At 37.5% G+C, this 121,896-nt stretch overlaps 2 protein-coding genes across 3 annotated transcripts; both read right to left on the bottom strand.

Moving 5' to 3' along the window:
* Positions 1–5,279: 5,279 nt before the first annotated feature.
* Positions 5,280–26,204, bottom strand: BNIP3L (BCL2 interacting protein 3 like; the record flags this gene model as incomplete). Of its 2 annotated transcripts, none has more annotated exons than XM_084244787.1 (6): positions 5,280–5,328; positions 7,032–7,181; positions 7,287–7,390; positions 13,998–14,070; positions 18,453–18,636; positions 26,081–26,204. In XM_084244787.1, the coding sequence occupies 6 exons, from the start codon at positions 26,202–26,204 to the stop codon at positions 5,280–5,282; spliced, it is 684 nt and encodes a 227-aa protein (XP_084100913.1). The 2 variants fall into 2 exon arrangements, with proteins under 2 accessions (XP_084100913.1, XP_084100914.1); XM_084244788.1 differs by having other exon boundaries at positions 26,105–26,204.
* A 19,302-nt stretch (positions 26,205–45,506) lies between these two features.
* On the bottom strand, positions 45,507–112,952 carry PPP2R2A (protein phosphatase 2 regulatory subunit Balpha; the record flags this gene model as incomplete). The annotated part of the gene is made up of 10 exons (XM_084245828.1): positions 45,507–45,786; positions 49,142–49,233; positions 51,672–51,841; positions 52,706–52,870; positions 55,277–55,454; positions 56,289–56,401; positions 57,997–58,162; positions 67,230–67,327; positions 112,431–112,505; positions 112,916–112,952. 10 exons carry the CDS (start codon positions 112,950–112,952, stop codon positions 45,507–45,509), a joined length of 1,374 nt encoding a protein of 457 aa, XP_084101954.1.
* Between the last annotated feature and the right edge of the window lie 8,944 nt (positions 112,953–121,896).

Genomic DNA, 121,896 nt, shown 5'->3' with positions numbered 1-121,896 from the left:
TAAAATCTAACACATCAAGAATGAGGTTTACTGCATTATTAAATATGAAGTACTTGTGATTTAGAATCTTAGCTCGCTGAAGGCCAGAATTTATAGCTTTTTTCTCTGCATTCTGCTTTATTATTTGGTCCATTTACCAAGAGGCATAAAGGAATTATTAGAATAAACACACATTGGGTCTCCTTGGTAGCACAGGGATTAAAGACAGTGCTATCAAGCTATCACCAGCCACTGCAGCATGAATTCAATTCCCCGGCCAGCCAGGGAGCTGACCCACATGGTACAGCAAACCGCTCCTGCTCGCCCACTGCTCACCTCAGCAGTGTATTTCAGTAGATCTGCCTGTTCTGCTCCCCACTCTGTCTCTGGTGAATCCTTTCCCCCCACACCTCTGGCCTACACCCCAGCTCTTCCATGCATAAATAAATCTTTAAAAAAAAAATAATTGTTTTACTACCAACATAAAGTAGTTATTTATATCTATGTCAGCCATTCTCAACCCTGCAGTTTAGATTGAACCATAATTTATTAATTTACCCAAGAAATCTAGTCAAATCTGTGATCAGTAAAGCTCAAAAGCACCGAGTTGGCTGAAAGGTAGTGGCAGCTACTTTGGGCTTTCAGTTGGGTGGCCCTGACTGATGCTTTTGGTTGTACTGAAAAAAAAATTGCAGAAAATCAGTAAGACTTTAAGAATCTCTTAGTTACTTCTAGTCTCTTTTCAGATCACCATACAATGTAAACATTCCCATCTTCCTTCAGCATCTACCACCATCCTTTCTTCAAAACCTATTCTTCATGGACAAAAGAGGCCATCAGATACAAATTTTCTCATCTTACCACTCCTTCACTCCTAATATTTCTCACCTACAGTTTCATTTTCTATGCTAGGTGTTGAGTTTTGTTCCAAAAGCCTCTCCCCTTTTCCAAGGTCAGTTTCCTGAGTGCTTACTATGTCCATTCCACTCTCTTGCAGGACCTTATTTATCTGCTCCCTTGTATCTTTAGTATTTCCTTTTGCTCGCTCTCCTTGGTTTGGAAACTTCTATTTCATATTCCAGCTTAGGCAAAGAATTCTACCCTGCTGTTTCCTCTTTGAAATTATCCTCTTTGAAATCTCACCAAAATTTACTGAGAAAAGCCAACAATTTCTTATTTGCTATTCATTCACTGACCAATATCTCATCCTGAATCCTTACTTTTGCTCTTAAAGGAAATAGTCTCTCAAAGATTGACAGTGATTCAATCGCCAACTTCAAAAGCTAAATTTGATAGGCTTGGTCACCGCCTGCTCCTCACTGGCTACTTCACACCACTCCCCTTTGGAGCTTCTCCTCTTTTCAAGCTTCATCTGTTGGACTTCACTGCTATTTTTAAATTTTTTTCTTTCTCCATGATCAAATTTTATACATACTATATCTACATGTGTATCTGAGAGTGTGCTTCATTTCCACTCCAGACCTTTCTTCTGAGATTTAGCTCTATGTAAGAAGTGTCTACTGGTCATGCTCAAACTAGGTTCAATGTATCCAAAACTGAATTGATCTTTCTTTCCCATCACTCCACTCCTGTGCTGACATCAATATTCAAGGCTCTCACCACCAAAAAGAACACATGCCTTCTTCTACCCTATATTATCTTCTCACCATTGACTTAAAACTTCCAGTCTCTCCTATCTCCAGATCTACCCTGGCGTGCCTTTCCCGTCCTATGTTACAATCAAAGTAGGCCCTTGTCTTACTCAGAGAAGTGACTCATCTTCTGCCCTCTGTGACTTTTTTCTTCACTCTTTCACACTGTACAACTTAAATCTTCAATCACCTCTCTGCTGACTATACAAATAAACTGAATCCCCAGAAAGGCATAAAAATTCAATTTGGGGGCCTCCCTTGTGGCACAAGGGGTTAAGACGCAACCTATGAAGCTATTGGAAGCCACTGCAGCATGAGTTCGATCCCTGGCCAGGGAGCTACCCACATGGCACAGACCTCTCCTGACTTGCCTGCTGCTCCCCTCAGCAGTGTATTTCAGTCAATCTGCCTGTTCTGTCTCTGATGAATCCTCTCAACCCCACACCTCTGGCCTGTACCCTGGTTCTTGTATGCATAAATAAATCTTTAAAAAAAATTCAATTTGGTTCAAAACGACCCTACATTTTCAGTTTTCTTTCTACCCATCCTCTTTTCCAGCCACAGCAAACTTGGTTATTTCCAGAATACATCTGCACAAAGTCAGTTGCTGCCATTCCCTTTACTGACATGCTTTTAATTCCCTCTGGTCCTTGAACACTCCGTTGTCTTTCAGTGTATTACCTCCTCTGTTAATAATTTTCTGATGCTATCTGACAGAACAAATGCTTTGAATATCAGGGCTCCTTTGTACTTGGGACATACTTCTGTAATTAGTAATTACATTGTATGGTGCCTGTCTCCCCAACAGCTAGAAACAGATGAAGGAAGGATTATTTTTTACCCTGGAACATGGGGTACACTGTTAGTATCTATAGAGTTTGAGGAACTCAATAATGGGATATTTTGTGTAGACAGGGGAGGCCTCCTCTCTATAAATTCCCAGGCAGCACACACCACATAAAATGATATACTGACAGAATAAGTTTTGTGAGAGCTTTAATGGCACAAAATGTTTATCGCTACAAGTTATACAGGTATTGTAAACTGTATATAATGATACAAAGTGCTAACTAAATAGATGAAGAATGCATAAACACTTTGGCTCAGTTAATTCCAATAATTTCAACAACTGGTTCACTTACAAGTTCAACTGACTGGCTAAGTCTTCAATTTTCATTGTTTAAAATAGTAAATATTTTTACTGCAATCAAAGTAACTTGATACACTTTTCCTTGTGCAAGTTTGTGCAATGTTGCTTTTGATTCTATTTATAAATATTTTAAGCCAGTTTCCACCAAACGTAAGAAAAATGAAACCTGCCCATTTATCCCCAAATTGTAAACAGGTGTAAAGCTTTTCAAACATTAATCTTAAAATGTCAACTGTTAGTTGTTGAATTCGCCTTTCCAATCATACAATCTGTTTTCGTTAAAACACAAATCTGGGTAGGAACATAAACATTTATCCCATATGTTAGGGCTATCAATAAATACTGCATGATTTCATCTTACGATAAGTTCTACTGTGATGATATATTCATGTTTTAAGTAAGATTCCAAAATTTCACAGATATATTAAGAAAGGGGACAGAACTAAATTTATTTTCAATGTTAAGAAAAGTAATAAATATAACCAAGTTCAATCACACTATGGCTACAACTGCTACTGAATTCAAAGAGGTTAATGTGTTGCCTATAAAAAGTTGCTCTTATTTTAAATCTAATTTTACTTTTCCCTGTCATTGATACCGACTGTAATACAAACTGTATGTTGTAGCAGTTGAGCTATTTAGTGCTCTTAACTTTACCAGCCTTTCCAATTTTATGCAGGCCTTTCAAAATCAGGGAATCATCAGATTTACTTTCATCCCAAAGAAATTCAGATATGAACACTTGAAATAAACAGGTTACAGAAGGCAAATCAAGTGTTTTCAGGTTTAAGAGTAAGATAGGAGCAAAAAGTTTAAAATTATTTGGACATCAAAAAATGCTAGAAAGGAAAAATAAAATACCTCTGAAAACTATTTTGGATAATCTTTCCTAAAGATAATTGCATTTCTGAAAAAAGACAGTCAAATTAATTGTTTTATCTCCATGGTGTTTTCCACTAAAACACATCAGTTTTACAAAACTTGATGTCAAAGTTTCTGCAAACAAGAAAACCTGGTTGTCATAGTGTTTCTATTCAAGTCAAGCTGATGTGCCTTATTTAATGGATAAATTATTTTAAATTAACAAGGATTCCCTAAATATTGGAGAATAATGTCTATATCATTAATAGTAATTATTTATGTATAGAACATACACTAGTATCCTTCAGAGTCACACCGTTCTGAAATCCAATCAGATCTAATTGAAATAAATGGTGATCCTGATGTGTTCTAATAATTTGGTCCTAAAGCTTCACATTTTAGAAACAAAAAAGTATATGGTTGAAGGAAACTGCTGAGTAATCTGGAACTTCAGGCATTTTTAACACAGAAGATGGCTACATGAGAAAGGACCAGGGCCCGCAGAGCCACAGGAACCACCTTGGTAAGACTGTACAGCACACATTAAAAAAAGAGAGCGATCAGAAGAAAACAAATGGCATCTCTTCAGAATTTTGTCAATTGTTCCCACAATCCAAGTTTGTTTTGCAAAGTTGCATAAGAGTTTGGAGTAACTCTGAAACAATTATCTTGTGTTTAAAGGCTTCAGAGTATTAGGGAAGCTTCCTAAAACACGAAGCCTGTATTTATTATGGAATTCATTCCAAAGCTGCTTCTTACGGGAAAAAAACAAAAAAAGAAATAAAAAAATTTTAAAGAAATTCATGAAAAATTCACATGCAGCTAATAAACATAAAAATACCAAACACACACAAATCCCAAAAGCAATTTCATATATTTCTAGGCCTGAGACCTCCTTATCAGAAAGAATGAATCCTACACAATAGAAAAGACAGCATTACAACATACTAGTATTAAAATCTGCTGATGTATTTTAGTAATTACTCTACTTCATCATACCTATCATTGACACAGCCTGCCTCCTACGAACTGAAAGGTGCCATTAGGAGGCGTAGACAAAAAGTGGCTCCAAAGCTGGTTTAAAATAATTTTTATTGCCCAGGATATATTTTTTTCTTGTGTCTTTTTTTGTTTTTGTTTTCTTTTTTAATAACTATAAATTCAAGCTTAGGGAAGCTTGCTTTTTTCTTGAAAAACAAAACAACAAAGCTTTTATATCATTTGCTAACCTGATCTCATTTTAAGAGCGACATGGGAGTTATCTAGTGAGGGTAAAATTTATACCATGAATGATGCAGGTCTAAGTCTGGTGGTACTAGAAGGATACAGTAGCATTGTTGACAAAATTATAATCTGCTGGTGGCATTTGCGGAAAAGAAGCCCTTGCAAATTTCTAAACAACAGTAAACTCTGTTAGGAAAGTCTAAAGTGTCTTACAGGCCAAAGAGGGAATGAGGTTAGTAAAATGCCTCAACAGAGTTTGAATAAAATACTGGATTTGAGAGTTACTGGAACTTGGATATGTAAAAATAGGGCGGTTGGTTGGGTCATGCTTACAATGGTCTCAAGTTCAAATAAACTACTGTGACAATACATCACTTCACAGGTCACACGCTTTTCCAGGGGCTTTTTTCCCCTCAGTAGGTGCTGGCAGAAGGTGTGCTCAGTCGTTTTCCAATATAGATGCTGAAAGGAAACAGAGTGCATCATGTTTCAAAGTCCTGTATCAGTTTGTCCACAGGTTGAACTCTACTTAAAAACTCAATTTTTCAGCTTTAAGGGTGTGTATTCACAGTTCCCTAACCCTAAAATTGTCGCTGACTTATTTGGAACTAGTCACCAGCCAGCCAAACTGGTTTTACATGATGATGTTTACTCATTAGACAGAACTGGACAGCCCATGGGCAGTGATTAACAAAGTCAAGTCAGAGAGAACAGATCTCTCCAATGAGTAAAGCAGAGCCAACCTCCTTTGAGATGTTCCTCTGTGGTGGACAGGAACTTCTACTGCTATGTCACATACAGAATATAATAATATGCTAAATTATAAAAGCTGCCATGCTTTACAGAGTGCTCTTGATAACAGCTAAACTCTTAAAGATTAAGGGCCTAATATTACTTTCCCATGTCAGGCAAGTATTTTACCTTTCATATGCATAAGGGAAGTAAAGGAAAATATGGACTAGCCTCAACCTTCAGTGCAATGAAATCAATCCACGTTTTTAAATCCTTTTTTCTACATTCATCTACAGCAATAGTTACACTTCCATCAGTAAGAGAAACAGTTTGAAGATTCATGGAAGGAAGAGATATTGCAAGGTACAAAATCAATCTCTTGAGGGCAAATGAACTACACTGCTTAAATACTGGAGGGGAATTTAATTTCCTACCCCTGACCAATTCCATACAACACTGACATACTCCTTTCATCCACACCTTCCATTTTGCTGTTTTTAATCACTGTCCGAGCCATCACAAAACCTGATTTAAGTATGCAGAAAGACAAATGGGTATGTGGAAAAGTTGCAAATATGTTTCCATGTTGGAACTATGAACATCTCTCCCACATGCTGAGTTCCTTAGAAGGAAGAGGAGGGATGAGGTAGCTTTGGCTATTGTAGAAAATGACCCACTGGGCATCCTTACAGAGAGTAACATGTATCTTATTTATTTATTTTTTTTTTTTTGTGGGACCCTTGCTGGCGGCCAGGGAACGAACCAGCGCTGCAGAGGCTGCAGGCAGCCTCGCAGCCCAGTGCTCAACCGCTGTACCACCAGGGGAGGCCCAACATCTGTGTCTTAAAGAGCAGTAATAGCTAGTGCTTAATTTCTTAAATCTTTTGAATACAGATTTCAATTGTTCAAATAAAGAAGAAAAGAAATTAAGAAGCAAATCTGAAAAATTAATGAATTACAGGTAAATATGGAATTAATTGTAGAATAAGACTCTACAAAGAGGAAAAAAAAATACCTCCCAACCGGTTTCACTCAAGGACTATTCTATATAATGTATATTTTCTCATCAACATCAACCATAAATTAATCACTAAAGATCAGTTTACTTTAACCTTTAGCTAATATAGAATAATCTATAAACAACAACAAAACCCACAAAGAAAAATAAAACATGTAAGATCCCATTTAAAAATGATCCTTTTGGGGAATATGGGCAATATATTTTCAAATTAGAAATAAAACCTCTACTATAAAAATATCTGTCAGTGTTAACAATAGTGTACCAACTTTAGTAATTCTTAAGTCCACATTATTTGCAATAAAACATTAAAAGCAAAACTGTACAATCTGCTTTCATGTACATTTCTTACATGTGGAATAAAACATGAGAACAAACTGAATGGAAAAAATTTCAGAAGTTTGCCAGTACTTACCCTAGCCCCAAAGCCAAAACATGAGAAAGGAAGAGAGACGGAATGAACACCTTAAGAAATTCTGCAGAGAAAATACCCCCTTTCTTCATGGCTCCACTTTTCCTCATGCTTAAAGAAACAGAACGTTTAGGGTGCCTGAAGTGGAACTCCCTGGAGAAAGAAATTCAGATGCAGGAGTCAGCAATGCATTTGCTGAAAATATCTTGGAAATTACGAAGTCCACCGTGTCCATGAAAGAAACATGTAAAAACTTACTTTGGTGGAATATTTTCTGGCCTACTGGACCAGTCCGACACCCAGTCTACACTTTTCTTCAGAGCATCAGCTTCTTTCTCTCCTTCTACAACTTCTTCTTCTGACTAGAAAGAACAATTCAAACTTTAAATAAAAAAGGAACACCAATTCTTCCTACTACACGAAGACAAATCAAAGTAAATATCCAAAATCATCAGGTTGTGTGTCAGTAGTTTTTATGCACAAACATGCCATTTTTCTTAAAAGATTGACAAAATGATCTAAGAGCAGTTAATATCTAAAAAAAAATATTTGTATTTCAAAATATGTTAACTATAGTGTGGAAAACCTTGATAACTACTCAATCTGGGAAATGCTAAAATGGAGGTTCACTGCAATATTTTCTTTATTTTGTACACATTTAAAATTTTTCATAATTTAGGGCCTCCCCGGTGGCGCAGCGGTTGAACGCTGGGTTGCGAAGGTGCCCGCGGCCTCTGCAGCGCCGGTTTGATCCCCGGCTGCTCCCCGGCCACCGGAGGAGGGTCCCACATGGCGCGCAGACCTCTCCTGCCACCCGCTGCTCCCCTCAGCAGTGTACCTAGGTCCTTCTGCCTGCTCTGCTCCCTGCTCTGGTGAATTCTCTCACCCTCCCGCGCTTCTGACTGTACCCAGTGCTTGTATAAACAAAAACAAACAAACAAATAAATAAATACAACATGCCTCTATTAAAAAAAATTTTTTTCATAATTTAAATAAAAGGGAACACACCATAAAGTATATTCTAACAAACATAAGGTGATGAGAAAACATCTGGCAGGTGTGAATAATAATAATAGTAACGGCAGTATTTACTGAGCACTACAATAAGCATCATGTTAAGCACTTTACCTGCATTAACTTTTACACCTAGCAACAACCCTAAAAATAGGAACTACTGATATTCCATTTCACAGATGAGGAAACTGAAACATAAATTAAGTAATGGCCCCAGGTTTCATAAATGGTTAGTGGCAGAGCCAGAATTTAAAGACAGGCAAACTGTTCTAAAGCCTCTCTCCGTAAGCATTAAATTTGCTCCCTGGAAGATTTTATTTTTTAGACAAATCGCTATCCAAACAGTTCCGAAGAGTTAGTCAAAACTACTTAAGTCAAACATTTCTGGGAATAATTTTATTATTTATTTATTTATTTATTTTTTATTTTTTGGGAAATAATTTTATACTGAATGAGAATCTAATGTCTTTTGTAGCAAATAAATGAAAAAGAAATTCCTTTTCTTGCTAATAGTAACCTACAGTTGCAAGCCAAGAACAAAAAGTTTCAACAGCTTCTCTTTCAATAGAACCCATAGGAATGAGAAATTCCAAAAAATGACATACTTATTTATTCAATTTTAAGGTATGTGATACTATGACCTCAAACCAGTCTCAATGTTAGGAATTGTTTTGTTATTTTGTTTGAATAGGATTTACTCTTCGACCAAAGCATTTATCCTTTTTAGTAGGTAGTTAAAAAATGCAGAGCTGGACATATCCTTGTGATTCTTTTTTGATAAGGTCTAGTTCTCTTTGAAATAGCTGCTGAAGGAAGGCAGCTTCAGATAATAAAAGGGCGCTTCTGGATCCAGAGACTATCAAAATGAAAGTAAAACCCTCATGGATTTTTGCTAGTTTGGTGGTATCATTCTTATTTGCTGGATTTGACAAATTCCACCGGAAGACACGATGTAATCTTTACTATTAAGCATTTTCCATTGGATATTGAGATTACTCAGAATTATGAGTTGACTCCTAGAGTAACTCTGGAAATATCCTAAATCAAAAACAATTGTTATAATTTGTTTATAGATCAGTTTGTATACACACACTATCTGACTATAGTCAACACACTGTAGGCCGATATTCTTTACATAAGGCTCACTTTTTGAGTGAAGAAAAGTAATCTGTGGACTATTTTATATATCTGTATCTATGTAGATATAGATCTAGGTATATGTCCATATAGAGATATAGATATATTTTAAGTCCCAGGTCAGTTTAGAGTATTTACCTTAAGAATAAGAATTATAAGCTCTCTTCATTTTCCAACCTGTGCTTGCTTTTCTTAATCTTAAATTTGTCAGTTTTCAGGTTTTAAATTGCCATCTGATTCTTGGGATTCCAGAATATGGTAAAAAGGACTTATTTCATTAAGACTTACGCTTTTTAACTGAGTCAATAATCCTCTCCCACACCTACATCTATTTAGATAAAAGATATTGAGGATTTTAGAATATTCTCTTGTGGAAGTCCCCTTACCATCTAATCATTTACATTTTTAGTCTCTAGTCCACCTCAGGTTCTCTTAGGTCTCTAACATGGCTATTGAAATGTACACTATGGTCTCCGTATAGATAACCACAGTTTTACTCAAGGGAAAAGTAGGACATTTTCAGTCTGTATCATCTTCCAATGATACCCAAAATTATGCTAGTTTTTCGCTCCCAGAAACAGTGCAAAAATAACAGTAAAATACAACCTACAGGGCCTCCCTGGTGGCACAGCGGTTGAGCGCTGGGTTGCGAAGCTGCCCGCAGCCTCTGCAGCGCCGGCTTGATCCCCGGCTGCTCCCCGGCCACCAGAGGAGGGTCCCACATGGCGCGCAGACCTCTCCTGCCGCCCGCTGCTCCCCTCAGCAGTGTACTTCGGTCCTTCTGCCTGCTCTGCTCCCTGCTCTGGCTCTGGTGAATTCTCTCACCCTCCCGTGCTTCTGACTGTACACAGTGCTTGTATAAATAAATCTTTTAAAAAAACAAAAACAAAAAAAAAACACAATCTACATTTTATTTTGTGCTACAAAACAGATTTTTCAGGACTATCCTCAAAAAGTATAGCCTGAATGCTCCTTTTCCTAAATGAATTACTTTAGATTTTCTTATACCATAACTCTCTGGACATGTTTTAATTTATTCTCTCAACACTGTCTGCTCTCTTGACTCATATTCATTGAGTTATTTTAGTGGGAATAAGGGAACACAGGCTCAGAGGACCTTTTTTCACTGCTAGCTCTATCAATTACTTGCTTTGAGACCACAGGTAAGTAACTTAATTAGGACAAAACTTCGCTTTCCCCATTTGTTCATGAGGACAGTACAGCATCTCCTTCACTGGATTGAGAGCAATAAAATTGGGGAAAGCTTTTTTCAAAAAAAATTTATCTTGTGATCTATTGAAAACTAGCCTTCAACACAAGGGTTTGTGTAAAGATAAAAGAAAGAAAATAAAAATTAAAAAAACAAACCAACCCATTAAATGTAGCACCAAGAATATACCTATTAACTTTCTTTTTTTTTTTAATAATAAATTTTATTGTTATATTCCCCATACAATTGCAGCCCCCCCATTCTGACCCCAATCCCTCCCCTCCCGCCCCCGCCCCCCTAAAAGTGTCTCTGGTTCATAGTTTTTTGTTGATTTTGATTTTCACTTTCTTATAGTTATTCATTTTCCTGGTCCCTTATTTAAGTTTTCTAGATTCCTGCTATGAGTGAGACCATCCGGTATTTTTCTTTTTCTTTTTGGCTTATTTCGCTGAGCATGATCCCTTCCAGCGCCATCCATGTTGCTGCAAATTGCATGTGTTTATCTTTTTTGAATGCTGAGTAATATTCCATGGTATATATGTACCACATCTTCTTGATCCAGTCATCTATTTTTGGGCATTTGGGTTGTTTCCAAAGCTTAGCTATTGTAAACAGTGCTGCTATAAACATAGGGGTGCAGGTGTTCTTTGGAATTGATGTTTCTGTGTCCTTTGGGTAAATACCTAGGAGTGGAATTGCTGGATCATATGGAAGCTCTATGTTTAGTAGGTCCAGAAATCTCCACACAGCTTTCCACAGTGGTTGGACCAGTTTGCACTCCCACCAACAGTGCAGAAGAGTTCCTTTTTCTCCACACCCTCGCCAGCATTTGTTGTTGCTAGTTTTTTTAATATGTGCCATTCTCACTGGTGTAAGATGGTATCTCATGGTAGTTTTGATTTGCATTTCCCTGATGGCAAGTGATGTTGAACATTTTTTCATATGCCTGTTGGCCATTTGCATTTCCTCTTCAGAGAAGTTTCTTTTTAGCTCTTCTGCCCATTTTTTTTTTTTTAAAGATTTTTTTTTTTTTTTTATATAGAGGCATGTTTTCTTTCTTTCTTTCTTTATTTGTTTGTTTTTGTTTATACATGCACTGGGTACAGTCAGAAGCACGGGAGGGTGAGAGAATTCACCAGAGCCAGAGCGGAGAGCAGAGCAGGCAGAAGGACCGAAGTACACTGCTGAGGGGAGCAGCGGGCGGCAGGAGAGGTCTGCGCGCCATGTGGGACCCTCCTCCGGTGTCCGGGGAGCAGCCGGGGATCGAACTGGTCCCGCAGAGGCCGCGGGCAGCTTCGCAACCCAGCGCTCAACCGCTGTGCCACCGGGGAGGCCCTCTTCTGCCCATTTTTTGACTGGATTATTTTCTTTGTTGTTGTTGAGTCTCATCAGCTCTTTGCAGATTTTTGTGATCAGTCCTTTATCATTAGTGTTGGGTGCAAAAATGTTCTCCCAGTTGGTGGGGTTTCTCTTTGTTTTTGTTATTGTCTCTTTTGCTGTGCAGAAGCTCTTTAAAGGAATATACCTATTAACTTTCAGAGCCTCTCCTTCCTTCTCTAAATCTGGAAATGTCACTTATTCCTCATACAAATATACATAAATATTCAATAAGGGCAAGTACCATCACAGTATTTTGTTAAGCTGTTTTTAACTATTTTGTAATCCCAAATTTGCTTCTAATTTGTGGGGGGAAAAAACTAATCTCCCACCTTAAACTACTGTTTCTTCAGTCAAAAATAAAGCAATGTAAAAGGCTTTTTGAAAGTTTAAATTATACCTACTAATATCTCCCTGATTAAAAGTCCTATTCCAAACTGGTATGTTTTTCTTATAGGAATTAAGATTGCCTTTCCAAAAATGTAAGCTTGTTTGAGCTGATTGATCTTATCGTTAGTACTGCTTACCCAAGGCTTGATAACCAGTGTTCAATTAGGTACTCACTAAACAATCACAGTAGCAATCCTACCATAATCTGTCATGGAGGCCAAAAGTCTTACATTTTCCTTCATAAATTTCTCTGGAATTCGAGATGGATGCAGTCAGCTCTAGAATTCTGCCTAAACTCAACGACCAGTAAAGCCTAACTGCATACCTGCTGCTCCATGAGCCAGGGCAGCACTTATCAAAGTGTTCCATCAGGTCACCAGGGAGGACCTTAGGGAGTGTACGTATGTGTGGAAGAGCAGTGAGGTGAATGTCAAAAAACTCTGTGAAATACTTGGTTTAAATAAACACATTTCAAAGAATAAATAAACACACACATTTCTTTACTACTACAGGAATTGTCAGACTTTCATATGCTACTCTGAACTGTGACTACTGGGGTAGAAGACTGAGATATAGCCCAAGGACTACGTTATTCCCCACTTATCTGAATTCAGCACTATCTCATGTAAACGTTCCTCAAAACACATTTTGGAAAATGCCAGTAACGATTTTCAACTTGTCTATAGCAAAGATAGTCTGAATTCAGTTCATCTTTCTCAGGCAAGACTATACCAAAGAGTTATTTCATTTCTCTATCTTGGGGTTTCTTAGTATACTTTTGGCCATGGAATTTTATAGCCTCTCTTTTTCGTAAGTCATAGCTTACTGTACATGGCAGCACTGACATAAGCCAGCAATTAAACAATTCCAGTCAGACATCTTCTGACATGAGAGTCTCACCACCCTAAGCTTCTCTATGATATGAGGTTCATCGTAAAATAAATTTGTAGTCAATCCCACAGATTTTCTAGGTTTCAAAGAACAACACAAATAGAGCACAGAGACAGTAGGGAGAAACTGTGCAGCCTTCTGAAACAAAGAATATTGGGGTGGATCCAGGATAACATGCAAAATACTAAAAAATACATTTTTAGTGGAAAGGGATTGAGGCCATTGTCACCTCACAAAACAAAGTTAGAATTCATTTAAACATTCACTCAACAAATATTCTCGGTAACACTGGAGAGAAAGACAATTAGTCCTGCCTTCAAAAATTTGTATTCTGGCACTTTTACGTGACCTGACATCAAAAAATTAATGGCTGGGTATGAAGTTCCTAACAACATTTTACGTATAAATTTTTATAATAAATACCTTTGTAAACTTTCAATACTACATCCATCTACATTTTCAACATCAACTCCATGTGAACTATATTTATCTTTCAACTTAAGAAAACTTACTTAATTTAAATGAATTTTATCTCTCCCTGTTGAAATTCATCTCAAAAGTCATTGCTTTGATTCCAGAGTCAGAAAAAGCTTTCTTTCACAGCTGGTTCTAAATACACATTCATTTTCATTTATTTTGTGAACTTGAATAAAACAACTGTCCCAATTTCTCTATTGATTAACTCAAGAAGCAAGTCTACAATATTGGAATGATACATTACACAGACAAGCATTTTCTAATTCATTTGGAGTGACGAAGGTCCAAGATCTTAGTCATAAAGCAAACATACCTATGTCATCCAAAACAAATTCCAAAATCATAAACTGAGTAACTTAAAAGTTTCAAACTATTTTTAAAAGACTTACCTTTTAGTTATTTTAGCAAAACATGGTTATTTAAAAATGTACATTTTCCTAATTATTTATTGTAAATCAAATACACACACACACCTGAGAGCTATGGTCCCTGCTGGTGTGCATTTCCACATCAAACATAATCTGCCCATCTTCTTGTGGGGAAGGGCTAAAAAAGAAATAATTTAGCCATTAGTTTTTATTCTCATTTTGTCAAATAAATGAGGCCATGCTGGAAATTAGAAAATGAAAAGTTATACTAACATGATTCTGCAAAGGTAGCACATCAAAAATGTATCATAACTCCCTGTAAGAAAAAATTAAATTGAACACTCTTACTCCCAAAATGTTCTGTAACTTTTTTTGTGGTGATGAATTTCCTTGCAATAATAAATCTACAAAGGAAGTACTGCCTAAAGATACTAAAGTGCCACACTTTCTTAGTTTTATTCATTTTCCAATAAAGATAAAATGATCTTCAAATTGAGAAACCCAGTTTGGAGTTCTTTTACTCAAAATTTTTTACCATTAAATTATTCACCACCAGCAGTTCAAAAAGTGCGAAAACAATTTACACAAAGACTCAAAGGTTAGGATTAATTTGCCTCTTTCATTCTCATTCTCTCATGACTGTATACCTTACATCATGTGTGGTATTAAAATGGATTGAGTTGAAAAATGCAGGTAAGAATCCAGCTGCTTCCTATTAAACCAAATATTAAAGATATTTGCAGAAATATAAAATAATGCCATTATTCTACCAATCTTTTTGGTACAGAAAAATAGTAAATTCTTAAGTTTTAAAACTTACTCATGTTAAACTGTAATGAGTTTATTATTTTTTAATGACTACATATTTAAAAATTATATTATTTTAAAATGTCAGTTTTCTTTTCTTTTTTTTTTTTTTCAGTTTTATTTTCTAACATGGTATATATCAAAATATAAAAACTACATTAACAGGGTCTCCTGGTGGCGCAGGGATTAAGACACAACCTTTGAAGCAATCTGCAGCCACTGCAGCACAAATTCAATTCCCAGCCCGCCAGGGAGAAACCCACATGGCGGGACAGAACTCTCCTGTCTCACCCGCTGCTCCCCTCAGCAGTGTACTTCCATCCTTCTGCCTGTTCTGTTCCCTGCTCTGTCTCTGGTGAATCCTCTCACCTTCCCCCCGATCTCTGGCCTGTACCCCAATTCTTGTATAAAAATAAATAAATCTTAAGAAAAAAAACTACATTAACAAAAATCTTTGGGAGCTCTGATAATTATTAAGAATAAAAAAGTACTGAGATAAAAAAGTCTGAGAATCACTATTCTATTTATTTGAAAAATATTTGCTTTGAGGTATTTCAAGGTGAATTATATACCCTTATACATGTATGTAATCTTTAATGAAAAGTAGAAAATATATTCCCAGAACATGCAGACAAATTTTTAGACAAAAAATACAAGATCACGAATTGTACTTAACATAATAGATGACTACAAAGTGCTAGATTCTAGTCTTAGGTTCATTAATGATTACTTCTGTAACTATGGCAAGTCATCACTATACATCCCACATGTAAACTCAAGTAAGGATGAAAAAAAGGCTCTATCTGCTCAAAGATTACAGTTACCTAAAGCATGTAAAATATGGCCCAGGCATCTTATAATTGACATATTTCCTTAAATAGGAAAAAGGAAAAGCTGGGTCAATATAAAACAAAATACTAATAAACTTAGAAAATCTTGTCTTGAATTAGAAATCTCAGGCTTGGGCCTCCCTGGTGTCCTAGGGGTTAAGTCTCAGTGCTATTACCACCAAGGCCTGATATCGATCCCCAACCAAGGAGCAAACCTCCCTATTGTGCAGCAGACCTCTCCTGTCTTGCTCGCTGCTCCCCTTAAATCTGCCTGCTGTTCCCCACTCTGTCTCTGGAGAATCCTCTCACCCCCCACGCCTCTGACCTTCACCCCAGTTGTTCTCTGCAAAAACAAATAAAAATTTAAAAAAAAAGGTATCTAAGGCTTATAGCATAGGAACCAAGTACAATGAGGCACTCTTCTTATCTCAGTCTTCTGTCATGCTCAAAACACAGGTGGGTTCGCTGTCAAGAGACCAAGTTGAGGGCCAGCGTGACACAGCTATGACCAGATCAAGGCACTAGAATGACAAAGTCAAGAATCTACAGAAGCACTAACCTACTTCTACACTCTGCTTTACCACTAGCACACCAATCTCATTTAAAAAAATACTAAATATTTCACAAGTAAACTGCTGACTACACATTTCTAACAAACTTGGTTCATATTAGGAACAGTTACAGAGCTTTTAAAATAGTCTCATGTCTCTACCCAACCCTGACAACAGACTGAGGGTCTTCAGGGATGGAATCTGCGCAAAGGTACTCTTGAAAGCTCCTTGGCTGAATCGAGTGTGTAGGTTAAAAACAACTACAATAGGGTGAAACACAGAGCAAAAACACAGTGTTTTTAGTATATCTAAAAACAACAGAGTGGGCAGTGGTTGAGTGCTAGGCTGTGAAGCTGCCTGCAGCCTCTGTGGCGCCGATCCCCGGCCACCAGTGAGGGTCCCACATGGCGCGCAGACCTCTCCTGCAGTGCCCACTGCTCCCCTCAGCAGTGTACTTCAGTCCTTCTGCCTGTTCTGCTCCCCGCTCTGGCTCTGGTGAATTCTCTCGCCCTCCCACGCTTCTGACTGTACACAGTGCTTGTATGAATAAATCTTTTTTTTTAAAAAAAAATAAAAACAACAGAGTGACAAAAATGTATCTATGGAATACTTTTTAAATTGAAAATATACATAAATTAGCTATGGAATTAATATCCGACAATCACAACACTTTTCCAACAAGAAACACTTCTGAACAATTACAAATATATTCATGGACTTTATATGATTTTGAAGACATTTTCAAATCTTAAGAGTGTATGAGTCAGGTATCTCAGAGGAATATTGCTGAGCTAAGAGTTTTAGTTCTCTTCTGAAAGGTGACCAGAAATGCAGCGAAAAGACACATAAGCTGACAGGAATGTGGTCAAAAGTACTTGCCAGATCTCTCACCACATGTTTAGAAACCTAACTTAAACATGATTGTGAAGTGGTGAATTCACATTCAATGTCAAGTGTAACTGCAATCATATACGAAAATGATGACCAGACAGGCAGGTAGGTGGCTGTTTCTCTGTTCAACAACAGCTCAAGTGGACAACAGTTTCACTGGTAACAATGACGAAGGGTCATGGACCTTCAGTAGGTAGTAAAAACCTTATCAACAGGACCATAAACAAGCAAAAAACTTCAGAAACCCACCATATAAATGTAAAACTGTATAAATCTTCATTCTGAAACACAGACTAATGCTGTAGCTACTGGGGTCAATGGCAAACTCCTCAGAAAAGAGACATCTGCTCTGTTCTGCTTCTGCTTCTGCCAAGAGACACCCCAGGCTCTAGGCAGCACAGAGAAAAGTGAGAGGTGAGATGGAGGGCAAGAATGTGTGGGGTCCCCTAGCCAGCAAACCAGTCCTCTACGGTCTTGGTAACATTAGAGGATCATAAAGCAGGAATGTTGAACAAGATTATTCTGACAGTTACATATATAATTTTTACAAAGTACAAAAATATCCAGAAGAAAAATATACAAAAAAAACCCACCCTCTTATCCCGTAGAAATAGTCGAGATTTATATCTTTAAATATCTTCTTAATCATTTTCTACAAGGCTAATAAGAGTTAACTCTTAATTAACCAGAAGATCATCCAAGTACCCTGGTTGTTACTGGTCTAAGATGTATGAAATATATCACTATGTCATTAACATGTAGTCTCTCTAAAATACAGAAAAAGGAGAACTAACAACTCAGTTACACTCTACTAATATATATCTCTATATTCTCATTCCTTACCATAAGCAGTCATTAATCAGTAAAAATAGTGTCCCCAAATCAAATATTAAAAAATAAGGTCTGAAATAAAGCTTCCTCTAAAAACTCCAAATGGTCTTTAAAATTAATGACCTTTGCAGACCTTGCGCAAATATTACTATCAATTGAGTTAGTTGCAGTTCCCATCATCCCAACTTTACCGAGTGTTCATAATAGGTGCAAACCATTGCTCTGAAGGGAACAGAGGAGATGAAACATGACCCTGCCCTCTGGAGGCTCATGGGGAGAAGGACTGATGGACATATGCAGAGACAGCTGTGTTCAAGGCAGAATGTAGTATGTAAAACAGGGACATAAAGGACATAAGAAAATGGGAGAAAATTTCACTAATTCTATAAAAATAAACATTTATGTCATTGAGGTTTAAGCATAAATATCTTAAAATGATATAATCTAAATAAAACTACTATATAACCTGGGGACGAATGGTGGATACTCAAGAACAGGTCAATTAGCTGTCTGGCTTAATTATACGCATTGCAATAAATCAGGAGTTACATTTTGTTCAATAAAAATATAAACAAATTTATTATTTAATGAGAATGAGTTTTATAACCCACCTGTTTCCAGAATTCTATCAAAACATGGATCTCACCCACCTGTCACAGTGAGAACTGCCTCTTGAACTACTCTGTCCTGATTCATGTTGTGCATCTAGAAGGATCTTCTCCATGTCTCCATTGTGGATGGAGGACGAGGAAGGCACATGTTCCAGACCCCCATTTTTCCCATTGCCATTATCATTTCCGTTGCTGCTATTCATGGGTAGCTCCACCCAGGAACCTGTTGGACAAGTCAGATAACTTAAGTTAACCACAGCAAAACTGAAACCTGTCATGTGCACACAGATGTGACTATGAGGAATTCAGATAAGAATTTGGACTCACTTGGAACCAAATGCAAAAGTATCCTGAAACAAATAAATTAGGAGCAATGAAAGTCTAAAAATCTACATATTTCTGTTCCAGAAATAGTTCATGCAATCAACCAACTCTAAGAACCAAACAAATCTGGAACTCTAAAACTAGTATCTTAGAAAATGTGTCTTCAATTTTCCTTTCTGGTTAAAATTTAGTTTATACACAATAAATACCATACAGAAAACTCTGAAGTTGCTTTTCACAAAAATAAAGAGCTACTTTACTCTAAGATATGCCACCAACTTTTTATATTTCAATTTTATATATTATAGAGTTAACATTTTAAAATTTTCCTATAGTTTACCGCAGCTATAGTTGTATCCTTCCCACAAATGAAATAAACACATGCTTAGAAACTTCATAGAGGCCATCTAAATAAGTCAACAACTATATATTTATTAGTACCAACAATTGAGAAGCTCCTAGGAAGGTGACTTAAATCAAATCAATTTCAATTTGTATACAAATCTGGAGCATGAGTACAGCTGGCACTTACCTAAAATCAAGTTGTAATATAAAAAGTTCTGAAAAAACTTTACCTCTATTCCACAAACTAGTTTCTTCCTTTCCTTTCTACCTCGCTCTTCCTATTCTTTCTGCCTTTTCAATGCACTAAAAATACCTTGTGAACTTGTCTTTCCACTCTTCTCTCCCACGAGTTCCTATTTTCTAGGGATTTCCATGAAGCTTCGTTTGCTTGGGGCAGAAAACAATTGTGCATCTGCCACAGGCACAGGAGAACAGAAGTTTTCTCAGGCAAACAGTTGAAGTGGGTGGAGCTACAGGAAAGGGGACGTGGCACTAGTAATTTGGATACGTCTTGAAAATATTTATTGGCTCGAGGAGTCTGCTGAACCCATTAGTTGCTTTAATTTTAATAAGAATTGATTAACAGTGGCCAATAAACCAACACCACAACAAAAAGACACAATGGTATACTTTTTCTATAATTTTCATTACTAACAATACATTTTCTTTTAGAAAATGTTCACCCAAGCAGACTGGGTGATTACTCCTCCAAAACTGCAGAAGCATTAGAAAGAACAGTCTTCCATCAGTACATCAGAATAATCACCAAAACAGGCTCAAATCCCAAATGTACTCTAAATGAGGTGATGATTATTTCAGATTCAGAAGTGAACTTAACCTCTGTATATGAAGGAAAAACTCAATGGTAGATCTGGTTGGAAATCTGACTCCACCACTTACTGTCTGTGTGACTTTCTGGACTTCAGTTTCCTCATTTACTAAACAAAGATAATAACAGAGTACCTACCTCCCTGGGCTGCTGTGAGGATTAAATATAAGAGGATAGATAAGGTCCTAGTAAACTGGAGATGCTCAGTTATACGCCAGCTAAGAGTTTATATTTGTAAAGTACTTAGAACAGTGTTTGCTAAATAAAAAAAAGTTACTCTTTCCTTCCTTTCCCTCCAAAGCAGTCCCAGTAGTTGTCACAGTCCCAGTAGTTGTCACAGTCCCATAATCACCACTAATTTTTTGGGATTAGTCTGCTAAACAACACTTTTATGATGTCTCCATGGTTTCACTGCATACACACAAAGTGGGCACACAGTCGATCGAACCTGAAATAGATTAACAAACTCAACTAGCAAATCTACAGCAGATCTGACATTGAAGGTAATTTAAATATTTGGAGTGCCTGTGGAGTGTACATGAAATGTGCCAAAGCCTCCCTAAACTTAGAGATCTGCAAAATATTTTTAACTGGGCAGAGAGAAACAGAGCAAGGGGTATAGGGTAAACTTTTTCTCTTACTCTCAGAGTTTCCAGGAGTTTCAAATTTATTTTAAACATATGATGGATCTTCTACAGGAAACCCAATGTGTAAAATAAGACAGAGATGCCCTGCAGAGGCAGAAGTACGAACCAGGAGTTTCACTATGGGTGTCTGGGGAAGGCAGTCTTCCCTAAAATGTAATTTATGTTCACGTGAAGTAACTGATCAAAGAAGAAAAAAGCTGTTTTACAGTATCAGGCTCTCTGGACCTAGGAATTTGAAGAGGCATACTAGAAAAACTTACTGAAAGTTATCTTTCTAATTACCTTCTTATATTCTGTAACATTTATTTCAAAAACTTATTTCTTGAAAATGTAAACACTAGTATGTAAAGTAAACATACATTTTCTTCAAACCAACTATTTGTATTTCCAAAGGAAACCACTTTCAAAAGTTTCATATGTAGGGGCCTCCCCGGTGGCGCAGCGGTTGAGCGCTGGGTTGCGAGGCTGCCCACAGCCTCTGCAGTGCCGGTTCAATCCCCAGCTGCTCCCCGGCCACCGGAGGAGGGTCCCACATGGCGCGCAGACCTCTCCTGCCGCCCGCTGCTCCCCTCAGCAGTGTACTTCGGTCCTTCTGCCTGCTCTGCTCCCCGCTCTGGCTCTGGTGAATTCTCTCACCCTCCCGTGCTTCTGACTGTACCCAGTGCTTGTATAAATAAATAAATTAAATAAATCTTTAAAAAAAAACACAAAAAACCCAAAATAAAACCTATCTTCTTAAAAAAAAAGTTTCATATGTAAATTTCTAGTTTTCCCCAAATATATAGCTTTGCTTTTGTTTTTATTAAGATTTATTTATTTATGCATACAAGAAGTGGGTACAGGCCAGAGATGTGGGATGATAGGATCCACCAGAGATAGAGTGGGGAACAGAACAGGCAGACTGACTGAAATACACTGCTGAGGGGAGCAGTGGGCGAGTCAGAGGTCTGCTGTGCCATGTGGGGTAGTTCCCTGGCCAGGTATCGAACTAATGCTACAGTGGCTGTGGATTGTTTCATAGGTTACGTTAACCCCGCGCCACCTGGGAGGCCCTGTTTTTGTTTTTATAACAAAATGGATCATACTGTAGATATTTTTCTGTAAGAAGCATTTCTTATCTAACTTGTGGATGCCTTTCAATGTCAATATTGTCTTTTGAACAACTACATTGCATGCCATCATAAAGACATGCCATACTTTAACTGTTAGCCAAATGGCAACCGTTACCACTCACCATAGGATTGTTTCTAATATTTTGTTATTATAATCAGTGAACAATCTGGAGGGTAATGTAGCAAAGCCTTAGAAACTTAGATATCCTTTAACTCAACAATTCTCTTCCAGGAATACCACCAATGGAAATAAACAGTGCTGCACACAGATATTCATTATGAGGCAACACGTTAGCTTCCTTTTAAGAAAAATGGGAGAAGATGCCTTTTTCTCATCACCTAGTTCATTCCTGATTTTCAGTTTAATAATTTCTTAATGTTCTAACTCTACCAATCCTCAGTGTCCCCTTTGACTTGGAAAGGAAACAAGGCAAGATATGATGATTGTGCTGTCCAAGCAATACAAAATTAAAAAAAAACTCAACATGAAATCTCCTCCTAATATTAAAAAAAGAACTAAGGCTATCTCAATTATACTGAAAGACTATGTCCAAGCTGAAAACATTTCTCTTATGCCAGATATTACATATGCACAATACAGGAGAGTCTTTGACAATTGCTAAGAGATTGAAAGAAGCATACTTCTACATTCTCTAATACAGCGTATATGTAAGGTTGGTCCATTAGCTGTGACCACATTCAATGACTGTAGGCTGAATTATACTCTTTATAGCTTTAAAACCATTAGTTCAATTCTCTTGCAAGAAGAGAAGTCAGGAGAGCTGGGGTTTGAGGGAGGAGAGAGAAAAAGAGCTTTTCTCATTTTTTCCCCCAACTTTTCAAAGTTATAACTTTTATCCTAACCAGTGATGATATATTTCATTATGTCTTATTTTCTTTCCTCAAAGCCTATATTTTATTTCAAATATCTGATGCTGGAGTTCAGACCTGGAAGAGTCACTGACACTGTTATTATTTTTTTAAAAAAATTGTCCTTTATTTGCACAAGTAGGGACTTACACACCAATTACTTACATATTCAAAACTTAAAACAGTATTTGCAGATACTGAAATTTCACCTCACAGACTTAAAATTCTTCTTGCTGTATGGGGAAAACAAATACATAATGGCTAAAGAGTTACAAAAGGAAAAAAAAATGACTGTAGCTCTGACATTACACAATGCGAAGAATTATACTATTATTTTGACTTTCCTTATACCAGTTATTGAATTTATGACATGTCCTATACAACTAGTCTTAAATAATGGTAATTTTCTAAGAACTGGAAACCTGAAAATGTCCTTTTCACCTTGAAAAGAAGTAGTTCAGATATTTGTCTACTAATCTGGAGTGAAAGTGAACAGTTCCCCTAAAATGGTAAACTGGAAAAAAATTGTATTATTCTTCCAAATTTTTCAATAAGCTGCTATTAAAACTGTGCTACGACCCCTGACCTAAAGATAAAATCCCAAGTGAGATAATCTGTACAATGAGTTCATCTCCTGTTTTTCATAGTTGTGGAACTTTATCCAACAAAGAACTTCAACTTATCAGCAATTTGGACAGTATCGGACGCCTGAATAAGTTGTTTTGCTCAATGCCCAAAAATCACTTGACTCAGTAAGACTTGTATTGTCCAGTCCAGTTGTATAAGTAGGTAAAAAACAGTGTAAAAGGAATGAGGGGAGTAATTAAATATTGCAGGATCTGAAAACACTCCAGTAACTATAAAAACTCACGCTACTCCAAATAAATCACTTTGTATCTAGCCAATTTCCCAGAGGAACATTTTAGTATCAGGCTAAGTGTTCTTCACTTCTGTAGGAGCTAATATAAACAAAGCAGAGCAACTGACTGGCAGAGAACATCACATACCCTACAGACTTGTCAGACATGGAGATAAACAATCACATATAGCTCACATACTGCTTTTTTGTGGTAAAATGACAAAGGAAAAATTAAAATCCTTTTGCTTTCTGTGAATTCATGTATACATACTAACCAATAGCTAGCCTGTAAGTATCACAGGAAAGTACTGAGTACAAATAAGACAGTGTATTTAAAAAAAGAGAGGCAGGACACCTGTACATGAGGTGGAATAACATACAAAAAGAATAAAAAACATACCTAACTAGGGGGTTCTGAGCCACTGAAAACAAGTGTCCTGAAAGAAACACTGGACTGGGTGAAAGTAAAGATCTCCACTTAGGGGAGGTGAACTTGAACACACTTTACTCTAGACTCGTTTAATAATGGGGTACTGATTTCTAAAGTCTCTTCCCATTCAAAAACCCCATGATTCTAAGAGGCTATGCCAAAAATGAGTAAATAATTTAAGAATGTACAGCAATACGTGAAACAAGCTCCATTTAAAGGCACAAATAAATCCTAATAGCATACGAAATAATATGTAAGTTTTACATTCTAGAAGACAGTGTTGGAAAAAAATCAACACTTAAGGAAGTTAGCCATCAAAAGATGAAGTCAATGTTCAACATCACTTGTCATCAGGGAAATGCAAATCAAAACTACCATGAGATACCATCTTACACCAGTGAGAATGGCACATATTAAAAAAACTAGCAACAACAAATGTTGGCGAGGGTGTGGAGAAAAAGGAACTCTTCTGCACTGTTGGTGGGAGTGCAAACTGGTCCAACCACTGTGGAAAGCTGTGTGGAGATTTCTGGACCTACTAAACATAGAGCTTCCATATGATCCAGCAATTCCACTCCTAGGTATTTACCCAAAGGACACAGAAACATCAATTCCAAAGAACACCTGCACCCCTATGTTTATAGCAGCACTGTTTACAATAGCTAAGCTTTGGAAACAACCCAAATGCCCAAAAATAGATGACTGGATCAAGAAGATGTGGTACATATATACCATGGAATATTACTCAGCATTCAAAAAAGATAAACACATGCAATTTGCAGCAACATGGATGGCGCTGGAAGGGATCATGCTCAGCGAAATAAGCCAAAAAGAAAAAGAAAAATACCGGATGGTCTCACTCATAGCAGGAATCTAGAAAACTTAAATAAGGGACCAGGAAAATGAATAACTATAAGATAGTGAAAATCAAAATCAACAAAAAACTATGAACCAGAGACACTTTTAGGGGGGCAGGAGGGGAGGGATTGGGGTCAGAATGGGGGGGCTGCAATTGTATGGGGAATATAACAATAAAATTTATTTAAAAAAAAAAAAGATGAAGTCATAACAAAAAGTAATGAAAACACGTTAAAATACTCAAATTCTATCTTCATGTTGTAAGGACAGAAACTCTCTTCTCCAAAATAATTCTTAGGCCATGCTGAAACACCAAGCTCTTAAGAAAGCTATTGCAACGTGTTTAAGTGACCTTTAAGCACCCAAAAGATTTTTGAGCGATTTCATCAGGCCATATGCTAACTGTCCCAACTACCTCTTTCACATGAAATGAATTACAAAAAGATTGGGCAAGAACCCTTCCAAGAACACCCTGAGCTCTAACCAGATTTAAGAATACTCTTAGGACAAGACGTCTGAGCACCAGAATGTTCTGAAAAGCAACTGTAGTTGGTGGGAACTCACATACTACCCGTTAACTTCCAATCGTTCGTGTGTGACTGTTTTCAACCCCGTTTCTAAAAAATCCACCGGCCCAGACACCGTGATTTGTGCAACCTTGTATGTGGTTCAAGGGGCTGCTCACAGACAGACCGACAGGGCATACAACCCCACCGTATAACATAATATACAAAAAAAAAATCACTTGAGCAACTCAGAAAAACCTCAAAAAAAAGTGGCATCTCCTCAACCCCATACACGATACAAGTAACCACTGAAACACCAAATAATTCTCCTGACCCGCCCGTGCTAACAAAGGAACCCAAGCAGAGGGTTCAGGCTCCCGGCCCGGCGGGGTAGCCGACCCGCTGGGTGGGGTCCCCCGGCCCCGATCCCCTTCCCGCCGCCCACCGGCCCCCGGCGGTCCCCGGCCACCTCCTCCCCTGGGCGGGCCGCCCGCGTCCATCCCCCGGCGGCCCAGCCGCACGTCCCCATCCCAGCCCACGTCCCCTCCGCCGCCCGCTCCGCCCACCCGCGCCCCAAGGCCCGCCCTCCACGCCCCGATTGGCTCCGCTCCGGGGCCCACCACAGGTGGGATCGGCCCAGGCCCCCCGCCCCACGCCACCGGCCCTCCACACCCGCGAACCCCAGCCGTGCCCAGCCCGCGACCCCAAGAGGGCGACGAGACCGGCCGGGAGGAAGACAGAGCATCTCCTCCTGACAGGTGACGGGAGCTGTCAGTCACCCGCACATCCTCCGCCCTGACCAATGGGCTGCCTTCTCCTCCCGCCCCCAGCGCGGAGCTGGCGGCGGCGGCCGGAGCGGCTCCTCCTCCCCCATCCCCTTCCCCGAGCCCGCCCGCCCGCCCAGCACTCACTGTTGAGGCCGGCTGGTGGGGGCAAGGACTGTTCGCCTTCCTCGCAGTTGTTGTTGTTGTTGTGCAGGGGCGGTGGTTGCTCTACTAAGTGAGACGACATCGTCGGGCGGCTGGAGGAGCTGCGGCCACAGCGAGACTGTCTCCGGCTCTCGGGCAGCAACACAACAAGCCGAGTCCCCCGCCCCCTTTTCTGCGCCTGCGCAATCCCGCCCCTGCCACTGACGTCAGGACACGCCCGGGCCACGTGATGACAACACAACAAGCGACGGGGCGGGGCGCGGCGGGGCGGGGCGGGGCGCGGAGGGGGCGTTCCCAGGCGGGCCACGGACGTGGGGACGCGGCCGTCACGCTGACGCGCGCACTAGGTATGAATTGTTGCGTGTCATCCGTGCTCGCCCGATGGAGTGAGCGCAGCGAATGGAGTGGGGTAGAGGACGGGGCGAACGGTGTGAGGAGGAAGTGGGAGGAGCTAACGTGTGGCGCCCAGTCTCCTGCGCCTACCGGAGAGTCGTGGTTTCACCCGTGGGCGTTTCTTTTTAAATATCAGTCAGGACTCGCCTCGGTAGGTGGGTGTCGTGGTCACCCCAAAGAAGCAAAAGCCCCGGTGCCTCCCCGGCTGAAACCTAAAAGTTGGTGAAAAATTAACACTCCAAACAGGGAACAGTATAAAGCAGGCCAGACTTCAGTTGTTAAAGATTTTCAAAAATTTTAATTAATAACGTAACGTGCCATCATTGTTAAAAAAAAAAAAAAAAAAAAGGAAATTTTAGGAAAACAAGAGAAAATAATCACCCAAATCCTAACACCTAATTTATTTCTGGAACATGACGTGGGAAGCCATTTTCCTGTATGTGGGTGGCCCTGAACTACCTTATGTCCTAAACACCATCTACTTCAAATCTCCAGGTCTTTGATTTTTCTGATTTTGTGCGGCCTGTATTTCTCTGATTGTCACTTGTCTTTTAACTTTGTTTCGTGTAAATCAAAAGTAATCTTCTATAGTTTGGGAAGACCCTGATACCCAAGTTGTGAATCTATATACCCAATGACTTTTTCTAATTTTCTTACAGGTTCTATGTTTAGACTCCATCCAGCTGAAATTTATGTTTGATATGTTGTAAATTTATTTAACTTTAATTCTTCCCAATTGAGTAGTCGGTCTTTCCAACAGCATTTGTTTTTTGTTTTTTTTTTTTTCCAACAGCATTTGTTTTTTAGTTAGCCTTTCCATAGTAATTTGAAATTGCATTTTATTATTATTATTATATAATTTATTATTATTATTATTAGATAACTATTAGAGAAAGTTTCTCTTCATTTGTCTTTAAAAGATTTTTTAATGACTAATTTCTCCAGATAAAAGTTGACTTATCAAGGGGAGGAGGAGGGGGAGGGATTAGAGGGAGGGAGGGAGGAGCTCAGGGGACTGAGGTGATGGTGCACGGGTGCCTTGGGGAAGGAAATTCTATGGGGACTCAACCTGAGGGGGTGGGGGGAAGCAAATATTGTTTAAAAAAATAAATTAAAAAAAGATAATATAAATTAAAAAAATTAAATAAAAAAAAGTTGACATGGACCATGTGCTTGTAATTATTGAAAGTAGATGATGGATACATTAAATTATTCTTATAATTTTCAAATATACTTTAAAAATGCCATACTGGAATTTACCCAAAGGACACAGAAACATCAATTCCAAAGAACACCTGCACCCCTATGTTTATAGCAGCACTGTTTACAATAGCTAAGCTTTGGAAACAACCCAAGTGCCCAAAAAAATAGATGATTGGATCAAGAAGATGTAGTACATATACACCATGGAGTATTACTCAGCATTCAAAAAAGATAAACACATGCAATTTGCAGCAACATGGATGGCGCTGGAAGGGATCATGCTCAGCAAAATAAGCCAGAAAGAAAAAGAAAAATACCGGATGGTCTCACTCATAGCAGGAATCTAGAAAACTGAAATAAGGGACCAGGAAAATGAATAACTATAAGAAAGTGAAAATCAAAATCAACAAAAAACTATGAACCAGAGACACTTTTTGGGAGGTGGGGGTCGGGAGGGGAGGGATTGGGGTCAGAATGGGGGGGTTGCAATTGTATGGGGAATATAAAAATAAAATTTAGTATTTAAAAAAAAAAGAAACATGAGTCTTGACATTAAAAAAAAAAAAATCCTTACTGGAAAGGTTTTTTAAAGGATCGAATTGTCAAATCCTATTGCAAATCCTTTCACTGTTTTAGTAAGAAATGTATTCAATTGCTAAGATAAATGATATTTATAGAATCATCTTTCTATTCAGGACTGTGATAACCTACTTATTTTTATTAAAGTTTTACAAGTTAATTCTTCAAAAAGATCCTAAACATTTTATCTTTTTTGAGTTTTAGCATAATCGTTCATTTTACAAAAAATACTTAAAAGTGAGACAGGGCAAGCTAGGATTATTAGGCAGTTTTAGGGACAGTGCAGGAGGGGACCTCTGAAGAATTTAGGGAGGCTTCAGAGATAAGGACAACCAAGGAAATGTAACCAATTCCACTGGGAAAAACAAACATCCTAGGACCACAGACAATCTTGTTAAGGATGGTCCTGGTTTTCTTCAGGTGATAAAGATAAGGTGTGGAGATGCTCTCCCAGAAGACTAGGCCATAAAGATGTAACAAATGGGGAAAGACAAACCTGTTAGATAAGGAATGTGAAGATCCCCCACTCAGTAGCAAATTAAGTGAGACAGCCGAGAACTGACCAATCACAAAGAGACTGGTGGAGCTTTAGAATAATCAGGGAAAGAAAGTATATATTCCCTGAGACACTCCACTTTGGCTTCCTTGCCCCTCCCAGGCCTGGTTCCCTGGCCTGGGAGTCCCACTTTATTTCTGCTCTTTTTCTCCTCAATAAACTTTTTCTTTCTATAAACAAACCGCCTCTTCTCGCTTGCTTGCCTGAGCGTCTGCGAAGTTCCTGCTGTGACTTCGTGAGACACCAACCCGTGGGGGTCTAGTGGCTGGGGCTCAGCGCTGCCCTGCAGCCTGGAATCCGTTCCTGGCTGGGAGACTAGGCCTGACAATTCCGGCATCAAAAGGTTTCCATTTCTATGGTTTTAAATATAGGAAATTGAATTATTTTTTATTTGGTAACTTTTTTTATTGGGGTACCATTGGTTCACAGCACCGTATATGATTTAGCTGTGGAGTCACACCTCTTCTGATGTTACAGCTCCATACCCACCACCAAGGCACCTACAGCCCTTCACCACACACCTCTGGGCCTCCTTCCTCCCCTTTGTCCTCTACTATTTCTCTTCCCTCTCCAGTAGGCTCAAATCTGCAGTCATATTTCTGGGGTTTGTTTTGGTTTAGTTTTGTCTCTTCCTTTGTTTTGTTTCTTTATATTCCACATATGGGTTAATCATCCCGTATTTGTTTTTCTTCTTTTGACTCAGGAAATTAAGGGTGTGATACAATATTCCTAAGGAGCTATCCAGGCTTAGTGTTTTTCAGATGGTTAGCTCTGTTTTCACAGAGCTGCATTTCTTTCTTTTTTTAAAGATTTATTTGTTTTTGTATACAAGAACTGGGGTGTAGGCCAGAGTTGCGGGGTGGTGAGAGGATTCACCAGAGACAGTGGAGAGCAGAACAGGCAGCTGTTCCCCTCACTGGTTTCAAATAGTCTTTCTTTGTCTTGGATATTTTACTGCCATGTCTTGGTGTAGGTCTCATTTTGTTTAGGTACCCTGGTGTTCTTTTAGCTTCCTGTATTTGTATATTTAATTCCTTCTCCAAGTTTGGAAGTTTTCCTCTATTATGTCTTTAAATACATTCTCAGTTCCCTTCTCTCTCTCTTCCACCTCTGGGATACCCATTGTTCTTACATTGTCTTTCCTCATGGAGTCAGGTAATTCTTGAAGTGTTTCTTCCTGTTTTTCCCCTTCCTATCTCATTTCTCTCTTCTTCAACCCAGATTCTTTGTGCATTTGCATCTTCAAGTTCATTGATTTGATCTTCCATTGGTCTAACTTTCTCCAGAATTTTTCTTCTCCTCTATTGTTTTTACATCCTACATCTCCAATATTTAAAGCTTCACTTTTGACCTATGCTTGTTGGGTTTTGACCTTTTGTTTTTGTTTTTTTTTTAAATGTCTCAGTCAGCATGAGTAACACAGAAATTTTTTTTTAATCTTTTTTTTTTTTTTAAGATTTATTTATTTATTTTATACAAGCACTGGATACGGTCAGAAGCGCGGGAGGGTAAGAGAATTCACCAGAGCCAGAGCAGGGAGCAGAGCAGGCAGAAGGACCAAAGTACACTGCTGAGGGGAGCAGCGGGCGGCAGGAGAGGTCTGCGCGCCATGTGGGACCCTCCTCTGGTGGCCAGGGAGCAGCCAGGTATCGAACCAGTGCTGCAGAGGCTGCGGGCAGCTTCGCTACCCAGCGCTCAACTGCTGCGCCACCGGGGAGGCCCGGGTTTTGACCTTTTGTTTGTTGATTTTCTTTCTCAGGACATTCATTTGTTTTTCTGAGTTTTCTTTCATATATTTGAATTTCCTTGTTATGGAAATTTTGAAATCTGATGGGGAGAACAGACCTTCCGTGTCCTTGTAATTGGTTCTCAAGATTTGTTCTCTTTCTGGGTATAGCATTCCCCTAAGGACTCATGGTGCTCTTTGTTCTGATATTCCATCTCCCCATTATTACCTTTCAATGCTGTGCTGTAGAGGAGCTTGACATCAAGGGCCTCTGCTCATGCTGGCTCACCATATCTTCTTTCTGTGTTCATTTTTTGATAGACATTTAGATTGTTTCCATATCTTGGCTATTGCAAATAATGCTGCTGTGGTAGTTCTACTTTTAATTTTTTGAGGAACCACCATACTCTTTTCCATAGTAGTTACATCAATTTAAAGTCTCATCAAAAGAGCTTGAGGGTCCCCTGTTATCTACATCATTTTCAACCTTTGTTTCTTTTCTTTTTGATAATTGTCATTCTGGCAAGTGTGAGGCGATAGCTCATTATAGTTTTGATTTGTATTTCCTTGATGATTAATGGTGTTGAGCATCTGTTCATGTGCCTGTTGGCCATCTGTATGTTTTCATTTGAAAACTATTCAGTTCATTTGCCTATTCTTTTATCAGATTTTTTATTGAATTATATGAATTCTTTATGTATTTTGCATATTAACCCTTTATCTGATGTATGACTTGCTAATATATTCTCCCATTAAGTTGTCTTCTCATTTTTTTTTAAGATTTATTTTATTTATACAAGAGCTGGGGTACAGGCCAGATGCGCGGGAGGGTGAAAGAATTCACCAGAGACAGAGTGGGGAACAGAACAGGCAGAATGATGAAATATATTGCTGAGGGGAGGACAAGAGGGGTCTGCTCGCCATGTGGTTGCTCCAAGGCTGGTGGGGATTGAACCGGCACAGCAGAGGCTGAGGGCAGCTTTACAGCACTGCGCTCAAACACCTGCACCACCAGGGAGGCCCGTCTTTTCATTTTTTTGTCCCTTCACTGTGCAGAAGCTTTTTAGTGTGATGTAGTTTCTTTTATTTTAGCTTTTATTGCCCTTATCAACTCCAGAAAAACATTGCTAAGTCCAATGTTAAGGAGTTTACCACTTATGTTTTCTAGGAATTTTAGGGTGTTAAGTCTTATATTCATGTCTTTAATCTATTTTGAGATGATTTTTGTATGTGGTGTAAGTTACATTAGTGGCCCAGTTACATTCTTTTTCTTGTGTCTGTTCTATTTTCATAGCACTATTCATTGAAGATCCTGTCTTTCCCTCAATGGTAGCTTCTTGCTTCCTTGGTCATAAATTAATTTACCAGATATGCATTCTTTATTCTGTTCCATTGATCTGTCTCTGTTTTCATGCCAATACCATGCTATTTGATTCCTACAGCTTTGTAATATGGTCTGAAATCAGTGAGCATGATGCTCCCAGCTTTTTTCTTCTTTCTCAAGGCTATTCAGAATCTTTGTTGGTTCCACACGTATTTAAGGATTGTTGTATTTCTGAGAAAAATGCCATTGGCATTTTGATAGGGACTCCATTGAATTGGAGGACTGTTTTGGGTAATATGGACATTTTAATAAGATTAAGCCTCTTTTAATCCATGAACATGGAATATCTTTCCATTAATTTGTGTCTTCTTCAGTTTCTTCATCAGTGTTTTATAATTTTCATTGTACAGGCCTTTTGCCTCCTTGATTAAATTTATTTATTCTTAAGTATTTTATCCTCTTTGATGGCATTATAAATTGGATTATTTGATTAATTTCTCTTACTTTATTGATGGTATATAGAAATAGAATGAATTTATGTACATTGAGCTTATATTCTGCAATTTTACTGAATTTGTTTATTCCAACAGTTTTTTGGGGGGGGATCTTCAGCATTTCCTATACATAAATACATGTCATCTGCAAATAGAGTTTATATTCTTCCTTTCTATTGTGGATGATTTTTCCTTCTTTTTCTTGTCTAATTGGTCTAACAGTACTGTGTTGAATAAAATTGGTGAGAATGGGCATCCTCATCTTGTTCCTAATCTTAGAGGAAGATCTTTCAGAATTTTACCGTTTAGTATGATGTTAGGTGTGAAATTGTCACATATGGCCTTTATTATGTTGTGATAATATACTATCAACTAGATTTTCCCATATATCTGCTTCTCTATGTCTTTTGTTTATAGATATAGATCTCATTTCTGGAAAATTTCTTTAAATCATTCTGCTACATTATTTTCTGCAGACATACAAATTAGGTATATGCCATAATTCACTTGCCTGTCCTCAGTAGCTATCATTTACTGACTTCTTTTTCCCTTTAAATATATTTTTTTCTCCAAATATTTCATGTTACAGAGAGAATAATCCCCAAATATGCCCAGGCCCTAATCACTGGAACATGTGCATATGTTATATTACATGACAAAGGGACTTTGTGGGTATAATTGGGTTATAGACTTGTAAATGAGAAGAGATTTTCTGGATTATCTATGTAGGAGCATCTAATCATAGGAACACATAAAAGCAAATGATTCTGTCCCTAAAGAGAGAACTGAAACAGAAAAGTCAGGGAATTTCAAATGTGGTAAGGGTTGAGTTTGCTATATTTGCTCTAAGATATAGATAACTGGAGCTAAGGGTGGCCTCAAGCCGACAAAGGAAAACCAGGCCTTCATTCCTAACCTGTATGAATTGAATTCCTCCAGCAATCTGAATGAGTTCCAAAATGGATTCTTCCACACCTTCTGAAAGGAGCCCAGTCAACCACATATTGATTTTATCTTTGTGAGATTTGGAGCAACGAGATCAGCCAAGACCACCTGGATTTCTGACCAGCGAACTGTGAGATGATACCTCTGTGTGAGTCACACCTGTAAGTTGGTGGTGAGTTGCTTGGAAATAATAAAAAATTAATTTACTAAACTTCATGCTTTGATAAAATTTATTTAAAGATAAACAGATTAAAATGATACAGTGATTAAAATGAGTTTGCAACTTTTAAACAAATGCTTCTCTGTATCTCTCTATATATTTTCCATTATAGTCATTCCAGTATTAACATAAATTTTATTGTTACTATTCAGAATTTACACCAAAATATTTAGTTACTCTCTTGTCTATTTAAGTTTTGAGTTTCTTTATGAGTAAGCTTTTATATTTAGGTGCCTAAAAATAAAGGAAATACAACTAAAAAAATTGCAGTAAGTGTGAGTGAAATAAGTAAATGCACCACTGAAAAGTTTATAAAAAATTTGTAGACAAAATAAGTTAGAATATGGATACAATTATTTAAGTAGAATTAGTTACATAATTACAGTATATAATTTCATTGTTATGTGTAATAGTGGTAGTAACATGAATCAATCCATCAATTAAATAATTTTTATCTTGGATAAATTGCTAGGACAGAAATTTTTTTAATTATGAAACAGACTTCCACTTCCAGCGGTTGTAGAGTAACAGAGATAAGACATATCTTCTGACAGTAGAACTAGCAAATGGGATCAAATGTATAGAACAATAGTTTTCAGATCCTGCACAACACACAACAGGGAGCATAGTACTGAAACAAAAGAGAAGAAAGCAGCCAAGAAAAATTCTGTATTACCTTGGGTTCTACTTGGAGAAAGGCCCACAGCAGAAAAGAGAATCAAAGCAGAACATGGCAGACTTGATAAGATGAAGAGACAACAATTTGAGTCCAAGGAAGTTAGATGATTAGAAGTTATTGGGCAGAGTTCTGAAGATACCGGAGCAATGAACAAGAAATCTGCATGTTGATCTCTTTTATTCTTTTCCTAATACAAAGCCATGCAAGCATTGAGTGAAACTAAAGAATGCCTGGGGAACTACAACTTAAACAATTTTCTGGACTCACCCAGGAATGTGATCTATTCAAGTTCTGATAGGATATATTTGGAACTTCCAGATTGATTAACAGTTGTAGATTTGGAGAAGTGGCACATCTGGAGAGGACAAGGAAATTCCATGTCCCTTCCCACATACCTTGCCCTGTGCATCTCTTCTTTCTGACTATTCCCCAATTATATTATCTTATAATTAACCAAATCTAACTCCCTAGGAAACACTGTGAGGCAAGTATTAACTTGCTGGTGTTTTATTTTGGAAGATATAAACCTAAGACAGTAAGAGTGAGGTAAAAGGAAGTATGGCAAGGAAGGAACTTTAGTTGCTAAATGGAGTCCTGTTCTTCAAACAACACACCTTGCATTTGTGAGATCTTTGCTTTGTATCAAAGCAGAAGAGATGAAATGATAAGAATTAGATGATAATGGTGAGAATTGCAGTTTACTATGTGTATTCAAAGAAGGAACAGATCCTTGTGGAAGACAACGTTCTCAGAATCCAGACAACATCTAATATTCTAGCTTTATGGTAATCAGATAGGTGAACTGATTCCTGTTTGGGGTCCAGATCACTGCAGCTAACAACTGTCTCTTTTTTAACTTAGCTAAGAATTTAGCCCCATCTCATTAGTGAAACAGGTAATTATCAAATACATGGTTGACAAAACATTGGGTACAAACAAGTGCTGTAAAGAAAACAAGGCCTGGGGGTTGATTATAGACACTAATGAAGGAGAGAAGACTAGCTTTAGTCTGAAGAAAGCTCAATAGACATTTAAATCAAGACAAGGGAGATTACTTGTGATTGTCAGAAGCTGGGCATGTCCAAATAACAGAAAGAGCCTTGAATGTGAGCTGAGTGCACAGGGAAGAGTGGAAGATGGAAAAGGAGTTGGAGGGAGTCAACCTACATTTAAAGCTTATAAACCACAATAGGGTTTCCTGGGTACAGAAAAGCAAGTTTCAGTTAAGGCAAACTGAATTACTGAGCAAAACCGGAAATATTCCTAACTGTCCTGGTAAATGTCTCTTGTTTACTGTGAGAGTAGCATGCATGTGAGAGGCAGACATGATGTAGACCCCCACTTGGAGAATCCTGAGGCTAGGTCTTTATAGCAAAGCCTGCGATCATGAGGGGAAATTTCATGTTTTGTATATGTGTTAAATTGAGCCTGGATACTGGAGAGTTTGTGGGTACCACATTGTATGTCATTTCCCCCACCTACCTTTAGTCAGATAATAAATCAGAAGAGAGTGCCACACATTTACAAGAGAAGCTAAAGTTATTATGCATTTAATATGTGCCAGACTTGCTAAGTGCTTCACAGTTAATTTCCTATTCAATTCTTTTAACAATGCTATGCATTAGTCTCACTACTATTTTACAGATGAGGAAACTGAGACTCTCACAAAGTATATCATATACGAGATGAGTGATCCAGAATGACTTGTCCAAAGCAGACTTACTGCTACAATGTTCATTTGCATTTAACACAAATGTGAATGAACTGTATATTCTGATTCAAACCTAGTTTCTCTACCTCCAAGGCACCATCTAGAAAAATGACTCGATTAGACCAGCTGCTTCTTTACCCAGGTTACAGGTCTAAGTTTCTATTTATGTGCTTATGCAAAGTCCAAAGCAAGGTTTAATAATTTAGCTTTTAACTTCTAGGAAAGAGTTTGTCTCCTTTAAAATGCTCAATGAATTGTTGGCTGCCTGCATGTTAATCCAGGAATTGATTTCTCTCGGATTAGTTTTGCCCTTCTGTCAAGACAAAGTTAAGAATCAGAGCTCTATTATGCAGAAAATGTTCCACCTTGATCTCTGAGGTTTAATCTAGTTCTAGAATTCTGAATTTTACTGCTCTTAGGAAAATAAGGGCTGTACTTAAGGAAGTGGACATTTTGATCCAGAAAATTTTTGGAACCTGTAACACTAAATCTGAAATAAGATTTTAAGCGTGTTTTACTATCTAACAAAGCTGTTTAGATCCTTCTGTTGAGCAGTTATAACTCTAAAATCTGTGTGCCCAGATTTTAAATATATCATCTGATGACCCAGTACTTTCACTTTTAGGAAATTGTTCTAATGATAATCAGAGTAGATGTTTGTATAACTGTACTATTATATGCAACAAAAACTTAGGGGAAAAAAATCTGACAAAAAGTCAATTTTAATATATCCTTAGAATGCAGTCATTAAAAATGTGATGGGAAAATGTCAACCATAAAATGTAGCCTGCTAGTTTTTGTATATATGAAAGTAAAACAAATGATTTCTGAGAGGTGGCTTTGTGGACTTTTTTCCTCCCCTGGAAGCTTAAAGTAGTGGTTATGACTGGGCTCTGGAGACAACGCATCTGGGCTCTCCCCTTTGCTCTACCACTTGCCAGTTGTGTGGCTCTGGGCAAGTTACTTTGAGAAAATAAACCCTAAGTATATATGCAGCTGTCATCATTACCACTATAAAATGGAAACAAAATAAAAAAATGTATTTCACAGAGGAGGTGTGTTGTTAATATATTGCCAAAAACATAGGACCTAGAATGAGAAAAGCTGGTTCTGAGTCCAAGTTGCCAGTGGTGAGATCTTGTCACATCTGCTTTGAACCTGATTTCAAGGGTAAATGGGGAGTCATCCTCTTTCACTGTGCCAGGTGGAGGCATCAAACAAAATGCTTGTAAGAGTTACATACACCATGGTGTACTCTGCAACCTATTTTATTAGCAGTAAGTGTACTGAGTGTTGATCTTGTAATATCAGACCCAATTATAAGAAATGTTGCCTGGTTTGGGCTCTATTTCTAAAGTAGGAGAGGTACAAATTCAATTTTTTGTAAGGAAGGAATGTACTAAATTGAAGAATGACCCGTTGAGATGCGTTCTTATCCAACTGACCAAAAAAACTGTCTACCAGATAGGCCAGAACTGGGCTGTCTGCTGAGAGGGTGTAGAGAGGACAAGAGGAAAAAAGAACTTTACAACATTTTCTTAAAACTGGTGAGATTCCTAGTGGAGAATCCCCATCACCTCCTAACTACATTTTCTCTGCTGTTTAAGGTAACTACAGACGCTTGATTACTGGCTCCTTTCAGGTGTTACTAAACCAACGGTTGGGCTTAAAGAGTTTACCCTAGATTTGGGCTACTAACATTTTCAAAGACACGGCGAGGATGTCACTTGGAAAAGTTCAAATTATACTTCATTCCTCTAACTCTGCTGCATGGTTCAAATAATAAAATAGTACTACGTTTTAACTGCCACAAAGGACATATATTTCAGTTTTCTTTGTAGACCAAACAATTTAGTATTTTGTCTTTATTCATATGAAGAGGTAGGCTTAATGAGGTCTGAGGTTCCTTTAAACAATAAAGATGCACAGGTCAAGAGTACTCTATGCTAATGGGACACTGTATCTGGCAATTCAAATTGAATATAATAATTTGTACCTATTATAATCCTGATGGAATTCAGAATTAGAATGAGAAGGACCTTTTAGAAAAGTGACCACCACATAGACCCCACCTGGAGCACCTGCTACCGTACTGCCACTCCACTAGAATGATGAACTGTACTGTTGGATGAAAGAAGTAAAACCACACTAAAGCTTTGAGAGAAGTGACACCATCTCATTTAACTTCATGAAGCAGATTCAACCGTGACAAAAACAGCTACACACCAAAAAATACAAATTTCATTGAACATACAGAAGTAAAATTCCAAAATTATTAGACATATCTTCCCTGTGTCCCTTCAGTTCAAAGGGGAAAACAATAAACTTAATACATGGTCACAATCATCTGATATCATTATATTTGACTAAAAAGAAAAAATAGTAAAAATACGACTAAGTAGGTTCTTAACACGAGAAAGAATATTTCAAATCAAGAGTCCACATTATATCAAAAAGTATTTCCATGAAGTCATGAACAAAGCAAACATACTTAGTTTCTACTTTTTATTTAGCATTATTTCTAGAAGTTTCTGCAATTAAAACAGCAAAGTGGAGTAGGAGACACAATATTGGAAAATAAATGAATTTGAAGACAATATAATTATACAAAGAATCAAGTGACAGTAAACTAAAATTGCTAAATGCTCTAGTTAATGGCTGAGTTTAAAATAAATTTAGTGAAAATAGCTCTTATGTGGCAGAATTAATAGAAATGAAAATGCAATGAAGAAATGATTCACATTGAAAGCGTTACATGTAAAAAGCGAACTTTTTTCTCCTCACGTTAGGTTGGGGAAGGCCTTTCTAATTATAAGTGAAATAAACTAATAAAAAAAGAAACCATATATACCTTAAAAAAAATAAAGGAACCAAAAAAGCCTGGGAATATTCACAAATGTAAATATAGACATCTAGTCAGACTAATCAAGAAAAAACCTTAAATGACTAATATCAAGATCGAAAGAGAAGATATGGATAATAAAAACATTAAAAAGGTGTTATGGACTTTAATATTTGCACTGCCCCTCTGTGTTCATGTTGATGCCCTAACCCCAGTATGGCAATATTTGGAGATGGGGCCTTTGGGCAGTAATTAGTTTTACATGAGGCCCTGAAGGCCAGGCCCCAGTAACGGGATTAGTGTCCTTACAAAAGACTGGCACTCCTCTGCTCGCTCCACCACATGAGGACACAGCAAGAAGGCATCTTCTGCAAGCCAGTTTTCTCATCAGACACTGAATGTGCTGGAACCATGATCTTGAACTTCCCAGCCTCCAGAACTGTAGGAAATCTGTTGCATTCACCCATGGGCATTTTCTTGAAAGACAACCTACCAAAGCTCATTTAACATAGTCTGCATGATTGTTTCAAAAGCTAATTCAGATTAGAAGGCATTTCCAAATTGAGACCCAAATGGGATCACTGGTGACTTCTTCTCAACATTTATGGGAGAAATTAGATTTCTACTCACATTCTTCAATAATATAGGAGAGGAGGGAAACTCCATTTTACAAGGTCAATGGAAAATGAGTGGAATTCATATTGGAAAATAAAAATTTGAAGATATTGGCTAGACGATAACATAAGGTTAAAAAAAAAAACCCACAAATCAATAACCCTTATGAGTATTGATGCAAAATTACTTAACAAATACTAGCAAGAGACTCCAGTTAATATTCTGGGAAAGCAAGGTTGGTCTACTACCAAAAAATTAACGTAATTCACCCTAGCAGCATGAAGAAAAATGTTATGATTTCAGTAAATACAAAATGTGACAAAATCCAATATTCATTTATGATTAAGAAATCTCAGAAAACTGGGCCTCCCTGGCAGCGCAAGGGTTTAAGTCGCAGCACTGTGAAGCTATCCGCTGCCAAAGCAGCACCGCACGAGTTTGATGCCTGGCTGGCCTACATGGCGCAGCAGACCTCTGTATCACCCGCTGCTCCCCTCAGCAGTTTATTTCAGTCAATCTGCCTGTTCTGTTATCCACTCTGTCTCTGGTGAGTCCTCTCACTCTCCGCTCCTGTGGCCTGCACCCGTTTTGTATGCATAAATTTAAAAAATCTCAGAAAACTAGGAAAATGTGAATTTCCTCAGCATGTTAAAGGCCATTTGCAAAATTCCTACAACTAACAAACTGAATAGTAAAAGACTGAATGCTTGTTCCTAACATTGGTGACAAGGCCAGGATGTGTCTGCTCTCACCTGTGTCTACTCTTTCACCATCACTTGGAAAGGTTTGACCAGATTAGGACAAGAAAAAGAAATAAAAGGCATTCAAAAGGAAAACTGTAAAGTCTAGAAAGGAAGAAAACATTTATTATAATTTGTAGACATGACTAAATAGAAAACTTTTAAAAAATCAGGAGTGAAATTTGGCAAGAGATCAGGATACAAGGCAACATACAAAAAATCAACTGTATTTCTAGATATTAGCAATGAACCATTGGAAATTGAATTTTTAAAGTACCATTAATAATAGCACAAAAATATGAATTACTACCAACGTAAGTGCAACAGTTGCATGTATGTTCACTCTCCCTGGATTAGTCTATGGATTCAACACAACTGTCTTCCAAATCCAAATGGATGCTTGTTCTTGTCAACAGGCTGATTCTAAAGTGTATAAAGAAAGACAGCGGAACTAAAACAGCCAAACAGGTTTTAAAAAGAGTTGGACTTACATGAAGCTACAGTAATCAGGTCAATGGCGTGTGGGCGAAGCAGACACAGACTAATGGAAGAGTTCAGAAACAGACTCTAATATTACAATTGCTGACTGATTGTAAACAAAGGTACAAAGAAAAATGAACCTCAATATGGCACATATATAATTTTTATTAGATTTTTAGATTTAGCTTTACTATGTACCAAAAACGCAAGTTTTGGACCACACTTAAAAGCTGAAAACTATCAAACTTCTTAAAAAAAAAAAATCTTTATAACCTCAAGTTAGGCAGATTACTTAGAAATGGCACCAAAAGCATAATTCATTAAAAAAAATTGATGCAAAAAGCTGTTAAATGGAAAAATAAAGACAAGCCTCAGACTGGGAGAAAATATTTATAAAACACCTATCTGATAAAGGTCTTATAACCAGTTTATAAACATTAAAGTCTGGGTTGAAATGTGGTAACACGAAGTGGGCTACAGTTTTTACAAGTTGATGAACTTATAAAACATGAGATTTTTGTCCGCGACTAGGAGTGTGAAAATAGGATAACTCTATACTTGTGAAGGAACTATTTTTAGAAGAGGCACCTGACATTTATGTTAAATCTTAAATATATCCATATCCTTTAATACAGTAACTGTTTTTAGCGATGTATTCTAAAAATCTTGCAGATCAAGACTGGCATGTATGTTCACTAATAATTCTTGCAAAAACGAAGTCAGTTTTGACAACAGGTACTGGGTAAAATAATGGATCACCCATAAACATGAGGCTACGTAGACAGAGGTCTCGCAGAGTGTTTGATATGGAAAACTGTTCTAAGATATGTTCATTAGAGAAATAGAACATCAAACAGTATACATGACTTGTTTCTCTAAATAAAAAGCATATACCCAGAAAGAGAGTAAAAGAAAATACATAACAAATGAGAATGAGTTCGCTCTGCATACTACCGGTGGGGTGATTTTTTTGTATTTTCTGAAGAACGTGTATGCAGAACCCAGAAGTTTTCATTAAATGACTTACAGCAGCATAAATGTGCAACATGAAATTCTTGGCTGCCTTGTAAAGGGCAGAGAAAGCTAACAGGGTACATAGGATCTGATTTCACAAGGGGGTGGGCAAAGTATGGTTAAAAGGGCAGCTCCAAAACTCTTCACATTAGTTTTGCTTTTTCCCTAAAAAGGTATGATCATAATGGACATTGTAGTTGACATCTGGATTCCCCCTTCATCAGTGGCCCCTTTCAAGCTCTGTCTCCCAAGTCACATTGAAGTGGTTTTATTTGGGCATAAATACACTTCTGGATTTTCCCCTTTGTTTTCTGATCTGCTCTTTAATAATAAAGCTCTTCCAGGACAGAAACAAACCCCCCAATGCAAGCTTACAAATACATAAATGCTGTTTTAAGACTCAGATGTCGCCCCCTAGTGGAAACATTCTCAAATAACATGTTGCTTTTTACATTGCTGTGGAGTTTAGGTGAGAAGTATTAAAATATTAGATTTGTCCCTTATGCCATTTATGTTTGCCAAATTTCTCCTTTTGGAGGAAACTAAATTGAGTAGTGCCTTACCTGTTTTGATAGGCATTGTGCTAAGAGGAGGGAGGGGTGTATGCGTGTGTATGTACACACATAACTTTAAGCCATGAGAGTGTTTCTTAATTTTTATAGATAGTAGGGCACAAAGTCTAATACTACCTGCAATAAAATGCCAAGGAAAGAAAATTAAATTTATCATTACACTTAAAAAACAAATCTTCAGCATTTGCGGAGACCTAAGACTTTGTAAATTAAGCATTTGACTAATACTAAAGAATAATGTTTTAATTACAAAATAAAGAACTGTCAATCCCTAAGTCTTTTGGGGGAGGGGAAGAGTGTGTAAAAAACCTTTCTAAACCTGTTAATAACACAAACAGCAGCTTAAATGACTGGCCATATGAACAAGTAACTAAAATAGTGCTCTCAATACTAACATGAATGACTCAATTCTTGATTATTTAGCATGCACCTATCTTTTCTTTCCACTTGCTTTTGTTTTTGCAGAAGTGTATATTACTACTTTATATGTGGTAAAGACAAGATGCTGAAGAAATATTCCCTAAGAAGATAACATTTAAATTTCATTAAGATGCTTTTCAGCACTGTTTAGCTTTCACATATAATTTTCTCAGAATAAACACATTACTCATAAATACTGTTAGACACAAAAATAACCTGTCTTCATATTTCTAGTTTTAAGAATATCTGTAAACCAGAATAATTCTCACACATAAGGTTAAAAAAATCTTCACTTAATTTGAAAGGAAAAAAAAAAAAAATGGATGCATTTTAGTGCCAAAAGACTAGGTAGGGCTTCACAGAAGAAAGCCTGATACCCCGCAGTTATGTAAATACATAAGACAGTTATATAAATACATAAGATGCAGAGGCTATTGCCCAGCCACTGAATAAAGATCAAAGGAGATTAACACAAATTTATTTTTCCTGCTGGAATTTTTGCAGGTTAAGACAGAAGCATAGAATATGTTTATGTCTATAGGTGGCAAGAGGATAGGAAAATACAAGCAACTTGACAAGACTAAGTTTATTCTAAGTATAATTTTTATTAATAAAAAGGTTACCCATAACCATATAAGATAAGTGGCTGGGCTAATAGTTTGCTACACCAAAGAAATTAAAAATTGATACTTATGAATATTTTACAATAATTGATAATAGCATTCCTTGATAGAGGCATTTTAGTTTTAGCAATGTTTCCTTGAATATAAAACACTAACCTTTAGTGTTAAGGATGACAATCATCCTAGCTACTAGGGAGTCAAAAAAGAATTCCCAAGAGCTATTTGGTGGTTTTATCTCAAGACCTACACCCAAACTGGGGGGAAACCACCTCCCAAAGAGATCTTCAGGAGAGTCAATTAGACAGTATCACGTGATACTGGTGGCAGGGGACTATCTCACTTCCAAGTCAAGCATAAAGAGTAACACAAATTATAAATGCACCAAAGATCCCCAAATAAATTAGTAAAAGTGCCATTACTTTAAGAATTATTAGACATATAATCAATGTGTTTAAGTACAAATTCAAATTTGTTAAGTCCAAAAGATACAGTAATTTTATTACATAAAATTTCTGTGTGCTAAAAATGTTACCTTACAAGACAGAGTAATTGTATAAGTGTAGAGGGAATCACCGTTGAATTGTTCAATCATTTTTCACTGATAAGGATAAAATAAAAGGTAGTGGACAGGACACAAAAGCAGCACTCAGAGTCCTCTAAAATTCAAGGTGGTTATATTACTGTTCAACCAAAACAACTACCATTCTCTAATAATATAAATGCCTACTCAAGTGTATCTTTTAAAAATAAAGTCCATTTTTTTCTCCATTAAAGCTTCTGCAAGACTGACAAAGGTACATTCTACCTCGTAAAAATAGGAGTACTCTTCATCTTTGGGTAAAGTATCACCACTTCAGGAAAATGTAGTCATGAACAGATCACTATATATATTTTTTTCTTGAGGCAACTGTTGGGATTTCATTAAACACTTTTTTGAACACTGTACCTTTAAAGTTTGTCTTTAATAACAATAGCTTTGGGAAAACAAAAATATAAAGGAAAAATACCCAAGGCAAAATACATTTCATTCAGATTTGATAGCAGTAAAAAAAAAAAAAAATTAGTGCAATGTCAATTTTAATCTATGTAAATCACTTGAGGTTAGTTTTATGTTATATGGATTGAATGACAAAAAGTCAACTTGTTAAAAAAATGTTAAATTGTTGACTTAATAAGGCAAAAATGAAATTAAGCACTGTAAAAAAGTCTTTAGAAATGAAGTTCTACAAATTTGGTTCCCATTTACAACAATTTCGTTAACAGATAATGAGTTAAGTGTAGATACAATGTATCTAATACCCTCATAGCTACAGTAAAAAAGATCTTTAGTAGCATTATAGACTGTAAAATTCTTAATACCAAGTTATTTCAAAACATGTTGATACAGAACCAATATCTCTCCCTTCATGTAATTAACAAAAATACCAACAAAACAATGGAAACTCAGTTCATTTCACTGCGCCCATAGGTATGACACAAAATATTGGCTTAAAGAGGTAGATTAAAAAGAAAAAGAAAACCAGATTCTCCATTCTTTGTCACTTTTATTCAGTAGTAGTTTTTTTTTCCTTATTTTCAGTGCCAGACATGGCAAGGAGTGATTACAGCCAACTGTTATTAAAACATTTGTTCGCAACATATACCCCCTTTACCACTGACCCCAAACTGACTCATTTTTGTGTGCTTTCGTTCTTTCTTTTTTTAATATACCACCACCAAGACTGGGTGGAGGGGGCAGGGGTAAGAGAGATGAAGGGGAAGAGTCCAGGAGGCCAGAAGAGGAGGAATGCTACAAGCCACAGTAAGAATGAGCTGTATTTAATTTAAAAAAGGGGGCAGGGGTGTACCCCACAAATGATACAGTAATGAGGATACACAATTAAATCCCATAAGCATGACTGAAGGCTTTCACTGTGTTTGACGTCATCACAATGGAAGGCATAAAAAGTGGAGTAAATCAATGTTGATACAGTCCAATCTAGTCCATTAGGCAAGATGGTGCAAGAAGTCATTTAAATTAAAAGTGCCCTACCCTTACCTAAATGGCTAGCAGACATGGAGAACACCACAGTGATGAATCCACAGAGCTTTCTCCATGTAGCTATAAAAAATATGTTGTTGAATGGCACATTGTCAAACACTGGAAAGGGGCGCCACAATGGACCTCTCTCTTTTTTTTAGGTACGAATGCTAGATTCAACTATCTCAACTAAGCAGGAAGTGGGCTCTTCTGCTAGGAATGCCAACCCTAATTCACTTTGTCTTGAAATATATACAGATTGTTTGTAGTAGCTACAGCAATGATATTTTCCTTGGGATGCCAGGCTGTATGAAGTATTTTCTTGTTGAAGTCTAGGCTGTCAACACTTATTTCATCTTTCTTTCGCTTGCCACTTGCACAGACTTTGCGTGGCTTCAGAACCGTGCGAGGTTTATTGTTTTCCCGAGATGCTTCTAGGGTTATGTCTCGCTTTGTGTTCCTGTCAAACATTCTGAAGAAATTATTGTAAGATCCAGTCATGACAACACTGTAAAAGTACACAAAGCACTCAGTCAAAAAAGTGAACAGGAGTTTGTTTTTAGTAAAATGATTCAGTGATGAAACCTAGCCTAGTACTTCACAGGAAATAGCTACTTCTAGCAAATCTGGATTAAGGGTGAGGGCTGCAAATGAACCCAGGGGATCGTAGCCTAGAAATAGGGTACTAGTTAACTTAGGTTTCTACCAATGGCTACTTTTTGTGATGGCCAAACCTATCACTGAGTTTTGAAAGCATTCTCAAGTAAAACCTGTTAGTAGGAGGACCAAGCTATCCTGCTGAATTTTTTGTATTTATGGCCTCTGAAATGAATCAATACAGCCACCTTCTTGAGCAGCACCATCTATGGGACAGTGGCTAGAACTGGACTCCAGCTGCTTGTAAGAAACCAATGCTTTATTATTTAAATCATAAACTATTTAATTTGTTCCCTGGACGCTGTCTGATTTGGATAATCCTATCTTATGAATCCTTTTAACAAATTTGCCCCAGAAAATATTAAGCAAGCATATACAATTTTAATTAACATCATTTCACTTGTAACACTAAATACATTTTAAGTAAAATTTTTGCAAATAGTTTTAATGCTATCAGGTTAAAGGGATATTAAATTATTAGCCTGCCTAAGATACAGTCCCATCAATTCCACTTGCCACCCATAACTGCTCAACATTTACTAAGTCTTTCCATTAAGCAAAAACTTCACTAGTTTGGAACTGTTAATTTGAAGTGGGTCTGATGCTACTACTGTAACATCTTTCCCATGTGGCTTAAATTTTTACTGTAAATGAGATTTTTAAGATAAAAAAATTTTTATCTTAAAGATTTTTATCTTAAAAATCTCATTTACAGTAAAAATTTAAGCCACATTTTTAAGATAAAAAATCTCATTTACAATATAAATAAACTGTGGAAAAGATGTGATAATTCTTAAAAATAAAACTGAGGGCCTTCCTGGTGGCACAGGGGTTAAAGTCTCAGCACTATCAAGCTATCACCAGCCACTATGGCATGAGTTGCATCCCCAGCCAGGGGTCTAACCCACATGGCGCAGCAGACCTTTCCTGTCTCATCCACTGCTCCCCCTCAGCAGTGTATTTCAGTAGATCCACCTGTTCAGTAGATCCACCCCATGCTGTCTCTGTTGAATCTTCTCATCCCCCACAAATCTGAGCTACAACCCCAGTTCTTTTATGCATAAATAAAATCTTAAGTAAATAAATTTAAATATTTATATATACACTATATAGCTCACATATTTAATTCTATTATCTATTCAATAATATCAATTCTCCCTAAAGACACTTAACATCATCATCAAAGTCAAGCTGGTACATGTACCCATAAGTAATGAAACTGTGTTTGTTTGAAAATGATTTATGTAATCCAGACTGGCAATCTCAGGAAATCTAAATTTCTGTCGCTTTAAGGGACTAAGACTGTCTATGGATATTTAGAAACCTTTAAAGGTGTTACAAGGCCAGCATTTCTGTGGTGGTCTTGCCAAAACAAATAACCTGAATGTATTCACAAGGAAATATTAAACACTCAAATCAAGGAACATTCTATAAAGTAAACGATTTGTGTTCTCCAAAAATGCCAAATTCACAAAAGATAAGTAAAGAATGAAGAACTGTTCCAGGTTAGAGTCTAAAGAGTTGACAACTAAATCTAACATATGCTTTAGATTGAATATTGGGCCAAATTTCCTTTCTCTGAAAGAAAGGACACAACTGTATATTGTGAGAAATGGTATACTGTAATGGGATCTGTGGATGAGATGGCAGTACCTCAGCAATGGCAATTTCTTTGCTTTAGCTATTTGTTCTATCATTATAATGAGTGTCCATCTTTTAGAAAATACTCATAAAAGAATTAGCATGATGTTTAGAGTCTACTCCCTACTGATTCACAGAACGAAAGTGTGTGTGTCTATCTGCATGTGCTTATGTAGATACATACAAAGAAAGCGAGAAGAGAGAATGATACAACAAAGAGCAAAAGGGAAACCTGGGTGAAGGCAAAATAATAGTTGTGTTACTACTGTAAATTTTCTCCAAGTTAAAAAATTATTTTCAAAAAAATGTTACTGTGGTGGGGACTGTGGGTGCCCACGTGGTGGGTGTGGCATGATAACACATGTGAAGAAGTGTGAACCTCTATCTCTGAATCATAGTGTTGTAAACCAAAGTTATCTTAACTAAAAAAAAAAAAAACAAACCTTTAAATGTTAGGGAAAAAATAACTTCTGATAATCAAACAAAACTTAAAACTATTAATAATATATTTAAGTGATATGAGGAAAAATTAGTTGTATAGTGCACCATGTCCTATTAGATAGTATTTCTTTCTCTTCAATTTTGCTAATTTCTATTTCGCTAGTTTTCCCTTTCTCCTAAGGTTTAGTATTGATACTTAAAAGTCAAAATTGGCTTATTTCTATCCTAGGTTCATTATGGCCAATCCAGTATTGGGCCTCAAGTTACAATCAGATAAAAATAATTGTTTTACAAGTTAAAATAAAAAAGGAAAATTAACAAGGTCTATTATCCTCTATAACAAATAATAACACCATGAAACTTGAATCATATCAAGATTTAGGATGTAACTATTATTGAATAAAGTGCCTCTAATTACTTACTATAAAGGCAAGTAAAAGTAATTCCAAAATTATACTTTTACTATCACCTATTCCATTAGAACATAGTAAATGGTAAATAACATTATCAACTAAAACACTGAAAGATTAAAGCATTTATCCTTGAAAATAATGGTATTCCTATGATGATATAGTGAAATAAAAAGTAAGTATGTAAAGGTAGTAAAAGGACAAAGTAAAAAAATACTATTGCAATGTTGGGGATGATAAAAAGCCTTACTACTCATTACCATTTCTATGAGGTATTAATGTAGTATCTGGAAAAGCTTATCATTCCAAATGGGATTCTCTATTGCTTAAATTACTTCTGAAAACAGTTTAATAGCAAAAAAACTGAAATTTCACCATTCTGTTAATGGGTCACCACTGTAATTTGCTTCATTTCTCATAAAAGGGAAAAAATCAAAGATATGTAAAAATCACTAACTTATGATATCCAGGGTATTTTGTGTATTTTCACAAGTAATAGTGAAATATAATGTTAACTTTTAACTGACAATATGGTATAAGATTATCAGTTTAAGTATTTCAAGGAAACTGTGAGTTGTAAAAATTAAGTTCAGATTTGTAATTTATGTCAATCTACTTTTAGTGAATGTGGCAACCATAGTAGTGAAATAGTAAATTTCGTTTCTGTAGTAAAATCCACATTTGAATCAGTAGGTTCAAATTAAAAGCAATTACCTGTCAGATCCATTCCAACAACATTCAAATTTGTCAAATATGCAGTCATTTTCATACAGTGAACAAAGTTTACTTCTGAGGTATTCATGCACCTGAGGGAAAAAATAAACATTATACAAATATTTAGTTTATGCCTCAAAATCTCCAATTAGGAAAATTATTTAATAAATCCATTATAAGAAACAAAAAAGATCCATCTAGACATATGCACATTTTTATTTTATTAACATTCAATTCTCTTTGCAGCAACAAAGGCATTTCATCCTTTTACAAACATGAGCCCCTCCTATGAATACAAGTTTTCCAACCGAGCTACAGAATAGTACCTTCTGGGCATGGTACATGCGGCCTTCATTACCTTGAAAGCATTTGTAAATGACATAGATAAAGAGATTAAAGAACATCATATCAATGTCTGAATATGCTAACATGGCTTTTTTTTTTTTTAATAAGATTTTACTTATTTTTGTGTACAGGAGCTAGGGTATAGGCCAGAGGTGGGTGTGTGTTAGAGAGAGAGAGAGAGAGATCCACCAGAGACAGAGTGAGGAGCAGAACAGGCAGACTGCCTGAAATACACTGCTAAGGGGAACAGCAGGTGAAACAGGAGGGGTCTGCTGCATCACGCGGGTCAGCTCCCTGGCCAGAGATTGGACTCAGGCATTTGCAGTGGGCTGTCAAAGTGATAGCACTGAGACTGACTTAATTCCTACGCCACCAGGAAGGCCGGCTATCATGGCTTTCAATCTATTAATTGCTAATAAAAAGTACAACATACAATATTGTGTTTACTTCCTTTTTAAATATCAATTTCCGAACATAAATAACTGAAGCCTGTATTTCCACAAGCACTTGTGTTATGCAGAGCATGATCAAGCTCTGGCAAATTGTGTTTACTGAAGCTATCATTTATAAATTTGCTATTACTTATTTATTATAACATCAAAAGCTATTAAAATGTACCTGTTTTTAAGGTATAATTCTACAATTACTAATACTTCACAAAGGGATAAATTAGAAATCAGTAAACTGGTATTTAAAGAGTATTCTGAAAAATGATACACTTCAATATTAAGTTCCAAGGGAAGTTCCTAAGTATTCACTTGTGATTGGAAGAAAAAAAGGAATCTCTAACTTATTACCTTTTATACTTAAAAAGATGCTTAAAAAGAAGTGATAGAAAAAGCAGGTACCTTCTAAATGCTTAGGATTCTCCACTTTTATGCAATGACCTAATGTCTTTTTAAGTGTCCATTTCAATGTTAAGAATAGTGGAATGATTCAGGCCATGTCAATATGACATTATGTGATGATTTGTTAATGGAGAGGAACTGCAACCCATGTGAAGTTAGGATCAAAAGTGAGCGTGAAAGGCAAAAAATCACTATGATCAAAAATATCTGTGAATCACACATAGCTTAAACAAATGCAACAAGAATAGTTGGATCTGTATGTGCTGCATTATTAAATTTATGTTTCTAGTCTCAGTCACTAATCCGATTCAGTATAGCAAAGAAAAACCCTGCAAATCAGGTAAAATTAAGTAACAATTCAGTAAAGTTTTGGAATGCACGTACGGGGTTTTTCACAGAACAATTTTAGAGTGTTATAGTTCAAATCAATAATTATAAGACGTGAGTGATGTGCTTGCTGGGGGTGAGGACCACTAGGCGATCAGAAAGTTAGCAGTTTCCCACACCAGATAGCAATTCCCAAAGACCTTTTGACTGGCTTTATAAGCTCATCTCCTTAGCAGCCAAATGGCAAAATGCCAGTCCATTTCACCCAGCATGCCAGTTAAATTCTAGTTCAACTACTGTAGCACATACTCCAACAGGGAAGCCTCTCTCTAATAGGACTGACCATTCGCCCCAATCCTTTTCTATCCCCCGCCTCCAGACCTTAATAGAGTGTGTTCTTCCTTCCTCACTTTATTTTTTTTTTTCTTTTATAGAGGCATGTTTTATTTTATTTATTTGTTTGTTCGTCTGTTTCGTTTATACATGCACTGGGTACAGTCAGAAGCGCGGGAGGGTGAGAGAATCCACCAGAGCCAGAGCAGGGAGCAGAGCAGGCAGAAGGACCGAAGGACACTGCTGAGGGGAGCAGCGGGCGGCAGGAGAGGTCTGCGCGCCATGTGGGACCCTCCTCTGGTGGCCGGGGAGCAGCCGGGAATTGAACCGGCACTGCAGAGGCTGCGGGCAGCTTCGCAACCCAGCGCTCAACCGCTGCGCCACCGGGGAGGCCCTTCCTTCCTCACTTTAAATGTAGATAGCAGCAGGGGGAAAAGTTGCCAATATTCAATCAAATTGGTAATAAAATCAACTTTAACCTCAAAACTGAACAGACAATAAAATTTATAAAAGTATATATAACCTTAACTTCAGGAAAAGCAACATATTCAAGGATCTGTGAAGGAAGAGACCTAATAGTGAACAGACACTGCATCTGTATTAACATACAAAATTTTTCTATAAATATGTAAAAGTAAATAGAATATATGTGCATTGAAAGAAATAACTGGAAATACCTGGTATGTTTCCACAGGTCTGTTTTCCATATTTAAGTCCCAAATTTTGACTGACAAATAGTCTCTAGTCATCATATATCGACCACTATGGCTGAATTTTACATCAGAAATAGAGGAGATGATTTCAGAAAAAAAAGACCTGTTACTGGGATCTTCTGGTTCTTCAAACACTAAAAACAAGAAAAGAACAAAACAAAGCAAAACAATTTGTATAATATTCTGACTTGGACAAATCATTTGCTCAAATAACCATTCACAAACTTTCTAACAGTGAACTAAAAATGACAGGCCAATAAAGAAGTGACGAACATCTGTCCAGCTGCATGAACATAATATCCCTGAAAGTTTCTTAAAAGAGACTGACTTCATACTGAGGTTGAAGATGAAGTATATATAGTACACTTGCAGAACCCTATGCTAATTTATTATAACTAGATTCACCCAGGACTTCTGATTTTCAAGTCACTAGCCAGATTGATAGATTTTGCATCTACCTCACTGACTTTGTACTGTCACAAGAAGACACACCCACCGCACCATCCAAATTCACACCATCATTTACATTTTCAGTGGCCAGGCAAAAATTTTTGATTAAGAGGCATATACCAACTTCATGACTTAGAAATAATTGGCATCATGAAGACAAGGATACTGTAATTCCTGTATTTTTTTTTTTAACCCAGTGCTTTAAGTCAAGGAAATCTAAGAAATCTTCCCAGGAAGCTTAAATTAGGGAGAAAAGCGAAAACGGCTGAATATGGAGTTAGAGAGCCCGACACCAAGTCCCCAAAGAATAGAGTGCTATAAAGGTATGTCCACTATTTCAACACACATGCCGTCTAAGAGCCTTCTATGTTTTTCCAGTAGAATAACCCAGGATGCCTCATGTGGCGTCAGCCCAATTACCGAAAAATACAGTAGATCCTGGGCACCGAGGTTTGGTACTTGTACAACTGTGTAAATGTAGTTACCATGTCTGAGTCAAGTTTCAAACAGAAAATGTTATCTTTTGAAAGAAATATGCAATTACTTACGTTTAGAATGCCTATCACAGAGGGCAGATGCCCTCATGTCACATAACCGAATAGTTCCTTTACTGCTGCTGTATACAAATGTGTTACAGCTATTTGGATGGAATTCTGCCGCTGTAATCACCTCTGTCAGCTCTTCCATGTTGGCAGGCTTGATATCCACAATATCTAGATAGCATTTCATTAAGGAATTGCCACTTAGAAAAATGGATGAAAATAAGCTTACATTTCTTAAAATCTAAAATTAATTCACAGACTTAAGCACAAGTATTAAATGTAAACTGCATTCTATTCCTTATGAGTATAAATTCCAGGATGATTAAAACTTTTAAAGCTTAAACAATATATATATTAGAAGAAAACATGGGCAAATTTAAAAAACTTCTTTAGAATATGGAGGTCCTTCTCTTTTGATACAAAGCTCAGAAGCATCAAGATTGATAAGCTTATCTTCCTAAATATTTTTTTAAAGATTTATTTATTCATGCACACAATAACCAGGGTACAGGCCAGATGTGTGGGAGGGTGAGAGGATTCACCAGAGACAGAGTGGGGAACAGAACAGGCAGACTGACTGAAATACACTGCTGAGGGGAGCAGCAGGCAAGACAAGAGAGGTCTGCCGTACCATGTGGGTATCTCGCCAGCTGGCTGTGATATAACCTATGCTACAGAGGCTGCAGACAGCTTCACAGCCGCACTCAATTGCCTGCGCCACTAGGGGAGGTCCTTATCTTCCTAAATATTAAGAGAACTCAGTGAACACTCCAAACATAACAGAACAAAAAATTCTTAATGGGGGCAAAAAGTGGGAAAGTACACAACAAATGAGGGGGCCAATTATTTCACATTAAAAAAAGGTGCTTCAGAAATGAGCAAAATAGGGCTTCCAGGGTGGTGTAGCGGGTTGAGCACTGCACTGTGAAGCTGTCCGCAGCCTCTGCAACACGGGTTCAATTCCTGGCTGGCCAGGGAGAAACCCACATGGCGCACAGACCTCTCCTGCCTTGCCTGCTGCACCCCTCAGCAGTGTCTTTGGTCCGCCTGCCTGTTCTGCTCCCCCGTCTCTGGTGAATTCTCTCACCCTCCTGCACCTCTGACTATATCCCAGTTCTTGTATAAATAAATCTTAAAAAAAAAAAAGCGCAAAATATTCAGTAAGAATAACTGCAAATCCAAAGAAAAAACTGTGGAAGAAAAATAAATGGTTGATGAAAAGTGGGAAAACGCTCACATCTACTCACGATTAAAAAAACTCAAGTTGAACAAAACTTTTCAACAAGAACTTTTCACTGAATAAACTGGTATAGAAAAACAGGATCTTTTATATACTATTGGTGAAGCATGAATTACTATAAAGTGCTGACATGTCAATGATTACCTATTCAGAAATCCACACTGCAGTAAAAGTTGCTAACAGTTATCAAGAAAATTTAAAATATACTTTACAATCTGTTTATATACATTTCTATATTTGTATGTGTATAATTTACGTGTAGGCAAGGTATATATGTTCACAAGTCACAAACATATGCACAGAAAAATTTCAGAAGGATAATACAAAGAAAATGGGGTTGGACTAGTCCAACCACTATGGAAAGCTGTGTGGAGGACCCTCAAATTACTGAAAATGGATCTACCATATGACCCAGCAATTCCACTCCTAGGAATCTATCCAAAGGACACAAAAACATTAATTTGAAAGGAAACCTGCACTTCTAAGTTTATTGCAGCACTATTTACAATAGCAAGTTATGGAGACCTAACTGCCCAATGACAGAGGAGTGGATTAAGGAGGAGTGGTGTATGTACACAATGGGATACTACTCAGTTATTTAAAAAAAAAAAAAAAAAAAAGAAAAGAAAAACAACAATTACTTTTGCCACTTGTGACAACATGAATGGAACTGGAAGGAATTATGCGAAATGAAGTCAGAAGGAGAAAGACAAACACCTGATGATTTCACTCATACATGAAATATAGAGAAACAAAAGTGACAAAACTAAACCAAAGCAAACCCTAGAAATACAACTGCAAAACTGAGGACACTACAGGAGGAGGAAGAACGGAGGGTGGGAACAAAGTAAGGAGAGGGCCCAATGGTCCATGAAGAACTATGGGTAAGTTTTGGTGGTAAGTGTGGTGTGGTGTGGTGATAAAACACTTGAGGAGCTGTGACCCTGTTCTCAGAAATCATATTCAGTACTGCCAATCAATATTACCGCAATTTACAAAAGGAATAAAAAGACCACTATCACACTACTTCATGATGTTGGGGTTTTTTTTTTTCCTTACACAAAACTCTACTATTAAAAAAAATTCAACTTTCATAGAACTACAATAGAGAATTCCTTTTAGTTCCAAAATCCAAATGTTAAATCAATACATTATGCCCTTTATCAAATAACATCCCCCAGTGTTAAAGTACTAATAAACAAAGCAAAAATAGCATAAAAATTCTAAGACATTATTAGAAAAAGGAATCAAAGTACATTAAGAAGAAATGAAAATAAATCCAGGAGGGACACAACATGTCTTATTTACCAAACACCACAAAGAAACCAAATGGATACTAAAACTCCTGTCTGTAATTTCCAGATGCCAAAGATTAATCCGCAAATCATCTGCAGATAAATATGTTTCATAATCACTATTAATAGAAATTGAGTTGATGTGATATGTATGAGCGTTGGCAAATATTCTTCGAGGACTGGCCTCAACCATTAGATCCATGGGCCTAAAGACTGGCACCTGTCAAAAAGACATGAGAAACAGCCATTACAAAATGTTTACTGTTTATAATAGCAGTTAAGGTTCATGACACTTAATTACTCCAGTTTTTGAGAGAACATAAAACAATGTAATATTACAAAGATATAATTTTAAAAAGCAAATGATGTCGATCCTTTAAAGTGTTGAAATGGGAAGCAGGAACATGAACAATCAGACCCTCTTGTACAGGTAACATTACTATTAGGATTCTCAACTAGTTTCAATCTTTTGTTGCTAGTTTCAATCTTTTGCTTGAAAACCTTACAAAGCTTTTTGTTGAAAATTTAAAGTGGTTAAAAAGGCAATTAGCCAAGAGCATTTATTTCTTGGTATGTTTTTTGGGGAAAAAAAATCCAAAAGGGCAGGTTTATTATAAAAGGGAGAGAAAAGTAAAGGACTTTTGCACAGACTAAAGCAGGCAGCCTTGGGAGGAGAGTGGCTCTGTTGCTTGCAAAGGGAGAAGGTTGGTGAAGAGAAACACCTGCATAGTCACAGGTGGGCAGGAGAGCTGCTCTCTTGGTACATTTTTTATTACACTAGAAGATCTGGTCTATTTCTCTGGTCTTCAAAGAAAATTAATTCTGAATCTTAATCCTGTTAGAGCTGACATTCAAACCAAAAGAAGGTGTTGGCACAATATAAAACACAGTCCCATGTTGAGTCCTTGTGTACTGCCCCTATCCACACTGAGACCTTTCTGAGGGGCAGATTATAATTATTCACATTCAAGTGTTGCGCAGGATCTAGATTATATAATATGAAATAGAATACACTATCCATCACAATTAGAATAACTTTTCCTTATGTACTTACTCGTAGTGTGGTAACTGTAGTAGGATCTCTGTACCTTCCATCTTCCTCTTTCAAGTTATACCCTTCTGGTCTTTTGTCCCTTTCACTAATTTTCCATAATTTTATTGTTTTATCTGGGGGGAAAAGAAAATCATCCCAAAAATAAAAAATTTAAAAGACCAGTATAAGTGGACAGGAGAACATTTTAAAGTATACTTAAACACATCGTTTCATAGCTCACCTCATAAGAGTCCAAGGATAAAGTCTCTTACCTGACTTAATAAAAAACAAATTTCCTAATATCAGGTAAGTAAAAAAAATCCACATAGAAATATACTACAAATATATTTCTATGTAAAATAAGTTATTCTACAAATAATAAATGCAGAATAACATTTAATGCAACTCATAATTCCATTTGATGTTAAAATCAAGTCACAACCAAGTCCTCAGCCTTTAAAGAAATAGTCACATACATGTCTATGCATACATACAAATATATATGAATTAGCTCAGCATTTACTTTTTTTAAAAAATTTTTAAAGATTTATTTATTTATTTATACTTTATTTATATAAGCACTGGGTACAGTCAGAAGCACGGGAGGGTGAGAGCAGAGTCAGAGCAGAGAGCAGAGCAGGCAGACTGATGAAGTTCACTGCTGAGGGGAGCAGCAGGTGGCAGGAGAGGTCTGCGCGCCATGTGGGACCGTCACCCGGTGGCCAGGGATCGAACCAGCACTGCAGAGGCTGCGGGCAGCTTCGCTAGCCAGCGCTCAACCGCTGTGCCACCGGGGAGGCCCATCAGCATTTACTTTTTAAAAGAGAACAAAGTCAGTGAAGATAGCTTATTATTCATAATAAAAATACAAGGAATATCTTTCTTGGTCCCAACACATTCTAGCAGATTCTATTAAAGACTCCACAAATTCTGTCTTAGACCTGGATATCTCTGTTTAAATCTACCTTTTCCCAGTTGCATTACAAATTCCTAATTACGGTACAGGGCCTAAAAAAACTGACCAATTAAAAGCATATATCCCCAAGTCCTTCAAGACAAAATTTCTAGATATCAAGAATATATAAAACAGCATTTTAAAAAATATATTTTTAAATATTTTTGATGTTTTTAAAAGTGATATATAAAACAGTCAATTTGAGTTTGTATCCTTACTAGACAGGGGTCAAGAAAGAACAGTGCTCTCCTACAAAGTATCCGTAAGTGGAGATCATCCTTTGAAAGAATATTTAGTATTTATACTTTGAAATTGTCCTTGTAGAGTTTGGAACACTTCAAAAAGAGGGGCAGAGAAATTAATATTTATTAGGCACTTAACCTGTACCCTGGGAGTTACAGCATTTACTACCTTTAACAACACTATAATTTTAAAGTTACTGGCTAGTTTGTGGATGAGGAAATTTCAACCCAGTAACCTGTCCAAGGCTACTAAGGCCCCAAAACAGCAGAAACAGAATCTAGTCATAATCTATTGTTTTTCACTACAAACTGGGTGTGCACTAAAAGAAAACTGAAACCTGAGAATCTCTTTGATACTAAAAGAGAATTAAAAATTGAAGACAGAAGAGTTTATTTTCTTTCTGAGGGAGAAATATTTCCAAATGCTTATTTGCAGAAAGCTTTTAACTAACATTCCTCTTTGAAAAAAGGATTATACTGAACAGGAGTTAGCTACATAGTGGACATGTGAAAAGAAAAAACATCCACTTACCATTGGTAGACAATAAAAACTGAGCAGCATTTTTCTGGGGTAACCACCTAATTTTGTTGATCTTTTCTTCTATTTCTAAACTTTTCAAGTAGTCAAACTCTGGTTCATGGCTCTGAAAGGTGCTGTAAACATTATATTCTCCTCTGCTATGAGACTGGATTTTGTTCTAAAATGGAAACAAAAATATTTGGACCATTGTTGAAAAAATATTTCCAAACAATCAAAAGTAATTAATTTTCAACAGACCTTACAAATTTTGGCCAATTCATCTACATCTTACATACAATTATTCATATCTTCCTCAACTTACAACAGGGTTAACTCCCATCATGTCTGAAATATTTTAAATCAAAAATACATTTAAAACTCCTGCCCTACTGAACATATAGCTTAGCCTAGTCTATCTTAAATATGCCCACCAAACACAATAGCCAACAGTTGGGTAATAAGACCTAACACAAAACCTATCTTGCAAATGTCAAATAGTGTATGTAATTTACTAAATGCTGCACTGTAAATGAAAAGGACTCCACCGCAGGTCAGCTGTTGACCACATGGCTGAACTGTCGAGCTGTGGCTGGCTGCCACGGCCCAGCATCACTCAAACATGTACTGCACGTCGGCAGCACAGGAAAAGATCAAAATTCAAAAGAAAATCTCTACTAAATATAGATCACATTAGCACCATTATAAAATCAAAAACTTAAGTCAAGGATTTTCTATTGTTTTTTTTTTTTTTTTGGAAAAAAAAAAAATCCGAGAAAGAAATAAAGGTTAATTGAAAGGGAAACTAAAATAAAAAACCTAGTGGTAAGTCAAATTCAATAGGAAAGAGATTAAAATAAGGATCAATTTAATTATTAACTTCTCGTTACATGTTAAGCAGTACAGAAATACTGAAAAAAATCTGGGCATCCATAATAAGGGAGCTTATCCAAAAAGTAAAGATTAAATAAGAAAAGCTTGTCAGAGACATCTGGCTGAGACACACCTTTCTCTGCCTACTTTATAGTCAATGCTCAGTCAGTTACTTAATATTATGTAATGTTTTCCTTCACTCCGGGTGCCTGCTTTTAGGTCATCTTACCGCTGGAGACTCCTTAAGAGAAGAGCTCTCCTAAACATGAAGACACTGTTGGGTGCTAACCCTCCTATCCCAAGACTACCGTTATAGAGCTCTATTATATATTATTGTCCACATTCAGCAATACCGCAAACCTCACCCCACAAATCCATCCATAACTTGCTTACCCTTCAAGTAAGAACCCTTCGGCTTCTTACGACTCTAACACACACTGATGATTTCTTTCATTGAGTACAAGTGAATATACCTTAAGTCACTAGCTAAAGAAACTGTGAACTTAAATAAAGTTTATTTAAATAAACTTAAAATAATAGTCATGTTCAGAATTTCACTTTTTAAACTACTACATGATTAAGAATCTTCCCATCAAAAACATTAAAAATCTAGTTCAGAGAAGAACCTATGGGAAAATAGTTTAAATGAAAGGTATTACTGATAGTCAAATATCTGAGTAAAAGTGAACTGTCAAATGAAATGTTTAAGAGTACACGATAATAAGCATAACCCATTAGAGCTAGCATTATTTCTCTTATCAAAATAAAATCTTAGTGAATCATCATCTTTAAAGCATGTTTTATTCCCCACCCCCAATAGCTTCATTATTTCAATTGATCCTTCATGGTTATAATTATATTTGGACCCTCTGATAGCAGCATGAATTATTATTGGATGGATTTGCCAACATTAAGAATGCAGAGCATACTGCAGTACTCCTCACTGGGGATATAGATAAGAATGAAATGCAGAACCTTAGTCTCAGTACCATACTCTTACATGCAATTAAAATAACTTAATCCATTAAATATATATACAATAAGCATCAATTTAGAATTCCATAAATCTTCCACCTGAAATTACTATCTTTGATAGGTTTGTCATTACACTCCCCAAGAAAACCACCAAAAAACCCCCAGCAATTCAATTTTTTAATATGAAAGCTGTGTTTCAAACTTAAACATACAATACTATGTATGTTAAGCCCAACGGGGATAGAGAAATTTAATAACACAATCTCTACCCTCATGTAATTTGTATATGTGAAACTTTAGTCAAAGTAAAAACTGATTTAAGGTCTATAATTCAGGTAAAGGATGAGCACACATTACATGCAAAAACTAGGTCTCTGTGGTTCATACTATATTTGACTCTAAGTAAAGAGAAGCACAAACATGTATTTTCTAAAACTGAAAAACTTCCTAAAATTTCAAGAATAACTACAAGGATCTAATCATGATTTATTATGTGATTCAGAAACAACATCATGGAAGTGTCTGGCAGTTCTAATGGCTTTCAAAATGCACTGTTTCTGAAAAGTCTATCTAAAAATGTTAAAGATGGCAGGCTGGGCTCGTGTATTAGCATCCATTTTCCACTGAAACAAATAGACAAGAACAACAGTAACAGCAGACGTGACAGCAATGGAAACAAACAGAAAAGACCATTAAACCCGATGCATGATTTAGCAAACTTCAGAGAGCTGGAGTCTTCAGCAGTGGGACTTTCCCTAAAACTTGGAGAGACGTGTTTGCATTAGAATGATTATGACCGTGTTGTCCTCTGCATGAACAAAGTAAGTGAGCAAATACGAAAAAAGGAAATATAACCCCATGTCTTCATCACTACTATAGAGTACTACTACATTACACCAATTGAACAAGAAGTCAAAGACTTCATTTTTGCTTTGAAAATGCCTATAATCAGAGAAACCGATACATTCAAAAATGCCTCCATTTGGGTTTTCTTAAAGTTTTTTCCTTAGTTTGCCTTTATGATTTCTAAGAGAAAATATATTTTTTTAACCATACAATCTATTTGTACAACATATTCTATAATGAATTTAGAAGTACTTTATCCCCAACACCTGTAATAAGCGCATGTACCACGCAGTCAATAAAGATTTTCTAAATAAGTAATAGTAACAGCAAATAAGAATAAAAGGTGGTGCTGGTGTGGTAAAGGGAGGTTGGAATTAAGCTGGTAGGTGGAGTATGGTGCAGAAATTAGAAGAAATGAGTTATAAGCACAGACAGCAAGGTAGATCTTGAAAATGTGCCTCAGTAAATAAATATGAGCTATGAGACATAGCATTCACCACATACATGAAAAAAACTACAAAAACGAAACTGCGTATTTTCAACATGGACACAAGAAAGAGAATCCAAAAATATTATCAAGCATACTATATCATGACCAGGTTTTAAAACAGAGTAGAGTGGTATTTGTACAAGCATTGACAAATATACCAAGGAATAAAAATAAATGGCCCAGAAACAGTCTGAATTAAAACAAAGGCAGTCTTGCTAAGCCAAGGTAATCTTTTTCACTAAATGCATTTTGGTCAATTGACTATCGTGTGTAATAAAACAAACCTTGACCCCCACTACCTCAAACCACCCTGTAAACTAAGTCCATGTGAGTCAGAAATATAAACGTTAATGTTCAGTAATTAGATTCAAGGATAACACTAAGAAAGCTTTCTGCAGTAATCAAAGTAATCTATTCCTTTGCTGTCCAATATGGTAGTCACTAAGTTACATCTGGTTATTGAAGACCTGAAATGTGACCATTATGACCAAGAAGTGAACTTTATATTTTATGTAATTTTAACTAAAATTTGAATAGCCACATGGAGCTAGAAATTATTAGCACGGTTCTATAAAAGACAACAGGAATAGGGCCTCCCTGGTGGCGCAAGGGGTTAAGCACGGCACTATGAAGCAAACCGCAGCATCTGCAGCACGAGTTCGATCCCTGGCCGGACAGGGAGCAACCCACATGGCGAAGCAGACCTCTCTTGTCTCGCCCGCTGCTCCCCTCAGCAGTGTGTTTCAGTCAGTCTGCCTGTTCTGTTTCCCACTCTGTCTCTGGTGGGTCCTCTCCTCCCCCCCCATCTCTGGCCTGTACCCAGTTCTTGTATGCATAAATAAACAAATCTTTAAAAAAAAAAAAAAGAAGACAACAGGAATAGAGGCAACAGGAGTAGAGATGTATTTCTTATATAGCACAGAAAAAGCAGGCAGTCTAAGGAAAACAAAAGTTGGAGGTGGATTGTATTAGTACTAATAACCACCATTAGGAAATATGAAAAGGCAAGACATAAAATGGAAGATTTTTTCCAACAAATAAAACTCTGTGTGTGTGTTCATATCCACATGACAGGCAACCCAAAGATAACATGTATAAATAAAAGATTTTATTTTAGTAGGCACTTGACAAAAGATGATATCCAATACACATAAAAGATATTCAACCGTGGTGTAATCAAGAGTGTACAGATTAAATTCACAGTAAGATAAAATCACAACCTCCAAAATGTTTGAAATTTTAAATAGACTGACAATACAAAGCATTGCTAAAAATGTGAAACAAAATTTGCATATTATTGTTCATGGCAGAATCACTTTTTACTGAGGTGTCTAACAACCAATACGCCTGCCATCTACAACATAATATAAATATGATATAGCAATACAGAAGACCATTATATAGCAATAAAAATGCACATACTTTATCTATATAAATATATACTAAGCAAAATGGTCAGAAACAACACTTACTGTTAAGTCTCCAATTATTACATGTTTTAAGCCTCTCAGTTAAACTGAGTGTTAGAAGACTGGCTTCTGGAGCATGAGTAACACCCCATTTCTTGACCCAGTAGATAATTACACAAGTGTGTTTCTTTTCTGATAAATCATGAAACTATACACTTTCATGATTCTATACACATTTCTACATGTATGATCTATTCTGGAAAAACTCTTTAAAAGTATTTTAAAGTATTTAAATTTCAAATATCTTAACTTGAAGCTGTATATCAGAGCTTTTATCATTATCCTGGTATCTGAATTTTACATTTTCTATCAGGCCTCCAGAAATTCTGATTTAGTAATCTTGGGTCATAGTCTAGGAACTTTCATTTTAAATAATGTTCCAAGTGAGTTTAGTATTTTATACTCTGAAAAGCATAACCTTAAAGTATGAAGATAAGACAAGGTAGCTTAGAGAGGAATCTTATTTTACAGTGCTTTGATTCAGAAACGATATGGTGTTTCTTTAAACTTCCCATGTACTGTTTCTATAATAATCTTCACAATGGGCATGTAGCTCTTGTATATTTATTTCCATATACAGAAAAAACAAATCTTTTTTTCCACATGCATTTCCAGTTCAGAGTCTTCATAGTTTTGTCTTCTGGCTAGATATGCCTCAATCCCTTTAACTATCCTCACTTACATTTCTAAATTTGCTATTCTGAATAGTATACTGCCAGTACCATGTTATGTGAATGCTGCCACATCACCCTAAAAACCAAAGGTTGTATTCCTTCACTTAAACATGAAACTAAATCAATTCAATTGCGTATAAATGTATAAATGAAATTGAATTCTCTTAAACCAAATCTTGATTTGCAGCCCCATCGTAGCCTTTCCAGTCACTTATAAAGAGAATACACAATCATATTAACAATATGATTCATCATTTATGTTTATCATGCTTTCTGAGGTTTCTTCCGTATTGTCAAGGATTTCTGAGAATACCACATTAGGAACAAAAACAAATGAGAAAGCAAAGAATCCTAGAAAGTTACCAGTAGTCCTGGAAAAGACAACTACCATCTATGCTAACAGTCACTTAGAATCTTCCAAGAAAACCTATGTTGCTATTTTTCATTAATGAGAAAGAATATATCCCACCACTTACTTGTCAAAAACTATTCTATATAAGCTAAGAAAATTAGTAAAATGGATTTTACCTATTTCAGGACATGTTGGGAAGAACACTGGATTAGATACCAAATTTTAGACTCTTAATGACCCGGTGATGGGTGTGCCTCAGGAAATTCATTTTAACCTTTATATCTCAATTCGCTATAGGCCCTGCTTCTATGATAAATTGTCTAAATAGAAAACTACTCAAATATGTTAGTTGTAAAAATACTATTAGACAGTCCTCTCTGCCCCCCAAAAGTTATAGACTCACCAGGCAGATATATTCTAACTGAATGAAGACCCTCTAAATAGCTACTCAGTTTACTGGTATTTTGATTGGGGAACAGATGGACAGGCAACAAAAGATACTAACGGGATGACAGGAAGGAGACATGCTGCTTTAGAAGATTAAAGTGAGAAAGAAAGGTGGGGCTAAAATTGCTACTATATGACTTTTGCTTCATAAGGGCCAAAAAAGAGTGGAAGTATATTCTCCAGTGAAGTGAAGCAATGAATCCTGCCACTGGGTGAGAGGCTACAGCCATAATAGTGTAAAGTGCCACTTATGTTTGGCAAACACAGCATCATTCTCAGAGACTAAGAAATGCTCACTCAAATAGGAACCAGAGTACACTGGAAAATTATGCATAATAGTTGTGGCTGTTAGCAGAAACTGGACTGACATTCAGAGACCCAAGTTCTAATTCCAGAGCTTTGCCACTAAACTAATCATTATAAGCCTTGATATACAGACTGCCTGAGATTTACATAAAATTTAGGAAAATATCATTTCAAAAAATTATCTTCTACTTTCCAAACTCTAACACTACTTTATTATTTTTTAAAGATTTATTTATTTATACAAGAACCGGGGTATAGGCCAAATGCGCGGGAGGGCAAGAGGATTCACCAGAGACAGAGCGGGGAGCAGAACAGGCAGACTGACCAAATACACTGCTGAGGGGAGCAGTGGGCGCAACAGGAGAGGTCTGCCGTACCATGTGGGACGCTCGCCGGCCAGCCGGGATCGAACTGGTGCTGCAGAGGCTGCGGGCAGCTTCACAGCGTGGTGCTCAACTGCCTGTGCCACCAGGGGAGGCCCCAACACTACTTTATAGAGATATGAATGCATAACATCTAATCCAAAATGTTAGGTCCTGAAATAAAGGTGTCTCTCTAGGTATAAGATACATGCATTTATAATCAATGATACAGACAATGATTGTTCTGAAGAGTGAAGAGAGCCGATGTTAGAAGCTCTACTTTAAGATGGGGTTTAAATATGTGGAAAATAAATTAGGTGAAACACACCAAATTATTAACAAGATCAAGGTTCAGGGGAGAAAAATAATCTATCACACAAAAATATAGTACTGATATTTACAATAATTATTTAAATACGTGCTACTAGCCTGAGGTTCTAGATAATGCATCTGTCTTGAATTCTTAAATACAGTTAAGAAGAATGATCATATAAAGAAGGATTTCCTTTCTTCGTACTAGTGGCTCTTCTCAAACAATCATTTTGCTAATTTCTTGTAAGATTATGGATATTAATATTAGTCCTTGAGAATTTCAGAAACAAATCAAAGGAAATGATTATTCTTTAACTTTTGGTCTAATTTTTTGATACAAGTAAAAGGTTTGAGCAGTTTCACTAACTCCCAAGTTAGACCTTTAATTCCAATTAATTAGACAACCTTTAGAAAAATATTGTTTGACTGCATTTATCAAACCCATATTAAAGGAAACATCTCCATTTGATGAGTAATGTTCTTTCTCAGATTCAGTTTTGACTTAATAACCAACATCTACAGAAGGCGAAAAATAACCTCATTCTCAAGCAAAATATTTCTAAATTAGCTTTTAATTGGCAATACCCATGCATTTGTTATTTTTTAAGATTGGAATTGCTTAGTAAGCAAAATTAATTTTAAATGTTTTTTTCCCAAGTATGTCTAAAACAAAAGCAAGGTACACAGTGTTAACTAACTTTCAGCAAAAAATAAATTCAAGGGCAGAGAATTCCTATGAGAAAATAAGCTCTAAATTCTGAATAACAAAATCAGCACTAACATTTTGGTTTCTTAACATGAAAGGCCCCAAAGAACACTGAAAAGACGATTATTTCAAAAGTTCTGGATTCTGTCAGTTCTGCCACTAAGTAATCAAGTGCTATATTCATGTCTTGACTTTCATTTGTAAATAATAGGACATTTTAAGGTCCATTTCAACTCCAAATATTACAAGATTCCTATGGTCAAGATTTTAGCTGCCTGAAAATAGGAACAGAAAAACTGACTTTGCCCCTCCCCCACAAGAACATTTTTTGGTCAAGAAAAACCTGAGCCTTTTCATGTTTTCTTCTAACCAAAAAAATAATAAAAGGAGACATACTCAGTGTTTGTGCACTTTCTAATCAGACACTTAATCATTTCTTTTAAAATTAAATTACCTACCTCACTGGGGTGCTGTGAGGATTAATTCATTAGTGTTTGTAAAGCACTTTGAGATCCTCAGGTCAAAGGCGCTATAGAAGTGCAAAGTAGTAGTATTATTACTAGATTCTTTGCTTATTTAAGGAATTTCACAATCCTTTAAAACCTAACTCTGTTATTATTTAGACAACTATTTGTAAATTCCTGCAATTTGTCCACATTGCTTTTAAATCTTTTAAAATATATTAAAGATAGGGGCAAAATATTTCAAAACAAATTATTTTAAGGATTTAACTTTGATTTCTAAGTGAAGGGAGAGAGTAAAGGAAAATCTAATGTGATAAAAGTTTAGCAAAAAAAATTTAGTGAGAAATTTGCCAACAGATTTAGAAGTGTGCCTATGTTATACCCAAAACAAAAGGAAAATCATTTTAATTACAGACCCTACAATGAGAAATTCCCTTCTTCAAAGAGAAGAGAAAGCAATTTTCAAATAAACTCCACTTTAAAATAGGTTCAGAGCTCATCCATTACATTAGAGGCACATATATGCAACTATTATTTAAAATCCTTATATTTAAATTTCAACAGCATTAGTGTGAATTCATGTAAAAGTAATTAGAGGCTTTTTCTTTAGCTTCTTACCCCCTAATTACACAAGGCAAACTAAACATTGAGAAGAGGTCAAAGCATTTTATTGTATGGATTTCTAAGGGGGAAAAAAAGTAAGACCAAGGATTCAAAATCAGTTAGAATCTTGGATTATTCTACACTTCTCATCCCTTTCTCTAGTCAAATCTTTGTCTAATCAAAGCAGTGTGTTTTTAAAGAAAACAACACACACATACACAATGCACATACACACAACACTAGAAAAACCAGAGCAAGCTATACATCGGACATATTTCTTTTTAAAATCTCATCCCCTGATGAGATTCTCCAATGCAACACAAGCGCCAGTCCCAGGAGCAAGCTGAAATTTAGGTATCAAACACTTACCTCCTGCTCCTGTTGAAAGATGACAACTCTACCACCTTTATCGCCAGTTGCTAGTAATTCTCCAGAATGATTAAATTCTACTGTAGAAATTATATCTGCTGTATAATTGAAACAAAAGAATACATTAGTTTTTTTCACAAGAGTTTCAGAACTAAGCACATTTCCCCCAACATAGTCCAAGTCTATGTATCAAAAATCTGTGATGAAAAATAAATCTTTCATGGTTATTTTGGTTCACCAAAATAAATTAATAAATAATGAAATTCTGCTCCAGAATAAAAATGAAATTATTCTATCAAATAGATAATTTACTAATATTTTACCAAATTTGTAAATGTAAAGAAATTAACAATTTGTGAAACATTCTATGATAGCACCATTAAATTTTTTTCTTACTAATATTCTTTCCTATAAACCTTTCATGAGCTTGTTTATGCAAACCCAAAGATGGCTGATAAAATTAAGGCTGATAAAACTAAAATGGAGGGAAACTTTAAATGTAAAAATAATTTCAGATGGAATTCTAACAGTCATAAATTAATAATGGCTTCTCAAACAAAAGCTTGCACAAAGAACACAAGTATGCTAGAAATTCTTTGTGCTATTCCCTTTTGATAGGAAAAGCTCCTCTGGTGGCTCTCAAACACATACAGGGGCTGTTTAGAATCAGTCACTTCACACCCAAAGTTGGTACTAATTTCACAGTCAAGTTCAAATAAAACGATCAGTGTTTTTTCCTTGCTTTTTGACATCAAAGCCACTTTCCTAAGAAAAAAATTCTAAGTTACAGAACTGGGGGTTAAGATAAAGTCATTATGCTGTATACGACTCACCACTGACAAGTCCTTCACTACAAAGTATTAACTAAATAACTTAAATTTAAAATTTTACTGACCAAGAATGTATCTTATCAGTAATCTGCTCAGCAATGCATTTTATAATTTTCTTGCTGTGATTTTTCCAAGTCCACAGTCTTTGGCTAGCACTTTAACCTTTCTGGAACTCTTTGAGAATGTACTGAAAGTTATACATTTCCCCAATAAACTGCATATATTTAAATACACAAAAACTTGCATATATTTTGCATATAAGTTTGTCATAGCACTATACCAGTTCCAAATTAAAAACCTTGGCCCAGACAGTCCACCGTGGTTGGTATCAGGAATAAAAAATTAATTTAGAGTTTTACTGAGTGCATATGTAACAGATAAAGGATCGAGTGTCTTGAGCTGCTCTGTATATACAAATATCAGTATTTAGAAATCATTCCGTTAGATGCTCTGTTCTGAACTGACTTCTGTAGTGAACACAGTAAAGTATTAAAAAACAGGGCCTCCCTGGTGGTGCAAGGAGTTAAGCACCACACTATGAAGCAATATGAAGCCTCTACAGCATGAGTTTGATCCCTGGCCCACCAGGGAGCAACCCACATGGCGAGGCAGACCTCTCCTGTCTCACTCGCTGCTCCCCTCAGCAGTGTATTTCAGTTAGTCTGCCTGTTCTGTTCCCCACTCTGTCTCTGGCAAATCCTCTCACCACCCCACAGCCCCCTCCCTGCACCTCTGATCTATACCCCAGCTCTTGTACGCATAAATAAATAAATCTTTAGAAAAAAAATAAGGGAATAAGGCAAAAATCATCCACAGTAAAAATTAACTTTAAATCCCTGACAGGCATCACTTTGGAGACATCAATTCCGTCTCTTATAAGTCCATTCCAGCCAATGTTTCCTACAGCATTGATAGTTTGTAATTTCTATGTAACACAGCAAATAAAACCAGTCAATTTGAATATAAAGCCAGGCTGTACCAAAACCAGCCATCTTTGAACTCTAGAATATGCTCTTGGCTTGGTAAAATGCTCACACCTGACACCAATACCAGAGTCATTCTCCTGTTCAGTCAATGGACTAATGGGCAGAGCTGGCTTAGTATGTAAATCATTTTATCTTTTCACCAGGTCCAAAATGTTGCATTCACTTAAATTTAAAAAGTCACAACTCCCTGTTAGATAGATGAACTGTCATACCTTATTAAGATATCTGACTAGCTCAACTAGCCTTGCTGTTGAGCAATCATGAAAAGCAGGGAAATAGGTGGGTGAAAACAATGATCTTAATTATTTAAACACACATGCACACAAAAACATACACATGGGCTGCTGCCTCAAGGAGGGGCAAGTTGAAATATAAAAGCATTTCATTTCTATTCCTGGACACTGGCTTTAACACAAACTATTAATGAAAGCTGAGAATACTCAAGAACACTTTACTTTTGCAATTAATTTAACCATAAGATGCTTTTTAAAGGCAAAGACATTAACCACACATCAGTCCTAAGAGTGAACTCCAGGCAAGTCTTGAATTAGTGTAACCCATCAACTGGGTCATGGTCTTACAAACCGACAAAAACCTTCCTTCCTCTTTAAAGAGAAAAATAAGAATATTCCCTAAGATCAATAAAAATGTTATTTCACAATGAAAAAACGTTATTACTCTTACAAAAGAACCTTCTAATTTAGTTAAAAAGATCCTCGGTTAGAACTTCAGTCAACTGCCCAACTATGTAGTACCAACACAACAGTTTCAGTAACACTCTGACTGCCAAATTGTGCAACATATAGGCAGCTCTTAAAAGAGATAATCAAATTTTTGCTAAGAAAACTTATTATACTGTTTTTTATCTTTGTTAAACTTAAATACTATCAATAAATGCCAAAGGATTTACAATACACTATAAATGGACATTTTCTCCAACCCCTTCTTTCTACATACTGTCAGTACCCAGGTTTCATCCTAAGGTGGAACAGCTGCTTTCTTTTGTGGGGTGAAATGGTAGTTGATGGTGCTAGTCAGAATAACATAAGTTTTACTGATCTATCTCTACCAGAAATACTCTAGTCACATACTTGCTCTATTTCTTTTGTGCTATAATAAACCTAATAGGATACAATCAGACAGTCAAAAGATGTCTATACCACTTTCACGAAGCAAAAAATCCATAACATATATAAACAGTAATTAATAATTAAAATACATTAAGTGAACAAATTATTATTAGCTCTGACATTCTTGAAATATTTCAGCTCTTGCATTGTGAGGCATTTTATGGAGGAACTGACTATAATTTCTTTTGATTAGTATGACTCAAACTAATCACACAATTTGAAAGAAAAAGGTACAAATATAGTTATAATTATATTACCTCTATAATGAAAAGAGCTGAATATATTTCAAACATCCAATAATTTGGAAATATAAAGGCAAACTTTATATTTAGTTAAAACCGTGGCCCACTAACCTGTTTCTGTAATGTCAATAATGTTTTATTGAACCTGGCCATGCTCATTTGTTTATATATTATCTTTGGCTGCTTTCACTTAATAACAGGGTTGAACAGTTGAGACAGGTGGAAAATATTTACCATTTAGGCCCCTGTAGAAAGTATTTGTCAATCCTTGCTCCAGTAATAGACATTGCACCATATAATAGACATTAACAGAACCGCAATCTCACCGAAGGTTTAGAGAAAACCAAAGCAGCCAGAATTTATGAGCAGAGTGCAGAGAGAAAGCTTGAAAAATCTACAGAGGAATCACTTAGAATTTGTTTGAACAGTGACCTGACCACAAGGCCTAAAAAAGAACCCCCAGAAAGTTTATCAGGGTTCAAAATAGGGCTCCCTCAGCCAGAGTAACTTAAAAATTAATGAGGCACTGGGGGGAAGGTGGGGGGTCTTCAGAAGTGTTTAACTAAGTGGGACCAAATAAGCATTAAAACCTGGATTTGCCCTAATAAAGCATAAAAGTAACTCTGAAAGGATCAAAATGATCCGAAGTAACATTACTACGTGGTAGAACAAAATCTACCACTCAACAATGTAAATTCACAATGTCTATGCAATCTAAAAATCACCAGGAATGTAAAACATGAAAATATGATGGGAAGAAAAACAAACCAACAAAACACAGAGAGAACTAGAAATTACAAAAATTAATGAGTTGAGCTTCTAGGAGACAAAAGTCCTTAAAACAGCTATTGTAAATACGCTCTATAGGCTCCAGAATGTAGAATAAATCATGAATGTGATGGAAAAAGACAAATAAAAGGAAGACCTAAATATGAAAAATACATTATCTGAAATGAAGTATATACTAAATGGGATGAACAGATTAGCCACTACAGTAGAACAGATAAAAAAACTTAGCAACAGAAGCAAAACAAAAAGCAGCAGAGGGAGAAAAAAGAACAAAGACCTGACATATAGGATTCTATCAAGTGTTCTAACCTATGTATTACTGAAATCCAAGGGGAAACAGTTGGGAAATACTGAAAACATGACCAGTATGTAAATGCATGACAACTCTACTAGGTGTAGAATAATCACCACAAAGGAGTTGTAAATGCAAACTCATACAGGTGTAAACTAATGTCAATTCCAAAACCCCATTAACTGCCTTGCACTGGTGATGTGATTTTGTAGAATCAAGAATTCTTTGTAAAATTCCAATATTTCAAAGCAGTCTTCCCCTGATTCACACACAGTAAACTTCAAAACGCAAGATAAACCTGAGCAAAAAAATACCTTATAAATAAAGCAGAGGGCCTCCCTGGTGGCACAGGGGGTTAAGAAACAACCTATGAAGCTGTCCGCAGCCTCTGCAGCACAAGTTCAATCCCAGGGCAGCCAGGGAGCAACCCACATGGCACAGCAGACCTCTCCTGACTCGCCTGCTGTGTACTTCAGTCGATCTGCCTGTTCTGTTCCCCACTCTGTCTCTGATGAATCCTCTCACCCCCTGCACCTCTGGCCTGTATCTCAGTTCTTGTATGCTTGTATGCATGAAAAATAAATCTTTAAAAAGTAAATAAAAATAAATAAATAAAGCAGAATTGGGTTTTAGGCATAGAAAATAAAGAAGCTTTTTCTCAGCTCTATGAACCCTTGGTAGAATATTTTAAGTCTCATGTAAATTCTGGAACAATTTTTTCTTGTTCAAGATTATCCCGCAAACTGCCAAATAGTTAACACAACTGGCCTGTGCCACATAAATGTCACTAATGCCCCCAATCACTGGCAAAATTGACTTGAAAAAGAATCCATGGGCCTCCCTGGTGGCGCAGGCGGTTGAGCGCAGCGCTGTAGAAGCTGTCCGCAGCCTCTGCAGTGCCGGTTCCATCCCCACTGGCCTCGGAGCAACCCACATGGCGAAGCAGACCTCTCCTGCCTCGCTCACTGCTCCCCTCAGCAGCGTGTTTCATCAATCTACCTGTTCTGTTCCCCACTCTGTCTCTGGTGAATTCACTCACCCTCTCGCGCCTCTGACTGTACCCAATGCTTGTATAAACAAATAAATAAATTAAAAAAAAATTTACAGGAACCTAACTATATAAATACATAAGATAGCACTTTTGTTTTTGTGTGTGTGTGTGAAAAATGATGCCATTATCACCACATTAAACTAACCAACTTATAAAGATTGAAATAAAAAATCCTGAAATTTCACCAGCAAGAGAGAACCATGGGTAATAACTGATTACTCTTAGCAAATTGATCCATTTTGCAATAGGAGTCAGATGCATTTATATACACATTATTATTTCTGTAAGATTATTTTAGTAGGATTATAATTATTTTTTTTTAGGTCTTACAAATAAGGTACTCTATTAACAAAAATGATCTTTACTCTTTTTTTTAAAGTATTTTTATTTTTTTAATAGAGGCATGTTTTATTTATTTATTTGTTTGTTTGTTTGTTTTGTTTATACATGCACTGGGTACAGTCAGAGGCGCGGGAGGGTGAGAGAATTCACCAGAGCCAGAGCAGGGAGCAGAGCAGGCAGAAGGACCGAAGCACACCGCTGAGGGGAGCAGCGGGCGGCAGGAGAGGTCCGCGCGCCATGTGGGACCCTCCTCTGGTGGCCAGGGAGCAGCCGGGGATCGAACCCGCGCCGCAGAGGCTGTGGGCAGCCTCGCAACCCAGCGCTCAACCGCTGCGCCACCGGGGAGGCCCCATGATCTTTACTCTTAACCCTACTTCTAGGAGAAACTACTATGGTTATTTTCGAAAATATTCTTCCAAGGTTATCCAAGTATACTCGCACATGTTCAATACAAAAATAACAGCTTCACTGTACTGAGAAAGGATACTGTATACTGTATATCACAGAGTGTAAGAAGGTTACAAAAGCATGTTTGAGTCTATTTATATAACAAAATAAAACAGCATTATGGACTTACTGTTAACAGAGCTTACATCGGAGTTTGTGGTAGCCATTAGCATTATCAGTAAGAGGAAACTTTGACAATGGGTCAATATTCACAAGGTAAAGTAAGTTATGACATACCACTGCATACCACTCAAATGAACAAAGTTTCTTTTTTAATTAATAATGCCTCATGCTGGTATCAATCAACATTCCCACATTTAGGTGGCTGGTGGGAAAGCGATACAGCACACCCACGGGGGAGGGGGGAAGGCAAGGAACAAAGTCCACCGTTTCTTATGAAGTTTAAACAAACACCATGCAACACAACAATCACATTACTAGATATTTACCCAAGCGCAAGAAAAATTTATGTTCACACAAAAATCTGGATACAAATGCAAATTAATTTGTTATCACCAAAAACTAGACACAACAGAAAAGCTCCTTAATGGGAATGAATTTTAAAAAATGTGGTATATACATACAATAAAATGCCTCTAGAGACAAAAACAAACTGCTGATTGAAACAATAGCATGGATAAAACTTAAAATGCATTTAAAAGATTACAAACTATGCGATCTCACGTATTTGATATTCTGGAAAAGGCACGCTAGAGGGACAGATCAGTGGTTGTTTGAGGTCAAGGGTGGGACAGGTATTGATTACAAAGGGATATGGAAGTTTTGGGGTTATGGAATTTCTTTATATATGGCCATGGTAGTGGCTATATGACAGTAAGCTTTCTGCAAAGTTTGAAAAAAAATTTTAGGCTAAAAAGGATATATAAATTTTACTGAATATGAATTCAAAGATCCTCGAAAGGACTATCATGAGATTTTTTTAAATAAATACATGAATTACATGTTTATTTACATGAATACATAATTACATGATTATTTAAAATTTTTATGATAAGTATCAAAGAGTAAAATTTAAAGAATTCACCAGATAGATTTGCCAGAACTCTATAGTACAGGTGTTTTTACACATATCCATCCCACCACCCACCCATTAATCCATGTTATTTTTTTTTTTAGTTGGATTTTTTTTTCCCAAATTCACTTTTCTTTTATTTATTTTTATTTTTTTAATAATAAATTTTATTTTTATATTCCCCATACAATTGCAACCCCCCCATTCTGACCCCAATTCCTCCCCTATCATGAGATTTTTGAAGTACAGGCTGCCATTTAATCTTCCTTCGACATCCCCTCCATAAAATGATTGCTCCACTTAATACCTCCTCTCTTTTCTCCCTATTCCTTTAGCCCTCTATATGTGGCCCATGGTGGGAGAGGGGGGAAGAATTTCATCATCTCAGGTGCTAGAGAGGCAGAAATACACCAGGATAACATCTGCAGATTTAATTTTTTTAAAAAGTGATTTTTACACTATAAAGACATGGAAACTAGGAAAAATACTTGTATTTTAAAAACAGTTCATGCAACTTAGAGACAATTCACAGCAAAAGAATAAATATAAGGTAAAATATAAGGAATTATCCAACTCAAAAATATAAATTTTCTGGTACACTAGAGGAAAAATTAATAAATATTGTTCAAAGGACTGATCGTTGCCTACACTGTAGATAAAAGTATATACTACTGCTTTGGAGAACTCTCTCATAACTTATTTCAAAAGCTAGAAAGCACCCATTCCCCTGAACTTATGTCCATTTCAGAAGTTGTCCTCCTGAAATAACACCACCCCCAATTTTTTAATGTATGAAGATACCACTAACGTACTTAAGTTGTTTAAAGTGTTAGTGCATCTTCCTCCCCTTATACTCATTTATCCCTACAAGTTTTGACTCTTCATTAATCATCATCAGGCAAGAGGGATATAATCTAAGTTCTGCTACTAAGTAACAATTTGACCATCAGTTAATCAAATACATGAACTTCAAATATCTCATCTGCAAAGAAACGTAATAAATGATCTCTTCAGAGGATTTACAGTTTACAAAGTATATACTACAGGTATTCAGACTTAAATAAACTAAACACATCTAGGGGAGGAAGAAAACAGAATAATGGTTGGAGAAAGTATGCTTTCATTAGGAAACTCCTAAAATGGAAAATTAAAGGCCTGAAAGGCCAACACATCTACAAAAGCAGCATGTGTCTATCTATAACTATGCATCTGTGCTGGAGATCTCACTCTGACAAAAACAGGCCCCAACTGTCTCCTGGCTATTGTTGAACAAAACTTATCAACAACAGTGATTTAATGAAAGTTACTTTCCATAATTTGCATCCAATAAATGGGGATATCAGCACAGAACTGAGATAATGAAGCAGGATACTTTCTGCTCTACTCAGCTCCCACCACTGCTACAGCACAGAAAGCCACAGGACTGGAGATTCTTGTGTCACCTATCATCACTCTAGGAGAGGGGATCTTTCTCACTTTTATACAAAAAAAATCACTTAGCTATAAGGGATAATGCATATAAAAATTTCCTGCTTTTCAAACATCACAGAATGAAAGCTATGTATGTGTGTATACATGCATATGTGTGTACATAGACACCTATTTCTCCTATTGCCTACACAGTACATACCAAATATACTATGGTATATTTGTCCCAACTCAGGACCCAACATTGGAACACTGGAAAGGATAACACATCTGCAAAAAGCTGTGTTAACTCTACCTACCTTTTATTAACTAAACTCCTTTTTCAGTTCCAAGATCTATGCAGTATATCACAGTACATTTAGGCATCACATTTCCTTGGCTTCCTCTGCTCCATGATAGTTTCTTGTTTTTGATGACCTTGACAGTTCTGAAGAGCACTAATAAGGTACCTTTACTGTGTCCCCTCAATTTGGACTGTAGTGTTTTTCTCATGGTCACACTGCAATTATGATTATTGGCAGGAAAACTACAGAGGACTGAGCCATTCTTTTTTTTTGTGGGACCCTCGCCGGTGGCCGGGTATCGAACTGGCGCTGCGGGCAGCCTCGCAACCCAGCGCTCAACCGCTGCGCCACCAGGGGAGGCCCAGACTGAGCCATTCTTACATAAAGAGTACATCCCATCAACATGACTTATTATCATCTAGATTATCAGGCCAAAGTACTGTTTGTCAGGTTTCTCCACCATAAAGTCATATACACACACTTTACATAAAGTACTCTAGAAGAAAGTCACTATAGTCCACAGTCAACAGACGATAGGAGTTAAAGTATACATCTTTGAAAGGGGCATATTGACATAAATCATTAGGGATTCTTGTATATAGGAAATTTATCTTTTCTTCCCCATTTATTTACTAAGTCATTTTCAGTATGAACTCATGGATATCACGCCATACTTTTGGGCGAGAATCTAGCTATATAACTTACTATGTAGTTGAAACTGTTTCAAATTAGGTCACAACAGAGAGGTGTTTCAGATTGGTTACTGGGTCCTTTTGACATGTTCCCTTGCCCCCCCTCTTTTCTTAAAAACATTTAAAAAGAACAGGTTTACTAGAAAAAGGAGAAAGGGAAAAAGAGACATCCGCATAGTTACAGGTGGGCAGCAAAGAGAGCTGCCTCCCTTGCTACCCCCCCTTTTTTTGAGCATTGATGGAACTTTTCAAAAAATATTTAACTTTCATATATTCTTACTATTACCACAAAGCTAAACATTACTTCTAATACTTTTGTTGTATAGTTACAAAGTTTGAATACATGAACTCTGAGTTCTGAAGTATAAATACATTAATAAGAACAAAAGAAATAATTAGTGTAGAGTAGCAGCGTTACGAAGTCTTATCCTTAGAGTTTCCAACCACGACTTTCTGTTCTAGAAAACATTTCTCATTTGGTCAGCTGAGGTTCTAGAAGTGAAACCAAACCAAACCAAACCAAAGCGAATCTGTTTTAACTTCTTTGGAGATTTTAGCACAGGCCTATAGCTTGGATTTCATCATGACAACCTTCTGGTACTCATAGTTTGCTGGTGAGGCAAGGAAGAAGGCAGCAGGTCTAAAGATCACTACCTCTGTCTCTGTTCAATTCAAGGGTCTAGCCAAAACATTCTGGTGTGTAAAGGCAGAATAATTAATTCTCATTTTTATTTGGTTTGTTTCAACACTCAGAGCTCCCCTTAAGAAACATGTTATTTTGTTTGGACACATGCTTCATTCTCAACATTCCCTATATGGCTAACACAGAATTTTAGAACTGGCCCCACACACCTAATTAGAATATGATTAGCTCAAATTTCTTCTCAAAAGTAACTAATTACGCCCCAATAAAAGATATTAATATGTCTATAAAATGCCAGTTTCTTGCTAAAGGTTATGTAATAGCTTTAGGTACAGTAGTTATTTCCCAACAGACCACTATGATGCTCTTTTATCACTATGACCTCTAGAGGGAGCTCAAAGTTCTTGTTATTTTTTTCCCCCAAAGGTCAGGACACACCTCCCACAAATGCTGGTAGGTATGTTCAGGATTTAAGAACATTCCATGATTACACCCTAAAGAGCAAATTACGTGCAGGCCATCCTAGTGTAAATTCCTGCTCCTTAAAAGAAATAAGAATTGACCTACTCACCTGCTCCTCATTTCTTCCTCTCTCTCTTTCCTTGGGACTCTGACTTCAAACATTCTCTTTCCCACTTAGCAAATTAACTGTAGCCTGAAAGGGTGAAGGGAGGGTGCTGTAGGTACTGGGGGCAAATGCTCCCTCCTGCTGAGCTGTTACCTTCAGTACAGTAGAGCAGTGCATCTCTACCTTTTTCATGTTAGGGTATACACAAAATACATTATTTGTATGGCACAGCAGAGTATGAAGGACAGGCTGCTCTATCTGCCCAGGAACTCAGATAGCTAAGTCCCTTCTCAGGCACACCACCCCCCACCACCTCCCACACACCAGACTGGGGGAGCATTACCTTAGTAAATCTCTAATACATTCTTGAGGACATACCTGGCACCAGTAGGGGACATGTGCAGAACATGCCTATAGGTCAGACAGTCAAATTCCCACTCCTCTTGTCTGTATGACCCTGAGTTAGTTCCTCAACTCAACTTCCTAAAACTCTTAAAAACTAACTTTCCTCATCTTTAAATACCCACATCGCATAGAGATGCTTTAAAATGAGCCTTGTGTGAGACAAGTGGTAGGCACATTGCTAAGCAGTACATGTTGGCTGGGGACTTGGGCTTTGATGCACGAAGTAGAAACAAGCATTTAACCTTCTTTCCAGGATACTGAGGTCAATCTAGTCTAAGTAATGAAGGTCTCCAAATGGTTCAACTTAGCTCCCTAGAGTCTGGGTTTTAAAGCCCAAACTAGTAACAGAGAATGACAGCCACCTTATTTTGCTGCTTCTTTGCACATACACTTGAGAGGCGTCAGGCTGAAGCACAACTGGTCAAGGACAGGACTCTGTATTCCTGTTTCTCTTGGCCAAAACATCACCTCCATACACCTTGATTTTCAACAACAAAGTGCTAACAATCTTTATAAAACTCTTTCTCAACCTCTGACTCAGTAAATAGGAATATGTTATGTGATTAGCTAAACAAAGACCACTGGCTGTTGATGCTCATATAGAACCTACATTGTAATGTTGCCATGAGAGTCAGGGTCCATAGGGTAATTTCCAGAGATGTGTTCTGGAACCAGTCTCCCTTCTTTTTAACTTGTTCCTGGATAATCTGATATCATGTTTGGATAAAATGGAATGGAACCATACCCTCCTGCAACAAAGAAGAGAAAGATAAACAGTTGCTAATACATTTTATCTATAGGTGTGATCTTAACAAATAAGCCTTGGTGTATTAATGTTATTTACAATGTTAGAAGAGTCCTAATTTAACCATTCTAAACCTAAAGTTGCCATCCTCATTAGATGTTCACCAACTTTAAACTGGCTCATAATAAATTCCTCAAAGCAAACTATCTCATTCACTTGCCTTAGCTGAGTACCAGTAGTTTCTCATAGAAATTACTCAAGAAATTAGCACTGCACAAAGTTCCGGCATCTATTATGCATGCCTTATCAGAACAGGTATCTGCTTAAAACATCTACTTAAAATCTTTATAAACGGAGGTTATTATGGCTATATAATAGCCAGAAGGCACCTCACTGTCTATTTGCCTTGGAGTCACACCCAAAAAATTGGTTTTCCAATAGGATCCCTCCTGTTCACCCACAAACCGGGCACAAATGGGCAGAGTATTTAGACTAGACATCTTTAATGTTATGCAAAATTTTAAGACTTATTCCAGTGGCAAAAGAGAACCACTGGGGAATTTTAAATGCAAGTGATCCAAATAGGTGTGCGCTTTACATTACTACTCAGGCTGAAGTAAAGAGGACTGGAAGCGGAAGGGCAATACTGCGGTTGTCGGAAAAGTCATGATGTATTTTTTGGAAAACAGAAAAAATACGCCATGACTTTTCCGACAACCCAAAAGAAGGAAGCCTGGGGATCAAACTGGAGTTGCTCCAGAAATCCTGATGCGCAATGGTAGTGCTCTGAGTCAGTTTAGTACAGTGACGATATAAAGTGGCCAACATTTAAAATGTTTTTTCAGTATGTTAGGTATTTAATTCTCTCAACGAACCTATAAAGTTGGTTTTATTAATATATTCATTTAACAAATGAAGAAATTAAAGTATAAAGGCAAAAGATGTGACGGGGCACATAATTTAAAGTGCATTTATGAAGAATATAAACCAAGACTTGATAGCTGGGGTAAAGTGTAACGAGAAAGATGAAAAGAAAAAATGTGGAGGTTCTTATATTGGCTGAACATACTTAATACCATTAATAGGTATTTACCCTACATTAAGTATTATTTAAAAGTATCTAAATGGCAGAAACAGTTCCATGTTAAAGAAAAAAGTTAAGATCCACTGGCTGAATAATCCAAAAGATTATGTCATGAATGATTTCACCAAAACTCTTAACCAAAAGAAATATATCACATACTATTACCAAAAAAGAAATTTAGGCCAGAAGATTCCCTTTTGCTCATTTTTCCTCGGTTATGGTGGGTTAGTTTCTTCAAGATGATAACTTTCTGACCTTGTTTTCAATTGTTTTTACACTATAATTGTCTCCACTATGCTTTTAAAACTGTAGTCATGTTTTTCAAATATCTGAAATTACTGTCAAGTGATTCCATTTTCAAAGATGCAATTTCTTTCATTAATCTCACTGAAGAGGAAAATTAAACATTAAAGGTTTTCTTTACTTGAACTAAAACTCTAATTCTGAAAACTGGTTTTATTTTTTATAAATTGTGGGCATTTTTATTGTTTTAAGAGTCATTCCTTCAACAGCTTACTGGACACTACTTGCTCGGCACTCTAGGGTCATACTAGTGCTTCTAAGTACTAGGGATACACAAGTAAATAAGACAAAGGAGAAAAATGACTTTAATCATAGATTTTTATATTCTAGTGTGGGGCATATATTATAAGCAAATGATTAATAAATATGAAATGTATCAGACAGTGCTAAAAATATATAAAGACCAATGAGAGAACAGAAAGCAATTGGGGGCTAGAGGGTGGGATTATTTTAGGTAGGGTTGTCAGACAAAAAGTCTCTGAGGTAACTTAGGCAGAAACCAAAATGAATACAGGGGATTCATCATCCAAACTTGTAAAGGTATGTATTTCAAACCAAGGGCCTATGTAGAAATTACTGTTCTAAGATAAATTAGGCACAATAAGGTGGTAGAGGAGATAGCACATATAGCAGAAGCTAGACCATCTATGCCTTGTAGGCCATGGTAGTAGAAAGACTATGGATCTACTGTGTGGTTAATTATTGGAGAGCTTCTAATTTGTGTTTTAAAGTGACTCATATGACTATAGTGCAGATTGGAAGAGAGAAGAATGGTTTTTAGTTAATTACAGTAACTTAAGCATAAAATGACAGTCTGAACTCGGGTGTAGCCCTTGATAAATGGATGGATTTCGAATGCATTCAGAAAGTAGTACTACCAGAACCTTCATTTTACTTGATCTTTGTATGCTTCACTTTCTATAGTTAAAAATGCTGAGGGATGATTCTGATGTTTCAGAACCAAGCCCAGGGGTGAAAAGGCAGTACCACTTACTAGGGAGAACACACTAGGAGAACAGGTTTAGGGTAAGAAAATCCCAGTTTCTTATCTTTGGTGTCCATTTTGATCAGACATGCAAATAGGAATGTCACAGGCAGCTAGATAGATTTATTTGTCATGAGTTTAGGAAAGGAAGAGGAGATAAAAATTAGGGTATCCTTACCAAATACAAGTCATTTAAAGACTAAATGTGGTAAAGATAATCAAGATCTGCTCTGAGGACAAACCCTTGAGTCCTCCCATATTTAGCATGAAAGAGGAGGGACCAACAGGACACACTATGCATAAACTGCTGGTGAGGTAGGAAGATCTCTGGAAGCCAGGCAAAGACAGTGCTTCTAAATTAACTGTATAAAAAGCATAAGAGATCAAGTAAAGAGAGGTTGAGACTTAAATCTGGATTTGTCGACATGAAGGTATTTTTGGGTGATACTGACAAAAGTTGTTTCAGTGGATTCTTGTCCTTAAGTAAAAGCGATTTTCTGTGGCTTTATTTTACAATTATCAGACGGCAAAGTACCTGTGGAGTTGAACTATCTATGCTGAAATCCAAGTAGACAGTCTGAAAGCTGGCTGATAAAAGCATCCTCTTAATATCTGCCATCAATGAAGATTTACATTTAGTACTGTCTTGGGTTATTCTGGGAAACAGAGGGTTAAACAAAGCTGATTCATCATGCTTCTCAGTTGCTAACTTCTCAACTGACAGTAACATTTTTTCAGGAAAAACATATGAATGACATACTTTAAGTCACTGCAAACTGGAAAAATGCATTTTGTTACCCTATCTCACATAAAGGATAGTTTCACCAATTTAGGATTCTTGGGTTTTAATAATTTTCTCAATTCGAGTCCACTAATTTTTAGCACATCATGGCCCATCAAAACCTTCTGTGGTAATAAAAATGTTCTCTTCTGTGCCATACAACATGGTAGCCACTAACAACTTGCAGTTTTTCACTGAGAACTTGGAGTATGAGCAGTGTGTCTGGGGAAATTTATTTTAGTTTAACTTTTAAATGTAAAATAGTCACAGATGGTGAGTGGCTACCACTAGCTAGGCAGCATGGTTCAAGCCTATATAAGACAAATGCAGTACCTACCCATTCCTTCGGAAACCCGTACTATGTTTCTATATCGTAAAATTAAAAAACCCACCAGGCTAGTCCTAGGTCTGGATTACATTATTTTGCTTGGTATCACTTTAGTTATTTGTAAGAAAATAATTAACAGGTCCTACCCATGTGATAGTTAATAGAGAATTTTAAATGAGTTTTAACCTGCCAAATACGTGGTACTTCATAAATGCTCAATAAATTTTAGCAAGATTCTCTGAACCCTTTTGTTCTGTTCTCTCAGGCAAGTTTTTACTACTTTTGACTTACCTTTTTTATCTGTTCTGACCTCTCACTTATTCATGATACACTGATTATATTCTTTGTGTTTCTCACATTTTTATCTTATTTCTCCCTCTAAATTGTGGACTCTAAAAGCAGTACTAAATCCTGCTGCTATCTGCCTCCAAAAAATCAATAATTAAAAAATCATAAATTTCATTTACACTCCTTCCTGCTCTCTGATTCTTTTTCTTCAAGTGCTCAAGAGTTGCCTTGTGAATACTAATCAGTTATTCTTTACATTTCAATACTTTCTCTTATTTCTTGCAATAAATGTTTCATAGAGTCACCTACTCACCCTTATCATCTTTTAAACTACTGAGTCTGACAGTACTGGAACTATCTTTTTGTGTTCAACATTAAAGAGAAAAGTCTGTATTCATGCCATATTGGAAATTGTATTGCTTCAAAGAAAACATTTTGAACCTAATTAAAAAAATTTTTTGGAGGGGGGAATGTTTACATTCTTTCTTTCCCTGTTCAGTTTTTTTTTTTTTTTTGAGGCATGCTTTTATTTATTTATTTATTTGTTTGTTTGTTTGTTTTGTTTATACATGCACTGGGTACAGTCAGAAGCGCAGGAGGGTGAGAGAATTCACCAGAGCCAGAGCGGGGAGCAGAGCAGGCAGAAGGACCGAAGTACACTGCTGAGGGGAGCAGCGGGCGGCAGGAGAGGTCTGCGCGCCATGTGGGACCCTCCTCCGGTGGCCAGGGAGCAGCTGGGGATCGAACCGGCGCTGCAGAGGCTGCGGGCAGCTTCGCAACCCAGCGCTCAACCGCTGCGCCACCGGGGAGGCCCTCCCTGTTCAGTTTTTAACTGTTGCCTAATTACCCCAAATTTAAGCAGTTTAAAACAAATTACCTCAGTTTCTACAAATTAGGAATCTGAATGTGGCTTAGTTAGAAGCATCTAGCACAGGCTATCTTACAAGGTCACTGTGTCATTCAGGACCTTGCACATTACTGTTATCCAGAGACAACAGCTCCTTATAACATGAACTTCACAGGGAAGCTCACAAACAGAGGTGGTTCCCCTTCAGAACAAATAAGAACAAGGAGGTGGGCCTCCCCTGGTGGCGCAGGTGGTTGAGCGCCCCGCTGTGAAGCTGTCAGCAGCCTCTGCAGCGCCAGTATGATCCTGGCTGGCCCGCAAGGGTCCCACATGGCGAGGCAGACCTCTCCTGTCTCGTCCGCTGCTCCCCTTAGCAGTGTATTTCGTCAGTCTGCCTGTTCTGTTCCCTGCTCTGTCTCTGGTGAATCCTCTCACCTTCCCATGCATCTGGCCTGTACCCTGGTTCTTGTATAAATAAATAAATAAATCTAAAAAAAGAGAGAGAAAGAACAAGGAGGCCAAAGCCTTTTTGTAACCAAACCTCCAGTGCTATTCCATCACTTCTGCCATAGTTGTATAAAAGAAGCAAGTCACTACACTCAGCCACACTCAAAGAGAGAGAATTATACAAGACAGAAGGAACACTAAGGGCTATCTTAGAGGCTACCTGCCCCGTTTCCTTGGTCAGTTTACAGGTTCATCAATATCTGGTCAGGAAGCAGAACTGCAGACCAAAGATTACAATGTTGGAACAGGGAGTTTTAACCTCAAACTTCATGGTTAGTCTCTCTCCTGCAAACAAGAGTAGCCAGATCTTCTCCACTAGTCATATTCCCAGTGGTAACAATCACTCTGAGTCAGTTTTTAACTCCTACTTCAAAATATAAAAGTATCACAAGCAACTGCCCCATGGGTCATCCTTCAATTCTAACTCGGGCTACTCAAAGTAGCTCCCTTTACTCATGTCCCAGTAGGTCCAGTTTCTCAACCACATACATGAACACCACATCAGACAGTAAGCACTACCCTTACTCTGTTTCTCATTTTTACTTTTCCTGCCAAAAATTATTTTGGTTTAGTTATGGCACCCTTCCAGGGTTTCCAAAGAGACTGAACTCTCCTCCATTGTGCTGTTGGCCAGCTCATGTGTTTGTCTGTTTTAACACATGGGCTTAGAGCATCCTCTTACACCAGAAGTCAGTAGTTATTAATTTAAGTACTAAACACATTCTTTAAAAGACTGTGTTTTCATAAATATGACAGAAAATGCTTGCTGGTTTTCTTAGCTACTTAAGTTAATTCTATTGTTGGATAAAATATTTTAATCTACACCATCAATTTCCAGGACACAGTCTACTATATTTTGTAAATTTTGCTGATTTTCAAAAAAATGCAATGTCATCAAACAGGTTCAGCTTAAGACATGACTAATTACAAAAATTACTATGCATAACATCACTTCAATAATAATACCTAAAACAAAAGGAATCAAACACACAGTTGCTCAGTAGGATGAGCACAACTGTAAAGAGACTCTTATAAGTATGCCCAGATCTGGGCACTAGCTCTGTGGAGAAAGTAACAATACCAAGAGTATTCTAACTCACGAACTCAAAACACTTATTTTTGACTTAATATTTTTTCCCTATACCATTATTATTGCTCTGCCCCATCTCCAGTCTCCTAAAGGTAAAGAAGGTAGAAGAGTCAACAAAAACTAGATCAGATGTTAACAAGGTACACACTGTATAGTTTACTGGATAAATCTGAATCTGTGCAAAATAGAACTAAAGGATTTAACCAAATACATTAAACAGACACAAAACCACGATACCTGGGATCTAGCCTAAACAAGTAGCCACCCTGTACAAACAAAGTAGGAAGGCATAGTGCCGAGGGGTTAAACTCTGCATCTAATCTCACCAGATTTCCAAATGATAAATTCTTAGTCAAAGAAAAGGAATTCTCAAAACATTTCAGCACTTCACTTAAGGAAAACAATTATTAGTCATTTCAGCAAAGATGCAGGGCATAACATCAACAAATGGAAACTGTATAAACAATGTTTTATAATATTATCAAAAAGAATAAAAGAAAGAAAAAAATAATCAAAGGTGATAATAAAAGAATTAACAGGCAAAAGACTTGTACACTGAAAACTACAAAACAATGCTGGAAGAAATGAAAAACAGAAAGAAATGGAAAGACAGCACATGTTCATGGATGTCTTGGTATCATTACTAAACTTAAAAACTAAGCCCCCACTCCTTTCCCAGCAGACGAGTTTGGGAGGTTTGATGGATAAAGGAAATGGATGGGACTGCCAAGGGAACTTGGACAGTAAGCTGATGATCCATTATGCTTATTCAGATCAGCAGTCAGGGCACATCCAAGACTAGTCACCTTAACCAATCTGCATAGAGTATAAAAAGAGCCTCAGAACCCTCACTCTGCTCACAGCAGACCTCTCCTGTATTACCCATTGTTCCTCTTATAAGTGTATTTCAACAAACCCTCCTGCTCTGTTCTCTACTCTGCCTCTCGTGAATTCTTTTACACACAGCCCAATTCTTCCCCACACACTGGACTGGAACAATATTAAAGTGTTAATACTACCTAAAGTGCTCTATGGATTTAATATAATCTCTACTGGGCCTCCCCGGTGGCACAGCGGTTGAGCGCTGGGTTGCGAAGCTGCCCGCAGCCTCTGCAGCACTGGTTCGATTCCCAGCTGCTCCCCGGCCACCGGAGGAGGGTCCCACATGGCGCGCAGACCTCTCCTGAGGCCCACTGCTCCCCTCAGCAGTGTCCTTCGGTCCTTCTGCCTGCTCTGCTCCCCGCTCTGGCTCTGGTGAATTCTCTCACCCTCCCGCGCTTCTGACTGTACCCAGTGCACGTATAAACAAAAAAACAAACAAAAAAACAAATAAATAAATAAAAACATGCCTCTAAAAAAAAAAAATTAAAAAAAAAATATAATCTCTATTGATAGAAAAAGTAGGGAATTCAGGACAGAAGTTTTCTCACGGTCAAAAATCAATAATGGGGGCAGAAAGGATTATCAGTCCTTACAGAAAACCAATCCAACCCAATCCCAAAGTTAAAAAATTGCGCAAAGTGAAAAAAAAATTCCTCAAAAGAAGAAACCCCATCAATGAACAACAAAACACTGATGCTTGCCTGTGCTACAAATTTTCCAGGTGCTGCTGAATGGAAGACTCTGCCGAATTCTTTCTCAGAGGGAACCAAGAACCCCACACACCAAACCCCAAAACTGTCGTTATCCTGATGGTGTTTTTTTCAGAGACAGAAAAAATTCATCCTAAAATTCATATGGAATCTCATGGGACCTAAATACTAAAAACCATCTTTAAAAGTAACAGAGCTGCAGATTTCACACTTCAAAACTACAAAACTGCAATAATCAAAACAGTGTGGTAATGGCATAAAGACAAACATCTAAGCCAATGGCACAGAGTCCAGAAATAAATACACCATACAACTCCACATATAGTGAGTGCTTTTTGACAAGGTTCTTTCATCACATGGTGCTGGAAAAATTGGATCTCTACATTCAAAAGAATGAAAATGGACCCTAACTTTACACCATTTATTTACAAAAACTAATTCAAAATGGACCAAAGACCTACTAAACATAGAACTTAAAGCTATAAAACTCTTAGAAGAAAACACAGGAAAAAGCTTTCACAGAACTGGATTTGGCAATGAATTTCTTGATTATGACACTGAAAAAAAAGGCAAAAAGAAAAAAATAAATTAGATTTCATCAAAAATAAACTTCATGCATCAAAGGACACAATCAACAGAGTGAAAAGGTAACCTGCGGAAAAGAAAATACGTGCAAATCATATATCTGATAAAGATTAATATCCAGAATATATAAGGAACAACAATTCAACAACACAACCCAAATTAAAATGGCAAAGGACTTTAAAAAGACCCTACTCCAAAGATACACAAATGGCCGATAAGCACATGAAAAGATGACCAACTTAACTATAACCCCCATAACCATTATGGAAATACAAATCAAACCACAGCAGATATAAATTCACATCCATCAGGATGACTTATCAAAAACAGAATAACTAGGATTGGTGAGGATGTGAAGAAAGTGAAATTCTTAAAACGTTGCTGGTAGGAATATGAAAGGTGAGGCCACTGTAGAAAACAGTATGGTTGGTCCTCAAAAGTTAAATACAGAATTACGTGACACTCAAGTAATTCTGAATTTAATTTTGAAATGAATTCCACACAGAGACTATGAGTAGATACTGAACATCAATGTTCACAGCAGCATTATCCACATAGTTAAGAGGTGGAAAGAAGCCAGATGAGCATGACAGATTAATGCATAAACAAACCAGCATATTTGTAAATATCATGTAGCCTTAAAAAGGAAGGAAATTCTGACATATACTATAACCTGGATGTACTTTGAGGACTGTTATGGACTGAATGTTTTTTGTGGCCCCCCCCCCAAAATATTCCCACCATGTTAAACTCCAAACTTAAACGTGTTGGGGGAGGGGACTTTGGAAGATGATTAGGCATTGAGGCTGGAGCCCACACAAATGAGTTACGAGCCCTTATAAAAAAAGACTCCAACGAGTTCTCTCACCCCTGATGCCATGAGGAGACATGTAAGAAAACAAGGTATGTGAACTGAGAAGTCCTTATCAGAAAAAATACAAGCCAGTATCCTGGCTTGGGAAATCCCATAACTGTGAAAAATAAACCACTGTTTACGTCACCCAGTCTATGTTAGTTTAAGATGGCAGCCTAAACAGACTAAGACAAGAGCATTATTTTAAGTGAAATAAGCCAGTTACAAAAGGAAACATACTGTATAATTTCACTTATATGAGTAACAGACTAGTCAAATTCATAAAGTTGAGAAAGGAAGTTGCCAGAGGCTAGGAAAAGGGTAAAGAAATATGGGGGAATTACTTTTTAATGGATATTTGGGAAGCTGAAAAAAAGATCTGGAGACCTATGGTGCTGATGGCTGCACAACAATGTGTATGTCCTAAAGCCAATAACCCGTACACTTAGAAATAGTTAAAGTAGTAAACCTTATATATATTAAATTATGGGTCATTTAATTCACTGGCTTAATTCATCAAAGATCCAGGTTCTTTAAAAAAAAAATAAATTTATTTATTTATACAAGCACTGCGTACAGTCAGAAGCACGGGAGGGTGAGAGAATTCACCAGAGCCAGAGCGGAAAACAGAACAGGCAGACCGACGAAGTACATTGCTGAGGGGAGCGGCGGGCAGCAGGAGAGGTCTGCATGCCATGTGGGACCCTAGCCCGGCGGCCAGGGGATTGAACCGGCGCTGCAGAGGCTGAGGGCAGCTTCGTTCAACCGCTGCGCCACCAGGGAGGCCCAAAGATCCAGGTTCTTTCCATAGCTTCAAATTCTGATAAAAGGTTAAGTAACTACAGAGTAGGAAATTAGGTTTCTTACCATGGAAGAAAACTGTAATACAGACTAGGGAAAGTGAAAAATAACTCTGTGGTATTCAATCTCAATCAACTGATAAATAAAAATGGCTATTTTTAAAAGTTTATTACATGGTATTTTAATTATATACAAAAGTATGTAAAAGAGCTTGATATAATGAAGTCCTATGCAGCCAGGACCCAACTTCAATAATCAAAAATTATGGCCAATCTTGTTGCATTTGTAAACCCCTCCCTTAATTTTTAGGCACATGCCAGATATCAAATTATTTCATGCATAAATATTTCAGAAGGTATTCGCTAAAGATAAGACCACCATTTTAAATATAAACAAATAACCATTATCAAACCTGAAAAGGAGCAATAGTACTTCCTTAATATCAAATATCCAGTATTTGTTCAAATTTTCCATTGTCTTATGTAAAAGAGAGTAATGATCTGAATTACAATTCACTAAGGTTTCATACAATTGACTGCAATATCTTTTAGGTATTTTTAATCTTAAAAAAAAAAAAAAAAGCCCTCCCCCTTCCTTCCTTGCAACTTATCTTTTGAAGAAACAAGGTACTATAATTTGTACTACACGAACACATGACTTAAAAACAAAACCAAACCCTAATTTTTATTTCCTAGGTCTACCTAGAAAAAGTGTGAGTGCCTAAAAATACTGAAGTTCCGCTAGTAAACAACACACTTGGCACATAAAATGACTTCTCAGTATCATCCAGCCCCTACTAAAAGAACCCAAGGCTCCTTAGAAAAAATGTTGATTCAAGTCTGGAGCAGAAAAAGTGTGATCTCAAAACTTCCTGTGTCAGAAAAAGAGGGACTGATTGGGACATGTAAAAGGGAACAGAGGCGGGATTTGATGGTCAAATTTTGGGCAATTTGAGCATCAAAAAGAATGCTGGTTTTAACACATTGGTTTTTTTGTTTGTTTGTTTGTTTTTTAAGATTTATTTATTTTATTTATTTATTTATTTATACAAGCACTGGGTACAGTCAGAAGCGGGAGGGTAAGAGAATTCACCAGAGCCAGAGCAGGGAGCAGCGGGGGGCAGGAGAGGTCTGCGTGCCATGTGGGACCCTCCTCCGGTGGCCGGGGAGCAGCCGGGGATTGAACCGGCGCCGCAGAGGCTGTGCACAGCTTCGCAACCCAGCGCTCAACCACTGCGCCACCGGGGAGGCCCTGGTTTTAACACATTGTTAATACACAGAATAAAAAAGACCTTATGAGTCCCACAGTCATATTAAAAAGGATGAGAAGGGTTGGGAAACTAAAAAATCACCATTCCGCACCCACCAGTGCAATACCATCTCAGGCAAGGACCCATCAATGGTGCTTACTAATTACCAAGAGAAAAAAAGTTCTTGAGCGATTTGACAGACACTACATGACCATGTTATGAAGCTGTCATCAATAATGGGGTTAATTTACATTTACCTAATGTACCAGGAAGTATGCATTATGTTTTTTTTTGGGTGGGACCCTTGCTAGTGGCTGGGGCCAGGGCACGAATCGGCACTGCAGAGGCTGTGGGCAGCCTCGCAGCCCAGCGCTCAACCGCTGCGCCACCGGGGGAGGCCCAAGTATGCATTATGTACACACATTTACTATGTATTACCTAAAGTCTTTAACCTGGATTTATTTATGAGAAAACAGGTAAAAACTCAAAAAGTAAGCTATTTTATAAGCTAACATGACTTAATTGACTTTTCAAAATTAACAGAAGAGACTCCCTGGTGGCCTGGGGTTAACTTTCTGCGCTACCACAGTGACAGCCAGGTCCTCCTGGGGTATGATAATGGTAATTAGACTATATTAGAGAATATTCTTATGCTTAAGAAATATGTATTATTCAGGGGTAAAGTTTCATGAAGCTTCCAACATACTCTCAAAAGATTTGGGGACAAGAGTACAGATATGTGTGCAAGAGGAGAGGAGAAAGCAAATATCGGTATTTACAACTGGTTAATAGAAATAAAAAGGAATAGCCATAGTTAAGTTTATTTTTCAACTTTCTCTGTGGGCTCAGGATTTTACAAAATCAAGAACTGGAGGGCCTCCTTGGTGGTGCAAGGGCTTAAGCATCAGCACTATGAAGCTATCCACAGCCACTGCAGCATGAGTTCGATCCCAGGCCACGGAGATGATTCACATTGCGCAGCAGACCTCTCCTGTCTCGCCTGCTGCTCCCCTCAGCAATGTATTTCAGTCAGTCTGCCTGTTCTGCTCCCCACTCTGTCTCTGGTGAATCCTCTCACATACACCCCCACCTCTGGCCTGTACCCTAGTTCTTGTATGCAAGAATAAATAAATCTTAAAAAAAAAACTGGAAAAGGGAAAAACAAAAGGATGGCATAAAACACGTTCAAATAGTCTCACACACTAGGGAGGGGGGAGAGAGAAAGAGAGAGAGAGGGGAAGGGAGAGGGGGGAGAAAGAGAAAGAGACTCCCCAGGATTTCTTTCTAAAAGGATACGAAGCCTTTCATAGACCCCACCCCCTGGCTCCTGTCTCCAGCGGACAACTCTTTATATTTCCACTGTACAGATCTACCATGAATCTGTCAGACTTCATTTCATAGTAAGCTTAATCCTAAAGCCATGGGCTCACCAATAATGAGGAAAAACTCCAGACTGGTCTTTCCTTGCCTGGCCAGTATGAAATGAAAATTAAGATCTAAACTGGCACATTACTCCCAAATGATCATGAGTCCCTATAATTTCCCCTATTCTAACCTGGCTAGTAAAGGGCACTTAGGATCCAGCCCTTTAAAAAGGAGATGCAGGCTATTCCACCCTTCTTCAAACAAAACACTACCACACCAAAGTTGAAGTTTGTAACTGTTACTATTCGGATGCTACTCTACTCTGGATTCTAGCCCATTCAGCACTAACCAACATTTTATCTAATAATGAAGGTTACACAGTAACTTTTAAATTATAATTTCTGGAAGAAAGTACCTGATAGGAGTGGTTGAGGTAGCAAGGAAAGGACACCAACTAGTAAAGAGACCTGAGAGAAAGTTGTAAGAATTACTAGTTGTAGCAAAGACTGTCCTGCAAGTGATCATTTCCATTTCTCCCTTTGAGCAGAACATCCTGGTGTCCCACTTATCCCAGCAAAACCACCCAGAGACTTTTCACTGGAAATTAGTGGTTATATTTCTTGGGCTCTCCTAAGGCCACAGAAACACGTTCTGAACAATGGCATTTGAATGTAAAAATTCCATGTCACATTGATTTTTATTAACAATGCAAATTTATTATCTTGAATTTCTGTAGGATCAAAAGAATGAGTGAGCTCAGCTGGTTTCTCCGCTCCAGATCTCACAAGGTCAAGTATGGAGTACCATAGCTTCTTTACTTTTTCTCCTTCTCTACCCATATTTTTTAATTGCACTTATTTTTATTGAGGTAATGTTGGTTTATGATACCACATATCCATGCCACAGTTTTGTTTTGTTTTGTTTTGTTTTTAAAGATTTATTTATTTATACAAGCACTGGGTACAGTCAGAAGCACGGGAGGGTGAGAGAATTCACCAGAGCCAGAGTGGGGAGCAGAGGGCACGACAGGAGAGGTCTGTCTCGCCATGTGGGACCCTTGCCCGGCGGCTGGGGATTGAACCGGCGCTGCAGAGGCTGTGGGCAGCTTCGCAGTCCAGTGCTCAACCACTGCGCCACAAGGGGAGGCCCCCATTCCCCATTCCACTAGCCCTCCTTTCTTTTTGTCTCCTGTAACTTGGGCTGAAAACAAGAGAGCCTGATGTGACCATGCAGACAAGAGCACACTACTGATAGGTGACAACGCAGACAGAAGAAAAATGAGCTGCTGGTTAATCTTTGTCATAAACAGCTTATCCGCTTCTGTACCTTTTGGGTGGGTTACTTGAGTGAGAAATAAGCCTCCAATTTTTATAACAAGTATGTATCTGGGTCTTTTACAACAGCATGCTCTAAAATAGCTCTACATACTTCTGGCACCTGATTTTACCAGTTTACAAACTGAAAATAATGATAGGTGCTATTAATTTCCTCAGTATTGTTTTTCCTATTTTTAAAAAAATTACATTAAAGTAAATAAATAAATTGACCTTTCAAATAGGATGGCATGAAAACATCCCGCAGAGTTTACCCATTCAAGAATTACAAAATACCCACCAAGTGCTTATACTGTTATGTGCCTGAAACTATTCCAATGCCAAGAATAAAGTAACAAGAGTTCACTCTCTTGTGCATAAAACTTAAAATTTTAGAGGAAGACTGCATAAAGCAAGCAACCAATAAACAATATCATTTCAAAAAACAATAAGGGTATTAGAAATTGAAAAAAGCATATAATACGGTGTACTTTGGGGTTGACAGGGGAAACATTTAATTTACACAGGGGAGTTGGCTATGCAGAAATCTGCATATATTCTTAAGTTGAAAGGATCACATTTAATACCCCAGGGCAAGAACAAGAGGAGGAAGGTTCAAGGACCACAAAGAAAATCACTGTTATCTGGAGCTACTAGTGAGGGAGGGGGAGAACGGGGGGCCAAAAAAAGATCTCAGATGTGACAATGATAACCAAGAAAACTCCAAGGACAACAGTTATGCAATAAACTCAGAAAACACCCAAGTCAGACTGAAGTAGGACTGGAAAAGTGAATCTGAAAAGACGTATGATGTGCTTCAACACACTGAGAGATTTTGTCTCCTGTGAGAGATGTGAGGATGTTTTAGTGACAAATTCACAGAAAGTAAAGCCAATTACTCCAGATGTGAACAACAATCAGGAAAGAGGGGTTGGAGGGAAGGGGTCAAACCTGTAAGATTATTTGATTCTTTTAACCACATAAAAAAAAAATTTGAAAGGTGCAGAAAAATGTAATGGTATACTTCAAAAACAAAAATGGAAAAACAAGATTATTAACTCTAGAGAAAACAATGTTAGAACAGAAAATAATCATAACTTCATTATCTGGCAGCAGGGAACAATATTTATATAAACATAATAATATCCACACTTGTATTAGCTTCCTATTGCTACCGAAACAAATTACCAAAGTTGGTAGCTTAAAACAATACAAATTTGTTCTCTCACATGCAAGCCAGAATCCAAAATCAGTTTCAGCAGACCGAACTTAAGGTGTCAGCTAGGCAAGCACCATCTGCAGACACTAGGGAAGAATCCAGTTTTGTTTTTTTAGCTTCTGCAGACTTCCTGCATTTCTTGGCTTGTGACCCTTTCCTCACATCACTCCAACCTTTTGCTTCTGGTGTCACATCTACTATTTCCTCCTTAGAGCTTCTTATCCCTGTTTTCCTTAGGCGGAAGCTTGTGATTACACTTTCAGGGGCCAAGAAGATAATTCAAGATAATCTCCCCCTCTTTACCATGAGGTAATATTCACAAATGCAGTAATTGGGACATGGATATCTTGGGAGTAGCAAGCATTATTTAGCCTGCTATAATTCTGAACATTGATTGAAGCAATAATAATGTTACAGCAATATTGAGAAAACAAGTGAAGATCAGTAAGAGTAGCAGTAGAGAGCCCAGTAATTTGCTAACATTTACATCTGAAGAAGTCTAAATGTAAAAAAAAAGAGCCATGTGAGCACATTATTTAGAAATAATAAGTACTAGAAGAAATAGCCAAGAGTTTTGGAGTTCAAAGTAAGGGAAGATGTGAACAGAAAACTTCATTTCCCTTATAAGCATTTTGGAACTATTGACTTGTTTGTGTTACATGAGCTATAGAGGAAAAATTAAAAAGTCAACCCACAACACTACTAAGATTAGGTGGTTGGAGCTATGGAAAGCCATGTGGAGGACCCTCAAATCACTAACAATGGAATCTAACATATGACCCAGCAATTCCACAGCTAGGAATCTATGCAAAGGACACAAAAACATTAATTCAAAAGGATACCTGCACTTCTGTGTCATCACAGCACTATTTACAATAGGTGAAATATGGGAACACCCTAAATGCCTCAAAACAGATGACTGGATCAAGAAGATGTGTATATATACACAATAGAATACTACTCAGCAATCAAAAAAGATAAACACATGCCATTCGCAGCAACATGGATGGAGGACGGATGGAAGGGATTATGCTCAGTGAAATAAGTCAGAAGGAAAAAGGAAAATACTGGATGGATTCACTTATAAGAGGAACATAGGGAAACCATACAAGGGATCAGGAAAAAAAAAAGACAAAACCACGAGTCAAACTATAAACTGGAGCCATCCATCAGGAAGGAGGAAGGAAAGGGATCAAAGTAGGGAGGAGGAGCCTAAGAGTCTGTGGTGACTGTAATTTCATGGAGACAACACCTGAGAGGAGAATTCAAACACTGTACAAAAATGAACAATGTAAAAATAAGTAAATAAAATAATAAAGATTAGGCAGTTGGAGAGAAATTCTGATTGAAAATTGAAAAGGTACCTCAAAGCTAACAAGCCAATCAGAAAATCACAAGCATAAAAATTAAAAGGTCACTCACTCCTAATAACAAGAAATCTGTATTATGTGTTAAAAATGTATTGATTATGAAACAACCAATTTAGAAGCCCTGATATCCTAAATTCATTGTTTTCACAGCACTGCGGGGACAATCTACTTACAAAAGCAAACTAACAGCAAAAGCAAACATTTAAGGATAGTAAGACCCTGCCCTGAGGTAAACGTGAAATGCAAACACAAACTGAATCTCATAATTCAGGATGGCTAAGGTGTAATACTGTATGATGCAAACTCTCTTTAACAACTAATACAACAAGCTCGCCCCCAAGAGAAGTTTATTCATTCATCATATAAATGTTAAATAATGTGAAAACAGCACAATGGGTATTCAATCTGTCAGAAATGTTTAGTGAAAGAATTAACATACTATCTGTCCTACCTGTTCACCCACCCCATAAAAGACTGCATAAACTGCCCGTTGCTGATTGTAGATTGCAAACCACCAGGGAAAGCGGCAACATGGAAAAAGCACACTCCCTGGAGAAAGCACAATCACAGGCGCCACCACAGACCTACATGCACAATCACCATCTGCATGCTAACATGACTCCAGGTAAATTCATAAGCTCATAAAGCCTGAGACGTGCTGGTATCAGACTAATACAATTCTTTTGACAAAACAGAACACAATATACTTCTGAATACAAAATCAAGAAAAATAAGGGGGTTCACTGGTACAGTAAAGTCTGCTTTCTTTTCAGAATCCTGTAGCACTTCTTACACACTCTACATGTAGTCCTCAGTCTACTTACTGTCTGCTGAAAGATTCAGATTACAGCAGAAACAACTGAGGACTAGAGGAAAGAATGAGAAAACGTAACACAAAAGAGTAATACCCTTATAATGTTGCCATAGGCAGCAAGCTGACTAAGAAGAGGGTTCTGCAGACAGCATCAAGTCAAGGGTCAATACTTATACTAAGATTCTCCTGAGATAACACCTTCAGGTGCTCCCAACCCCCAATCCTACCTGCCAAGGGAACAAACCAATGGTGAAGAATGCATTCTGCTCTAGTGCATGTTCAAAGTCCCTCCCCCCATTTCTGCCCAATTATAGTATTCTTGAGAGAAGATGTAGCACCTCCAAACACTGGAGCAATATGGGAAAATGAGACCCCCCCCCCAAAAAAAAGGGATGGGCTTGAACTTTTTTTGGCCACACATTAATTTTAAACTAGTAGTCAATGTGCCAGACCCTGGCCTAACCCAAATTCTGATTAATCTCCTACTTCTCTCTTTGGATTTCTGAAACACCTAATCCAAAGCTAAAGTTGTAATCATTTAAAGCAACATATACTTATTAAAGTGCTATAACTTGCCCCAAACCTAAAAATCTAGTTGGCCTTGACTTGTGGACTTGTAGAGGCATTTATTTTTTTTTTTTTGTTAACTGTTTACCTGTTAATGAATCATTGAATTGCATCAACTAAATTTTCTGAGCACTCAGCATATGCCAACACTCAGCATTCATGTACATTTAATCAACTGAAAACCAAGTATTATTATCCCCATTTACAAATGAGAAAACTAATGCATAACAGGTCTCAAATGTTTGTATTCTTACACTCTGCCTTCCTTTTCTTGTCAAAACAAACCAAAGACACCACTTCATTTATAGTCTTCCCCATCTACTCTAAATACAAATTATTTCTCTGAGCATCCATATAACTTACTTCAGCTATAATATAATTCAAAGGGATAAAAAGGACTATGTTTTTACAAATGAACACAGACAAGTATCCTCAAAGAAACATGGGCAATAGGTATATACTAAGTCTATACACTGATCATAAACAAGTAGAAAAAGATTTTTCTGAATGGTAGTACTGTGCTAGCCACTGTCAAACGGTCAAGAAATGGAAACTCCCATTCACTGCTAAAAGAAGTAAAAACCAACACCGATTTTCTAAGGCAATGTGGTAATACATATAACTAAGCCATAAAAAATAAATTAGATCCATTGACCAGTAATTCCACTTCTAAAATTATATCCTAATAAGATTCTCACAAGAATGAATGTTCATCAGAAACGTCTAATGGTAGGGCCTCCCTGGTGGCGCAAGGGTTAAGTCTCAGAGCTATAAAGCTATGGTCAGCCACTGCAGCATGAGTTCGATCCCCGGCCAGGGAGCTGACCCACATGGCCCAGCAGAACTCTCTGGTCTCACTTGCTGCTCCCCTCAGCAGTTTATTTCAGTAAATCTGCCTGTTCTGTTCCCTACTCTGTCTCTGGTGAATCCTCTCACCCCCACACCTCTGGCCTACACCCCAGTTCTTGCATGCATAAATAAAAATAAACCTTTAAAAAAATCAATGTCTAATGGTAAAAATCATTAATAACCTAAAAGTTCAAATTAAATACACTAGACATCCAATAATATATCATACAGTTATGCATCTTCTCAGATGCTAACTGGAAAAAAAAAAAGTACAGAACGCCTAGTGCCAATTTTGAAAAAATGTATCATAGCAGAAAAGGACTAAAATGATCTAAGCCAAAATGATGACATTATCTAAAAATCAAGAATATTATATGTGATTTTCTTTTTTGTTTACTTAGGGTTGCTTTGAAGTCAGAAGAACCAAGATTCAACCCCTGCCTCCCCTATTTACCAACTATGTGACCTTGGTCAAGTTCCTTTATCTAACCCTTGATCTTCTCATCTGTAAAATGAAACTAGTTAATACCACCTATCCTGGGAGGCTGGTTGAGAACATTAAATGAGGTAATACATGTAAAGCACTTACACAGGTTTCTTAAGCAGTTATTTTTAAAAATATATCAAATGTTTTGTTTATATTCATAAAGTAATTTTTCCTAAGCAATGAAAATCAAAGATTAACAAAGTACTACACAGCAAGAATTTAATAAAGCTGTATTCTCACCACTTGAGCAGTATACAAATTGAGACATTTTGGCATTTTTAAACTGTTAAAAAAATTCCCAAGAAATTCATGAGAAATAGAGATGGCAGACATGTAAACAAAAGAAGCTATGAATTTACTGAGCAGTCGAGAAGACATATTAGGAGAGAGAAAAAAATGACACACTAGGTCTTTAGGCTCTAACCTACTCTATACTGTCTACTCTAGTCCTAATTAAGCACCCAAAAGACCTGGTCACTTCAGATACCATCAAGAACAGTAAGTACAATTCAACTGGAGAAAGATTTAAGACCTATGTTAGTAAAGAGTAAACCAGAAACTCCCGACATTAATGAACCCTAAGACTTGAATAGCTTAAACATCAATTACTATAAATTTTCTTTGCTTTATTTAGAGCCCACTAATTGCCCATCTAGATACACATTCCAAAAGTGTACACAACCTTTTCTGCAACCCTTTAGACTTGAAGCTTAGAAATCACAGCCCTGTTAAATCAAAATGGTAGCTACTTGGGTAACTCATCAGAACCTCTTTAGATAGGATCTATAAAGAGCTTATCTATCATGAATTTCTGAATGTATTTCCATACATTCAAATCTAAAATGATGGACCTGCTCTGTAAATTAAAAACACATGCAAATATGTAACACTTCTGGAACTTTAAGAAATTTATAACAGTGATCTCTGGGGGCATGGAACCTGGATGGATTAAGGAGGCTACTTTCACTGCATATGTCTTGCACTGTTTGAATGTACCATTACATTTATGTGTGGATACGTATGTGAATGTTTTAATCCTAGTTAAGAAAATATTTTTTTAAAAAATCTGCCTTCTATTTTGTTTATAAAAAAGGGATGTGCAAACTAGACTTGGTTAATAAAATGTACAAAGATACAGAGGTGGTCTGTGCATGAAATACAAGTATTACAAAATAAAAGCTTTTTTTGGTAAAAGCAAAAAACATTTAAGAGAGTACTACCTATGTCTTCTTTTTATTTTTTTAATTTACTATTACTCCTTTTTTCAAATCCCAGGTACAATTAAGGGAGTTTTACTATATTTATAGAATTATCTAACTTATTTGCCTAAGCGCTGATTCCAGAACATTTCCATCACTCCTTAGAAAAATGTTGTACCTATTATAGTCACTCCCCTTGCTCCCAATTCCCTCCAGGTCTTCCAGCAACCACTAATCTACTTTCTGTCTCAATAAATTTGCCTATTCTGGACATTTTATAAAAATGGAATCAGATGTGTTCTTTTGTGACTGGCTTCTTCATTTGGAGTATTTTCAAAGTTCACCATTGTTGTAGCATGAATCAGCACTTCACGTCTTTGCATGACTAAATACTACTCCACTGTTGGCTAGTCCAACTTTTTTTAGTGCACTGAGTTGAGAGACACTTGTTTCCACTTTTTGGCTAATTACTAAAAATAATGTTGTTAAAAACATTCTTGTGCAAGTTTTTACAAACACAGCATGTTGTCAATTCTCTTACATATAAACCTAGGAGTACAACTATTGGATTACAGGGTAAATCTATGTTTAATTTCTTAAGAACTGCCAAACTGTTAAAATGAAGGTTTTGAAACATAAGATACATTAAAAACACAAAGGGTTGATAAGCTACCATAAACATTTACTTAGAGAAATCTCCAGTTATATCCATTACTAGATTCTACTCACAATCATTTGAACACCACAAGATTTAACATATATATTATTGTTTAATTTAATTGCAATGAACAACTATTTGTATTACAGGACTCTCTCAGATTCAAACAGCATAAAGTCAAATGGTAAAGAATTTACTCCTCACATTCTAGCATTACCCATAAATTTTTTACATTAAATAAAGTTAAGAATCTCCTAGTGTCAGTAGTAGGTCAATACCCAAAGCCACAAGATATCTAAAAAAAAAAAAAAAAAAAGCTTATTTTAATAAGCATTGATCTTTATAATATACCTAAAGGAAAAAAACCATGTCTTCTATTTTCTTCACATTCTCCACAACACTGTGCACTCAACATATACTTGTTAACCCATGGCTGAATAACTAAGGTCTCAGCTCCACTTCCCCCCAAAATAACAACAGATTCAGATTTAATCAAATAGTAATTTTGATACTGAGCCACAAGGAAGCAATATGGGAGTCTAAAAAGCAGAAAAAAGTTTCACTAACTCATAATCTGAGGTTAACATTACTCAATTTCTTTGAGCTTCAGTGTCCTCATCTACAAAATGATAATAACTATGTCTGCCTCAAAGGCTATTATGAGAAATGCAACCTTGATTACTCCTTATATACAACTTCATTACAAAGAAATGTGATGCAGTTATCAAAATTTCCTATCATACTGAAGAACTTACATCAATTAAAACATATATGGAAATAATGTATTGAATGCCCTTTATTGTTAATAGGAGTCTTACAGTAATGAAATGTGATTTATAAAATCCATGGGGTATGGGGTTTTCTATTTTCAACCAGAAACTAAAAACAAGGTGACCATTTTCACCATCCAAAATTGATAAGCATTTTACATATTATTCAATCCTATTCTGCAACAGCCTACAGTTGCAGTTTTCACAGTTAATTTGGGATAACATATTTGTGTCACAGCAGTATCAATATATATTCTTTAATATTCTCTAACCTTATACGTTCATGTTCTGCCTACTATTATTTGTGCCCACATCCACTTTTGTAAAGTACTTATACAGTTTCTTCCCACAGAATCCCAATTATTAAATTAAAAAATAACTAGGCGCGCACAATAGCTAAGAGATGGAAGCAACCCAAATGTCCACCAACAGATGAATGTTTTGTTTAAAACATGCTACCGAAATACAATGGAATATTTGACCTGAAAAAGGAAGGAAATTCTGCCACATGTTCTAACATGAATGAACCTTGAGGATACAAAAAAATAAGCCAGTCACAAGGAGATGGGAGGGGGGAAATGAAGGTAACTTGTTTAATGGGTACAGTTTCAGTTTTGCAAGATGAAAAAGTTGTTTCACAACAATGTAAAGGTTAGCACTACTGACCTGTATACTTAAAAACGGCTAAGACAGTATTTATGTTGTGTTTTTACATTAACAGCTTTAGAGCTAAAAAAAATACTTAAAGATTCTACTAGATATTAAGAATTTTCTTTCATATGACAAGGGATGAAAAGACTGATTAATCTCTTCTCTACAACCAACTCCTATAATAACAACTTTTACATGGTGTCTCCCCTCAGTAAGAAATTTGACAGGAATTATTTATTGGCTGTAATAGTCTGTTTCTCTTGAAATATTTCTCCCCTTAGCCCATAAATATTCTTCTCATGCTAAGTGAGAAACTCATCTACTTCAGGCTCATTACCTGGTAGTAAGTTAAAAAAAAAAAAATAGAGACACAGGGTAATACCAAAGTTTCATTCCCACTTTCAAATAGAGTAGTGCTGAAAGTGTAAGGGAAGGTTCAACTGTTCCAGATCCAACCCTGTTCCATATCTTTAGAAAATGTATTAGTTTTCCGCCAATCTCTTTACTTCATTTTTCTCTACATACAAGCTACTGAAGAATTTTAATTCCTTCTGAATGAAGTATAAAATGAGCAAAACTAGTTCAATGTCCAATATATTCATCTAGCATTTTCTCCCATGGATAAAGAGACAGCAATTTTTAATTTATAAAAAATATTATGACAGAATATACAATAGCTGTCAATTCCAATACATCATAGGGAAGATTCTGTAATATAATCAACAAAAAGTACTAATAGCAATTAGACTCCTAAGAATACCATCTTAAGTCTTAGAAACTACCATTATCATAGAAAATACTGACCTCTCCAAATTTCAGTAGGCATATAACCATAGGCAAAAAATTAGATTTAAGCATAAGTTCTTAAATAGGGTCACTGATATACAAACCCCTTTTAAGTGGATAAAGAGATGATTCAAAGTTTTCAGAAGGGAAAATCCCAGTTGATATTTTAACAGTCCAAGAGATCAACAAAAAGACACTACATTTGAGGGCCTCCCCGGTGGCGCAGCGGTTGAGCGCTGGGTTGCGAAACTGCGCGCGCCCTCTGCGGCGCCGGTTCGATCCCCGGCTGCTCCCCGGCCACCGGAGGAGGGTCCCACATGGCATGCAGACCTCTCCTGCCGCCCGCTGCTCCCCTCAGCAGTGTACTTCGGTCCTTCTGCCTGCTCTGCTCCCCGCTCTGGCTCTGGTGAATTCTCTCACCCTCCCGCACTTCTGACTGTACCCAGTGCATGTATAAACAAAACAAACAAACCAGCAAACGAATAAATAAAGCATGCCTCTATTAAAAAAAAAAAAAAAAAAAAAAAGGACACTACATTTGAAACCTTACTTGAGACTATCTAATAAAAGGAAATAAATACAAAAAAAACCCTACATTTAAGAGTACATCCCTTAATATATATAGTGGCATACAGAAGCATTCTGTAACAATCTGCCAAGGATTCCCTGATAATGAACAAAGATCTAGGTGAGATTTTCATCAATGATGTTTACTAAGGATACTCATACTGATTTAAAATAAAAAACTGCTTCTTTTTAAATAAATCCAATGTTCAAACATGGAAGAAAAATCGTTAGTTAAAAGTTAGTTAAAAGTCTTAGAGGGCCTTCCCGGTGGCGCAGCAGTTGAGCGCTGGGTTGCCAAGCTGCCCGCAGCCTCTGTGGTGCCGGTTCGATCCCTGGCTGCTCCCCGGCCACCCGAGGAGGGTCCCACATGGAGCACAGACCTCTCCTGCCGCCCACTGCTCCCCTCAGCAGTGTACTTTGGTCCTTCTGCCTGCTCTGCTCGCCGCTCTGGCTCTGGTGAATTCTCTCACCCTCCCGTGCTTCTGACTGTGCCCAGTGCTTGTATAAATGAATGAATGAATGAATGAATGAATGAATAAATATTAAAAAAAAAAAGTCTTAGAAATGTCGCCAAATTTTTTAAAGGGTAGAAAAAACAGCCACAAAACCCCTGAAAATAGTAAGGAATAACTGAAGATACCGTTTTAGAAAAGGAAATTCAGCAGTTATTTAAAAATTATATTGTATTTTTAAGTACAAATTTAAAGTAGAATTTAAAGAAAAACATTGTTCTTCTTCCTTTCCCCCTTTTAGTAGTAAGAGTTGAGAAACAGAATTACCTTGCCAATTTATGCTTCTCTTCCAAGAAGAAAAAAAAAAAGGAACACATCAAACTGCTACATGTTGGGCTAAATGTAAAACACAGCATTAAGGGAATCAACTCATTTCTAATGACCAGGCACTCAACTCAGAAATGGTACTAAACTGGGCTCTGAGAGTTCAGTAATCCTAGGCATTAAGTATTAATGACAGTTGGACCTGAGCACAGAGGGAGAGTAAGGGGGTAGCTCTAGGGCTAAAGTATTGAGGCAACTATTACTGGTATTTAATCTCTATAAGGGAGACATAAATTTAAAAATCCATGTTTTAAGACCTTGAAAATTTCCTTTCTTCACCAAGACCACCAGATAAAAGAGCTTATCACAGACTTAGACTAGGGAGCAGATGGAAATAATTTCATGTTAAAGGAAAGCTTTAGACAGTCAAACACAAAAGTAGCACACTATGCTGATCACTTATGTTTCATGAGGCTCTCAAATATTACAAGTCTTGCCTTACTTAATGTTGTTTTAGTAAACAGACAAATAAAAGTCATCCCAATAGGGGCCTCCCCTGGTGGCACAGTGGTTGAGCGCTTGGCTGCAAAGCTGCCCGCAGCCTCTGAAGCACCAGTTTGATCTCCGGCCACTGGCCCAGGTCCCACATGGCGCGCAGACCTCTCCTGCCGCAAGCTGCTCCCCTCAGCAGTGTACTAAGTCAGTCTGCCTGTTCTGTTCCCTGCTCTGGCTCTGGGGAATTCTCTCACCCTCCCACGCTTCTGACTGTACCCAGTGCTTGCATAAATAAATAAATAAATAAACAAACAAACAAACAAACAAACAAACAAACAAACAAACAAATAAATAAATCTATCTTTAAAACTTTAAAAAAACAAAATAAAAATAAATCTTTAAAAAAAAAAAAGTCATCCCAATAAGATATAACCACATAACCTACATGTACTATCTAGGTTTGTGTAATTATACTCTAAAAGACATTTGCTCAACAATAAAATCACCTAACCCTATCCCAAGGGTAAGCAATTTAAGACAATGAAATCTACTATCAGACTACACCAATACTTGTCAGATTTTGGGGAAAGTGGGATTTCCTCACACTATTAAAATCTGAGAACCCCCTCAAAAAAAAACCTTTTTTCAATTTTTAAATATGTATTTATTTAAAAGTAGCAATAAGCCCTATATACTAACAAAAAAATTTAAGAAAAATGACTTTAGTCCCCCAAAAAGTTCATGAGAATGTACCATTTTATATTGTTGCAAATCTCTTTACTGTCTAGATTAACAGACGATAAACCTCGATTTTCTTAATTGCTTCTGCATTGAACACACTACATACAATATGTTGTGTTGATTAAATTATAAAGAAAATCCAGACACACTCAGTATGCAATTGGAATAGTAGGGGTATTTTTATAGTCTTTCCAGGCAATATGTGATACTCTGATATTACACTAAAACTCCACAAGTGGTAGTAGCTTAAAAATTTGTGGAATCTGAAAGCTGTTGCACTAAATCCAATCCTCAATCTTACACCTTTTCTTATGCATGATTTTTTAACATCGTTAAGAATTAGTCATTTGTAAAATATGTGACTGAGTTACTCACATCTTCTAAATGTTGACATATTTCATTACACAATATTAAAAATCATTTAAAAATCTTAAGCATTGGGAAGTTATCAAGCTCAGGGTGGCAGATATGTTTTCTGAAATTTCGATTTTGTTTGAAAGCTCAAATTTTATCATGTACAACAAATAATGTTCATGTTCATTGAGGTAACAGATTTACTGTTCCCTTGAGAAAATGTCTGAACAACCTTAGTTTGTTAGTAGTTGTTTCAAGTAAAAATAATGGACTATGAAAAGAACAGCTAATTTAGCTAGAAACTCAAATAACTGCACCAATGCAAGCACTATACTCAGGTAGGTGGGAGTTCTTTAGGTGTTCTTTCCATTTTGTCACATGAAATGTTTTAACAGACATGTACCAAGAGTCAAGATTTAATAAAACTAATACTTTCTACTCTTTATCAAGGATGTTATCAAACTTGGCACTTTTTTAAACTGCTGGTACAATGTAATAAAGATTACCATGGCCAGTGGTACTGTTTGGTACCAAAGCTTTGGCTCAAGCTGGGGTGCCAGTAGTTTTGCTAACACCATTTTTATACTATTGGTGCAAATATCAATATATAGTAAAAAAGGCAAGTAAGGTTTTAGTGTAACTGTGAAAATTTTTGACCTCATAGGCCTTCTGAAAGAGTTAAGGCATTGCTGGATCACACTCAAAACCAATGAACTAAATGATAGATGTTCTGATGATTATGGACACTGCTGATCAGAAAAATGCACATATTTGTACAAGCACACTATACAATTTTTTTTTTAGCACACTATACAATTTTATAAAAAAAACTTCAGAAGGGCCACAATACCCTTATAGGAAATTTTATAGCATGTCCTAGCTTAAGAATTCCATTAGCAGAAAATTCAGTAAATTTCCAAACTGGATTTAGTATTTCAAAATTGGGGGCTTCCCTAGTGGTGCAAGGGGTTAAGATGCAACCTGTGAAGCTAGCCACAGCCACTGCAGCACGATTTCAATCCCCGGCCAGGGAGCTACCCACATGGTGCAGCAGACCTCTCCTGTCTCACCCACTGTTCCGCTCAGTAGTATATTTCAGTAGATCCATCTGTTCTGCTCCCCACTGTCTCTGGTGAATCCTCTCACCCATGACACCTGTGGCCTAAACCCTAGCTCTTGCATGCATACATAAATCTTAAAAAAAATTAAAAAAACTTTTCTATCAATAAAAAAATCAGTAAAAAGGGCCCTTCCTGGTGGCGCAAGGGGTTAAGACACAGCACTATGAAGCAATCCACAGCCACTGTGGCACGAGTTCAATCCCTGGCCAGGGAGGTGACCCACATGGCGCAGCAGACCTCTCCTGGCTCGCCCGCTGCTCCCCTCAGCAGTGTATTTCAGTCAGTCCACCTGTTCTGCTCCCCACTCTGTCTCTGGTGAATCCTCTCATTCCCCCCCCCCCACCCCGGCCTGTATCCCAATTCTTGTATGCCTAAATAATAAATCTTTTTTAAAAAATCAATAAAAAGTAGTATATTACACTACTTTAAATGACTAGACTCTACCACTGATTCCCCAACCCCCAAAAAACTAGTCCATAAGTCTAAATGCTACCAAAAATAAATAGGTAGGGCCTCCCTGGTGGCGCAAGTGATTAAGCACAGCACTATGAAGCTATCCACAGCATCCCCAGACAGGGAGCTACCCACATGGCACAGCAAACCTCTCCTGTCTTGCCTGCTGTTCCCCTCAGCAGTGTATCAGTCAGTCTGCCTGGTCTGTTCCCCACACTGTCTCTGGTGAACCCTTCTACCTCCCTCACCTCTGGCCTGTATCCCAGTTCTTGTATGCATAAATGAATCTTTAAAAAATAAATAAATAAAAAATAAACAGGTAGCAAAGTGCTGATTAGGCCCAAATTTTAGAAAATGAGGCTTCATGCAGTAAAATCACATACAGAAATCATTTCCTATGAAAAAAGTTTAAAGTATGTCAAATATGGAGATGAGTGTAATTATACCTACAACAAAATAATGAACACAAAATTTAATCATACTAAATATTAAAACTAGTAAAAATGCACACTTTTAACTAACCATCTCAATGGCCTATAATTGTTTTGTTTGCTTAAAAAAACTACACACTTCAGATTATCCACATGTAATTGAATTTTAATCATTTATTTCAACAAGTAAAATTCAAACAAAATAACATTATTAAAATTGCTACCACAAAAAACACTGTGAAAAGGTCTTTACTGTTTCACTTTAAAATGATGAACTTGGTTTTCTAGTTTGTTGATCCAGATTTTTAAAACAAAATCAGTATTTCTATTGCCAAAAAACAAAAGGTTGGGAAGGAGTCAAATGAAGCAAGTATAAATGCAGCAGCATTGTCATAGGTTTATGATACAGGGCGCTCGGGGCTCATTACACTATTGCACCTACATTGCACAACATTTTAATTTCCAAAATAATTTTTTTTCCCAAAGTGAACTAGACAAATTCGGGGGGGGGGGGCGGAGACGGATGCATAAGAAGCAACATTGCAGAGCAACACTGATTCAGTAGTAAGCATCCACATGGTCGTAACAACACTGGGGTATGGTGGGGCGGATAATGGAGGTTATAATGCAAACAACAAATCTTCACGTGCTAGGGAAGGACTCAAGTGGCTATGTCTGAAATTGACAAGAAATAAATGTATTATCATTTTATTCACAAAAATATATAATTAAGCACCAGGGAATTTAAGCTAGAAGAGTTCAAGGTAATTACCTTTAGGCAATGGCGAAGGGATTGGTGAGTAGGTGAGGGAGGAACTGCATTTTTCACTTAAACCCTTCACAGAGTACTGGATTTTTAAAAAACCTCTTTAATTGTGAAATCTAACAACTGAAGAAAACGAAACACGTCCAGGTTAATCAGTTACTAAAAACATCTGTACAATTACAGTCAGGTCAAGATCCCCTATCAATCACAACTCCCTCCCAGGGTTTAAAAGTAACATAAAACCACTTCCTAGCTATTTTTTAGAGCTTCATCAGCTTTGTCTCTAAATCTATGGTTTACTTTCAGCGTTTTGTTTTTTTGCACTTTATATCAGTGAAATCAAAGAATATGTATGAAACATACACATACTATTTCTTCACTGGCTGAGAATTTAGAAGCCTTTAAAGACAATCTCCCACAGTCCTTACTTGCTATATATTTCCCCCCATGTAACAACAGCTAAATCCTTACAAGGCTCTTACTTTATGCCAGGTCTCTGTTTTGTGTATATTTAATCATCAAAACAACATTATAAAACCGGGTTTTATAGAAGGGAAAACAGGAAAAAAGAAGTGAATTAACAGCTCAAAATCACACAGCTAGAAAATGACTGAGCAGGATTCAAGCCATGCAGCCCTCGTTGCACCAGAGCCTGTGCTTACCTACTTTGTCATGAGTAAGTTGACAATAAAGGAAAAGTTAAAAGTATAAAATGATAAAATGTTATTATTGCTACCAAGAAGATTAAAATGAAAAATGGACGAGAACATCACGATGTTAGAGATTTTCATGCCTCACCCTTTTCCCAGACAAGTAGCTATATATAAAGACAAACTATTTAGAGGGCCTGAAGAGAGCTGTGCATAGAGTAACTATCCCAATATAGGCTGTAAATGTCCTGGAAGGGTCTTACATGGGCCAAAAGGCAATCAGAGTATTTCATCAAATGTCAAAACTCTTAAATTTTGTAATGTACTTAAAAATTTGTGAACCTTAAATGACTAAGTCCAGGAAAGACTTATTTTTTTTATTGAGGCCCCGAAAGACTTCAACATCCCAAGCAATTTACCTTACCAGTAGTAATAATGTTGGGATGTTTCTTTCTAACATCTTTGTGAATCAACACGATTATAGCATAAGAAACAACAGCTATCAACTAATTCAGTTCTGTAATTTTACAGCTACAATACAGGAACCCCAAGAAGTGTCACTTACTCAAAGTGACATATATTAGTTTGTCACTAGGATAAAAACCCAAGGTCTCCCCACTACTATGTAGCTGGATGTCATCATCAATCAATTATAAAGACTGCCAAGTAAATAAATCCATGCTTTCCAGTACATCATTTCACTAATGGCACCTTTTCACCTGTTTTCTTTCCCCTTCACAACCTAATAACAACAGTAACATTTCTATTACTTCATTCAACAAATACTGAACAGCTATTGTGAACCAGGCACTGTTCTAAACATGGCTTATTTAGGGTGCAGAGCACAAAGATACATTAATCCTGCACTAAGCTTACATTACAGAGTTCTGAGGTACTAAATATGATAGATACACAAAATGCTATGAAGAACGATTTTAAAAAAATAAGTATTTCCCCCAAAAGAGCAATCAATAAAAAGGTTACAGGCATGACTTGAAAGGTGAGTAGGATTCTCATTAGGGAAGAACTGTGGGACAAATGTAAGGCATTCCAAGGTGGGAGAGGCAAAAAACAATGACCAGAAGTAAGAGTGTACAGGGAATTGTCTGAAGAACAGCATCCATTCAGCAAGTTCTCGAACCATATTAGCAAACACTTAGAGAAGCAGGGGTCATAGTGATGAAGTCTCATGTTCTATGTTGAAATATTTTGAACGTAATTCACAATCCAGTAAATACAACGAGCGCCTGAAGATTTCTCAGGAAAATAAAAATTGGCTGCATTTAAGATTAACTTAGAAGCAAAACACAGGACAAGAAGCAGAAAACCACTTAGGAAGTTACTGCAATCCTGATGAGATACTGAGAACCTGAGCTAAGGTGAAATTATGAATAAAGTAAAAATGGTATTCTATGACAGCTGACTGAATGTAGGAGGAGAGACAATTTACAGCCTTTGAAGGGAAAGAAACAGATGTATTATTAACAGAAAACAGACAAACTAAGCTAAAAGTTGAGTCAGATGTAAACAATTTATTAGAGATTACAGCCTAAGTTAAAGGGGGAAATATACTAATAATCTTTATTTCAGAAAAGCAAATCTTCCCTTAGTAAATACAATAGACTATGCATGCGAACTAAATTATGCCTCCCAAACCCCCAAATTATAGCAGGGTATTTTGAAAATTGGATGATTTTTATACACAATACATCTGTATGGAATAGATAGCAAAACAAGATATGTTTTTACAAATACACACAAGTCTCTGTATGTTAAGAGGCTAAGGATTTATTGTATATTAAAACAGCATGCAAAAATCTCAAAAGAAAATTATTTAATGAATCAGAATGCAGCTACTAAGCATTATGCAACTACCGAGTATTAGCAGAAGTGAAGCACAACTGATCTATCATGCAAACCACAAACTATCATTTGTTCAATTAGGTACCTTTGGAATCACCAATTTCTTCTATATAAAGCCCATGTGATCTTACTGTTTAACAAGTAAACTATAAGCTCCTCCAGAGTAGGGTTTGTGTTGTAGACACTTCCTAAGCCAATGCTCAGCATTTAGGATATTCCCAAGAGATCTTTGATAAAGGGAATAAATGGAATTTAATCCAGGAATGTTTTACAAGTATATAGCTTTCCTAACTTGGTGAGTATTACACAACAGCACAGAACTAATGAGCCAATATTTGAGTGCCTACTCCTCAACAGGTAATGGAGTTACAAAATGAGTAACACATGACTCCTCCCTCCAACTTAGGATTTCTCTAAACAAGTACAAACACCATGGGCTTCACTAGACAACCTTGATTTGCACTATTTGTGTGAACATTAGTAAATCTTTTAACTTCTTTAAGCTTTTGCTTTCTCATCCGAAAAATTGATGATGATTCAATATAGAAAACGAACACAAGAATGCTATATGTTAAGCACCACAGGCATTATGTACACCAGGTAGTGCCCCTTACGAGTCACCAAATTCTGATCAGACACTTCACTAAGAATGACACTGACAAAAATCACAGTCTTCAACTGGTTCAACACAAAGCCATCATCCTACCATTACCTGGAAAAATCCTCAAGACAAACAGTACTTTGAACAATAGGTCAGAAATGGGATCTTAAAATGAAGGGCAATACAATCTAAGAAAGGTGATTTATAAATTCAAAGTAAGTATTTTAATATCTGAGTTTTGCTGGAAAATTCCTACTATAATTCAAGACACAGAAAATTATTAAAATTCAGACTTTATTTTTCAACAATGATATAATGCAACTACTTTTGGGAAGTAATGAATGCATCCACCACTTAAGACCATCTCAGATGAGTGCACAACCTCAAAGTTTTAAAACTTCAAAACTTTTGAAATACATCAATAAATTTTGGGAAAAAAGTAAGACAAAAACTTCAACTGCTCAAACCCAGCTTTTAACTGTACAGTAAGTTCCCTAAAAGACAAGCTATATAATAGCATCATTCATATTTTCTTACCCACTTAAATTAATCCTTACAAGACAATAAAATGCATCATTTGAGTATTTCTTCGCAGAACATGCAAATCAACACCATACTCTCAAGTAGGCAAGTTCAAAGAAACCTAAATTTTCCCTCAAAAAGAAAAGATGAGGTCAAGAATATTTCCGAGCTAAGTGGTGATTGTATCTATTCCAATTTGATTATCTAAAAAACAATGCACAAATATGAAAATGCAACACTGTCTACTTGTACATGAAATTTATATTGCAAAGTAAACCTCAGCATATGAAACTTAAGATTTTTCTTGTAACAATTTTATACACCAATATCTATATACGTGATACATGTATGGGTGTATGCATGTACATATATCTCCTCATCCAGTGACCCTTTCATTTAATTCAGGGGGAAAATAATAAAACAAGGCATAAGTAATAAAAGAGATTTGAGACTATTTTCCAGACAGGTGACTTTTAAAATTATTCTCCCATTGCTTGGACAACAAACATAAAATGTTCTTAAGCTACCCCTTCAGCTGCAAGCAAATCCTCAACTAACCAAGATTTCAAAAAGATTCCATATTCAAATTTTGCATTGTTAAATGCTTTCTTACCTTCTGCTACATCATCATCTACTGCTCCTTTCACCTGAGAAAAACACCACTGAATATCATTCCCTCCTCCAGCTCCTGGAAAAAGAAAACATACCAATTAAAACCGAGTTCTATTCATGTTTACTCTCGTAAACACAGAGATGGTATCCATGGTTGGCATGATACTAATAGCCTAGTACTACTGCCCACACATAGATCTACCACCCTAGAGCACTAATTTGGAAAAAGGTTAGCCCCCCAATAGTTGATATTGCACTTTTTTAAAAAAAGGAAGGAGAAAAGAAGGTTCCAGGTATAAAATATTCAAAGGTATATACTCTCATTGTACATGTGTTCAAAACTTTCCTTCCATTTTCCCTTCCCCTCAAACACAGCAAAGCCTTACATTCAAGCAAGACCTACCAGAAAAAAGGAAATACCAAAAGTTACATAGTTTTCCTAAAGTTTACGAAAAGCCTGAAAAAGCATTAATGAAGTTAAACTACCATAAAACACAGAACGAAGAAAAAACTTCAGGAACATTACTGCCTGCCTGGGTGCGGAGTAATGATTCATATACACCCTATCACCAAAGCGCACATACAGCAAACACAACACTCACCACCCATTTCTTTGCATTTCATTACCAGTAAATCACTGACCCCAGAGAGAGGAAAAGAAACTAAAATGAATGCTGGTGAACTGACTGTCACAGAAAGCTCCTTTTACCTCCCCCTTCCTTCACCTCAGAATCTAAAGAACCTTGCAAGGAATCTTGCTAGTATGTCATATCTTGTGCGAACAATTTTAATTTAATCATTCAGCAAGGGCAAAGAGCAACTTGTTTACAGCAAACCATAAGTCAATCCAACATGTTAACTTTTTAATGGTTTAATTATTTATCTAAATATTTTTAAATATTTAAAAGCCCATAAGACTGGTTTAGTCTCCGAATGTTTCTGTTCCTCTTCCAAGCACTAAGAAGGAAATGTACTGGGATCTATGGAGAAAGAAAATTAATCTAGATCTAGAACTGAGTGTATTATATGAAGGAAGACATTCAGCAACAGCAAAATGTACAAAAATAATCCTCAAAGCAATTACCTTTTTCTCTTTTTCACCTCCGTTCCTCGCTAAATATTCCAACCTGGTTTTCTCTATGCATGCATCCTTCTCTTCCCCCCACCTCCCCAAGCTCTTACCTAAATCTCTCTCCCCTTGGCTATTTATATCTCTGAACTCCACAACTATTTTAACTAACTCTTTGAAACCCTTTTGGGAAAAAGACATCTGCACAAAAGGTAACATGCAAAAAGGAAAAACTTTAAATTACATTTTTCATGCAACTTGCTGTATTAAAGGCCTTGCACTCTTGGGACGCAAAGGCTAAGTCAGAAACGCAAAGGAGAGGGTTCAAGACAAAAAATTTCAGGCTTATCGACTCGAAATTATACGTACACATATGCCCCCATTGTATTTTAACTTGTAAAGCACTCTTTCTTCTTGGTGCAAAATATACACGTATAAACACCCAAGAAGGCTTGCAGCAGGGAGAAAAAATTGAAATTAAACGAAGGAAGAGCCGCAAAAAAAGCCGGGGGAAGGGCGGGGGGGGGGCGCGGAGGTTAAACTGGGCTCCGAGGCAGGAGGGACAAATCTGCCCTCGCCCCCACGCCGCCCCACCCACGCCTTACCCCACGGCTCGCGCGCACCCCACCCCCACCCGCGCCGAGGTTCCAGCCTCATTTCAAAAGCCATTTCGCTCCCCCGCGACCCCTCGCTTGCCCCAGAGCCCGCCCCACCCCCACCCCACCCCCCCGACCAATTCCCTGAAATACGAGGGGCGCCCTGAGGCTCCGGGAGAGGCACGGGCGGTCGCTAGGGGGTGATGGAGGGAGGAAGAAGGAAGCGGCGCCGTGTCAGTGGACGGGGGTGATTTCTCCTTTACCTGCCATGTTGCGCTGCAAATGGTGACCCTGCTGGGTTCCTCGGGGTCTCTGCTTCCTGTGCTCACCCCCCTCACCTGGGGATGGGGGGGTAGAGAGGGCGGATGGCGGCGGATGGCACCTGCGGGGGGAGGGGGCGGGGGTCGGGGGAGAAGGAAGGAGGGGCGAGCAGATCAGCCAGCAGGATGGTGGATTTCACTCTGGGGCTTCCCCGCTCTTGCTCTTTCTCCAGCAGCGGCGGCAGCAGCGGCGGCAGGGCAGGCGACTACACTTTCAAAATGGCGCCGGCTGGCCTAGCCAGTGACGTCACCTGGGGGCGGCGCCCCGGGCTGGGCCGGAGGGGCGGGGCGAGGGCCGAGCCGGAGTGCAGAAGGGAAGGGGCGGGGCGAGGCCGGGCGGGCTCCTGGCCACGCCCCTTCCTCCGCCGCCCCGCCCTCTGCGGCCCGGCCGGCGGGGCCTGCGCCGCGCCCTGCACGCGCGTGGTTGCTCACCGCGCGCCCTAGGTGCCCTGCAGCCCGTGCGCGGTCCTGCTGCACCTCCCAGGGCCCCTGGCCTTGCGGCCCGGGAGCGGACGCTGGGTTAGTTGTGCAGTTAACGCGCTTGCTCGCAGGGATTCACGAGGTCTTGTGTCTTATTAGGGAATGTCGGGGTTGCTACTTGAAATAGTGACACTTGGGTTACCCCTGAGGCCAATGAAATAAGGGGAGGGTGGTGCACGCTCGCTGCTAGGCCAAGGTGAAAGTTCGCGAATCTGAGAAGGACATGGCTGGGCTCCTTCCAGCTGGGTGAATAAAATTACCGTGGCCTGGGCCTCGGGAACGGAGGTGACAGTCTTGGGCGACTGAAAGCGGGTGAGAGTGGTTTGCAAACTGAAAGCTGAGTTGGCTAGTAGCAGACGGTGGCAGAAACAGGAGCTGAGAGCTGGACTCTGAAGCCAGGCCGCCAGATGCTCACTCCACGCTTGAGATGAGTGTAACAATCCTACTTTATAAGATTGTTTGGAAGATAAAATGACTTAATTTGAGTACATGGCAAATGTTGTGGTTGTTATTAGATTTGTATTGACAGCATCTTCAATAGAGTTAAGAGGTATAAGGAAAGAAATAGGAAAATCTGCAGGGATGCAGTCACTAGATAGGCACACTTTAAACATCTCACTTAATTGCCACGTTACCCCTGTGAGAAAGATCCACATTTTCCACATAAAAAATAACCTGAGAAAACATCCAGACTTGGACCTCGCGGTTTAGAGGAATAATAAGGCATTCGAGGAAGTTCACGATATTTACACCTCCTCTCCTTTATCTCCACTTTTTGCCTTATTTTTGATCTTCAGGACCGTTTAGTGGAAAGCAGGTTTCAGAGTTTCTCCATGCAGAACTGCTGTAGCACTGTGTTCTTATTCCTCCATTAATATTTCTCACTTTACCAATAAACAAATCAAAATTTATCCTGTATCTTTCACCTACCTGTACAAACAAGTACAAAACCTCAATGTTCTGCATGCTATATTTACTTCTGCTCTGGTTGATTTCATAAATGTGTTCCTCTGGAAGTGCTTTATTACTTGTTTGCCTTTTCACTCTCTCTGCCCTTGTTCGATAGTTCAATCCTAGATTCTTCAGGGAGCCCTCTCCACCTTAACCAGAACTGAGAAAGAGAGAGAGAGGGAATAGAGCATTAAACCACTCGATGCTAGTCATTTTTCTTTTTTATGCTTCAATTTTTGCCATGTGTAAGATTTGTATCTTCACTCAACCTGAAAAATGATTTGGTCTACATAAATGATTTGTTCTTAGAAGCCAATAATGCTTGCCTAGAAACGGGGATAGTTACAACAAGCATTGACATAGCCCTGATTATGTGCTGGGTGCTATTCTAGGAATATCCTATAGAGTCTTGAAAGCACTACCTGCCTATGGGATAAGCTTAGATGGGTCTAATAAGAAGGAATGTGGCCGCTGAATATTGGGGCAGAGGTGACCTCCTCTGGGCAGTTAGAAATAAGAATATTTAAGAACCACCTTGAAATCAAGTGTAAAATGATAGGTTCCTGATTAGAAAATATTATGGTTAAAATTTTGGGGAAACTCACCACAGCCAAGCTTTCTGACGTGGAGCAGTTTCGGGCTTGACAATGAAAATGATAAGTAGATGTCAGCTTCTTACATACTTTCTTAATGTCTGCAAATTTGACCTGGATGACAGTTTCTCAAAATTCTGTAAAACCTAAATTATAAAGACAATGCACACCCTTATGTTCAAGATATAGAACTTATTGTCCATTCACCAAAAGATCTTAAAATGGTGGGTGTTAAAAAAAAAAAGAGTGACTTCATCAGGAGGATTATTATATAGTCCAGTTTTTGAAAAAACAGAGGAAATAGCCTGTGCTTTAGGAAAGGATACAAAATCCAGATACAATATGATCACAAGTATGTACAACAAACAAGCACAAAACATGTGCAGCCAGAAAAGACAGGAAGGAAATGCACCCAGGTGTTCACAGAAATGTCCCCAGACAGTGGCACAATGAATGAGTAGTTTTTTGCTCCTTTGAAATTTGTGTTTCTTTAACTAACCTACAACATATGTTAATGGGAAAGAATAAACCTAAAAGTGAATTCAATGGCTGATATTAGAGCCTGATGATAATATCTATGTAACAGATTTTACACATGAAACATTGTAGTCCATTATAACTGTATAAACAGATATGATTTAGTCCTTGGTTTTGCCATAAAACAAGGAACATTTATTTTGGTCTTTTAACAGTGTTCACATTTAAAGATGAAAGTTGCAACCAAAAAACTTGTTTTGTCACAGGTATAGCCTGTAAATATATAACCTAAATATCCCTTTGGTATAAAATGCAAACTTTATAAAATTTGTATAGGTTCAAGGTTGGAAGGTACTTTAGACACTAACTAGCCCAATTCTCACAATGGGCACTACTTTTCAACATGTTAGTTGTTCTTTTAACCTTTGCTTAGATCTTCCATGTAACCAGGGACTAAGATCTACTTTGTTTTGAGACAGCTATAATCACTAAGTAATTCTACCTATATTGTACAGAAATGTACCTCACGACAATTTTATTCTGCAGACCTGCTTCATCTGGGGGACCTCTTTAACATGAACACAAAGATCATTTACATGTAGGGATATAATTTTGTCTCTCAAATTTACTCTTCTCCACAACAATCAACTTTCTCAAAGCTTTCTTCCTTGATTCAGTTTTTTTTTTTTATAGAGGCATGTTTTTATTTATTTATTTGTTTGTTTGTTTTGTTTGTTTATACATGCACTGGGTACAGTCAGAAGCGCGGGAGGGCGAGAGAATTCACCAGAGCCAGAGCGGGAGGCAGAGCAGGCAGAAGGACCGAAGTACACTGCTGAGGGGAGCAGCGGGCGGCAGGAGAGGTCTGCGTGCCATGTGGGACCCTCCTCCGGTGGCCGGGGAGCAGCCGGGGATCAAACCGGCGCCGCAGAGGCCGCGGGCAGCTTCGCAACCCAGCGCTCAACCGTTGCGCCACTGGGGAGGCCCCCTTGATTCAGTTTTATTATATGCATCAGTTATTGGTTAGTGTCCTCTGCATATAGTGCACTTGTTCCAAATGCCTCAAACGGTGGCAGCCAGAATTAAATACAATGATCCAGGCATGATTACTACATATCTGAATAAAACTATTAATGTAGCCAAGAGCCCTTAAGATTTGATAATCACATATTGTCATATGGTCCATCTTCCATGTATAGATTTTAAAACCAATTCCCCACTCTTTTTCCCAATGGCTCGGTTTTCAGATTGATAAATATTTAATAAATAAATATAAGGTTTTATTTTTGTTTTCTGTAAGTTGTCTTCACACTTGAAATTTTATTGGCCATTTTGATGATCAGTTCATAGAAATTATAAATGATTTGTACAGAAAATCTAAAATTACATCTAATTGTAATCTTTTCTAGAGAATAAATTCAATGACTTTTCAATTTAAAATCTGTAAGGAGGACCTCCCCGGTGGCGCAGCGGTTGAGCGCTGGGTTGCGAAACTGCGCGCGGCCTCTGTGGCGCCGGTTCGATCCCCGGCTGCTCCCCAGCCACCGGAGGAGGGTCCCACATGGCGCGCAGACCCCTCCTGCCGCCCGCTGCTCCCCTCAGCAGTGTCCTTCGGTCCTTCTGCCTGCTCTGCTCCCCGCTCTGGCTCTGGTGAATTCTCTCACCCTCCCTCCCGCACTTCTGACTGTACCCAGTGCATGTATAAACAAAAACAAACAAACAAACCAGCAAACAAATAAATAAAGCATGCCTCTATTAAAAAAATAAATAAATAAAATAAAATCTGTAAGGAAGGTGATTTTTAAAGGAGGATTTAGAATATATTATCGTAAGACATTGATAAGTTCTTATTCTAAAATCCCAGATTCACAGCTGGGGACCAAAACGTGGGAGGGAAGAGCACAAGAGACCGTGGTGGTTCGTGGGTGTCCTTCATGGGTTCACGGGTGGGAATTTTATGGGGATTACACATGAGAGGAGAATGAACAGCAATGTAAGAAGTATATAAGTTAAAAATAAAATAAAATCCTGAGTTCATAGTTTATTAGTAGTCCTATTATATATGCAAAAAATTATGTTACACATTAACAAATTATCAGCAATAAGTGGACTACCACAACCAAAATTGTTACATGTAGCTCACATGACTGACAGTGGGAGCTTTTAAAAAACAAGTATTCAGTTTCCAACTCAAATGATTCTGACTTAGGACATCCTTTGAAAAGCTACCAATCATAAGATCCAGCATCTCATTTCTGAATATACGTTCAGAGAAAATGAAATTATACCTTAAATATCTGTGCACGTGCATGCCTGTGTTTATTGCAGCATTATTCACAATAACCAAAGTTTGCAAACCACCTAACTGTTAATGAAAGAATGGATAAAGAAATTATGGTATAGGGGCCTCCCTGGTGACACAGGGATTAAGTCTCAACACTATAAAGCTATTGGCAGCCACTGCAGCATGAGTTTGATCCCCAGCCAGGTAGATGACCCACATGGCGCAGCAGACCTCTCCTATCTCGCCCACTGTTCACCTCAGCAGTGTATTTAAGTCAATCCGCTAGTTTTGTTCCTCACGCTATCTCTGGTGAATGAATCCTCTCATCTTCCCGTACCTCTGGCCCACACTCCAGCTATTGTATGCATAAATAAATAAGTCTTAAAAAAAAATTGGGAATAAATACAATGGAATATTATTTAACCTTAAAGAATATCATTCAGGGCCTCCCTGGTGGTGCAGGGATTGAGCGCTGGGCTGCAAAGCTGCCTACAGCCTCTGCAGCTCTGGTTCGATCTACTGCTGCCGGCGAGGGTCCCGCATGGCGTGCAGACCTCTCCTGCCGTGCACGCTGCTCCCCTCAGCAGTGTATTTTGTCAGTCTGTCTGTTCTGCTCCCCGCTCTGGCTCTGGTGAATTCTCTCACCCTCCCGCGCTTCTGATTGTACCCAGTGCTTGTATAAATAAATAAATAAATAAATCTTTAAAAAAAAAAAAGAATATCATTCGGCCATTTGCAGAAACATGGATGAAACTGGATGTCATTATGCTAAAGAAACAAACCATAAAGAAAACATTATGTGATTTAACTTATGTATAAGTCTAAAAAAGGTTGACAGCCTCCCAGGTGGCGCAGCGGCTTGAGCACAGTGCTGTGAAGCTGTCCACGGCCTCTGCAGCACCGATTCGATTCCCAGCTGGCCAGAAAGATACCCACATGGTGCAGCAGACCTCTCCTGTCTCGCCCACTGCTCCCCTCAGCAGTGTTTTTGGTCATCTGACTGTTCTGCTCCCCGCTCTGTCTCTGGTGAAGTCTCTCACCCTCCTGCGCCTCTGGCCTGTACCCCAGTTCTTGTATGAATAAATAAATCTTTAAAAAAAAGAAATCAGTCATTCATTAAAAAAATAAATAAATAAAAGTAAAAAAGGTTGACCTCAAAGAAGCAGAGTAGAATAGTGATTACCAGGCTCTAGAGGGAGGGGAAAGTGGAGAGATGTTGGTCAAGCGTATTATGTTGTACTTATGCAGTATCAATTAGTTTAGAGATCTAATGTACACCATAACTATAGTTAGTAATACTATATTATACACCGGAAATTTGCTGAGAATAGCTTTCTAGTGCCTCAACCATATACACACAAACATAACAATGTGAGGAAGTGGACATATTAACTAGCTTTGCTGAAGTATCATCCCATTGTAACAGTGTAATTGAAAAGGGAGAGGTTCCAGGTTCCCTGCCACCAAAGAAAGTGTGGAGCTGACCGGCAAGAGAAGCTAGAAAGGACCAGGGAGAGCGACTTGAGGAGGCACTTGGAGCAGAGAGACATGTGAAGAAGAAATCACACTTGCTTCTTGCCAAGGACTTGGGGTACATAAAAGGAGACACTTGAAAGAGACCTGGGTGAGAGACCTGGGGGGGAAGCTGATAATGGCCTCTTCTATTTTGACTTGCATTTTGATTTTGCTCCTTTCCTTTTAGACTTTCCTGGCCACTTCTGCCCCATTCCGACGGGCCCCCCACTGCAGGTTTCTTAGACTGTGACTAGGTTTCAGGTCTCAGTGGCCCTGCTTTGCACCTACCCTGTTTGGCTGGGCATTTACTCACAAGGGGATGGGTAACTTTGTGTGTTTAATTGGAAACTATTACCTTCTCTTCTCTCTATTGCACACTAATTCTATTATAGTTCTTTTCCATTGAAGGTCTTACACATTAAGAGTATGTTTTAGAATAGGTAGTTTTGGGGGTCCCAAGGTGCCCTTCAGTCTGCCCAATAACACTTTCACCATGTCTTTGTCTAGAAAACTTCATGCTACACATATTAAATACACACACACACACATACATACACACAGTTTTGAGAAATAAAAAAAGCTCCCAGGAGAATCTGATGTGTTAGATTTAAGAATCACAGATTTACCATAAGTATAAATTTTATCATCATCTGTTATAAAGGGTCTGATTAAAGTTACAAAAAACAACTGTTAAAGGACAAGATATGGCCTATCTAGAGAGGAACATTCCTCTATTTTTTACAAGTTATGGAGTACTCTGTAGGGGGGGCAGGATGCTACACTCAAAAAAGTTGGGTAACACTAGATTTGAAAGGATTCTTTACTATGTAATTTTTAAAATACAATTCATGAATTAGAGGCAAATGAGATCTAAGATGAAGCAGTTCCCAAAATGATGGACAAAAGACATTGATACGTTAATCAGCATTATTTGAGTATAATCAGTATTTATTTCTCCTTTCAATCTTTCCCTAAAGATAGTCCAATGTTCTTTCACTTACAGTCAATAGCGTGCTAGACCAACTCTTACTGACTCTCAAGAGTTGATTGCTATGGGTCTGGGAGGTGAAAGGAAGCAAGGAATCCAGGGAATTCCAAGTTTTCTTATGAAACATGGGTGGCTTTTGTGCCAATTATCAGGGGAAAGTGATGGAGGAACAGTTTTCTGGGGGGAAATAATCA

The sequence above is a fragment of the Talpa europaea genome (assembly GCF_964194135.1).
Source record: "Talpa europaea genome assembly, chromosome: 10".
Classification (NCBI taxonomy): domain Eukaryota; kingdom Metazoa; phylum Chordata; class Mammalia; order Eulipotyphla; family Talpidae; genus Talpa; species Talpa europaea.
The sequence above is the reverse complement of the archived record's forward strand: the minus strand, read 5'-3'. Positions and strand labels throughout refer to the sequence as shown.